This window comes from Callorhinchus milii, unplaced genomic scaffold, assembly GCF_018977255.1.
Source record: "Callorhinchus milii isolate IMCB2004 unplaced genomic scaffold, IMCB_Cmil_1.0 Scaffold21, whole genome shotgun sequence".
NCBI classification, from domain to species: Eukaryota; Metazoa; Chordata; class Chondrichthyes; order Chimaeriformes; family Callorhinchidae; genus Callorhinchus; species Callorhinchus milii.
The window spans coordinates 9,324,422-9,427,616 of NW_024704762.1; the positions used below are offsets into that span (position 1 = coordinate 9,324,422).

A 103,195-nucleotide genomic window follows, 5' to 3' on the forward strand; every position below is an offset into this window, starting at 1 on the left:
CCACCACCCCGCTCGCTCCTTTTCATTGCTCTACTGTGACAATGCATCGGAAGCATGGAATGAAATTTACTTTGGGTTTTGCTACCGTCTCGGAAATGAAAGCAGGAGGTTTGGGGCGGCAGGTCACCAGGGCAAATCTTGTGCCACTGCACTGCAACAAACACCGAGCGGAGACACCGAAAGTCTCATTTTGTCTTCAAAAAATTGTGGAAAATTCTTCAATTCAGCCTTAACCCCACTTCCCCCCTGCCCTCCACCCCTCTTGCTCCCAATCCCCAGCTAGGGTGCAAATCCGTAACTGTCCAGTGCCTTGGGACTTCCTTCTGTCATGAAAGGCGATATATAAATATAATTTGTGGTTTGCATTTGTTGTTGTTAAGTGAAATTTAGTTGGACATTAAAGAGCCCGTGGTGCTGTTCGGAAAGAGAAAGGAGTTTCCCTCTCCCAAGGTCTTGGCCAACAATCCCCACAGAAAAACATTCACTTTTATGGTTGGTTTCGAGGCATTGCTGTGTGCATACTGGCTGCCATGTTCACCATCAAAATACACACAGTCTGCTTTTTACTCTATATCTGGTGTTATGTGGCTTTGAGACATTCTCTCAATGTGAAAGGTGTTATAACAAACAGAACCATGGAATCTTACAGCACAGAAGGAGGCATTCGGCCCATCGTGCCTGTGTTGGCCCTTTGAAAGAGCTACCAACTATTCCCACTCCCCCTGCATATTTTGAACTGTATATATTGCTACTACTATTATAATTATTAATAACTCGGACCAGTCCAGCTTCCGAATTAAGAGTTGCACAAAATGCTTGAGCGTCCTGGGATGCTTGAGGGCAGAACCAAGACAAATGGAGCGAAAAACACCTCTAGAGACAATTGGCAAGAAATCTTTGGGTTGTACAGTAATCATTTAATGCCTGTTGATACTCAGGAGACACCACCCGCTGTTAAGCTGCTGTCTCGAACCTCGCCCAGTCGGCTCAGTAATTGTTGTTTTGAGAAAAAAATGCTAGAAATGTTCTCAAGGAATTCAATAAAATATCACCCCCCCAAACACACACACACACCTCTCCTCACAGACAGACAGCAGCTTCAGACCACCTCACTGCAGGCGAGCTCACAAAAAAATCCCTTCAAAAAAAATAATAATTTGGTCGCTCAATCCACAACTGCTTGAGACACTGCTGTGCGTGTTTCACCAGCCAATTCACTTTAAAGTATGTTTTGTAAAGCGTTTTGAGCCATCTCGAAGACGTGATAAGGTGCTATATCAATTGCAAGGATTATTATTGTTATATCTTCATGTGCTGCATGTGTTACCAAGTGAGTGCCGTAGCAGAGCCTTAGAACAAGGATGGGTTACGTAACAGAGAGTAGGAGTCAGTCTGGGCTCAATCAGAAGCACTCTTGCCTCAGGGTCAGAAACTTGCGAAATGAAGCACACGATTGGGACTTGAGCTCATAGTCTAGGCTGGGAGAGTGAGCATTGCAGGGAAACAATCTTTTGGACAAGAAGTTCAACCAAGTTCCTGTCTGCCTGCTTAGGACGTAAAATCCTTTGACACTTCTTGAAAAGAAAAGGCAGGTTCATCCAATGTCCTGGCCAAAGCTCCTCGACGTTAATTGGTGGTTAACCTCATGGCTGTTTAGCAGGAGCTTGACGGTGCCACTGCAGAAACACACTTGACAGGAAATTAATTGTGAAGCCTTTGCGATCGGGCGATGTGAAAAGAGTCCATACAAGAATGCCTGTTGTACTCTTTGTTTTATTTTATTTTGTTTACTTGCATTTGATATAGCGCCTTATCACGGCGTTGAAACGTCTCAAAGCGCTTCGCCGGATATACCGTAAAGTGGAGTGACTTTGTATTTTGTGGGTAAAACGCAACAGCCAGTGAGAGGCACATAGTGAGCAGGGGATGCAATGGAGAGCCTTTCTAACCCTCTCTGACTGTAATCTGAGACAGAAAGTAGACACAAGACAGAACAGAGGTAACCTGAACTGCCCAATAGGTCTTTAATTCTGTTTTGGTGAAAGACTGGCTTAATGACAAGATACACACACAAACCCGAAGGAACGCAGAAATGAAACAAAAGCAATATTTAAGCAGTGCCGGCTGAGGTGACATTAAAACAGCAAGTCAGAGCAGCTTCAGGCGTAAGAACTTGCACTCGACGTCTCAAAGCGCTTCACGGAATGTACTGTAAAGTGGTCCTGACGGTGTATTTTGTGGGCCAAACACGGCAGCCAATTGCACACCGCAATATAATTTATGGGACGCCTTGCCTCACACGCCAGCTTGTGAGGGGAAGAATGTCAGGCTTGTCCTCGGACCTGACTGCTCGCTGAGGCAGGCAGGCAGGCAGGTTGCTGAATGGAATGGAAATCCCACATGGCATTGGCAATGGGAGGCGGTCGGAGCGAGTGGCAGACATTTCCCCCCCGACAAGAATTCTTGGATCATCTGGAAAACTCATTATAAGTGAATGAGGCACGAAAAATAGCAGGACTCGGGTCGTCCAGACCAGAGCAGCCAAACATTCAGCAAAACACAGACTCGGGACTAGAGCCAGGAAAGCTCAGCTCAGCCGCTCACTCAGGGCTGCAGGGGAAACGCGGACTTGGCTGAAGGTGTTCAGTGCTGGAGCTCTCAATATTGGTTGTGAAGCTCTTTAGGGAAGAGTATGAGCATTTTGCGGGGTCTTTATTGCGTACGTTGTCGTTCTGCACTGAGTTGGCCCATCTCAAAATGCTTCACAGGTAATTGCTGGCAAGTGTGGTGACTGTGTGTTTGACCACAATCACAGCACCACCGACAACAACTGACATTTATACATTGTCGGGAGGAAGTCCCAAGGGGTTGGATGGTCAAAGGTTTGCATCTGGTCTGGGGGTTGGAATCAAGAGGGGGGGGTGGGGGGAGGGGGAAGTGATGGGAAGACTTATTGCATTAATTGCCGTCCAGTATATCCCTCCCTCTCCCACCCCCCCCCCCCCACACACACATTAGAAACACTCAGCCAGAGGTCCATCAGCCCACCTACACATGGAAATCCCAGAGATCGATTATTAGAATGGAATGCGCTCCCTCTCTGTCTCCCTAATTCTGGAATGTATTAGGCGCAGATTGGCGAGAGCCAAGGCTTGGGAGTGGGGAGTCCAGAGTGTGGATGGGCTAATTCCTTTGGAACAACCTTACATTGTGGGTCTCAGACATTCTGGGGTCTGTCACACTGATGTACTGCACTGATGGATGGATCGAAACAAGTAACGGGAAGCTTATTGAGATTAAACCGGCTTTGGTCTCGTGCTCTGGGCTCATGTTCTGTTTATCCTATCCGAGCTCACGGGACGTGCTCTGCCTGTTATATGATTTACCCTGCAATCAATCACACCGGTTGTTCTTCCACCTTTTTTTGCTTCCTTTCCCAGATGTTCCTGCAGCTGGGAGCTGTGTAAAAGCCACCGATGCCCTTCAGTAAAACAAGGAATTCATCTGTCTCAGTGTGCGCTTCTCTCAGATCATAGGAACCTGAATAATATAATAATAATCATAGTATTTGATATATCGCCTTATCAAGTCTTCAAGACGCCTCAAAGCGCTTCAGGGATATACTGTAAAGTGAATTGACACTATTTTGCAGGCAATAAATAAAAAATACATCAAGGGCCTCATCTCTCCCAACTAAGCCAAGACCCCGACATTCCAGGCTGTGAGACAAGCTGCTCTTAAAACTTAATATCGCGTGGAATTGTGGAAAGCTCTTAAATTCAGTTGTTAATTTGGAAACCATTTTATTTCCCCTCCGCCCGCAATTCCCTTATAAAAAGAAACCGTTTTTTTCCAAACTCAGGATTGGATTGAAGAATTTTCCACACTTCTGCATCATCTTTAAAGGTCGAGACAAAAATGATCTCACACAAGATGAATACTGGCGGAATTTCAGGCCTCGGCCAATCTACTGCAGTTTGTCCTCATCCTTTCGTCTCCTGATCCCCTTTCCCAACAGGTTTTGATTCAAGTTTCCATCGAAGGTTACCTGTTCAGGTGGATGTTAAAAATTCTGCGTCGCTATTCGAAAAGAGAAGGGAGTTTTTCTCTCTCCCGGTGTCCTGGCCGACAATTCACCAAATAACAAAGACGGCAGCCAATTATGCACAGCAATGTCCCACAAACTGTCGTGGATTGATTGACCACATTTTTTTCCTGGAGGGATTATTACCCCTGGAGGGATAGAAGGAGGAGAAGGGAGCCTTGGAATGAAACTGGCTCAGAGATACAGGCAGGAAATGAAATGAAATTAGATTGAAATGCCTGCCGCTGCTTTCATGCTGGTCCAAGGGGCGATTTCAAACCTATTTTGTTTTTGTTTTGGAAAAAAAAAAGGTTGCGTGCCGCAATTTAATGCCAGTAAATGATGTCACTCCGACAGAAATCGGAGCAAATAAAAAGTGGGCAGATTGGAAAAGCAGCAAACATTCGTAGACAGAGAGAGAGAGAGAGAGTGAGTGAGTGAGAGACAGAGACAGAGAATGCTGAACACTGGTTAACTTCGCAAACGTACACACATGAAAGTTCACAGAATTACAATCAACTTCGAAACAGTCGCCACAAAACCACAGCAGAAAAACAACTGGAAACATGAAGCAGAAATTCTTCATATTGATTTCCGCTTTGCTGTACCATTTCAGCTCCTGTCAGTTCCAGAACTCCCCAGGTAAGGTGAACATAGTGAATCCTTCTTGTGCTCTGGAACCCTACCCTGCAATGAGGGGCACCATATAACAACCTGTTGTCGTAGTTGTTGATTGGGCAATAATCCGAATTTTATCATTTAGCGAATTGTGAATTCGTTCCACTTTTAGTTTGGGATTGAGGCATTGAGCCGGGTCCATTTTTTGTTTGGGTGTGGGGTGGAGGGGGGGGAATTTTCTTGATTTTCCAATGGGAATGAAGGAAAAGTAAATCAATTTGAAGTGTAAAACGATGGGAAGAGTGGGGGATAATTATGTGCTCAAAACCTGATTGATCTCCAGTGAAACACTGTCCAGAATCGCCATAGGCAGAAGATTTGTTAATCTCTTCCCTGAAATGTATTGTCACAACAGGATTTTCTGTTTAATAATAATGATGATAATAATAATCATTGCATTTGATACAGCGCCTTATCATGTCTTCAAGGAGTCTCAGAGCGCTTCACAGGATATACTGTGAAGTGAATTGACTGTATATTTGAAATGAAATCGAACCAAATCCCACCTCTGGCTGTGTGTTTCTAATGTGTGTGTGGGTGGGGGGGGGGATATACTGTGAAGTGAATTGACTAATTCAGAACGGTTGAGATGTAATTTCTCAGCAAATTGGCTGCTGTGTTTCACTCACAAAATACACAGTCAATCCACTTCACAGTATATCCTGTTGAGATGTCTCTCAAGGAACTATATCAATTGCAAGGATTATTATTGTGCTATTGCTAACCAGGGCACATCTCTTTGCCAACAGTGACACGGGACAGATATTTAACCCTATTCACGGTTCCTCAACTCTCACCTCTCCTCCGTCTTCTTCATTTCTTTTCTTCACATTCTTCCATCCTTTCCGCTCTCCTCTCTCCGCCCCAGCAGCCCCTTTTCTCAGCTGTGGGGTGCGTTGGGAAAGTGAGACGCGGGTTCCCGACACTGCACAGTAAACAGAAGCAATGTGAAGTTGTCTTGAGTTCCCTCACCAGCGTCTGAAAGTTGGAAGCGTTCCTGTTTGTAGTTCCATGCGTGAGGTCATGTTAAAAACATTGCAAAAACATGGAACAGGAAACGGCCAGCCAGCTCCAAGTGTCCCAGCCAAGTGTCCCAAGCCAACAAATCCCCCCAAAATAAAAAGGTTACTCGCTCCATGGCTGTTTGTGGGATGCTGCTGTGCGCAAACTATCTGCCGCGTTTCGCCCACAAAATACACACTCACTGCACGTGACAGTATATCCTGCGAAGCCCTTCGAGGCGTCTTGATGATGTGATAAGCTGCTATAATAATAATCATCCTGGCTCTTGAGTTCCCTTATCACGTCTCAAAGCGCTTCACAGAATATGTTGTAAAGTGGATTGATTGCGTACTTTGTAGGCGAAACCCGGCAACCAATTGCGCACAAGCAGTCGTGGATTGAGTGACAAAATTATACATGAGTGCGAGGGAGCAAGAGGAAAATCAGCAGAGATACAGTCAGTAACACAGGACACAGGTTGTGAGGAGTGACTGAGCCCGACACGGAGCTGCAGTAACTCAGGAGGGAAGGGAGGGCGTGTGACCTGTGGGAGGAGATGGTTTGGGGAGCCCTTTGGTGTGTGTGCGTGGCTCTGGCTGTTTGCACTCTCTCTCTCTATCTCTCTCTGTAGGAGACGCGATTGCCCGTCAGATGCTCTCCCAGATGCTGCAGACAAACCAGGAGCTGGCGGAGATCAAGGAGCTGCTGAAGTCACAGGTAATGTTTCCCTGACAGCTGTCAATCCCACCTGTGTCTCCATCTTTCCAAAGCCTCTCCTGTTGCGAATTGAGCAACAACAACCACGATTTGCATTCGCGTCGGGGAGGACGTCCTAAGGCGCTGAGCAAACAAACACACACGTAGAATCAGGCAGTGGTTTGTCCTGTGTTGTGTACGTTGCTTAGTTCTGCGACCTCCACCCCCCCCCCAATATATGGTCACTCAATCCACGACTGTTTGTTAGATGCTGCTGTGCACAATTAGCTGCCGGTTTCACCCACAAAGCACACAATTCACTTTCCGGTGTATCCTGTGAAGCGCTTTGAGACGTCTCACCGAAGTGATAAGGCGCTGTATCAAATCCAAGGATTATTATTATTATTTTTGTTGTGTTTTGTAGGTGAAGGAGATCGTCTTCCTGAAGAACACGGTGGCCGAGTGCGATGCCTGTGGTGAGTGTGTTCTTCGATGAGGTCCAGGAGATTGGTTCAGTGATGTCCTCTGTGTGGGTGGCGGTGGGGTGGTGGTGGTGGGGGGGTGGGGAGGCAGGTCAGACCATCAGTGTCTTGCTTCTGGGGTCTACCTTAAGCTCAGCCCCAATCCGACTCATTGCAGCAGGACGAGCGGTGGGGTGGGCTGGGGTGGGTGGGGGAGAGGAGGGGGTGTCGGTCTCAATGTCCTCACCCCAAGGCTCAACACTCCCCCAGTGACCTCATGAGAGCATAAGAATTTGCTGGCGAAAAAAGATCAAGTTCACCTTCCACCATCCTGGCTTTCACACGTCCATCTCCCAAACTATACATTGGATTGTATCCCGAGATATTATTTTCTAACCAAAACCTTATCTATACCTGTCTCAGAGACAAGGAGAAATGTTTTTTTTTTACCCAGAGAGTTGTTACAGTCTCTAATGCGCTGCCTGGAAGCGGATTCGACAATACTGTAAGTTTCAAAAGGGAATTGGAAAGGTACTTAAAAAGGAAGTATGTGAAGGGCTATGGGGTGAACGGGACGAGTTGGCAGCTCTTTCAAAGAGCTGGCACAGGTAAAATAGCCGAGTGGCCTCCTTCTCTGTTGTAATATTCTATGATTCCATGGGTTAAACCCCTTGTGTATCTCCTGACCTCGCTGTAGGGCAGGGATGATTGGAAGCTAGGGATGTGACCATCTATGGTTCTCTCCCATCTCCAGGGCTTAACAAAGAGGGGAAGCATCCCCCGATCACCCAGTATCCCTACGGAGGCTGTGGCTCCAGCCCCTGCTTCCCTGGGGTCCTGTGCACCAATTCAGTCGACGGATTCAAGTGCGGAGCTTGTCCGGAGGGTTTTACGGGGAATGGGACGCACTGCACTGATGTGGATGAGGTGGGAATACAGCACGTTACATTCCAGCACAGCACAACAACAACGACGACCGCCACCACTTATATAGGTCCCCCCACTCAGGGTAGCGTCTCAGAGCGCTTAAGACAGCAAAATACAGCCTAGCGTACACATAACCCAACAACATCTACAACAGCTTGCATTTATATAGCTCCCCACGCGCAGGTTAGAGTCCCCGAGCGCTGGTAACTCAGCTCAATCCAGCAAAACACAGCACAATTAAGAGTGAGTGTGACCTGCGTCTCTCTCTCTCAGTGCCGGATGAAACCCTGCTTCAGACGGGTTCGATGTATAAACACGTCCCCGGGTTTCCGGTGTGAGGCGTGTCCCAGTGGCTTCACCGGCTCCAGGTTTGGGGGAGAGGGAGAGACCTTCGCCCAGATGAACAAACAGGTGAGGAGCCAATGGTCACGGGCGATAAAACAGATCCCGTCAGCTCGGTGACACCGTGTGTCACTCACAACAATAATAATTATAATAATCCTTGCATTTGATACGGCGCCTGATCACGTCATCGAGACATCTCAAAGCGCTTCACGAGATACACTGTAAAGTGGAGTGACTGTGTATTTTGTGGGTGAAACGTGGCAGCCAATTGAAACTTGCCCGGCTTTTTGCCCTGCCTGGGAATCAAACCCAGGGTCCTCTCGCTTGTGAGGCGAGCGCTCTAACCACTACAGGACATTTGATACAGGGTCTTATCACGTCGATGAGATGTCTCGAATCGCTTCACGGGATACGGAATTGGGGAACGGATGTGGAATTTTGTAGTGGTGGGGGAGAGGGAAGGAGGCAGTGGGTCACTCGTGGGCTGTGGAGTAATCGATGGGCTCAATGTTACTGCTTTTGTTCTCTTCTCTCCCCGTTCCCTCACTCAGGTTTGTAACGATATTGATGAGTGCGAGGACGGGCACAACGGGGGCTGTGACCCCAACTCCATCTGCACCAACGTACAGGTAAGTGATAGACTCCGATCGATTGATTGATCAATCACTTGCATGCTTCAGTGTAGCTGGGTAACACTGCTCCCCACCCCCCCCACCCCCAGGCCTTTGACAGCGTCCCCCCACACAGGTGTCTCACTACATTACAGAGCAGAGTTTGTCCACAAGGTTGAGTTTGTGGATCTCAGGGGTGGGGTAATTCACCTGTGTGCGTGTGGGTAAGGAAACTTGTCCAACATTTTGCCCTGACCCGGGAGTCGAACCCGGGTCCTCTCGCTCGCGAGGCGAGTGCTCTGACCACTACGCTACGGGGATCCCATTCAACAATCCTGCCGTGTCCTACACCCCTTGAACGGAAGGTTAACTGAACGAGGTTGACGTGTTCCCGTTCAAGGATAAGCCCGGTTAACCTGGTGCCCGGCTGCTGACTCCTGTGTTTCTCTCCTTCTCTCTCCCTATAGGGATCATTCCGTTGTGGAGCGTGTAAATCGGGATACCTGGGAGACCAGACCCAGGGTTGCCGTCTCAAGAGGAGCTGTGCCAACGGAGCCCCCAACCCCTGCCATATAAACGGCGAGTGCAGCATCGGGCGTGACCGAAGCATCATCTGCAACGTGAGCACCCGAGGGGGCGGCGGTGGTGGGCGGCGGAGTGGTGGAGGGGAGGGGGCCAGGGTCTGGGGGGAGGTGTCTGGGGTCTGAGGGTGGGTTTCGAGATACAAGTGAGAGTCCGCGCTTACATAAACTGTCCGCAAGTTCAACAGACGTAATAAGGAAATAATAATGATGATAATAATAAAGATGATAATAATCCCTGCGTTTGCCACAGCTCCTCACAGGCCTCTTCAATACATAACAATCCTTGGATTTGATATCGCGCCTCGTCACGTCGCTTCACAGAACATATTGTAAAAGTGGAGCGACGGCGAGTTTCGTGGGCGAAACGCGGCAGCCGATTGCGCACGGCGACGTCCCACTAACTCTGGCTCTCGTTCGCTCCCAGTGTGCGATCGGCTGGGCCGGGAACGGCTACGTGTGCGGGAAAGATACTGACATCGACGGGTTTCCTGACGAGTCGCAGGCTTGCTCGGAGCGGAACTGTCAAAAGGTAGGAGGACGCCCCNGAGGGGCGCGGTGTGGGGGCAATGGGAGGGTGGGTGGTGGGGGGCAGAGTGAAAAAACTATGTGTGATCTCTGATCTTGTTTTCCTGGTGTATTTTGCAAAAAGTTCTCTCTTTTCTCTCGTTGCTGACCGACGCATTCCGTGTTTCAGGATAACTGTGTGATGGTCCCGAACTCCGGCCAGGAGGACGCTGACGGGGATGGGTACGGAAACGCATGCGACGAGGACGCTGATGGCGACGGAATCCCAAACGTCGAGGTGGGTGTGTGGTCGTCGAGAGGAAATCCAGCCTCGGACGGGCGGGAAGAGGGTCGGGGGGTGGGGGGGGGGGAGAGAATCACTGGGAGAATTGCGCGCAGCAGTGGATTGAGTGACCAAACCGAAGACAGAGAGTGAGTGCAACTTGTCCAGTGTTGCCTTGGGGGGAGATTGAGCCCTGAGGCTTGTGAGTCCAGTTAGAAACAGGCAAACTCACTCCGGATTTTGAGGCTGACCGGGGACAGAGAGGGATATCGCTGGTGTTAAGCACTGATGAGAGTAACACGATCCGGTCTCTCTCTCTCTCTCTCTGGCAGGATAACTGTGTGCTGGTGCCCAATGTCGGACAGCGGAACGTGGATCAGGACAATTTCGGGGACGCCTGCGACAACTGCCGGCTGACCATCAACAACAATCAGAAGGACATCGACAACGACGGCAAAGGCGACGCTTGTGACAGTGACATGGACGGAGACGGTGAGAGAAACCACGACGCAGGGAAACCCGGCAGCTCGAGGGGCGAACAACGACGACAACATCAACTTGTGTTTACACAGCTTCCCAGAACCCTCGACAGAACACACATCACAGTAGTAGCAATGGCAATAATAATCTTTGCATTTGATATAGCGCCTTATCAAGTCGTTGAGACGTCTCAAAGTGCGTCACAGGGTTATACTGCAAATTTAATTCACCGTGTATGTTGTGGGCAAAACACGACAGTCAATTGCGCACAGCAGCGTCCCACAAACAGTTGGGGATTGAGTGACCCAAGTTTTTATTTTATTTTGGAGGAATTATTACCCCCCGAAGGTGATCTGCCAATTGGTTAACAACAGGGTTCCTACTTTCTGCTGGTAAACAGGAAACTTGCCTAAGGTTTCGCCCTGCCCGGGAATCAGACCTGGCTTGCCGGCGAACGCTCTAACCACAACAGTACGGGACTCCATTGTATTGAAGCTGTTATTCCCACCCCCCTCATGCCTTCTCCTCTTCCCTGACCACAGGAGTGACGAAGCTTTTCCTCTGTCTGTAGGGATCACTAACATTCTGGACAACTGCGAGAGCGTTCCGAACCGAGCGCAAGTTGATCGGGATAATGATGGAGTGGGAGACGCATGTGACAGCTGCCCTAACATCAGGAACCCTGACCAGGTAATCCCCCCATAGCCCCCCCCACCCACCCCCACATTGTCCTGCCAGCAACGAGGAGCATTAAGACCAGGTGTGAGCGGAGAGAGATTTCAGCAAATCTGGGAACTGTTCCCACTGGAATCAATCTCCGTGGATTTCCCAGGAGCCGGTCAGGAATCCGCTGATTTGACATTTGTGTGTTTTTTTCTCCAGTTGGATGTTGATGATGATCTCGTTGGGGATTCCTGTGACACCAACACTGACAGGTAGGGGAACCGGAGCAAGGGGGGGGGGGGGGGGTGAGGGGTGTGTTGTTGTTGAGTGTGAGTTGTGTGTATATGTGTGTGTGTGAGCGTGTATGTGAGTATTTGGGTCAGTGTAAGTGTGTACAGGTGTGAGCGCAGGTGGGGTTGAGAGGATGTTGGTGAAGCTGTAATGTGTCTTGTCTGTGTGTCTCGGGGGCAGTGATGGGGACGGACATCAGGACACACGGGATAACTGCCCGACGGTGATTAACAGCAGCCAACTGGACACCGACTCCGACGGGCTGGGGGACGAGTGCGACGATGATGACGACGACGATGGAATCCCTGACAACAAACCCCCCGGTCCCGACAACTGCCGTCTTGTCGCCAACCCCGGCCAGGAGGACCAAGACAGTGAGACCCCGGGGTGGGGGTTGGGGGTTGGACAAGGGGGAGTGGGGGTGAAGGGGTGGGTGGTTGGGGAGATAGAAGAGGGAGCGAGAGGAATGTCGTTGGGAGGGGAAGGATAGAGACAGAGAGAGTGACGGAGCGGGAGAGTGCGTGTCTGGCTATCAGAGACAAGGACAGCCTTTGCAGAGAAAGCAGAGAAATACAGGGAAAGAAAGAGAGAGAGGAAGGAAGGAAAGCGCAAGTCACTAAAGGCTCTACTTTACAGCGTAACCTGTGAAGCGCTTTGAGACGCCTCTAAGACCTGATAAGGCGCTGCAGGGGTTCTTAGTGGTGGTAACAGCGCCCTCCTCTGGCCGCAGATGACGGGACGGGCGACGCGTGCCAAGGCGACTTTGACGACGACAAGGTGATCGACGTGATTGACATGTGCCCCGAGAACGCCCAGATCACACTGACCGACTTCAGGGTCTATCAGACGGTGGTCCTGGACCCCGAGGGCGAGGCTCAGATCGACCCCAACTGGGTGGTCCTCAACCAGGTGGGTTTGGCCCCCAATCCGCTCAGCCGGCTCCAACCGACACGATTTCTGAGCCCTCACAAAGTGGTCGGTCCTCTTAGCACTTTAAAAACCCGGCGATCGCTTATTTCTTGTTAAGAAATGGAAATAGTGCAAATTAGGTCCGCGGAAACCCTTAATACTTGTGGCAGGAGCTGAGCTTGTTGTTTCTCTCCGCGCTCCTCTCACTACGAACGCCGGACGGTGATTTCCTGACAGGTGCTTTGATGGCACACAAGATACACAGTCACTCCACTTTACAGTATACCCTGTGAAGCGCTTTGAGACGTCGCGATGACGCGATAAGGCGGGTGTGTCAAACGCAAGTATTATTATTATTTATCTATTCCTGGGACTCGGCCACAGCCCAAGGAAACAGGAATGCATAGGGAATCTTTCCGTGTGACTGATCCTCGACGTTTATTGTTGCAGGGGATGGAGATTGTTCAGACAATGAACAGTGACCCGGGGCTCGCTGTAGGTAAGAACCAATCTCTCTCTCTTTCTCTATATATATATCTCCCTCTCCCACCTGCCCCCCCCACCCCACCACCACCCACCCCCTTCCCCGCATCTCACCAAACTCTTTACAATATATCCTGTGAAGCGCTCTGGGACATTACCCTGTGCGAAGGGCGCTATATAAATATCACAAGTTGTTGTCTCAAATGACATGATAAGGCACTATATCAAATGCAAGGATTTTTATTATTATAACTCCTCACAGTCTAGGCTAACGCTCCAGTAAAGTGTTGGTGGGGGGGGGGGGGGGAGTGGGGGAAACAGAATGCTGAAGGTTAACCGTGCGCCTCTCTCTCTCCCCGGCAGGCTACACCGCCTTTAACGGGGTGGATTTTGAGGGGACGTTTCATGTGAACACGGCTACGGATGATGACTACGCGGGGTTTATATTCGGCTACCAGGACAGCGCCAGCTTCTACGTGGTGATGTGGAAACAGACGGAGCAGACCTACTGGCAGGCCAACCCCTTCCGGGCGGTGGCGGAGCCGGGCATTCAGCTCAAGGTGAGGGCAGCCAAGGGCCCGATGTGGGACCCTCCTCACCACCGAGTTTCTGTGCTATGTCTCTATAACAAGGTGGTCACAAACTCCTGTTGACCCCCTCCCATAGTGTTTTTGCTCACTCCAGTGATTCCCCCTCTCTACAGTGCACTGACCAACAACTGTTACATGTGGAAGAATGATGCTAATTGTATTGAGAAATACTTGACTGTATTCAGTACTGGTGTTTAACTGTTGCTTCACATGTCGTGACCCAAACTATCTACATATCTCTAAATATTATTCTGCAACAGAAATCTATCGACACTTTCCACTTCCACCGTCTCCCTAGGGAGTCTGTTCCACATCCCTGATCTTTCTCCCTCACTCTCTCAGGCGGTGAAATCTAAGTCGGGGCCGGGGGAGCAGCTGAGGAACTCGCTGTGGCACACGGGAGACACCAGCGACCAGGTCCGGCTCCTGTGGAAAGATCCCAGGAACGTGGGCTGGAAAGACAAGACTTCCTACCGCTGGTTCCTACAGCACCGGCCGCAGGTCGGCTACATCAGGTACACAGCGGCCGTTAGATAAGAATACTTGCCTTGCTTTTAAAGACCCCCCTCGGCTGTAAACGGGAAAGAGAAGGGGAAGTTTCTCCTGAAGTCCTGACCGCCAATCCTCCACCTGATCTGATCTCTTTGTCGTGTTATCACTGACACCCGCTCCCCTCCAATACCTCCCCTCCGGTGGCGTCCTGTATCTCAGCGGTTAGAGCACTCGCCTTGCAAGCGAGAGAGCTGGGTTCAATTCCAGGCGAGTTTCCTTACTCCACACACCCAATAATAATCCCTCAAAAATAATAATTAATTGGTTATTTTCAATCCACGACTGTTTGTGGGACACTCATTGCTGTGCGCTATTGGCTGCCGCGTTCCCCCACAAATATACAGTCAATTCACTTTACAGTCTATTCTGTGAAGCGCTTTGGGACGTCGAGAAGACGTGAAAAGCACTATATCATAAGCAAGGATTATTATTATTATTATACCATATATCCTCGCCCCAGGGTTCGATTTTACGAGGGCCCCGGCATCGTGGCTGATTCCGGCATCATCATAGACACCACGATGCGCGGGGGGCGATTGGGGGTCTTCTGCTTTTCGCAAGAAAACATCATCTGGGCCAATCTGCGATATCGTTGCAACGGTGAGTAACGGGGGCTGCTTCATGGGAGGGGGTCAGTCAGGCCTGGCTTTTCCCACAGACAACAACAACAGATTGCATTTACACAGTGCCTTTCAGGATGGGAGGACGTTTGGGGTGCAAATCCTCGATTGGCACTGGACAATCCAGGATTTGCACCCAATCTGGGGGCTGGGATCAGGAGAGGTGGAGGGGCAAGGGAGTGGGGGGGGAAGGTAAGGGAGTGTAGGGGGAGGTAAGGAAGTGGCGGGGGGGTTACGGGAATGTGGGGGTGGTTAAGGGAATGTGAGGGGTAGGAGGTGACCAAAGGCACGGTCTGCGCTCTCAAGTCACCGCCCTTCAGCTAATCGCACTCGCCTTTTTCCTGCTTTTTTTTGAAAAAAAATCTAGACACAATCCCAGAAGATTTCCAAGCAACACAACTTCAGTACCAGCTGTGAGGAGAGGCAGTGGAGATGGCGGCCAAACAACAGACCGTGTGAAATCCTCGGCCCCTTTCCTGGCGCGGAATATGAACCTCTCACACCCACAAGCTTTGGAATTCCCTTAATAAATAAAAGTTAAAACGATTTTCTGGAAAAACTGAGGTTAAGCTGCTCCCTGTCCGGCCCGGTTAACTGATATAAATCAGGACAATTCGACTCGATTTGTTGGCGAAACGATTTGAGGTGCAGGATTTCGGGAACGCCAAGCGGCCCCCCTTTAACTGGGGAAATGGTTTATATCAGAGATTATTTGCAGAGTGAAACCTGACACAAGCTCTTCTCACCCCCGCTCTATCCCGGGTGGAGTTCCTGCCTGGGGACCATACCTGGGTAACCCTCTGTTTTCCTAGCAGTAAGTTGGAACCCGGTTGTCAGTCAATTGACGGATTGCTTTCCAGGGGGTAATAATCCCTCTTTTTAAAAAAAAATTGATCACTCAATCCACGACTGTTTGTGGGGACGCTGCTGCGCGCAAATGGCTGCCGTGTTTTATCCACAAAATATACAGTCGATCCACTTTACGGTATATTCTGTGAAGCGCTTTGAGACGTCTCGAAAACTTGATAAGGCGCTGTATCAAATGCAAGGATTATTATGATGATGATGATAACCTGGAAGCTCCACCACACAAAGAATGATCCGAATTCACCGCCAATCTCAGAGTGTAACTAACGTGCCAATCATGTCATTTATTGCTCACATCATGTCACACGCGGATGTAGCCCCAGGTTGTTAAAATGACCCATAAACAAGTCAATCGGTCCCTGATGTATGGGGAGGGGGGAGAGAAAGAAGATCCATGAATGTGGGGGGGGGTCCCCGCAAAGGAAAACGGCCTCCGCTCTTGCAACGGGAAGAAAACACTTGGCATATTTCTAAGTGCTCAGACACATCAAAGCTCCCTTTACACTATCCATCTCCATCCACACTCCCAGGTCAGGCTTAAGGACACAGTAAAGCTCCGTACACTGTCTGTCCACACTCCCAGGACGGGGTTAGACATTATCTCATTATCCGCCCCCACGTCCCCCAGCCTGTCACTCATCAGCTTCTCGTAACCTCGAGGACATAACCCGAACCGTTCGAATGAGACTCATCCTCGTAACCACAGCTCGTGTCTTCACGGCGAGCGGGTGGGGAGGCAGTGGAGGGAGAAGCCAGCCTAGAATTCTTCAGTCTTAGAGATACTATCATCCAATACCTTTCTTGGTGAAAGACGTCGAGCGGTGTAGTTGGAAATCGATAGGTCGATCGCTTATCTTCACTCAAAAAGGTCCAGTGCTCCCGGGAAACCTTTCAAAGCACTCAGAGCCTCCACATTTTACTGCTGAATTCCCACTGCTCTCCTGACCATGTGTCTCACTTGAGCACCTCACAGCACAACTGTGGCTCATTACATCGTCCAGTACAGCAGTTGCTGTGGGAACAAGAGCCTGAGACTAACGAGGAAAGGCTGAAATCACCCCCATTGATTTCACCTCAACACCGAACCACGTCTTGCATGTCCTCTAACCCCACCTACCCCTTGCCTAAGGTTTCGCTCTGCCTGGGAATCGAACCCAGGTCCTCCCGCTTGCGAGGAGAGGGTGCTAACCACTACGCTACAGGTTTTTCCTTTTTAGTTTCGCGCAGACGTCAGTCAGGCCAAGGCAGACACATCCAACATCCAAACAAAGTTTATTTACAATTTGCACAGAGTTATCACCGGATCCCAACCTTCACGTGGCTGCTCTTGCCCGCACGGACCTGCGAGATAGCGCATCGCGCAATGGAATATCCACACAAACATGGCATCCGAAAACATCCCACAACAACAAAAGAAAGAAAAGTAAACTGTGGTGCTGTTGCCAGGTTAAAGGTAAACCGTTATTTTTTTTAATATAAAAAAAGTTATTATTTGGTTGAATGGATTATATTCTCAGCGAAACACAGACATGAGCAATGACGGGGGTGGGGGGGGACGGGGTGGGGGGGGGTGGGGGGGGGGATTAAACACCTGCATTTGCTTCACTTGGACTGTAGAGGGTGACAGAACACCACTTTACTACAACGGGGCAGAGCAAGAAGTAAGTTGGACGGACCTGAACCTTGATCTCGTTGACCGGAGTGGTGTACCCGATCTGCTTGTATTAACGCTGCTGTGATTGTTAGTGTTATTTTAAGAGGATTGCATCGGGGTGAGATAGGGCGGGGTTGAAACCCTTTGCTACTTTTTTTTTNGCTCCTGTACCTCCGCATAAGCCACCAGAAGGCAGACAGCGGCCACACTCCCTTAGTGTTCTGATCTAAATCATTTGTGATCGAGTTGTGTGGGTCTGCGAGGGAGGGCGGCGGGTGAGAGAGCTGCTGGTGTGGATCAGTAAGAAACTTAAAAAGACAATTTACTGGCAACGAACAAATCAAGAAGACCCTTTGGCCCATTTGATCTCATCCCTCCAGAACACCCACCTTGCCATCTCCCCATTACAGGATCAAGCCGTTTCTTAAATGAGTCCAATGTCCTGGCCTGAACCACCCATCGTGATAAATATATATAGAACAGGAGTAGCCCAATCAGCCCTCAAGCCTTTTCAGTCATTTTATAAGACCACGGCAGATCTGTACCTTAACTCCCATTTCCCACCCCATGCCCCCGATTCCCTTGATATCCTGAACTAACAAAAATCTATCTACCTGAGTCTTCAAAATTTGAATGGATCCAGCCATAATGGGCAGCCTTTGTGGTAAACCGGTTCCAGCTGCTGATTACCCTGTGTGTAAAGAAATACTTCCTGGAGGTGATGCTAAGATTGCTTGAATGCCGAGCGACCTTAAAATGTCAGTGCAACTGGTCAGTGACAGACAGCAAGCAAGCTTACACCAGGCTCATCTCAGGGACACTGTCAGGAGGGGGTCAGTGGGTGTGGACCGGGGGCTTCACACCAATTAGAAAGTGGGCAGAAAGTCTTCTAATGCTGAATTGCGAGACCAGTGGTACAGATGAACACAGCAGTTCCTCCCCCTCCGCCCCACCCACACTCAACATCCCTTTCGAAGGCGATGGCAGTCAAAGTGTTTCAGGTAGTTAAGCTGAGCGCAGGTCTCCCTCCACGTGTGTCACTCTATCATCTTACAGCGAGGTATCAACATGCAAAGTCAAACAGGGTTGGGGTGGGGTTTAGTGTTAGGAACTGTGGAGGCTAGGATCGGGTGGGTGCAGGGGGATTAGCTCCCACCTTCTCTCTCACCCATCCTGGCTAATGAATAAAAAGCTTTGATCGATCACAATGAAATGCTATCCTGCCCTGTAGCTGAGACGGCTCGAGTGACGAGTGTGGGAGCTCAAAATGAAGGGGCCACCTTTAAACCTTCATCATCTCAACCCCAACACTCGGGGCTTGGGAACCAATGGTTTCGCTTCTGTGTGTTTGTTTTTGCTGCTGTTTTCTTCACCAAATAGCTTTATGGTCGCTCTCTGTGAAGCTAAGGAGTGGGACTGGCAGTTGCTGCTGTCGTGGGCAGCGGGAAGAGGGTCTTCTGGGGGTCCGGTGCTAAAATGGGGGGTGGGTGAAGACACGTCACCGGGGTGTGGGAGTGGGGGGGAAGCTACGTGTCCCGAGTTACAAGCGGGGAACGGTTGGGGGAAACATTCACTGAACAATTATCCACTTAAAAAACACAAGTGCAGTAGTTTTTGGGGAGGCGGGGGAAGATAGGGGAAGCGGGTGGGGGGGGGGGGGGGGGAGAGGGGAAAGAAAGAGACGGAGTAAACGCTGGTATCGCCCACCCACCCCCCCCTCCCCCCAAATCCAAAATAAAATCCGTATAGAAAAATAAAATAAAATAAATACACAAAGAAAGGGTGCAGGAGATGTCTCTTACAGGCATCGGCTGCAATATAATCACTGTTGTCCATGCAGTTAGCATTTCGTAGGTCAGTGCATTCTCATGCGCACACACGACACTCTCTCTGTCTCTCTCTCGGCGTGACGCAACAAGGCAATGGCTTTGGCTGGACACAACAAGAGCAATGAAGGAAATTAAACAGGTGGGTTCTGAGGAGTGGGATGGGGAGAGGAGGGCAGGGGGCTGGCGGCTAGACAGAGGAGAACGGGCGAGAAAAAACACTGACAAGTATAAAAATAAATATCAAGCAGCACGAGAAATACGTTGGCAACGGCTCGGAAACGACCGTCATCTCCGGAAACGATGGGGAAAGACACTCAAACAATACCACCCTGTGACCGGTGGTGGTGGTGGGAGGAGGGGTTGGGGGGAGGGGGGGGAGGAGGGATTGGGGGGAGGGGGTGGGAGGGGGGGGGGGAGGAGGGGTTCGGGGGGGGGGTCTGCTATCGAGCTAGCACCCGCTCCCCCCTCACCACCCCCACCTTCTGCTCTGTCTGTCATTACTTCACCTGGAAGTGATGACAAGACACACGCACACGTACTCCCACGCAGGCGCGCACGCTCGCACACCACACACATAAAACACGTATGTTTCGGATTCCGCTCCGTGACATGACACGCCAACAGCCCCCCGACATGTCTTTTGGAGCTGGAACGATGCAAAAAGAGGGAAGGGAATCGGTGGACGAGAAAGGAAACCAGAGGCTCGCTGATGTGGTGGGAGTGGTGGGGGAGAAGGGAAGGGTGGGGGAGTGAATGGGTGGGGAGGGGGACAGACCCACGATGGGAGTCAATAGAACGGTGACAATGGACACACGGCATCACGCGACTGCAAGCGTTATAATTGGTTCATTCATGTTTGCGGCATTGCAAGCTCGGAACGACAAGCTGAACTCATTGCACATTACGATCTCACGCTAACTTCGTTCTGTCGACGGGAATCGATCACTCAACTTCCGCTCTGTCGCGGCTGGGTTGTCGTCGTTTTTTTTTTTTTTCTTTTTTGCCTTTTGCCCTTTTGTTTGTCCCGGGTTGTGTGTGTGTGTGTGTGTGTGCGTGTGCGTGTGGGTGCGTGTGTGAGCAAACGTGCTCCTCCCCTACAGGCGATCCATGCGGAAAGTGTCTTCTGTCGCGGGGTCCGTCAGAGCCATGTCGGGGTCGTTCAGCATGTGCAGCCCGTCCAGGGTCAGGGGATCGATCTTCAGCTCCTCCAGGGGGAACTGAGAATCCGTGTCGAAGCTGACGTCTCCCACACCAGCGAACGTGTTGCTCAGGTCCTTCGACAGGCCTGGGGGTGACTCGCCTGTCACTGGATGGAGAAAGAAGGGAGGGGGGGAGAGTTACTATGGCCAATAAACGCCCACAAATATACAGTCACTTTACAATATTTCCTGTGAAGGACTTTGAGTTGTCTTGACGATGTGATAAGGCAGTCATGGATTGAGTGATCACATTATTATTTTGATTTTTAATTTTGCAAGTTGTTGCATGATTTCCCCCCCCCACCGACCGAGGATTACCACCCCCGGAAAAGCAATCCGCCAATCGATCGACTAACAACCGGGTTCCTTATTTACTGCTAAGTAAACAGAGGCGTGTGTGGGCAGTACGGAAACTTGCCTAACATTTCGCCCGGGAATCAAACCCAGGTCCTTTAAGAAGTTCTGACTGCTCTAACTACAAAGCTACAGGACTCCACAAATGCAAGGATTATTATTGTCATTGTTGTTGTTAATAAATCACGATGGATTTGCCCGGCGAGCAGCGCGGTGCTGACCTGTGAGGATGATGTTGGGGATGTTGCCGTGACTGGAGTAACTGAGCTGAGAGTCCTGTAGGCTCCCATGGCTGCCCGTCAACCCCATCATAGCCGCCTGAGAGTAGTTCAGGGTAGAGATCTGACTGAACAAGTTGTTGCTGTTGGGGTTTTCGATCATGTTAAACTGCTCAAGCTTGAAAACAGAGTGAGAGAAAGAGGGAGGGAGGGAGGGAGGGAGGGCAGAGAGAAAAAAATAAAGCAGCAGATAAGTACATTCGAAAGATGCTGGTTTTAAAAGTAAATCGTGAGAGAAATATTTTATAAACTATTAAAAAGTGCATAAACCACTAACCTGGTGTGAGAGCGCATTGGTCTGCCGGGTTGTCAGCTGCTGGTCGTAATAGGAATCTCCGAACACACTCCCCAGTATGGACGTCTACGGGGAAAAACAGCTCGTCAGGAAAGAACAACAACAACAATTTGCAGTTATATAGCGCCCTTTACACAGGGGCATACAAAACAGTGCCGGAGTCTGACACCGAGCCAAGGGGAGAAGGTGACCTTAAGCACAATCAAAAAGGAAGGTCTTTAGGCAGGATTTGAAAGTGTGGAGGGAGGGGGGCGAGGCGGAGGGATTGAGGGAGAGAGCTCCGAGGGCGTAGTGGCTGAAGGCACGGCCACCAAGAACAGAATAATCCAGATCAGAAGACAACAGGAAAACCGGGACAGACCCAGTGACTGCACACACTAGGGTCAGGCTTTACCAGCTCGGGGCTCGTGTCACCCACTTCCGACCTGCCTCTGGGAATGGCCTCGATCTACTCGCAGACAATTCCCGAGTCATCACAGCCCGTTAAGCGAGTGTTCGGTTAACCATGGCAGAGCAACGCTTTTAATCTCTGTGATGCTGTGACAGACTGCTTCAGTGTTGAAAAGGGGGTTTAAGATAGTAATGTACAGACATGTACGCTGCGGTGTGAAACTGGCTGCTGTGCTTCACCCACAAAATACAGACAATTCACTGTGCAACGTATGCTGTGAAGCGCTTTGAGATGTCTCGACGACGTGATAAGGTACTGTGTCAAATGCAAGGATTATTATAATTACTATTATTATTATTATATTACGTCCACAAAACAGTGCTCCCTTTCCCACTCACCGTGCTGATGTCCATTCCCATCGGAGCCTGGGTTTGGGTCATTGAAGGCGACTGTGACATGCTGGAGGAGCGAGCCTGGCTGCTGCTCTGCTGTAGCTGTGTGCTCTGCGTCAGGCTGCTGGAGCTCTGGGAAAGCTGGGGCTGTGTGGTCGACTGAGTGAAGAAGGGGTACGGCGGGAGGTGCTGCTCCAACGACAGCGCGTCCATGGCGACGGCCTGCAACGATAAAACAGGGAGTGACCTCAGGATCACGGCCTGCGTATCGCACGGATCTATGGCATGATTGGTCTTTTAAGTTAATCCACTGTCCACCGAAACACATCTCAATCCCTGACTGTCCAGCGCCTTGGGACGTCCTCCCGACATGAAAGGCGCTGTACAAATGCAATTTGCATTGCATACAGTCGAGGACTATTCCTCTCTCAGCATTGCCTGTAAATAACTACCTGCGTGATCGGGGAGAGCGGGGACAGGGTCGGTGATAGCTGCTGGAGCTGCTGTTGCTGCTGTTGTCTTCGCGAGTCTGTGTTGAGTGACAGAGTGAGCGGACTGACGGTAGGTGGTCTGTTCTGAGACGATCCCGTCAGCGAGCCCTGCGACGATGTCAAGCCTGAAAACAAAGCACATCACTGAGGGCCTCAAAGTGACTGTTTTTTATATTCTGGCTGTACATTATGTTCCCTGCCCACTCCCAAGCAGATTTTGATCCTTCTCTGACATGTGGTTCTCAGCGAGTGGGTGGCACATAGGTAAACTATCCCAACCACAAACCGAGTCATTGTTTATTTTCCATTTTGTAAAAGCACTCAGTTCCCGTTATCCCTGCAAACGACTTGTCCTCTTTGAGGTCTTCTTGGAGCTGAGCTCCAAGAAGAGACGTCTCAAAGTGCTTCACAGGATATTAATTTAGTGGATTGACTTGGTACTTTGGGGGCAAACCCAGTAGCCAATTTACGCGCAGAGAGTGTCCCACAAGCAGCCGTGGAGTGAGTGACCAATTTTATTTTGGGGATTTGTTGGACAGGACACAGGGAGAGAGAAAAACTGAACCGGGACTTCGGTTTGACGTCTGATCTAAAGGATGGCACCTCTGACAATGCAACACATGTGTGGGTGAGATGCACGGAACTCTCATTTTGGTTTGGAGACTCTTAAGCACGGTGATCGGTTTCTGCGTGAGTCATGTGTCATGACCCACCCTAACCGGCTGATCAAAAAAAAAAGCAAGTCAAGTGCCGGCCGAAAGGGTGGACAATACTGCACAATAAGACTTGCCCGTCCATAGCCTAATCAACAGCACTAATGTTCCCCTGTAGGACACACTAATACCCCTGACCTACCTTGACTGTTGGCACTAATGCCCAGATGGTTCATGTTGGCTGCCAGGTTGCCTGTGCTGTTGGAGCTGCTCAGAGCCGGGAACGAAGAATCCTCTGGATCAAGCGGGGTCGGGAGTGGAGGTGGGAAGTGGATATTTGTGAGGTCCGGGAGGGAGCCACCTGTGCTGTGAGCGGCAGGGATCAGTGATGTGGTATTTTCCTGGTCTGCAGATGGGAAAATACTGTATAAAAAATATAAAAATGAAAATTACAGTTTGGATTACACACAATCGCACGCATTTGTCTGGCGCTGCACAGATTTGTCAAGAGTTTCAGTCAAACACACAGTCGAGAGAGAGAGAGAAAGACACGCACACACACACTTGCCCGCAACACACAGTCATCACACTTTACAATGCTTTGACAGGATGTTTCACAGTTGATGCTGTCACACACACAATCTACTCACTTGATCCCCGGGACTTCACATGACTTTGGCCGAGATGACACATTCTGTGAAAAGAGAAAATCTTCTTCAGAAAACCCTGAGCCCGTCGCTGGTGAGTACAGTACACTAAAAGCAAGCGCGGCTTTGAGGAGATAAACTGATGCCACCGAGAACTGTTCTGTTTCTTCCAATTAATTTAAGGGTCGTCAAAATAAATCGCTTGGTCTAAAAAAGTTAACTTATCTGTAAAGCCTCTCCCAAAGGATCCACTGGCTCTATCATAATCACTCCCAACTGTGAGGACGTGACATGAAAGTCGGGATTTTTATCAGAAGTTCTTGATGCTAGGATGAAAACTCTCAGATTTTGACAGGGTCATGACTTCTGAAGGAGAAATGCACAAATTCCCCATTGTTTGTGGACTGGCTGTCAGCAGCTTGGAGTTTAACTGGGAATGATTCCAGTCTCTCTCTGTGCACCTCTGCTTACCTCAAAGGCAAGAGTTCTCAAAGCAACTAAGGATATTTTTTTCATAAATATAAATCATGGAGATATCAGGAAGGATTGAGGATGGAGAGTGCGTAGGGGGTGCGTGGTGTTATAAAGAAAAGCACTCCTGGAAAATAAAACTAATCTGAGATGAGTAATCAAACATTTATGGTAATCCCGGTCACCATTAACACAACAGAATTCCTACCTTCTGGAGCTAACTGCCCTAATCCCAATTCCCTGCTCTCCCCTCCTCCACCCGCACAGGATTTCTGATGTTTCCTTGACTAGGAAGCCACAGGATGGCCAGTGAGCTAAGGCAGAAAGTTTACATGCAAACCAAACATCTGAGTTGCTGTGCTACCTTTTTGCCGTCCCAGAGCTGTTTGGAGAGGGATTTGTCCGGGTCTGACGTGTTTTCCTCCATCCCGGGAACTGTTAGCAGCAACACTGAGACATGAGAGAGAGAGTGGGGGGGAACAAGTGAGCTTGGGTGTGAAGGAAAGCAGGATGAGCCCCACACCAGGGAACTCAGGACTGCTACCACCACACAACATTCCAATACGTTTAGAAGACACATCAGTGTCCCCTGCAGTGGCCTGAAGGGCACTGGTCAAGTTTGCACTCCACAAGCCAACGCTACTACTACTACTACCTACTACTACTAATAATCCTTGAATTTAATATAGAGTCTTGTCACATCTTCAAGATGTCTCAAAGTGCTTCACAGAATATACTATAAAGTGGATTGACTGTATATTTTGCCACCAAAACACAGGAACAATGTTATAAAGTAAGTGTAGCTCTCTGGCTTCGATATCTTATTTTGTTCTGCGTCCTTGTGCAAAATAATAATCTTTTTTTTTTTACAGCCACATCATCGATTGCCGGCACTAATGGGGTTTTGACCGCGTTTTTAATCTATAAATCTCACAAAGGGCAGAGGCGTCACGTCACACAGAACGCAACAGGAACTTCAGGCCAACAGTGAGAAAAAAACATTGTGAAGTTTTGCCCTAATCTGGTGTCCAAAAGTTGGAATCTTTTCGGAGTGGTCAAGGGACAAACGGCTCTTTTTCCAGGTTCTATCAGACAGAAACCCCCTCTCCTCTTCCTCACCCCACCACTCCTTTCCCTACAAACCCCATCTCTAAAAAGAGAACTGAGTCCTGTTTAGCTCTGCACATAGAAAAAAGTAATTTTTAGCTCCTAGAGAAGCCATCTGGCTAATCAGACCTCTGCCAATTTCTACCCGTTTTGTCTAATTTTATTTAAAATGAATCCCGCTTTCCAGATTTATCCTTGTATCCTTCACGGTGCCCAATCCGGGACATGGGATTTACAATTTGCACGCACGGCACAGAGTGATCAATTGGAAGCAGACTTCAGGGTGGTGAGCTATTTTAGACGCATCCCTTGTACAGTGCACTTCACATCAGTGACGGAAATGGGGGAAACTAACCATACAGGCGACCTGGACTGCTGAGTTTATTTATATTTGAAAATGCGGCCGGGAGTTTTACTCCAATCCATACCTGCCCTGTTTAAATAGAAGGCGATTCATTTAGGGTTGATGTTTTTAAAGACATCAGCACCTCACACCAATGACAGCTATACGTATTTATGGCAGCGTGCGACAGCCACAGAAGGTATCTAAGCAGTTAACTTGGTGACTACTTTGGCTGAAAGTGGCCTCAGTACAATAAAGCTCAAGCATTCAACTAGTTCAAGGCAAGCTGTGGAACTGGGTTCACTGTTCTGGTCAGGCAAAGCATGACTGCAGCACTGATCATTTTAAAACAATCGTAATCCCCCCCCCCACCAACACTCCGCCTTTCCCGTCTCCCTTTGAAGGCTCGGTGGGTGCTAGCTGACCTCCAGTGCCTTAACCCAAGTGCGTATTGTTTGTGTGTACAGCTGGGCAGAAAGTGCTAGTGGGCTCCCTGACCAGCCAACACACACACACACTTGCCAACAGCCCATTACTGGGTACCTGGATTCGGAGCGCAAACTCTGCCTGATTTACAAATCTGCTGATCCATTGCACTCATTGATCTACTCATCTTTCTTGTCGCCTGTGCACTAACTCGATGAAGTCACCAGTGCGGCTGCTCCTTTAAGAGATCACCATCTCTTCTGCTTACCTCGTTTGTGTTGCTGCTGTGTGTCCTGGGAACCCCCGTTAAAGGAGTCCTGGGGAGTGGGGGTCATTGTACTCTGGTGCAACGCGGAGTCTGAATTGGTCCTGAAAATATTACGAATGCAGCTTATGAACCATTTTAAAAATTAAAAGTTTTGTCATATAGAAATACAAACAGGACAGATTCAGCGCAGACAAATTCTAGGAGGTGTCAGTTGGAAATCTTCCTCCCAAGTTTCAATGTGTTGTTTTTGCAGCACATTGTAAAGCACACTTAATGAAAAAAACAAACCTGGACTTTGTAAATGTCTTTCTATGTATATATCAATTTAAAAATTCAGAGCAGCTTATTTACAAAGAATTGCCTTCTTTCAAATACGTAGTGTATATATTAATATGTTATATTATCATATAATAATCCTTGCATTTGATATAGCGCCTTATCATGTCGTTGAGACGTCTCAAAGCGCTTCAAAAAATATACTGTCAAGTGAATCAATCGACTGTATGCTTTGTGGGCGGATATAGATTCTGAATCCTTCAGAAATTGGCTCCACTTCAGATCGCAGAACACTGCAACCCATACAGGAGCTATGATGGACATTTGTGACCTTTTTTGGGACCGCACAAACTTATGTTCTCACACACAGACAAAAGAGGGCGAGTAAAAGGTGCTATTGTTGAGCAAGTTTGCACCTTGAGCAAGCACGCCTGCGACAGCAAGCTGTCGGGAGATGCACACAAGACAGAAAGTGACACGTGTCAGAGGATTCGTGCGTTAGAAAGCATTTTACATTTTCAAGGGCGTTTGTGTTGTAAATTTCTCAGCTGCAGCACTGAGCTTATTGTGTGAGCACCGCAGATATCACAGATGATATAAAAAGCTTTTCTCTCGCGAGAACATGGAATACATGACCTCGGAAGGATTTAGATGCAGAATTGATCGAGATGTTTGAATAGGAGATAGATACTTCAGACTTCACTTCAGAGAAATTCTTTCTCTTCCCTGACAGCCAGATAACAGTTTGAAGAAAACTGTGATCTTCGCTTCTTAGGGACACTCTTTCTCAATGTTTCTACTAATATTATACTAATAATATGCCTTGTATCTGATATAGTGCTTTATCACGTCGTTGAGACGTCTCAAAACACTTGACAGAATATACTGTAAAGTGGATTGACTATTTCAAAACTGCCCAAATTACCCCAGGCCTCTTCAGTTGCGTGTGGTTGACCGATGACAGGCTTTTCATTTAAGGAAAAAGCAACTCACCTTCTCCAGCTGGTGTCAGGTGGAGGCGACAGGTAAATGGATCCGTATGGACAACTGTCTGCGTGCTGAGAGTCAAGGCAACTTTGCAGAGAATGGAAAGCATGCGTCTTTTAAACGGTCATTAATTAAAATATATTGCATGCGAACCCCCCTTCCCCATAGTAGAGCTCCCCCCCAAAACTAACGACAGATTTTGTCACCTTTTTAGAAAAAAAATCTGATGAAAAAGGAAATTAAAATAAAGATTAAGCAGTGCTTTTTCATAAAGACGCTTTTTCTTGCCAATTTTTCTCAACCTTCTTCTGAAGGAGATGAAGCCTTGGTAAGAGAGGGGGATACAGGCAGCTCTCTGAAATCCGCACACGCACATACACGTGTGACAGGGAGGACCTGTTGGATCACCTAGCGTTTGCCTGTCAGATCATTTTTGTTCTTCTACAGTTCTTTTTCACAAGCTCTTACATTACAAGATAAAATGATCCCACAAGCTGAGACCAGGTGACATTTTAGGCATTAGAAGCAGGGATCTTGGCTGATTTTTCCCTCCCCATTCACCCACCCATTGTACATGGGAGAGAGGAGCGTGAATGGGCTCCTCTAAAGATAAATATCAAAAGATCACACTATCTTAACAGAGCAAAACCACGCCCGAAAATAATACTCCCCCTTCACTCTTTTCCTGCTCTCTCTCTCTCGGTACAGTTTATGCTGCTTATCAGGTAGATCTGAACCAGTGACAATAATAACAAACCAATTATAACCCGCCACTCATAAATCTCTCATCAAGGATCGATCTGGACTTGATTGATTTCATTTAGCCAGTGTGAAAGCAGCCACTCTCTTAATTGTATTCCATCCACACAGCAGCTCTTTTCCAGGCACGAGATTCACGAGGGTTTTTTACTGTCAGGGCTCAGCTTGATCTAGATTCTCGTTACTTTCAGATTCAAATCAGTTCCACCCACACAGGCGTGCAGTGAAACCAGCCAGCCAGCCAGCCAGCAGCACCGCCCTCAGAGCTTGGCTCCACTCAAGACTTATTTGCACCTGAAGTGTTAAGGTAACAGCAAAGCTGTGAGCTGCCGCCAACTGTTTGTAAACTGCTCAAACGCTTTTTATATCTGCGCAGTCATGCCATCTTAAAGGCATCACAACAACAGATGGGTTTCCAACGCTGCTTCTTATCCAACTCAGCTCCTTCCCTCGCTCACAGTTCGATACGGTCTCCATAGAGAAGGACATCTCTGCTCCTGGACCAGGCTATAAGTTACACACACACACACACACACACACCGACATCTGCAAGCAAGCTTACACCTAAGAATAATCATCCTTGCAATTGTTATAGCAACTAAACGTCTCAAAACACTTCACAGGTCAGGGCTGGCAAATGCAGCAACTGTGCATTTGTAGGCAACCGCATCTGCCAGTTTGCAGTGTCCCACAAGTAGCCACAAAGTGAATGATCAATTTATCCGGAAGATTTTTGGCCAGGATACTGGGAGGAACTTCCTCTTCTTTTCAGAATCCACAAGTTTACAGGGGCCACAGGTTTGAGGACCCCCTCCTCCCCCTCACTCCTTACGCACGCTACAAAGTACATTAACCCAAAATAAATCTTGAAATTAATCAATCATTGATTCTCCCCCTGAATGCGGAGGATTCTTAGCACAAGAGGACATTCACTCATCGTGTCTATGTCCTGCTTATTCCCATCAGAGCTGTCTATCCTAATCCCCTTACCGGGCTCTTTGTCTAATACGATTCTTTTATCTTTATTCTTCCAGAATTCATCCAATTCCCTTTTAAACCAAAATTAATTTGTCTTGAACTTCTGGTAATGCTTCCACATCCTAATATTTCTGTGTGTAAGAAAAAATTAATCCGCTAACTCTCTCTTCACGCTTCGAACAATCATCTTGAATATGTAGCCTCTTGTTCATGAACCACTAACTAGTAGAAATAATCCACTGATATCGTGAAAGTGAACCTACAAACCATCCTTTTTATATACGGCGTCCAAACCTGCAAAACAAACATCTCAGCTGTGGTTTAACTAATGCCTTGTACAGAAATGATACAACCTCCTTACTTAATGCTATCTTCACTTCTAAGCTATCTCTTAATAGTTTGTGGATCAATGCAATCCCAAATGTGAAACACCCATCTCTAACCTCTACAACAACAACTTGCACTTACGCAGTGCCCTCCACGCAGGGTAGAGTCTCAGAGTGCTTAAAAAAACTGAACTCTACAGAACTGAAGGGCTCCCTACACTCAGATGCTGCTTCCTGCCATGTCAAAGGGTTCCAGATACTCTCTCTCTTCCAGTTACCACCTCCTGCCTGCGTCAAAGGGATTTCGATGGATGGACATCATAGCTCCTGCCATATCAGCAGAGCAGACCTATTGTGGGGCATGTCAGCTCTTCAATACCCTGAGAAACAGCCTGGGGAAGGATATCTGACGGCCATGTTTGTCCACTGGAAGTGCCCGCCGGTGCGGTGATCCCAACCGGTTCCTGTCCCTGTAGACTCTGTCCACAAGACCATGATGCCTGGTCGATCTGCTGGTGTCCAAGCCAGAGGCCTGGAAAGGAGTCTGCAACAACAAACACAAACACAAGCCACCCTTTCAGCATCTTTCTCCAAACAGGTAGACTGTAGCTCTTACCTCAACAAGTGGGACCGGTTTAATTCATGTTGACTGAAAAACTACTTTTAGTCGTGTCCTTTTTTTTTAAAAATGAATAAAACTCTTCAACCTGGTCAGGAGGGACCATCAGCTGTCCGTTTATTCTTTCACTTGTCATGGATTTATTTCAGGGTTTGACCCACGGGGCAGATTTTTAAATAGACTGTTTTAAAGTTTGCCCTCTGGAAACCCTCCCTGTAACTAAACAATTTCACTGCAGATGTACTTGGGAATTGCCTTGAGCGTGGGTTTCTGCCAATGGGTACATTTTTCAGCAAACATCTTCAATGCAAACTGAGTGGGAGCAGGCTGGCTGCTTCAAGCTGTCTCTTTTACAGCCTTAATACTTGTTAGCCGGGATCTTAAACTCTTAAACAAACTCGGGAAAATAGGGGAACAATTCAATACAAATACAAAATTACATTTGTATAGTATTTTTCACGTCGGGAGGACATCTCAACACACATTTATAATTGGAATGCTTTGCGCAAAGGAAGTGTCTGAAACCACACTGCAGAATGAGATTAATTAGAAATGAAGTTAATGTTATCTTGGCAAAGATGGAAGCCAATTTGTGCTAGCAAAGTTCCATAGACTACGAGAGATCAATGACCAATTAATTTGAATTTAGGGTGAATTTAGAAGAGTATGAAATATAAACCAGGATAGCCAGAAGAAAAACAACTTGCACTCAGTAAGCAGCTTTCATGTAACACAACCTCTCATAGGAACAAGCCATTTAGCCCCTCAAGCCTGTTCCACCATTCTATAAGTTTATGGCTGATCTGTACCTCAACTCCAATTACCCGCCCTTGCCCCATATCCCTTATATCTTGATAAGGACATTGTGAAAAACATATTCCTTTGAAATAGTAGCAAGGTGGTGGGGGGGGGGAAGAGGGCGAAGATTCACTGAACATCCACCTGAGTCACAAGGCAGACTGAACCTAAATTAATGACTCAGTCAAAATAAATGACAATCTGGAAATGGAACCATAGTTTAAATGGAATGGTGGTTTGAAGGAAACTGCTCTGTGTCCCAGGAAGTGGACCAGTGAACCATTGGAATTGTGCCCCCCCCACCACCCACTACCTCAATATCCCAGGCTTTTGTGCTTGAAATGAGTGGTCCACAGAAGAGCCCTTGAAACTGGAAACCCTTTGTGTAAATTAACTGCTGTGAAAGCCACCCAGGAACAAGTGCCCTATCTGTTCATTGATGCCCTGATCTCTTGGTGAACGATTCGGGCTGATTTGTGTGCTGAAGTGCTGCCTCTCTGTGTGTGGGAAGTCAGCTCACGACTCTACTCTCACCGAGCCCCACAATCAACCTACCAGCGGGTGCCACCAGCCATCGACTCCACATCACTAACTGTCTCAGAAAGATCAGAGCGTGAGAGAGAAATAGTGAAGAAAGACTACTGTTCCAGCCGGAATTAATACTGACTCACTCACTCTCATAGAAAACATTTCCCTTTAACAAAATGATTCACCCCCAGAACTCTAATATACCTGTCAGCAATGGGGTTGCATTGCAGTCAGTTGATAAAGCAAGCAACCAGAGATTCACTTGTAAAGGTGCCAACTACCACAGCGTGAAGGTACAAACTGTGTGTAACAACAAAGCAGAACAACTCTTTGCACCAACGTTCAAGCCAATTTGCTTCTCAATCTTCCAGCAAGCTCAGAGAAGATTTTTTACGAGGAAGTTTTACCCATAAACTTTACAAGGTTAATTCCTTGAGCCGAGAGGCAATGATGTTTCGAATGTTTGAGTGTATTGATTACAGCAAAAGAATGTTGAGTTTTAAAATTAGCACTTTAACTTTAAAAGGAAGGAACGTTAAAAGGAGCCCTAGGATTTGCACGCAACAGAACTACAAGAAGTCTAACTGGACACAAGTTCAATTTGACGGGAAATAGCTGCAAATAAGAGATCTTGCCAAACCCTTTTGTGTATCTCTTCACCGCTCCCCAGCTCATTCACACTCGCTTACTCTGGAGCCTTCACCCTGGTTGCGAACATCAGCTGCAAATTAAGTGGTGCTCCCTCTTTCGCCCCTGGATATTTCCAGGCAAGGTCCTTCCTCCGTTTCAAGATCCAAAGCGCTCTGAGACGCGACCTTGCGTGAAGAGCGCTATATAAATGTAAGTTTTCCGTCATCCACAAAATGAGCAAAACGAACACATTAAATGACTTGGCGTGACTCTATTTACCAGATTTTATTCCTTGCACATAATGGGATAATGCTTATGAGTGACTGGCAGAATGAGTGAAACACTTGAAAAAGAATTAAGGGTTTGGTGAGCATGTAGGAGAGTGGAGAAAAATACCAGCACACACTTGATGGGCCAAAAGGCCTGCTTCTGTGCTGTAACAATCTACAGTTCTACTTGTAGTGTCGTTGGATGTAATCAGATGCGGAGCCCAGGAAATGGAGCAGAGGCAAAGAGGGCAAATTACTCTCTTGAAAGCAAATATATATGCATGCCGACATCCTGCTTACACACAAGCACAACTTCAGAAAGCAAGACATGTGACTGTCAGTGACAATCAGCATCTCAGTTACACGCTAGCCTTCCAAGGTACACGTTTGCCTACGAATGCACAGTCCCAACAAGACTTGCATACACAGGTTTGGGAAGAATGCTTTTCACTTGACTGACTTGCTCCCCCCAGCTCTCTGCATGTCAAGTGCACTTTGTAATAAACCCGTAGGCAACAACAATGAATTGTATTTGTAAAGCGCCTTTCACGTCGGAAGGATGTCCCAAGGCACTGGACAGTCAGGGATTCACACCCGAGCTGAGGGAGCAACTTAGACACACGGCAGTGTTGTGGACCGGCAGGTCAGTGCCGAATCCCAGCTCCCTCCCAAAGCTGAAGGAAAAACTCACCTGAAAGGGGAGATCCAGGGCACTGCTTCCGATTTGATTGACGTTGGGCAGGGAACCTCCGTAGTACTGACCCCGACTCGGTCCCAACTGCAAATACTGAGATTTCTGTAACTGTAACTGAAAACAAATTTAAAAAAACGCCAGTTACAAAAAAAAGAGGAGACACTGGTCATAGAAAGTTGAGGAAATTGACAGTGTAAATGAACTTCAACCCTCATTAGGATGTCACCAGTGTCCTTAAACACATTGACAGACGCTGCCGGCACCAAAGGGAATCATGTCTCCGAGATGTCTCAAGAGCACTTCACAGCATTCACTGTGAAGTGAATTGACTATTTTCTGGGCGAAATGCACCAGCCAATTGCGCACAGCAGTGTCCCATGAACAGTCGTGGATTGAGTGACCAAATTATTATTATTTTTAAGGGATTATTACTCCTCAAGAAGCGATCTGCCAACCGACTAACATCCGGCTTCCTACTTATTGCTGGGTAAACAAAGGCGTGCGTTAGGAGTAAGGAAACGTGTCAATGTTTTGTCCTGCCCGGGAATCAAACCCAGGTCATCTCACTTGCCAGGCGAGCGCTCTAACCACTAAGCTACTGGACTGCAATAGAAAACCTAACACAACTGTGTTTCAAATGAAAATAAACTGGAGGACACCAAGGCAGTGATCTAAAGGCGAGATTTAAGCGAGGTCTTAAACGAACTCCGAGAGTAGATTTCTCCCTTGAAATCACTCCCACACCACGATGCAAGACGCTCTGTAAATCTGCAATCTTTGTGTGTGTGTGTGTGTGTGCGTGTTTTTATTTTTTACGAACAGTTCCAGCTGTTTGTAGTTTGCTGGTAGTTTGGCAATTTGAGGCATTCACCCTTCTAACTGGAACAAGGTTTTTTGGGTAAAGTTCTCCGCTCACTTCCTTCCTACTGCTGGGGATAAAAAGCTGCAACTCCCACTCACTGACCAATTGGCTCCAGTTCCTCGGCAGCTTCAGTGAGGGAACAGCCAACACTTGCCAGCTGTTCAAATCAAGAGTGTTGGTTACAGTAAAGGAAACAGGCTGCAGGGCCCATCAAAACTGCACTGGTGCTTTTCGCCACATGAGCCACCTTGCCTCATCTCACTGCAATAAAGCAGCAAGTTTACCCGTCAGTCCGCTGTCCGATCATCTACTGCTTGTGATCAAAAGCGGGGAAAAAAGCCTCACCTTGTGGGTCTTTTCCCTCCCTTTTGATCACAAGCAGGAGATGAACGTGCAGTGTCCAAGTTAACAAGTTAAGGCAGCGGTCAGCAATTTCCCTTTGAGCAATTACTGAAGTTCCGCACTTTAAATAATAAATAAACTAAATGGTTTACGTGAGGAGCCACTTAAACAATTGTCAAAATGCGTTGAATGCCACCAGACCCCACCGTGTTACCTAATTCACTGGGAAAGGTTCAGGTAAGTGCGGAGGCACCTGTAGACTTGGCCACTTTCATTAAATTGCTTACACAGATAGGCTTGCCTCTCCCAGCAACACTCGCAATTTCAAACATTATGGAGATAGATCGGTACTTAGGAAGTAAGGGTAATAAGGGATAAGGAAACGAGGTGCGAGAATGGGATTAGAAAGATAAAGAGCTCCTATTCACTGTAATAAAATTGCAGAATAGGCTCTGAGGCAGAATGGCCTCTTGCTATTCCTGTGTCCGCACATCAGTTTCAGTCAGGAATTGCCATATACACATTTCTTAATCAACTGGGCATAATGAGAGCACAATTCACAAGCAACGCCAGCCTCGAAGCAAAATGCCTTGAAAGTTCAGTCTCCGAGAGAGCAAACACAGGCCAGGCTTTATTGCTGAGCTTTCCAAAAAGTCTAGCATTTAAGTAGTGATTTCCTGTTTTCAATCTTTACCCAAATTGCAGACTACGAGGTTACAAAAAAAACACACCAAATAACCTAATCAAAAAATCACAATTTACCAGCACCACCACCCTGTTTGCATCATTGCCTCGGTTTACCTAGCAATAAGTAGGGACCCGGTTGTTAGTTGATTGGCAGATTGCTCTTCTGGGGATTTAAAAATAGATATATAAAAAAATAAGAATTTGCTCACTCAATCCACGGCTGTTTGTGGGACACTGCTGTGCGCAATTGCCTGCCGCGTTTCGCCCACAAAATATATAGTTAATTTACTTCACGGTATATTCTGTGAAGCGCCTTGAAACGTCTCGAAGGCGTGATAAAGTGTTATGTCAAATGCAAGGATTATTATTATTATATTCTGTGAATTACTTTGAGACATCTCTTAGACGTGATAAGGTGCTGTATCAAATGTAAGATTTTGTTACCTCCAATGTGTGGAATGGCAGAAGTGTGTGTAAAGTCCAGGAAGATGTATGTTGCTGCACGTTTCTGTAAACTCTTGACCATCCAGAAAATAATAATATAAAATAAGATAAAATAAGGCATCAAGCATTCTCTTTCTTAAAGAAAATTCTCAGAAAGTTACCCAAACCAAATCTTCCAGGAAACAGTTCAGCTGCCTGATAGCATCAAGGCACAGTCACACCGCAAAACCAGAATATTTGGCTCATCACATCTGCACTGCAGTTTCATAATAATAATCCTTCTATTTGATATAGCTCCTTATCACGTCGTGGAGACGTCTCAGAGCGCTTCACAAAATATAAGCACATCATAATGTCAACGAGACGACTCAGAGTAATTCACAAGATTTAGTGTAAAGCGTAGGCAGGTAAAGATATCTTTGAGAGATCTCTGCAGAGAGGGAGCATAGTAGATGAAAATGCCGGAAACCATCAGTGTTTCATTCTGAATTAATGCTGACGAAGTCATTCATAAAAACAAGTTTGTTCCTGACAAGGGTACTGGACATTTAAACAGTTCTAATAAATCGTAACTGTCCCATATTCCACTGAACTCGTGATATGCAGACAGGTAGCAGACTGCTACTAAACATATTAAAATTAGAAAAGGTTGGCGAGGGCAAATTCAGTGTAAAGTACTTATCCCATGCGTTCAGCAGTTTTATTTTTAAACTGCTTCCCATTGCAGCAGAGCCCAATGAATTTCTGTAACTAACGTGCTACCTAGGCACATTGACTAAGATCCTTGCCTTGACCTTCATGATCTCGGTCCTTCACTACCTATGGAATTTCTTCCAATCATGTCCATCTAGGAGCTCAGTAACTCAGTAATTAGAGCACTCGCCCGGCAAGCGAAAGACCTGGTTTCGATTCCCAGCAGGGCGAAACCTTGGGTAAGTTTCCTTACTCCACATGCCCGATAATAATCCCTCAAGAAAAAAAAACACAATAATAAATTTGTCACTTCAATCCACCACTGTTTGTAGGACACTGCTGTGCACAATTGAGTGCTGTGTTTCACCCACAAAATATAATCAATTCACTTTACATTATATTCTGTGAAGCGTTTTGGGATGTCTAGAAGATGTGAAAAGCGCTATATCAAAATGCAAGGAGTATTATTATTATCCTCTGCTCTTCCAATACCGGCCTATTGATGTATTTTTCATTCCCTCTGTCCCATCGTTGATGACTGAGCCCCTACTCTTTAGATTCTTTCAAAATCCCTTTGCCTCACTTCCTCCCTCTTGTCTTCAAAACCCTCCTTAAAAATGCATCTCTTTGGTTGTCCCTCTGGTCACCATCCTTAACTTTTAATGCTTGGTGCAAGCCATCAAATCTATTGAGATGTTCACTGTATGATAAGGCACTACATTAAACACATGATTTTTAAAGTGAAACACTTGCACGCTTAAACTACCCAATGGCTCATCTGGATGCAAATGGCCACATGCTGAACGAGATGAGCGTGTGATCTTCAGCTAATGGCCTACTGGCTTTATGAATCCATTTCTTAATCCATGAGAAGCATGGTACACATCATGCAGCTTGTTGAAGAAGACGATTATTGGATTGACACATTGCTCGCGCACAGGTCATACTGCAGTAGGAGGTAGGTTTGAGTCCATAATTCCCGACGTCTGTGCAGTGCTGTCGGAGAAAGCTCTCTGGGAATATGGTCAGTGAGTGAGTCACTCCAATAACCCCAAATGTTCTCAAACACCTCCTAGCAACAGAGACCTATAAGCAGATGGCCTGGCTGCTCTGACACCAGGGAACTCCTTATGGCTTGGACAAAAGAAACACACGAAAAGGGATTTAGAATGAGGGGAACTTTGTTTACTATTCATGAGGCGTATGTACTGCACTCCACAAACAGGACTGTACTTTGTAAACCGACTCCCACTGAATAAACATTTGCCTCCTGTCCTTTGAGAAAGTCTTTCTCTTTTAACAATGTTTTTTTAAAAAATAAACCAAAAATGTTCTCAGTGATTTGCAATCTGTGCCTGGATAAGACACACCCGTCTAAACAGCTTAGATAAATACAAAATACATGTGGATCTAATTCCTCACAATTGGCTGTGTTTCACCAGCAAAGATAATTCTACTAAATGCAGAGAAGGAACTTTAATTTTTTTCCTGTCCTGACTATCGGGAAATGTTAGCATTGAGCAGGTCATTTTCTCTGAAATTGTTGTCTGGTTGCAATGGATGTGTTTTTCTAGAGAGGAGCATTTAGAGGTTTAGTACGGCCTGTACTGCTAACACATGGTAAACGTTGAATGAATCCAAACCGATTAACCTTTACCCTGCTGAATAAAGAGTATCTCCGTACACGCACACAGCAAATAATAATAATAACCCTCACTCCGCTAAAACAAGAGCAGCGCTACAGTATGTGGCAAATAACTCTGTCCTATTGCATCAACAGCTAAAATTGTAGGTACAGCAAGGAGAGGACTTATTCACTGTGCAAATGTAAAGAGATCCTGTTTGGATCAGGGAGAAGTTTAATTCACTGTCAAAGACAAAGGGACAAAGTCAAAGTCCATATGTTTGCTGAACTAGGAAGGGATAAACAAGCTAAAGGATGGAGGGATAGACATAATAGAGAGAAACTGTGCCACTAAAGTAACTTCCTGTTGAGCTATAGACCGAATGGGTTTACATCTATTAGGAGTAAACATTTATTAGGCAATGTAAATACGTATACTAGGTTACACCTTCTACCACGTTTACAACCCAATCAGCCAGTTACTGCTGCTAATTCAACAACGTGGCAGATTTTCAAATAAAAATAATCAGCTGAAATACTTTTGTGTTCAGAGAATCTTCCATAGAATTCAACATAAATAGAAACTGAGCACAAAAGGAGCGGCAACATTTCCTGGGAATGCAGTCCCAGACGCAGGAACTCAATCTTGTAGAGCTCCAGCGACTGAGCCAAACCGAAGGGTAAAAAGGAACAGCTGATGAGTCGGTTTGCTTGATCATTCACTGAAGCTCGAAAATAATTGCCCTGGGACTGATCTGAGATCTACCCGGTCAAAATACAAACACAGCAAACAAAATAACGTCCCTGCAGCCAATTGCGCATAGATATACATGCTGTATGCTCCAAATATAATAAAAGGGTAATTTCTTACAAAGCGCTGGTCAGATGCGGCTTTTATAACAAGGCAATAGATTTTGCTCACTGCTGGGGCAGATCGGTAATATAAATGCAACACCATTCACCAAAATCCTGACTCTTTCAGACTGTTCCTCGAGAAACTGAAGCCTTTTCTTGTGCCTCAATCACGACAAAAGTAATTTTGAAAACAGTTAGTTGTAAATAAAACCAGTCGTAAATATTTACTATTTTTACTATTCACTGTATCGATTTGTTTTTCACGGACAGATTTGAAAATAGGCGGTTAAGATCATTTAAAACGTAAGCACGATGGAGAGAACTCTTGGGGACGACTTGCAAGGTGTCAATAGTTATCGATTTTTTTGGTCAATCAGTTGAAATTTGTTGTGAGAGCCCAAATCGTTCAACTAACCCCACTTAGGTGGAGTCAGTATTTTGTTGACAAATGCTGTGTTTCCCAACAGATGCATACAAGAAGCCAGAAAAAAAATCATTAGTTCGGCAGGTAATCACCAATATTTGTCAGCACAGTATAAATAGAATAATTTATATTAATAATAATAATAATCCTTGCATTTGATACAGCGTCTTATCACTTCTCCTAGGCGTCTATTGTGCACAACAGGGTCCCAGAAACGGTCATGGATTGAGTGACCACATTATTATTTATTTCGAAGAGATTATTTCCCATGGACTGTAACAGGGTGTCAAAAAATGAGTTCTCAAATCTTTGCAGAAATAATTCTGGACTTCCAAGGGTTTTCAGATAAACTGCCTTGAACTTGACCCTGAGCAATAAATGTTACTGCAATTAAGCCAGGCTGAAAGAGTGACAAACGAAACCCGTCCGCCTCTCTCTGTTGGTTGTGATAGTGATGCGCTCACCTCCCCCCTTCTCACATCAATTAAATAATCTATCCCAAGGGATCATTTGTTATTATTACTTTACAAAGGCATAAATATTGAGCATGATTTATACCTGACAGCTCTATAGAAACATGCGATTATCAGTTGGTAACACTCTAACCTCTGAGTCAGAGGGTTGTGGGTTCAAAGCCCTACATTGGGACTCCAGTTCACAGTCCAGGCTGACACAATAAAAAAAATAATTTGAGTTAGGACCTTATGACCATTTGTTTTATATCTGGGGCATTGTTGGCGAGGACACAGAACTTCTGCTGATGTTCTGGCCAACAATCCAATTAATGTTTGGGCAACAAAAAGGCTGTGTCATCTGCTGGTCGTTGGGGTAAGGGGTAAAAATACAGACTACAAAGTCGTGCTTGGATGTTTTTTTTTCGCCATCTCCTGACGTTCAGTTACAGGGCACATCAGGAAAAAGGCTGGGAAAACGCAGTGATCAGTATCCCAGGTAGACAAATTGGAAATAAAAGAAGAGAAAAGGAGAAATAGGCCAAAATGCCATCATAAAAATAAAGCAGCGGAAAAAATACTTATTACACTTTTATCAGTTGAAAACATGAACGTGTCAGAATGTGTCTACAACTGTACAATGATAATATCTCCACTTGCGATTAGGGCTCATCAGTTATCTGAGCAGCTTTGTGTGTACAGAAAGCTATATTCAAGTTTTGCCTGCCATAGTTTCTATTTATACAGACCTTTACCACAACAAATCAAGATGTTGAAAAACAGGACAAAAAGTTGTTTACAGCGTCAAACCTGATAATAATAATAATCCTAGCATTCGATACAGCGCCTTATCACATCTTCATGGTGTCCCAAAGTATTTCACAGAATACACTATAAAGTGAACTGACTGTATATTTTGTGCACGAAACGTGGCAGCCAATTGCACACAGCAGTGTCCCACAAATAGTCCCACAAACAAAAAAATGTTTTAAGGGATCGTACAGACACCTTCATGGACAGTGTCACACAGTTCATTTACCCAGTGTCAGAGCAGTTGGTTGAGTTAGGTTTGGGGGGGGGGGGGGGGGGGGGGGAGAGGGGTAACAAAAGACTTATAAATCTATTTTACTGTTCTGCTCCCTGGCCAATACTCTCAGGCGCAGTGTTATTTTTGATTTCAGACTCCCAGCAGCTCTTTTCTACCACCATCCAATTAGTGCAGCATTACAGTGACCTATTTATTTTATTTGGAGAATAAAATCATTTTAGGTTTTGCAAAAAATAAAGATGGATTCTAATGTAGGAAAACTAGAAAAGGAGGCCATTCAGCCCCGTTTCTTCAGTTTATTTGTAGATCTTTTAATCCCAATATCCTGCCCTTCTGCAGTACCTCCACTACCCAAGTCTCAGTCTCTTTTAAACATATCTATTAATTCCACATCTATAGCTTTCTGGGACTGACTGTCCAGCACCTTGAGACGTCATCCTGACGTGAAAGGCGATGTACAAATGTAATTTGTCGTTGAATTCCACATCTTTTCTGTGCAAAAAAATATTCTCAGTGGACTTTAGTACGACACACAAGTTGTTTACGCCGTGATTAAAGCTGTGCAGGGTCTGCTCGTGGCTTATGTAAAGGCAGTGACAAACTATTAGAGATACGGGTTCATAAACCTTATTGTTGAAAGCTTGCTGAAAGTGGAGGCAGTCCAGGAAATAGTGTAGTTAAAATAGAACTACATTTGAAAGCTCTGTCTGATCACAAGAAGCATATTTCCATTTCTCAGGCACACTCACCAGTTTAAAAACTGACTCCTCTCAATCTGAGCTCCAGTTTTGGCCTACAACAGGGCCTCATTTACCAAGTGGGGAGGGGGCGGGTGGAATCGGCTTTGGTTCCAACTCTCTATCCCTGTCCAGAGATTCCCACCTTGATGGAAAATCTATGTGTATTGACATCAGTTGAGCACAGGTTCAGACTCATTTTCTGAGCCAGCGGTCGAATAGCTTGCCAACATTTAGTCAAAGTTCATATAAATAAATAAAAGAATGGGGTGAGGTACGAGGAGCCTTGGAGCCCACTAAAAGGAAAAGGCATAAGGAAACAGCCACTTGACAATCTTGAGACAAACTCTTGCCTAAATTAACCCATTTTCTGCTGGCGTGTCTCGTTTACAGTGCCAGATGTGATTGGGACAATACAAAGCAGCAAAACAATATTGATTTGTTAGCACTAATGCAGGGCCCAAGGCTAAAATACTTCAAGACAATGCGCTCCAATATTCTTATTCATCTAAAAATAAAACGGTTACAACGGATGACGCGCTGAGTTGAGCTGGCAAGCCTTGGGGATAGAAGAGGCCTGGAAGCAGACCCCTGTGGCCGTGTCTGGTCTGCAGGCTTCAAGCCAGACATTCCAGCGCAGTTCAGGAGTAGCATGTTGCATTGTCGGAGGTGCTGTCCTTCCAATGAGATGTTAAATCGAGGCACAGTCTACGCCTGGTCAGGTGGACATCAAAGATCCTTCGACTAAGAAAAGATTTGCTCCCAGTATTCTGACCAGCAGCGCTACCGATTGGACATTCACCTCGTGGCTGTTTTCCCCTTGTTGCATGTAAACTCCCTGCCGAGTTTGCCTTCAAAAAAAGTCACCACCTACTTGACAGGAATGAGCTGAAACATGATGGCACCCAACAATATCATTTCCCTCTTAGCACAGGGACAGCTTGTGCTCAGGACAGAGGAAGATAAATTTATAGAGAAACATTCTCAGCCTGGAGGCATGGCAGATTGCCGATGATCTTTCCCCCGAACTAAATTTTACTCCATGCAATGTAGGTGGCTGGGAGATATATATATATATATATAATTTTTTTAAACAGACAAGACACACAGTGTTGATAAATTGTGAAACTACAATTTCTGTAATGTACGTAGAACCCTTGTGACAGCTAGCTGGAACTGAATGCATGGAGAATAGATCGTGTTATCTGAACCCCAAAGGTCAGATCACTGTCCTATAATCACTCAACTCCTAATATTATCTTCTAATAGCAAAAACTATGAAGTTCGGCAATCATTTTATGCCGTCTTGTACCTCTCACACGCAGATAGCGAACACTCCAGGGCATTTTATTCTCCAATAGAGGGCAGATTATCATCCTCTCGTTCCAATGTGACCACACCTGGCAGAACAGTTCTTACAACTACAAAGAAACACTGCGAGTTTTAAAAAATAATCAGCGTTACTTTGCCTCCATTAAACTCGTGTCTTTCACTGTATGCTAATCTCTATGTTCCTGGTCAATGAGTGAGTCTTCTCAGTTGTAATGGGCTAATCACTAATAATTCTAACACTACAGTGTGTTTCCTTCAAAACTATTGTGCAGGACTTTCAATAAGAGATTTTGTAACTAGCACACTAAGCACTGAGGTACTGAATGGATAGAGGCACAATCCCACCAACTCACCACATGACAAGTTACTTATCTCAGCCCATTCCACTGGAGGTGAAAGGGGAAGGAAGGCAAGCAATGAAGTGTTAGATGCGTCCACACAGAAAGGGGAGGAAGCGGATTATACGCCCTGTAGAAACACCATGAAGAACACGAGCACTACAAAGACTGTAAACTACAAAGTAAAAAAAAATTACAAAGTAATTTTTTACAAAGTAAAAAAAAATTGATGAGGAACATGCTCTGTGTACCAAACATAATAGAAATATGGTCTTATTTACAATTACTATTAAAACACCTTCAGCTGCAGTGTCAGCGACCGTGAAAGCTACATTTTCCACACATTTTGAGAAGTAATGTGTAGCAAACACTCAATATGCAAATTCAAAACACGTCCAACAAAATAAACAAAAGAGTATCAACAATTAAAGAAAATAAATTAACTGGGCAGAGCTCGCTTCCACTGCTTAGCAATATTTTCTTCTCCCAATTCAGCACGAGTTAAACAAACCGACAATCACTGAATGAAATGTCTGAACCACAACAATGTTATAGAATATTCCATAAATTATTAAAACCTGATTTCCTGCAGAACATGAACTCAGTTTCTTGGGAATGACCTACAATGCTTTTATACAGACCACACACGCATTCACCTTCTGCATACCAACTATCAAAATATAAGGCAGGGGCACATCAGAACAGCACCTCACCCTCGCTTACTCGTCTGGCACTGAGCCTCGGGCAAGCACTGAATAATACTATATTGTCAAGTAACCTTGCTTGCAAGTAGGGACGCACCACTGTACCATGTAGATTGTGTGCTGTTTCAGCACCCTACCTTCAAAAGGTCAATGATGGTTCTCAGATGCTGAGTTTGGCCCACAAATTACACAGACAGTCTACTTTATAATATGTTCTGTGAAGCGCTTTGAGACGTCTCAACGATGTGATAAGGCACTATATCAAATGCAACGATTAATATTAAAGATAATTCCAGGCCGTAAGGCTCTAAATAGTGAAGAAAGGTTTAAATAGCTGAACATATTTTCACTGGAGAATAAAAAAGATGGGAGGGGGAGTATGGGAGAACATAATCAAAATGCTGAGAGGCATAGTGATATAGATATAAACAGATTAATCTCAATAAATGAACACAGGGGGACATAGGCTTTAAATCAGCAAAGCAAATCAGAGATTAGAAGGAATTTAATCCTTCTATTACCCCATCCACTGCAATGCATATGTGGAACAGACTACCGAGAAAAGTAGTCGATGCTCTGTTAATTTATGCCTTCAAAAGCAAAATGAATAAGTGTCTGTCTGGAAATAGTCCTGGAGTTTATAGGGAAAGATATAAACAAAGAGGCACAAATGCTCCACCGGACACTGACAGGGCCAAAAGGGAAGAGTCGGTGTTGTCCAGCCTGTATAGGGAAGCTGGCCAGGTTTCAAAAGATGAGGCCTGAATTTCTGCAGTTTTTGCTCAGGCAATATCAGCGAATATCTATGCACAACTCTTCCCTCTCTCCCCCCATCCCTCCCAGAACTGGTGCACAATGATAAGGTTTTAATCACCTGAATAACTATCCCAGTAGTGATTGTCCTGTTCCCTCTATTCCTTAATCTGCTGTTGAAATGAGGTTTTATATTTTTCGTCCAGATCCATCCACACAAGTGTTCAATCACAGTAAAACATCACACAACTTCAAACAGAAGCCTTAAACGACAACTGAAGCAAACTTGATAAATCCAGTCCTTTGTATGAACCATTGTAAATCATATGAACCTCAGGACTACAGTATTACTGACCGCTTCCATAGCACTGTCACAAAGCTCTAGAAATGAGCACTGCTTCTAAACAATGCTACAACAATAACTACAGTATACACAGGAATACTGTTTTACTGCTGATATGAAAATTACACATTAACACTGTCTACCCTATAATTGGCAAACCGATTTTTATATTGAAACCATCTGTTTTATGCATTATTTTCAAACAAATACATGTATCTCCAGATCATTGCAATCCCCCACACCCCTTCTTTGCTGCATCAAAACAATCTGTTACAGGTGCACAGGTGCTCTGTTGCTGCACTGACAGTGTTGGGTCACCAAATGAATATTGGCTCCTGTTTCATCTGGAATAATATGATTATATTAATGTTTCATACATTTTCCATCGAGGAGACATGCAAAGATGAACTGCTTTGCTGCAGAATACAGGCGCTGACGATGTGTTTGTTTCCAGCCACCCCCGGCCCGCACTTACGGCCCCTGTCTTCCACCCCCTCAAAACCCAAACTCCCCCTCTTTGCAACCTCCCTGGGCTATCAACCAATTACCCCCCACCCACCCCCCCTGCGGAATATACCTTCGCATCACCAAGTGCATCTCTTTTTCACATAATCAAAGCATCTCCTTGCTCTGCTCCTCTTGGCATTGCCCCCCATCCTCCCCCATTTTCCCTGAAGAGCTGATGTGTTTTTTTTCGCTCCCTGCTGATGTTCTGCTGCTCTGTAAGTGGGTCGGTGTCCCACCACACACACACACCACCCCCACCCCCCTCCAATATCCGTCTAGCCAGGGTGGGTTCTGCTACCAACCTCTTCCTGAGACAGTTGGGGTTGGGGGTAGAGGGGGCTCTAACCTTCTCTCCCCGAGGGTCAGGTGCAGTTATCCTCCCACGTCTCTCTCTCTCTCTCTCCAACCCACCACGGGCCACTATTCCCTTCCCCAAGGGTGGGGGGGTCACTAGCATCCCCCTCCCCCAGAGTCACTGCCACCTTCCCCACCCCCTGGGGTCACTGCCATGCCCCCTACCCCCAGGTGTAACCAGCCTTCTCCTTCCCCCAGGAATCATTGACACCACCCCTACGCCTACCCCAGAGGGTCCCCTCTCTCGCCATCCCTGCCCCCGCAGGAGAGTGTTGGGGGGGGGGGGGGGGGGTACACGAACATTCCCCCCCCCCCCCCAGGGGATCATTGCCACCCCCGGAGAGTCGCTGCCTCTCCCTCCCTCCCTCACGGGATCAGTGGCCTCCCCTCTCCCAGGGGTCGCTGCTATTGCCTCTACCCCCCCCCCCCCCAAAGGGAGGAGGAGGAGGAGTGAGTGGGTGAGGGGTGGGGGGGGGGTCACAAACACCCCCCGCGCTCTCCTCTCTCCCCCCCCCCCCACACCCCCCAGCCCCCCCCCCACAGCCCCCGCGCGCTCCCGCTGAGGTAAACGGAGGGCGCCACCACCGGCGCGTGTTTTGTTTGTTCGGCAAAAGCTGTGGCGGCAAAAGCCGTGACACACACACACACACAGAGAGAGAGAGAGAGAGGGAGAGAGAGAGGGAGAGGGAGGGAGAGAGGGACTGACCCTGGCGGCGCGGGTGATGCTCAGGTCCTTCATCACCTCCTCGAAGGCCGCCGTCTCCTCCGCCTGCTTCTGGTTGTGGAGCGCGATCTTCTCGCTGAATTTCCGCGGATTGTTCGACGCCGCCATTTTCCTGCACTACACACCTCCTTCACCCTACGTCAGCACGCACGCACGCGCGCGCTCGCGCACACGCACACGCTCGCACGTCCCGCTTGCCCCGCCTCCCTCCCTCCGCCCGCCCCGCCCCCCCCCCCACGCACGCACGCACGCCACGCACTGCACGCACAGGCACGTGACTCACGCACAGCCCCGCCCCCCCCCCCCTCTCTCCATCCCCATCCCAAGTGTCATCATTCTCTGTGCATTGAGGTTCATCATAATAATAATAATATTAATAATAATCATTGCATTTGACCTCTCTGACCCCGCTTTGCCCCCCACGTCCACCACCTGCTGCCTCCGCTCGACCGCCTCCGACCTCCCGCGTTGACCCTCGTGACCCCCGTTGCACCCACTGCGCCCCCAAACTCTGGATCACTCTTCCCCAATCCCTCCGCCTCGGCCCTCTTCCCTCCCTCCCTCCCTCCCTCCCTCCCTCCCTCCCTCCCTCCCTCCCCCCTCCCCCCTCCTTCCCTCCCTCCCTCCCTCCCTCCCTCCCTCCCCATCTTCAGGTCGCGCCTGAAGACCTTCCTCTTCGACCGGTGCCTATGGTCTTCTTGCCACAACCCCCACCCCGCCCCACCCACCACCTTGAATCGGGGTCGCGCTCCCCACACTGTCAAGCGCTCTGGGACCCCAACCGGCGTGAGAGACGCTATATACATGCAAGTTGTTGTTGCAGCAGCGCCTTATCACGTGGTTGAGACGTCTCAAAGCGCTTCACAGGATGTACTGTGAAGTTTAGTGATTGTGTCTTGTGGGCGAAACGCGAATGGCTCGATGTTTTGATGGGAAGACAGGCATCCTGGAAATACAAAATAATGTGGGCAGTAGCGTCTCCTTTACCCCAACGCTACCTCATTGATGATCAATTGATCGCATGTGATGCTGTAAGAGAAACCTCCAGAGCATAACTCAATACAGTGTGTGTGTGTGGGGAGTCGAGTGTAAAGACCGAAGCGTGAGGATGTATGTATAACGCAGCCCATGTGGTCGAAAAAAAAGTGTCAATGTCTTTAAGAGAAAACATGAGTGAGAAGGGAATAGAGAGGTGTAGGAGTGAAGGCATGGACTAGTTGGGCCAATTGGGCTGTGTGTGCCAAATCATTTGCCATCAAAGACTGTAGAGGTATCAGTTTGTTTTTGTGTCTGCCCCTTCTTGCACCAAAGCTTTCACGTATGATTTTTATTATCCAGATTTACACTGAACTTCATTTCCTACGACGCATACACAGAAAAAAAAACATTTTAAGATATTTATTTTAGACATCATCCCCGTCAAATTTGCGTTGAAAAAAAACATCACAGAGTTCAGAAATAGGTTTCATTATTTATAAGACAACACCCACTCCAGTACATGCAGCTGTCAATGAGAACGTGTCCCAAACCAACGGGGTCTCGTCAGTTCAGGGGGTGGAATAAGGTAATGTATGTACCTAAGGTCTCCCAGTCCCCTCTCCCTCAGTGAGATAGATGTGTATGTGCTGGCTGTAATCTTTTAATTCCTTCCTCCTTACTGGGTTTTATGTTCGTGAACAAGGGTAGAGCTGGTTTGTGAATGGTAGGGGGAAGGGAGAGGGAGTGCGGGAATAAGGAGAAACATCTGTGAAGAACTCTAGTGACTGCAGTTTTAAGATCGTCTCAGAGTCTTGACCTCTATGGGGCAGAGGATATTTGAAGGAGACTTGTCCGGCAGTACTATACATTGGACCTTGAAAATGGAAGGTAAACATGTCACCAAAATACACACAACCATAGATCCCAGAAATGGTGTGTGTGAGTGTGTGTTGGGAGGGGAGACTTGTTAAAAACTGTATTTAATGTCTTTATGAAATTGGAAGATTAGGATTTCACTTTACCTACTGAGGTTTCAAAAGAAACACAATTTTTTTTACCCCCCCGTGATACAAGATTATGCATAACTTACCTCTATAAATATTATACAATCATCGTATTATTTACAGTCTTTAAGACTCTATTGCACATTTCAGAAGTTATTTTACAACTCCCATCTCCCTCTGAAAGAACATTTCAATAGTGGTGTCGCACTCCCAGGCTCCATTTCGAAGTTCATTAAGAACCTCCTACTCTGCTGGTCACTCTGGATGTGCGTTCAGTAGTAACAAGATGTTAGGTTCCCAAATTGGCCTGCAAGTTAATGACCCCCCCCCCCCCCCCCACCCGCCCCTTCCCACAGATCCTCCACAAGTTTTGGAATTCCAAAAGAATTCCCAGCCGTTCCTTGGTCTGTAAACTTCTCTTTATGACTCAAGTGCAGTCGGTCAACTGCAAACTTGACAGAGTCCCTTGTGTCCGACTGATCACTCACCACTTGCACCATTAAAACAATAGATAACATGAAGGCTTCTCTCCGTTATACAGGGGGAATAATGTCTCAAAACACAGAATAATACAGGCTTGGGTGCGTAACATTCCAGGATAAAGCACAAACTGGTGTTAGACACAGAATAACATGCAGGCTGGAGTGTATTACAAACATGATAACAAACAGGCTAGAGTGTATTGTACACAGGATAAGGCTCAGGCAAGAAGGAATATATTACACAGAGTACTGCACAGGGTCAGAAACAGGCCACGATGCACTTCATGCAAAGATATGCAGCTCTCTCGCTATTTTTCCTTCCATTGTTTCTAGTGTTATGCCACAACTCCCAGCTTGATACTGTGGGACATGATTAGTCAACACATGGGGATTTATTTAGAATAAAAGTTAAAATAAAATAATAATAATTTGGTCACTCATTCCACAACTGTTTGTGAGACACTGCTGTGTGCAATTAGCTTCTGTGTTTTGCCCACAAAATATAGTCATTTCACTTTACAGGATATTCTGTGAAGCGCTTTGAGAAGTCTCGAAGACATGATAAGGCGCTGTATCCAATGCAAGTATTATTATTATTATTTCAGCAATTAGTGCAAGGGGAATATTCACTTTACAATATAATCTGTGAACCACTTTGAGACATCTCGAAGATGATATGTCAAATACAAGAATTATTGTTATTAGATCTTCTAAACCATTAGATCTAATTTGCAGTATTTCTTAACAGGATTCCTTAAATAATGAATCCGCGTTGCGCAAATGCCATCCCCACGTAGTTTACTTCTGCTCGACGGGAGATCTAACAGGATAAGGAACGCCATTCGGAAATACCGCAAATGAGACCCTAATATTGTGAGGATAAAACAGGATCTTTTATTACTCAGAACCTTGGCAGTTAAAATAAAACAACTCAGAGAGAGTCTGTTTGGTAAATAGGCACTGGCCGAAAGGCACCTCTCTCAGTCTGTGCTGGATTAGGTTACGGATCAGCCAGGTAGTGGGTAGAAAAACGGTCGGTCATTCCTTTTTCTCCTTGGGACCTCCTTCAACAGAGGGCAGACCTGACCCTCAAAACAGCAGCTGGATGGGCACTCGTGTGAGCAACAGAAGACATGTCCTAACGATCTGTCAGAGAAGTCGAAAGGTCGACAGAAAGTACAATGAAACCGTGGGAAACAGCTGTACAGTTGTCGGAAGACATGTGTGACGGAATAAGACCTGCCTTTGCGGCTGCAAAGTATTTCACCTGCGCCTTGTCTTGTTTTTGCGACTTTTCCAAAATTTAAAATAAAAAAAACCATTAAATTTACCCTAAACGGGTCAGAAAAGGCGAGTAATTCACAATTAAATGGTGTTCTCGTCTGAGTCAGGGGTCAATTGGCTGAACTACCTAAGACATTTAAAAAAGAGACAGGGTGGGTGAGTGAGAGAATCTGCCACAGAAACTAGAAGGATTGGAGAGACAGGGTGAGGGTGTGGGAGATGCTTAGCGCAAGCAGGGAATGGGAGACCTTGTGACTTTGGGATTGAGCAAGTGAGCAAGAAAGCCGAGGGAGGGAAAAAAATATTAAGAAGGGAGTGTCTCATGTGAAAGTTGCGACAGAATGGGCAGAATGGGGGCAGGGAAGTGTGAAAGGAAGACCAAACGAAAGACAGAGAGAGAGAGAAGCAGAGCATGAGAGTGTGAATAACACCGTGAGGCTGTGGTGGTGTGGTTCGGAGAAAGAGAGGGGGGGGGGAGGGAGGATGTGAGAGGAACGGGGAGCGTCTGGAGGCTGACGAGATTCGGGCCAGCCGATACAATTTGGGATTCACTGCCAGTGCTAAGCAGTGCTTAGAAAAACATGGCATTTTGAGATTTGGTGGAGTCTTATTAGACAACCAGGCCGAGCCCTCTCTGATAATCCCAGCACAAAACGCACAAGGCTAAATCCCTCGTCCATTTATTGCTCAGCGCTCCTCCCGCCCAGACGTTGCCGCCTTCATATTATTTGCCGGCGACAATTGCTCGCTCGTTGACTGGGATTGGGGTCTCCGTCAAGTCAAGTCAAGTCAAGTCAATAACACAGCATACTGCTCCCTCTCGTGGCCAAACTCTTATCCTCCCCTTTAGTGTGTCCTGTGAAGCGCTTTGAGACGTTTCAACGACGTGATAAGGCGCTGCATCAAATGCAAGTATTATTGTTATTGTTGCCCACCCACCAACCCCCACTCCCTCCCCCCCCCCCCCCCCCCCCCCCCCCACACACACACAGAGTCTACCGCTGTGTGAACGTCTGAGGCAGAACGAGTGGGGCGCAGGCTACCCCAGCGAAGGACTCGGGGAAGTGCAGGTCCCTCTCCCACTCGTCGGCCTCCACGTTGTACACCTGCACGATGCTGGTCACGTTGTTCAGGTGCCAGTTGTAGCCGCCCACCACGTAGATCCTGCCTCCCAGGGCGCAGCACCCGGCCTCCGACTGTCCGGCCCTCATGGGGCAGACACTGGTCCATTGGTCGGTCTCGGGCAGGTAGTACTCGGTGTGCAGGACGTCAAAGCAGCGGTCAGCGTGGTCCATCCGCCCGCCCAGCGAGTAGACCCGGCCCTTGGCACTGGCCATGCAGTGGAGCACCCTGGGCTCGTTCATGGGGCTCTTACATTGCCAGACGTCGTCCCCGGGGAGGTAGCAGTACAGAGCCCGCTTGTCCTCGGCCGTCACCCCGTAGCCCCCCGACAGGTACAGCCTGCCCCCTAGCGGGGTGGAGGCGTGACCCCAGGTGCGCCTGAGCAACGGCCTGACTTGGCTCCACTCGTCCCGACCGGGGCTGTAACACTCGACCGAGGCCAAGCTGCCCGTGCGGTTGCGTCCCCCGGTGGCGTAGAGCCGCCCTTGCACTGCGTCCAACTGGAACTGTATCCGGGCCTCGTTCAGGGGCCGGAGTCGCAGCCACTGGTTGAGGTGAGGGTCGTAGCGGGAGCAGGAGTCCACCGCGCCCTCCCCGCTCCGGTACTGCAGCCTCTGCCCGCCCGTGACGTACACAAAGTTGTCCAGCACGGCCACGCAAACGTGGCTGCAGCTGGTCTCCATGGGCGGAAGCTCCCGGAACTGGCGAGAGGAGGAGGAGGAACAGGAGGAGGTGGTGTCGACAGTCAAGGCGAAGATCCTCCCGCTCACCGCCCGGTCGTTGTCGGTGTACGGCGTCCCGCCGAAGGCCGCAAGCGACACCGTGTCCGAGCGGATGCCGGTGCGCGGCGACTGCAGCTGATGTTGGCGGAACGGGAGGAGCCGGTAGTTGAAGGCCTCGAGGAGGTAGCGACGGCAGGCGCCGTCCTCCACCATCACCGGCACCGACTGCACGCCGTCCACCAGCTCGGCCGGCGACATCAGCGGGAAGCGGATGTGCCCCAGGAGCGGTCCGGCACTGTCCCGCCGCGAGGAGTCGTGCTGCAGCCAGCGCACCGCCGCCCGGAACAGGTTGATCTCCCCGCAGTTCTTGAGCTGGTTGCTGCGCAGGAAGAAGATCAGCCGCTCCAGAGGTAGGTGCAGGAAGTCCTCCTGCTCGGAGATCTGCAGAAAATGGGCGAAGGTGAAGGAGTCCACGGACTCCTTGAGCGAGGCCAGGCTGAAGGTGGTGGCCATCTGCCCGATGTTCAGGCAGGTCTCCACACTCATGGCCGACTTGAGGAACTCCTGGCACAGCTCCACTACCGGCTCCATCTGCAGGAAGACCGCGGCGCCCAGCACGTCCTGGATACAGTCCAGGTCCAACGTCACCTCCGCGCTGTAGGCGAAGTCCACGATGCGCTTCAGGCCCTTGGCAGACAGGCCCTTCAGCTCGATCACGTCCTGGCTCGCTTCCCGCATCCCCCCCGTGAACATCGCGCTACGGAGAGATGACATGGTGAGGAGGAGAGAGAGAGAGAGAGAGAGAAAAAAAAACAATCAAAACAGGCCGAGTGAGGAGGCGATGATATAAAAACAAAAGGCTGGACAAACCCAGGTGTGACCGGCTGCCGCGATTGCCCACAAGTGCACAGTCAGTCACTACACTCGACACAGCCGTGTGTGTCAGCTACATGGTCAGAAGTCCGTCCCGCAGATGAGACATTAAACCGAGGTCTTGTCTGCCTGTTCAGTAAAGATCATGGTGGTATTGTGTCCAAAACAAAATCCCCCAATAAAATTGATCGCTCACTCCATGGAAGTTTGCGGGCTGCCCCTGTGCACAAACTGGCTGGCGCAATTCGCTCACAAAATACACAGTCACTCCACTTTAAAGTATATTGCATGAAGCCCTTTGAGACGGACGTATCGAAGACGTGATAAGATGCTGTATTAAATGCAAGGATTATTATTATTATTATTATGTGAAGCACATTATTGAGCACCGTGTCAAAAACAAGCGAGGATTAATTTTACGTTTAGTTTTTGTTGACCAGCTGGTGATGGTTAAGAATTCAGCCTAGAATGAGGTGGGGGGCGTGGGGAGGGGATGTGGGGAGGTAGGGGGGAGGTGGTGGGAGACCTGATTTCCAGGAGCCATAGTTTGCCAATCGGTAGCACAAGAAGTAAACCTTGAAGCAAAGCAGAGGCGGCTCTAGAGCAGAAAGCGGGCAGCCTGTGCACCCGCTCCCGAGGACAGAGACTCACCGGAAGTAATCACTGCAGGCGGCCAGAGTGGCCTTGTGGACAGGGAAGGGCTCATTGTTGACCATCAGAACGACGTCCAGCAGCTGTCCCTGTGCTCGGAGCGCGGCCAGGCCGCGGAGGAGAGCGGCGCTGTGACCCGGGGCAGAGAACGTGCATCTCAGGCCACCGTTCTTATCAGCCATACTGTGAGGAGACAACACCAACACTGTTAACAGCGTGCGGGCCGGGTCTTCGGGAGGTGGACATTTTACAGAAGCCAGAATGTTCACCTTCTTGGGTCACCTTTTTCCTCACACACCCCAACCCCCTGCCTCACGCCCACCCCCCCCCCCCCACCCCCTCAAAAAAAAAATACCTCCTTGATGTTCTCCACTCCTCTCCTGGCTTACAGCGGTCAATGTTCTCCAGGGTCAGTAATATTTGATTGGGGACAGAAAAAAAAAACTTCCTGTAGCGGTAATAAATAATAATCCTTGAACTAGCACCGTTGAAATGACTCAAGAGAGTATTGGTGAAGTGTAGTGACTGTGTAAATCTGCACGCGACGCGATGCCCTATCCAGCAGCCACGGAGCGGAAGGAAGACCAATTTTGTCCGGAGGATTGTTGATCAGGAAGAGTTTTCTTTTAGGAAGTAAAATTAGGGGATACGGTCGCACACGGTAGTTTGGGGCAATTGTGCGGGCGACCGCCAGGAAGGCGGAAGGCGAACCGGATGGACCTTAGGTGGACCTTGGTCTTTCCTCGTCCAATATTTCCCTATGTTCTTCCGACACTTGGGAGGAACTCCCGTCTCCTTTCCCGAGAGCTTCTTGGCATCGTTTGAGGTTGAGCTAAACCGGCAGAGACGGAGCTCGGGGTCATCCTCGTCTCATCCGAAGTGACGATGAATTTCGTGCCGTAAAACCTCTCCCGAAACCACAAGTCGCCAACCGCCCCCACCCCCCCCCCACCCCCCACCCACCCTCACCCACAGGGACACAACCTGTCACACAACAACCCCCACCCTCCACCCACCCACACACGCACACAGGGACACAATCTGTCACACAACAACCCCCACCCCCCACCCACCCACCCACAGGGACACAACCTGTCACACAACAACCCCCACCCCCCACCCACCCACACACGCACACAGGGACACAATCTGTCACACAACAACCCCCACCCCACTCACCCACCCACCCACACCCACAGGGACACAACCTGTCACACAACAACCCCCACCCCCCACCCCCCCACACACGCACACAGGGACACAACCTGTCACACAACAACCCCCACCCCCCACCCACCCACACACGCACACAGGGACACAACCTGTCACACAACAACCCCCACCCCCACCACCCCCACACACGCACACAGGGACACAACCTGTCACACAACAACCCCCACCCCCACCCACCCACCCACACCCACAGGGACACAACCTGTCACACAACAACCCCCCACCCCCCACACACACACACAGGGATACGACGTGTCACACAACAGTACACCACACAAACCAACCCACCCCTCCCCACAGGGGCACAGCCATCGTCACATAACACCTCCCCACCCCCTCAGGGACACAACCTGTCACACAGCTCGGGCCGGTGGGGGTGGGGGGGGGGGGGTGAGGGTGGTGGTTGTGTGACGGGTTGTGTCCCTGTGGGGGGTTGGGGTGGGGGCGGTGTCCGCTCGCTTCGGGCCTACGCCGCCTCCGAGGCCTCGGTGTAGCCTGGGAGCCGCGGCCGCTCTGGGCGCCGCTGTGGCCGGGACAGCGCGGCCTGTGAGCCCCCGGGGCTGAGCCGCGGCTGGAGCCCGAGCCCCGGGGCCTCCCCCCCCTCCCCCCGGCCCTGCCCCCCGGCCCCGGGTTACCTGCTCCTCGGCCCGGGCCCGGACCCCAACTCCCCGCCGTCAGACTCCGCCATCTTCCTGACACCCGCCCCACCCCCACAGGGACACAGCCCGTCACACCACCCCCACCCCCACAGGGACACAGCCCGTCACACCACCCCCACCCCCACAGGGACACAGCCGTCACACCACCCCCACCCCACCCCCCACAGGGACACAGCCCGTCACACCACCCCCCACCCCCACAGGGACACAGCCCGTCACACCACCCGCCCCACCCCCACAGGGACACAACCTGTCACACCACCCGCCCACCCCCCAGGACACAACCTGTCACACCACCCCCCACCCCCACAGGGACACAGCCTGTCACACCACCCCCCACCCCCACAGGGACACAACCCGTCACACCACCCCACCCCACCCCCACAGGGACACAGCCGTCACACCACCCCCACCCCCACAGGGACACAGCCCGTCACACAACCAACCATCCCCACCCCCCACAGGGACACAGCCTGTCACACCACAACCCCCCACCCCCACAGGGACACAACCGGTCACACCACCCCCACCCCCCACAGGGACACAACCCGTCACACAAACACCATCCCCACCCCCCACAGGGACACAACCCGTCACACAAACACAATCCCCACCCCCCACCGGGACACAATCCGTCACACCACCCCCACCCCCCACAGGGACACAGCCTGTCACACCACAACCCCCCACCCCCACAGGGACACAACCCGTCACACAACCACCACCCCCACAGGGACACAACCCGTCACACAAACACCATCCCCACGCCCCACAGGGACACAGCCTGTCACACCACCCCCACCCCCCACAGGGACACAACCCGTCACACAAACACCATCCCCACCCCCCACAGGGACACAACCCGTCACACCACCCCCCACAGGGTCACAACCCATCACACCACCCCCCCCACCCCCCACAGGGACACAACCCGTCACACAACCACCATCCCCACCCCCACAGGGACACAGCCAGTCACACCTCCATCCCCACCCCCACAGGGACACAGCCTGTCACACAACCAACCAACCCCACCCCCCCCAGGGACACAGCCTGTCACACAACCACCCCCACCCCCGCAGGGACACAACCTGTCACACAATATCCCCACCCCCAGGGGCACAATCTCTCTTACACATTAACACCCCAACCTGTCAAACAACAACCCTCTCTCATACCCCCCACCACGACATGGACACAACCTGCTACACAACAACCCCCCACCCCCCCCCCCCCCCCCCCACCCCCACACACACAGGACGGCACTCTCTCGCCCCTAAACCAGAAGGACATGGATTCAGTCCCCAAGTGTCCAGACTTGGAATCACGTGGTCTAAGCCGGGGCGGTCCAACTGGCGGCCCGCGGGCCGCATCCGGCCCCCGGGCCGATTTCGTCCACTCACACCCTCGCCCTCCCCACTCCCCGCCATCTGTGTCATCTGTCCCACCCGCTCCTTCCTTGACCCGCATCTGACAGGGCAGCCGGCCCTCGGCGGCCAAAAGGGTTGACTGAGCTGGCGTCGCGAGGGGGACGTCAACGTGGGCCGATTGGCTGCCGGGTTTCGCCCACAAAGGTGCGATAAGCCGCTGAAACCAAATGCGAGGGTCGTCATTATTTTGTAAGCGCAGCCGGTCGGGGGTCTCCCGAACCGGAGCCGACTGCCGGGACGAGGGAGGGAGGGAGGGAGGGAAAGAGACCCCCCGACCCTCAACCCAATCGTGTCGGGAGGCGCGCGGGGAGCAGGCTTTGCGTCACGCCGGCCGGAGAAAAAAACATGGGACCGCCCCGGATATTTTTTTTTAACGGGCGGACAGTGAGTTTGCAAGTTAGCAGAACTCCGGAGCTGCCTCACACTGTGACCGGGAGACACGCGGCGGAGAAAAAGGGAAGTGAGCGTTGAGTGTCGCAAACCCTTTCCTGCTTGCTAACCCCCCCCCCCACTTCCCCACGCCCCCCCCCCCCCCCTCCACCACAACCCTCCCCCCCACCTCACCCCCTCCCACCCTCCACTCCTCCTCCCCACCCCCTGCCGCACCCTGTCCATAAAAATCAACTGATCGGTCTTAGTTCGCCCACAGCGTCGCAGCTGATTCCCCGACCAGGGACCGCGGAGAGAGAGAGAGGCAGAGAGAGAGAGACAGAGAGAGACAGAGAGAGGAGCAGTCGGTGGTGAGGTGCCCTCAACGAGCCTCAGGTAAGCGATGGCTCTTCCGACGTCCATAACAACGTAAGAATTCGCTAAGCGGCGGAAGACTGAGGTCCATCTGGTTCGCCTCCGTCCACCGTCCCGGCAGTGCCCCCCCCCACCCCCCTTTCCCCCCCCCACCCCCTTTCCCCCCCCCTCTCCCCAACCTGTACACTCACTGCGGCGTTCCCCGGGATATTATTTCCCAGCGGAAATCTATTCAGTTTCGTCCTTGAAACCAATGACGCCTTTCGCTGCCGCCGAGGGACTCTGTTCCATACGTTCGCTGCCCGCTCACTGAAGTAGCGTTGCCGTAGATTTGTTCTGAATTTAACCACCCCATCCCCATCCCCACCCCCACCCCACCCTCATCCCCACCCCCACCCCCACCCCCCACCCCACTTCAATCGCAGACCGTTTCCTCTCGTTCTACTGTTCAGTGCAAGATAAAACAGCTTAGCGTGTCTTAAGCGTGAACCATTCCCCTTCCGTGAAACCAACTCTTGTTTAAAACCAACTTTTATTTCGAGCGCGCAGAAAGGTCTGAGCCGATGCATTTTGGGGGGGGGGGGGGGAAAGGAAGAGGGGAGACAGAGGGAATATACGTTAAACGGTAATAATAATAATCCTTACATTTTGACATACAGCGCCTTTCACCTCAGGAAGACGTCTCAAAGCGCTTCGCGGGACACACCGTAAAGTGGAGCCGCCGTATTTTTCAGGCAAAAGGCTGCGCTCAGTTTGCGCCCAGCAACGTCCCTCAAACTTACTTAGGGAAGACTGGGGTTTGAACCCATAACAAATACAATTTGTAAGTCATATCAACCTCCCTACGTGTGGGAAGACAACCATGGAAGTCTCCCCAAATCCCAAACCCTTCTCGTCCTGGCTTCAAGACCTTCTTAACGTTGTCTTTTTGAGGTTGGGTCACGGCGGGACATTGCTGTTAGCCCACAAAGCCACACACACCGTCACTCCACTTTACAGTAAAAATCCTACAAAGCGCTTCGAGATGTCCTCCCGACGTGAAAGGTGTTATATCAAAAGTAAGGATTATTAATAATAATACTACTAATAATAAATATCTCTGCGACCGATCCTCCAGTCAGCACCCTCAATCCTTCTTTCCTCTCGCTCTGCTCATTGCTCCCCGTCACCTGCGTGAAGCACTTTGAGATGTTAACCCATGCGAAAGGGGCTGTTTGGGTGACGAGTTGGTCGTTTGAGGTTCTGTCGGTTGAGGTTCTGCTGCCGTTTGCTTTGAGCAAAATGCAGAACTGGTCTGCAAACTGCGTTCGTTAGAGGAGGAAGAGAAGAGGAGACGGGGGGGGGGGGTGAGGGGTGGGGTGGGGTGGTAGAAAAAGAAAGGGAGACAGAGAGAGCGAGCAGAGGAAGTTGGCAAGAGAGATGGTTCTTTTCTCTAGAGGCCTCAAATTCCTCATGGACCCATTTAAAGTCGCCATTAAAGTTGAAGATTGCGCACAAGCGTCCTTAAATTTTAATTGTAGCCTGGAAGCCAACCGGGTGGAATGAGGGTTGTGGTCGAGAAGGGGGGGCAGGACAGTAAGAAAGCATTGAAGAGTTTTTTAAATTATTGGTTATTTATTTATTTATTATTAATCAATTGGCGGATTTCTTTCCTGGGGGTAATAATCCCTCCAAAAGATAAATAAATAATAATTTGATCACTCAATCCACGACTGTTTGTGGGACACTGCTGCCGCGTTTCGCCCACAAAATGGGCCAAGATACAGTCACTCCACTTTACAGTATATCCTTCAAGGCCAATCTCAAGACCCTCCTCGTCAATCGTACCTTCGGTCGCCCTCCCACCTCTCTGCCTTCCCTCACTCTTACCCCACCCCTACCCCATGCTCGGGTCCTGACCCCTGACCGTCCAGCGCCTTGGGACGTCCTCCCGACGTGAAAGGCACTCTATAAATGTAATTTTGTTGTTCTCGCGAAATGCTTTGAGAAGTCTCAACGACATTATAAGGCGCTGTGTCAAATCAAATACAAGGATTATTATTAGTAGCAGTAGTAGTAGTCAGTGATCGAAAGGCTAAGATCAGGTCTCTGTTCGCCACAAACCTTTGGAAACACCCACTTTTTCTGTTCCTTCCGCAGCAATGTGGCCGTTACTGGTCTTGTTCTTTGTGCTGCCTTTGGAGATCACCCCAAGCTTGACATGCAACACAACAGTGACGGTGGACGCGAAAAACATGGTTAAGTGCCCTCTGGAGTGTCTGAACTTTTACGAGACTTTCATGAAAAAAAGAACTTATCTCTCGGCGTCAAACTGTAACATTTCCAAAGTGGTTGCCCTTAGCACCTTCTCGTCCCTGTTGCGTCTGGATCTCTCCAATAACAAAATCAAAGAACTCCCTCAGGACTTTCTCACGCATTTCCCAGCGCTCCAGGACCTCAACTTAGTTGGGAACCCATTGGAGAGTCTTCCCACCATGAGATGCAACATGACCGAAATCAAATATAACTGCTCTTGTGCGCTGGTGAAGGACATGCTGAAGCACTGCCTGAAGACAATCGGCCACGAATTATCTTTCTGTTATAACGGCAGTAATCAGACACTCATCAAAGATTACTCCAAGGCCTCGTGTGGTACTTCTCTGCTGCCGGTCTTCATTGGAGTCCCCCTGGCTCTCATCGCCCTCCTGTTGGGGGTGGGGACATATTTCTTGGTCAGGTTCTACCGTTCCAAACAGGGTTCCGTGCAGACCTCGCCCCCTGGGAATAAGCGTCAGTCTGTCTCCTCCGCCGACCCCGGGCAGCAGCGCTACGTGAGCACGGAGAACTGGAAGGACGGGGCATCGGGGTCAGGGTCAGGGGAAGCGTTCCCCGCTGCTTCCCCCGGGGACTACGAGAACGTGCTGATCGGGGAGATGGGCCCAGTGAGCGGGAAGGAGTTCAGGTAATCAATAAGCCTCACGTCGCCGAAACGGCTCAAAGTGCTTCATGGGTTATTCTGTAAGGTGGAGTGACTGTGTATTTTGTGGGCACAAACGGGGCGGCCAGTGACACACAGCGAGTGTCCCACCATCCGGTGGGCCAAGTGTAGTGACTGTGTATCTGTAGGCGAACCGCAAGGCAGGCCGGTTTGCGCACACCACAAACAGCATGGACTGATTTGACTTTAACGATCCTCGCACTGAGGAACAACAATAATAACAACAAAATTACATTCATAGAGCGCCTTTTACATCAGGAGAACAACCCAAGGCGCTGGACAGTCAGGGAACAGGACCCGAGCATGGGGGAGGGGTTGGGTAGGGGGGAGGAAAGGCAGAGAGAGGTGGGAGGGTGACCGAAGGCACGATCAAAGAAGAGGGTCTTGAAACCGGCCTTAAAGGAGGCGAGGGAGGAAGCGAGGCGAAGTGACCATGGGATGGAGTTCCAGAGCGTAGGGGCAGAGAGGCTGAAAGCCCGGCCACCGATGGTAGGGCGGGTCGGGCGGGAGACATGGCCAGAGCCCGCTGAATGGAGGGAGCGGGCAGGTTGGTAGGGAGTCAGCAGGTCAGAGAGGTAGGATGGCCTCAAATTCGACCCTCTGAGGGATGGGGAGCCTGCAGAGTGGAGGAAGATGGGAACATAGGAAGGGGGAGGAGGCCATTTAGCCCCTCGAGCCTGTTTCGCCATCCCCGTTGTCTCTCTCTCTCTCTCTCTCTCCCCCCATCTGGGTGTTAAACTCCGCCGCGGTTAAGCGCTCCGAGACTCTTTGCCCTGCGTGAAAGGCGCTGTGTGAGGCGTGAGCTGTTGTGGTTTCTCTTTCGACGTGAGGATTGTTCTCCACAGGAGGCAGGTGACTCCCGACGACACCTATTACCTGGAGAGCGATGTTCCGGGCTCGGACATTTACCTGAACGAACAGCCGATTTACCTGAACTACAGCGGACCCTCAGAGACCCCAGAGGATGACGTTTACATCATCCCCGACAAGTAAAAGCAGCGAATGCATGGGTTGGAGGATCGCGGCGACCTTAAAGGGAAGACCCTCACCGATACCATCACCAACCTACTCCGGGCAACGGACTGTGACGGAGGTGACACCGTTGCTCGTGTCCACGAGAAAAAGAGTTCCAGAATTTCAAATGTCAATTAATAATGACAATAATAATCCCTGCATTTGACACAGCGCCTCAAAACGTCTTCGAGACATCTCCAAGAGCTTCACGGAATACACTGTAAAGTGTAGTGACTGTGTACTTTGTTGGTAAGATTGTGTTAGCGTCAGCAACTTGACTCAGATTGTCAGAAGCCATGAAATTAATTCTCTTCAGAATTCTTAAATGCCGCCTTCATTCGGAACACCTTTTCTTTGCAAGAACTGCAGCAACTTCAACAACACGGCGCTCCTTTCACCCCCACCCACCTGAGCTCTCCCCACCCCTCAGTCGGCCGAGACTGTGAGCTCAAAGTTCCCAATTTATTTTAGGTCTCAAAGCCACATCCTTTGAGGGCTTAAGCTGACACCTTAACCACTAGAGGATGGTTTATGTGTGCAACTGGTTGGCCAGGCAGGTGGTTAGGTTAGGGTGATGGGGGGAGAGGTTAACAGAGCTTTCAAGAGGGAACTAGGCCAAGGTCTCTTGTGAAGAGAATTGAGGGACATTAATAAATAATAATAATACTTATCCTTGCATTTGGTACAGTGCCTTTCACATCGAGAGGACATCTCAAAGCGCTTCACAGCATTAAGTATAAAGTGTAGTGACCGTGTGTTTTTGTAGGTGAACGTATATGTAAGATACAGCGAGAAAAACAACAACAACTGGCATTCATTTAGCGCCCCTCGTGCAGGCTCGCGCCTCAGAGCGTGCCTCAGACACTTTCTGTGAAATAATAATAATAATGATATTGTATAAGAATAATGCTTGCATTTGATTCAGTGCCGTTGCCATGTCGTTGAGACGTCTCAACGCGCTTCACAGAATATATTGTAAAGTAAAGTGTAGTGACTGTGTATTTTGTGGGCGTGAAGTGCTTCGGATTTGTGTTTTTTTCCCCTGTATTCTTTTTCAACAAAAAGTTACGCTTTGTATTAAAGTCAAATTTCGGTTACAGTTACTTCGTTGTAAAAGGGTTTTGCAAATAGCACGGTTTGCTTTTGTGTCTTTTTATCGCTTCGAGGTTACTAAAACAGGAAGTTTGCCGTTGCAAAGCAATTCATCCCTCATGAGGCAGAATGAACAGGAACTGTACAGTTATACACACACACACACACACACTGACCCTTACTTGCGGGGGAGTTAAGCTGAGTCTCTTTGTAGCCGGACTTGCTCCAAGGTGACGTGTTTAGCAACGGAATGTCAGAGTCGAGCTGAATCGCCCTCTGTGACGGTCCCTCGTCCGGTTCCTGAGCCAGGAAGGTCCGCGGTAGTCGAGGACACCTCTGATGACTGTACAGCCCAGTCTGGCTCATCCGCAGGCCTTGGATACGGGTACACCTTCGTACCCGTTTCCCCACCCTCTGTCACTGAACTCATCCTATCCCTAAAACCAACCACCTGCTCCCTTGACCCCATCCCCACTCCACTCCTTATCTCCCAGCTCCATTTTCTTGTCCCACACATCACTGACATCATAAACCTGTCCCTCTCCTCTGGCTCTGTCCCCATTCCATTAAAAACTGCCATCATCACGCCCACCCTGAAAAAACCCTCCCTTGATGCGTCGCAGCTATCAAGCTACCGGCCCATCTCCAACCTCCCCTTTCTCTCCAAAGTCTTGGAAAGAGTTGTCGCCTCCCAACTGCGCTCTTTCCTCTCCACCCATTCTCTTTTTGAACCCCTTCAGTCAGGTTTCCGTGCTGCTCATAGCACAGAAACTGCCCTGGTCAAGGTCACCAATGATATCCTGACCATCTGTGACCAGGGCTCCCTCTGTCTCCTCGTCCTCCTCGACCTATCGGCAGCATTCGATACGGTCGACCACACTATCCTACTCCACCGCTTGTCCTCCCACCTCAACCTTCAAGGCACTGTCCTTGAATGGTTTAGGTCGTACCTTTCTCACCGTCTTCACTTCGTCTCAACGAATGGCTTCTCCTCCACCCCCCGTACTGTCTCATGTGGTGTCCCTCAGGGCTCTGTCCTCGGTCCCCTCCTCTTCACCCTCTATATGCTCCCCCTTGGTGACATCATCCGCAAACATGGGGTTAACTTCCACATGTATGCGGATGACACCCAACTCTACCTTTCCTCCTCTACTCTCAACTCCACGACCACCGATGTCCTGACAGCCTGCCTGTCCGACATCGAGTCCTGGACGAGAGACAACTTTCTTCAGCTCAACGTGCAAAAAACCGAGGCCCTCCTGATTGGCTCACGTCAGCGCCTCCGCACCTCAGGCGCTGACACCATCAGCATCCAAGGCTGCACTCTCCACCTCTCAAAGCCAGTCAGGAACCTCGGCGTTTTGTTCGACCCTGAGCTGTCCTTTCTCCCTCACATCCGCACCACAACTGGCACCGCCTTCCATCACCTCCGGAATATCGCCAGATTACGGCACTACCTCACCCCTCACGCTGCTGAAACCCTGGTTCACGCCTTTGTCACCTCAAGGCTGGACTATGGGAACTCTCTCCTCGCCGGCCTTCCCGCCACCTCCCTCCACAAGCTGCAGGTCATTCAGAACTCTGCAGCTCGTGTACTGTCCCGCACCAGGCTTCGGGACCACATCACTCCCACCCTCGCTCGCCTCCACTGGCTCCCCATCCCCCAGAGGATTGATTTCAAGATCCTCATCCTCACCTACAAGGCCATTCACGGCCTTGCTCCCTCCTACCTCTCCAACCTACTATCCCCCTACCTACCTGCCCGTACCCTCCGTTCCTCTGGCTCCGGTCTGCTCCACGTCCCCCGCCCCAACCGCCCTACTATCGGTGGTCGGGCCTTCAGCCTCTCAGCCCCGAGGCTCTGGAACTCCATCCCCCAGTGCCTTCGCCTTGCTTCCTCCCTTTCCTCCTTCAAGGCCGGTCTCAAAACCTTTCTCTTTGACCGTGCCTTCAGCTCCCCTCTCGACTCTCTTCCTCCTCCTCGCTCCCTCCCTTCCCTCCCCTCACCCTGACCATTTCCCCCTCCTCTCTCCCTCCCTTCCCTCCCCTCACCCTGACCATTTCCCCCCTGCTCGGGTCATGACCCAACTGTGCAGCGCCTTGGGACGTCCTCCTGACGTGAAAGGCGCTCTATAAATGGAATCTTGTTGTTGTTGTGTTGTTGTTGTTGGATGGGCAGACCAGTCACCGCGGGCAAGGAATCCTCCCACTCAGCTCCCGTTAACCCTGCAAGTCAAAACCCTTAACGGGTAGGGTGGTCCGAGCGAGACAGACAGCAGGAAAGCTGGCCAGACAGCGGTATCAATGGCAAGCTATGTGGTTTTAGCTGGTTAGATTCCAACAGTTACCCCAACGCACACTCTGGGCTCCCCCCAAGCCTTGGCTCTTGCCAACCTGCGCCTAATACTTTCTGGAATTAGGTAAGCAGGATACGTCCCTCCAGGAAGAGAGAGAGAGAGAGAGAGAAAGAGCATTCCATTCCCACAATCTATCTCTGAGATTTCCATGTGTCAGTTTGGTTTGGAGGTCTCTTAAGCAACAGTGATGGGCTTCCGCATGTGTCAGGACAGTTACGGGGGGAGGGGGTGTGGTGGCGGGGAACGAATAAAAGTTTGGGAAGCAACAATGCAGTCAACAAGTCCCCTTTGTGAGGTTACTGCCTTGAGCCAAACCTTTTGTGTAGGACATTAGCAGACTGTTCTAACACTCACCTTAAAAGTGGAAGTTTTAACAGAGAACTAAACAAGTGTGTCTCCCACAAACTCAGCCACCCACTGAGTTACGCTGAAACATTTCGAACCGTTTCACAGTTAAGCACTGTGTGTGCCTTTATTTGTTCTTCACTGGTGGGCGTAAACCGCCAATTTTCCAAATTAAGAACTCTCTGTCGGTTCTTAAAGTTTAAGACCAAATTTTAGGTCTAACGGTGTCTAAGACAGGGTGGAATTTCACAACTCAAATAATAACCACAACTTAACACAGCGCGCACACACACACACACACGTCTTCAGGCGTCTCTGAGCAAAAATAACTCTAGTGGCCAAAACCCTTTGAGAAAGAGAGAGACAGAGAGAGAAAGGGAGTCTTCGCTGTTGGGCAATGGTACGGAATGACACCAAATTGCCTAAGCGACAGATTCAGGCTAACTCACTCGACAGCCGTTTATGGGAAAGGAAAAGGGGAAGGGGCCAGCCCACCTCAATGTGCGGAGAAACAGACGGAAAGGAAGTTGAGTGAACATCAGAAAGTGAGTGCGAGAGTGCGAGCATCATCCTGCCTTTACTCAGAAACCGTGCGCTGCAATCACGCTTTCCTCTTTCTAAAGCGTGGCATTTATAATGAGAAGAAACTTTTGTTTGCAGAAGCTATTTTTCGGCTTGCATCTCCCTCCGCAAACCCTTCCCTTATCCCACGTTTCCCTTATTCCATGCTCCATCTCCCCTCGAAACCGACCTCTCACCCCAACACAAGCACCAGTCTCCGTCATCTGTCGCTGTCTCTGTAAAGTGTACCGACTGCATTTGCGAAAATAATAATAATAATATTATCCTTCCCTCCGATAGCATTAGCCTAATCGCATCTTCACAGAATATATTGTAAAGTGGATGGACTGTGTGTTTTTGGGTGAAACACGGCAGTCAATTGCTCACAGCAGTGTCCCACAAACAGTCACAGAAGTGACCAATTGTTTTGTAGTTGGAGGGATTGTTAGCCCCGCAAAAGCAATCCATCAATCGACTAACAACCGGGTTCCTACTACTGCGACGTAAACAGAGGTGTGTTGATTAAGGAAACTTGCCTAAGGTTTCGTCCCGCCTGTGAATCGAAGCTGGGTCCTCTCGCTTGTGGGGCGAGAGCTCTAACCACTACACTATGGGATATTTTAATCCCCTGTTCCTAATTCACAACAACGACGACTTGCATTTAGATAGCGCCCCTCGCGCAGGGTAGCGTCCCAAAGCGCAGAAGCTGTGAGTCACAGCCCTCCCCCGGTCTGAGATCAGCCAATTTAGCCCAACCCGGGAATTCAACCCGGGACTTTCCCTGTCAGTGTGGGTAACAGGAAGATGACAAGAATACTGAGTGAGCGAAACGAAATGGTCTGAAGCAGCATTTTTCACCCTCGGTTCCTGGCCCTGACTCTTGTTTCTCGACCAACTACTTATAGCCTGAGGCCCCATAAAGACCCCAAACCCTCGCCTTGAACAGGCAGCGCTGAAGTCACGAGCAAATACACCGGCCAACGAGGGTGAAATAGAGCTGAAACATAATAATAATCCTTGCATTTGAGATGGCGCCTTACCGTGTCTGCGAGACGCCTCAAAGCGCCTCACAGGATTTACCGTAAAGCGCAGTGACTGTGCATTTTTGTGGACGAAAGCGCTTCGCGAGGTTTTACCCTGAATTGCAGTGACTGTGTTTCGCGGGCGAATGTGGCAGCTCATTAGCCCCCATTTGCGCATAGCAACATCCCCGCAACACAGCCACCGCAGAGCGTGAAGTTTCGCCCAGAAAATTTACAGCGGTATCCGGTTGAAGCGCCTTGAAACTTCCAACGACATGGTAAGGCGCTCCTATCAAATGCAACGATTATATATTAATGATGGAAATTCCCAGGTACTGGAATGGAATGCACTCTCTCTCCCTCTCCCCAAGAGGGATGTATTCTGGTTACTGAAACCCGGACTGCGTTAGGCTCGAGCTGCCAACAGCCCAAAGCCTCTCTCTCGCTCTCTTCGTCTATGCCTTCACTTCGCCCCCTCTTTCCCCCTTTTCAGGTCGCGCCCCGATGACCTTCCCCTTCGACCGTGCTTACTGTCACCTCCATCCCTCCCTCGCCCCCTTCCTCCCCCCCACACCCCCCCACCGCCCCCATCCTCGGCCCCGCCGCTGTTAAGCGCTCCGAGACGCCGCGCGAACACAAGTTGTCGTTGTTGTCGTCGTCGTTCCTGGACAACCCTCGCAAACCTTTCCTGTTGTCGTTCCAGCAAATGACCACAGGAGGGCAGCAAAACCACAGGGTGAGACACCAGAGACCATGACCACCCACAAGCTCTGAGGTCCCTGTGACTGGGCTGCGGTCAGCCTGCGCCTAAGGCTCTCCGGAACTGAGTAACCAGTCTGTGTCCCTCTGGGGAGAGGGATAGAGAGTGCCCACACCATTCCAATATCTGGGAATTTCCGTTGACGTGGGCGGGACACACGGACACGGTCGGTCTGGTTTGGACCCTCAGAATAACAATCCTTGCAGTTTGATGCAGAGCCTCATCACGTCGTCGCGACGCCTCAAAGCGCTTCGCGGGATAGATACACTGTGAGCTGCAGTGACCGTGTTTTGTGCGAGAAACGCGCCAGCCAATTGCGCACAGCAGTGAGCGTCCCCACAAACAGCCGTGGATTGACTGACCGAATTACTATTACAATTTTTTTTGGAGGGAGGGATCATTTTTCCGGAAAGCGACCCCCCAGTCGACTAACTTACGTTGATGCGTTTGCGTGTGTTGCGTCCTGATACCCGGCCGACCCTCCCAAAGTATCAATGACACAACGACAACAACTTGCATTTACATATAGCGCTCAGTGTCTTGTCTTAACAGTAGTGGAGCCTGACTCCGAGCCGGGTGGGCTGGGGGGGGGGGATGTGGCCGTAAGCACGGTCAAAGAGGAAGGTCTTCAGGCAGGACTTGAAAAAGGGGGGAGAGAGAGGGGGCGAGGCGGAGGGATTGAGGCAGAGGTGTTCCAGAGTTAAACTAGGGACCAGTGCTCTACTCCAAGGTACTCCTCCACTCACTGTCCCCTTTGATAATATTATAATTGTCAATTCTAGCCTCTTAGAAGGGGCTAAATTGCACCAATTTAGTTGCTTTAAGTAATTGTGGTGCAAACTACCTCCTGACCAGAACCTCGCTCTCTCTCTCCAGGTGTCCCTCGTCAGCTCCAGTTGGCCACCATTTCTGTTTAATCCGGTATTTTTGCTTCTTTTTGTACATCTCGGGCTCCAGGTAAGACTCTGTGTTATTATTATTTTTCGGTTTGAAGTGTTTCTTCTCTGGTGTTGTCCTAACACTGAGGGGAGAGAGCAAAGGCCCAGTCAAAAAAAAAACCTACCTGTTTGACTGGATCTTTGGTCATCAGGAGTCCTGTAGCTCAGTGGTTAGAGCGAACCTTGGGTTCGATTCCCGGGCGGGACAGGGTGAAACGTTGGACAAGTTTCCTTACTCCATGCGTCTCTGTTTCCCAGCAGTAAGTAGGAAGAACCCAGTTGTTAGTCGATTGGCGGATCGCTTTTCTGGCGGGAGTAATCCCTTAAAAAAATAAATCCGCGTTTCGTCTACAAAATGTACAGCCAATTCACTCGACAGCGCTTTGAGACGTCTGGAAGATGCGATAAAGGCGCTGTATCAAATGGAAGGATTATTATTATTATTACCTCCATTTGCCCCATCACCCCCCCTGCTCGGACTCCCCCTCCGTCTCTGTCATGAGGTTTGAGGCGTTTAACTTGGTGACAGGGCGGCTCAAACAACATGTAGTTGTTATTGTTGTTGTTGTAGTAGTTGTTGGTGGGTGTTCCCACTCTCTGCCTGGCTACGGTGCAGATTTCAATGGCCATTGATGTCAGGCTGTGGGTTTGACGTAAGTTACGTGAGGCATAACCTGCTGCCCTTATCTTTCTTCTCCCGATTGCACAGACACACACACACACCTCACGCCTTCAGCCACACCAAGCTGCCATTGATCCGGTACCTTTTATCATCACATCAAAGAAATGCCTCGAATGGCTGTAAAGAAAGGGATTGCGTTCTTTGACAGTGTCATCACCTCAGCGCTCACCTGATGAGGGCAGGTGTTAGTCACCTCCTGATGCTGTTCCTAAACACAAAGGAGTCTCTCACTGTGTCTCTGGCCAGACAAAGTGGTCACTGACTTCCAATTTGGTCGCTCAATCCACGACTGTTTGTGGGGACGCTGCCGTGCGCAATTGTCTGCTGCGTTTCGCCCACAAAACGTACAGTCAATTCACTTTACAATGTGAAGCGCTTTGAGACGTCTCGAAGACGTCTACATCAAATGCGAGGAGTACTATTAATAACATCCACCGTCGCATTTCACGCCGTGCCATTAAAGTCACGATGTCTCAAAGGTAATCGCTGTAAAGTGCAGTGACTGTGCATTTTGCAGGCAAACACGGCAGCCGATTTGCGCCCAGCTTTATCCACGCATACACACAGGCAACACCGCACAGCCATCAAGCGAATGACCTATCGAGTGTGTGCTTGATTGTACGTTCGTGTGTGAGTCTGTGCGTGCATGCGCGAAGGTGTGTGCGAGTGCGTGCGTGTGTGTGCGCGTGCGTGAGTGCGTGTACGTGCGTGTGTGTGTGCGTGGGGCGAAGGAGGGGATTGTTGACCAAGACACCGGGAGAAACTCCTTCTTAATCCAAATCATGTTGCAGGATGTTTCAAGTCCACCTGATCGGGTACAGAGATGGAAAGCTCAAGTCTCCAGCACTTCCCCCCCACCTCCCCAACCTCCTCTCACTCCCCCCCAGCATTGGAGTGAGCCAGCCGAGGCTGTGACCCCCACCCCCCACACCCCCCTCCACCTCCCCCATACATTGAGGGTGGGGCGTGTGGAGGTGCTCACTGTTAATATCAGACCATATAGAGGTGTCACTGTTAATATCAGACTATATGGAGGTGTTCACTGTTAATATCAGACTATATAGGGGTTCTCACTGTTAATATCAGACTATATAGAGGTTCTCACTGTTAATATCAGACTATATAGAGGTTCTCACTGTTAATATCAGACTATATAGAGGTGCTCACTGTTAATATCAGACTATATAGAGGTTCTCACTGTTAATATCAGACTATATAGAGGTGTCACTGTTAGTATCTGACTATATCACTGCCAAACATTTTCATTCTGTGATAAGATAATAACATATAGAGTAATTTTTTCATTTATTTAAATCTAAAATCGTACAAAAATCTGTTGAGAGACATGGCATAAATTTACACTGTTCCGGCGCTGGGGACGTTTTGGTGTGTGTGTGTGTGGGGGGGCGGAGGATGGTTATAGGGGTGGGGGGCTGTCTGTGTGTGTGTGTGTGTTTTTGGTGGGGGAGCACAGTCCGATGGTCAAATAAATTAAATATCATAAATAAAACTGACAAAATAAATAGCATTTTTCCTGCTCAATAAATAAATCTGCACAGCATCAAACTCAGCACCGATATTGCACACAGAGAAAGACAGATAGACAGAGAGAGACAGAGATAAACAGAGCCACAGACAGACAGACAGACAGACAGACAGAGCAGCACGAGGCAATGCAGACCAATTGTCCCTTTACCTGATCAACTGGGGTTATGATTGTCATAGACAGGAAACTCTTCCCGACTCCGGATTTGTGTCCAAGGGGGGAACGAGCGGTGGTGGGGTGGGGGGGGGGGGCGACAGGGCGGGGAGGGGCGGGGGTGGGGGTTCGGGAGGTGGAGGTAGATTAATTGAGTCTCAGGAGCAGTGGCACTGAGTGACGATCATGCCTTCGAAGGCAGTGAGTGTCAGCCTGCCCTCGCTGCTGTAGTGGAGGAGAGTCATCGGCTCGTAAGACGCGGGGGTACAGCACAGGCCGGGGCTCGAGCCCCCCGACAGCCTGTGGAGCGAGGACTTGATCATGGCGTGCATGTTGGCCGCCTTGTACTTGTCGGGGCAGGAGCCCCCGCAGTTGTACATGTTGTAGCTCTCGGGAGCTCGAATCCAATCCGTCCACCCGATCTCCTTGAACGAGACCTGGAGCGATTTCCGACAGCAGGTGCGCTGTCTCCTCTGACAGTCCTCGCCGCTCGCCTCGGCCTCCCGGCGTTCCCGGCGTTCCCGACACCCCCGGCTCCCTGCCTTTCCCTCCGTCTCCGTCTCCACCTCCAACGTCAGTTCTCCGGCCCCCAGGGCGGGGATGGGAAGGGAATTGGGTGAAGCCTCTTCTCCCAAGCGGAATTTCAAGTCCAGTCGGAAGTGACGTTCCGGGCTGAGCTCCCAGCGTCTGGCCAGGCTGGTCACGTCCGCGAATAGAGTCCCGTCAGCTCCCATTGCCGCGGTGATCACCAGGCGCCTTCCTCCTCCTCCTCCTCTTCCTCCTCCTCCACCTCCTCCTCCTCTCCCTCCTCTCCCTCTCGGCCCCCGGACCTGCTCCGGCCCAGAGTAGACCTCCACGAGGAAGGGGGAGCTCCCATTCGTGCCCCCCAGCCACGAACGCCCAACACCGGGAAGTCGCAGAGAGGCTCTGGTCACCCGCCGGTCTCGACCGTCCGTCTGGGACCTGGTGAAAATGGCCGTCAGCCGCCCACCCGCTAACTTCCCACCGGCCGCCTGTACTGTGAGGACAAGACAAGGAACCGTTTATACAACAACTTAATTAACAACAACAACAGGAACAACAGTCCTTTGCACAGAGCCCTCCTTCACCCTGGACGATGTCTCAGACACTTAATCATTGCGCCTTGGGACGTCCTCCCGACGCGAAAGGCGCCGTACAAATGTAATCTTGTCGTTGTCGTTGTCGTTGTTGTTATAATCATAACAATAGTATTTTAATCTTTAATAAGTTTATATGAGGTGATGTCCAGGACTTATTATCATAATAATAATGATAATAATCCTGGAGTTTGTTACAGCGCCTTATCACGTCAAAGCGCTCCGCAGGATGCAGGGTAACGTGTAGTGACTGTGCATTCTGTGGGTGAAATGTCTGGCGGCTGAGGCCGGATGGAATTCGGGGCCTCTGAACTCGGCTCTGTGTTGTGTGGGGGGTGGGGGGGGTGGTTTGTACTTTTAAGTATCTCTCGAGGCTCCCGCTCGCTCCCTCTGTCAAACCGTCAGCCGTCTGTACAGAACACGTTTCACATACATTCCACAGATCTCTCGTCAGGTCAGGACCTGCCCTCGTTTATTCTCTCTTCATCTCACCGCAGCCTCGGATCGCTCACACCTTCTCTCTTTCTCTCCCTCTTTCTCTCCCTCACTTCCTCATTCACTCACTCTCTCTCTCACTCTTTCTTTCTTTCTCTCACCCGGTCACTCGCCCTCCGACTCTCACTGTCTCTTGTCACTCTGATGTCAAATGACCGTCAAGTAGTGACTGCTGAACTGGTTCCGAGGTAACATGTTTGGCAACGGACTGCCGGCCTTCTGTGACGGTCTCCAGTCCGGTTCCTGAGCCCGGGAGGTCCGCACAGCCCGTCCTGGCTCATAGGTAGGACCTGGAAGGGCCGACCAGTCACTGGGGGCAGGAAATCCTCCCCGTCAGATCCTGTTAACCCCACAGCCAAAGCCCTAACCAACAGGGAGGGTCCTCGCTGAACAAGCAGCAGGAAAGCTTGGCCAGACAGTGATATCGATGGCCATGATGCGTGTGGGTTTAGACTGGTTAGACTCCAGCAGTTACCCCAACGCACACTCTGGACTCCCCCCAAAGCTTTGGCTCTTGCCAACCTGTGCCTAATATTCTCCGGAATTAGGTAAACAGGGGGTGTGCCTCCAGGAAGAGAGAGAGAGAGAGATAGAGAGTGAGCATTCCATTCCAGACACAGGAAAATTTCCATGTGGAGATGGCAGATATATGTAGACTGGTTTGGTTACTCAAAGCATCTCTCTGACCGCAAAAAAATCTCTCTCTCTTACTGTCTGACTCTTTCCCCGTTTCTCTGACTGCTCCTCTTTATCTCTCTCTCTTTGACTCTCTTTCTAACTGTTTCTCACTCTGACTTTCTCTTCTTTCCCCTTTCTCTGTCTTGCACCCTTTCAGTCCCTCTCTCTCTTTCTCTCTCTTTCAGCCTATTCCTCTCTCTCTCTCTCGGCTTAAATAAAACGCCAGCCTTCTGTTTATGAAACTGACTGACTTGGAAGGAACGTCATTGACTTTAAAAAATAGTTTACGTTGAAAAAAGTAAAAGCACCAGAAAGGAGCTGAACTGTGGTTAGTGCCTCAGACATAAATAGAGCAGAAGCCGTGAGGTGAGAAAGCAAACAGTGTCTCTCAGTGTCATTAGGGCCTGAACAAGGAAATATGAGCACTCGCCTCGCAAGCGAGAGGACCTGGGTTTGATTGCTGGGCAGGGCCAAAAGTTGGGTAAGTTTCCTTACCCCACACACCCGCCTCTGTTCTTCTCGCAGTGAGTAGGAACCCGGATCGCTTTTCCGGGGGGGTGATAATGCCTTAAACATTTTTATTAATAAATAATAATGGTCACTCAATCAACGACTGTTTGTGGGGACGCTGCTGTGCGTTTCGTCCGCAATTACACAGTCAATTCACTTTACAGCATATCCTGTGAAGCGCTTTGAGACGTCTCGAAGACGTGATAAGGCGCCGGATGAAAGGCAAGGATTATTATTATTAATTGTTAGCAAGCTGAAGGTGCTTAAAACTCACAGCCCCTGCAGTTAGGAGAGTTGTTTTGTGGGGAGTTTTGTACCAGGATTTGGAATCTTCTGTGACGTTGAGATAGGTTTCTATTAGGAAATAATATCTGGGGATACAATACAGTATAGAGTTTGGAATCCCACATGTCAAGCGGCTGCCAGGAACGGTGGAAGGCAAACACTAGATGGACCTTAGTTTTCTTTCGCCAGCAAATTCTTATGCTCTTGTGCACCCAACCAGGCGGGTCTCACATGGAACGACTCTCATGGATATGAGGATTATAATCAGTGTATTATCAGGGTGGCAACATCTCTGGATTGATTGACGAACAGTTAGATGGATTGGTTGGTTGATTGATTGATTGATTGATTGATTGATTGATTGATTAGCTGCAATGTTCCTTTCCACGCTCGGTTCGTTTTTGTTCACACGGCTGTCACCAGCCCTGAAACTCTTGGTAAACAAATTATTCTCCATCCTTCAGTCACTCATTATACATTATACTGCCCTGAGCAGTAAGTAATTTATTGCACACACACACACCCCCTTGCACACCCCCTAATCCACCCTTTCACACCCCACCCTTACACGCACCCCCTTACACAAACCACCTTACACACTCTCACACTCACCCCCTCACACACACATACCCTTTCACACCTCACCCTTACACGCACCCCCTTACACGCACCCCCTTACACACCCTCACACACACACACACCCTCTCACAGGGGGTAGGGGTAGGAGGAACCCAGTGCTGAAACCAAGTGACACTTACAAACTCCTGTTGTGGAATTCTGAATCGAAAATGTCACCAGTAACTCATCTTCTTAATCACCGCACTCCCACCCCAACCCCCGGGGGGAGAGGGACACACATACACAGGCACACACGGACAGACAGATACACAGACTCACTTACAGAGAGAGACACACACACATATATGTGTGTATATATATATATCTAAGAGAGAGACCCACACAGAGAGAGTGGGTGGGAGACTCTCTAAGTTAATGACAGGCTGCAGTGTTGCCGGAGGCTCATTCCCTGGAATCGGCTTATTCCCTGGATATTCCCTTATTCTCCGCAACGTACTGCGCGCGCTCTCTCGCTCTCTGACTCTCGCTCTCCTCTCCCCTCTCGCCCTCTCACTCTCTCGCTAACACTGACACAACCCTGTCACTTCCACTCGGCACGGCCTGGTGACCAGCGTTCCCAACCTGACAGCCCCTGGGAACACGGAGCCGGGGGAGAGGGGAGGGAGGGGAGGGAGAGCGGAGGTGGGGGAAAAGGGAGAGAGGGAGAGTGAGGGCTGGGAGTTCATGGCTAATTAAAAGTCACATTCAGTAACGGGAAGAGAACCTGGGGTTGGTGACCGAGGCGGGGGGCAGTCACTCGCTGGATGTCAGTGTGAATCCCTATTAGTGACTCGCTCCGGTTTGACTTAAAGCAGTTCCCGAGACAGCATCGCGATACAGTGAGGATAATTCCCTCCATCCTCGCTCCCCTTCACCCCCCCCCCCCCCCCCCCCCCACAGCACCTCGGGACATCCTTCTGACATGAAAGGCGCTATACAAATGTAATGTGTTGTTGTTGTCAAAACAACCATCATCAACAAGTAGCTCCCCCACCCCACCCAGTGTCAGCCTCGACTGTCAGCTCAAAGTTCCCCGATGTGTGTGTGTGTATGTTGGGGGGGAACGAGGTTTGAACACACGACCCCAGAGATAAGAGTGCGAGGGGTTGAGCCAGGCTGACACCCGAGCCAGGACCCACGGACAGAATTCTTTTACAGACTTTCACAGTCCCCATCCCGTCCCCATATGTTGGGGGGTGGGGATGTGGGGGACAATTTACTCCCTTGTCTCAGGTACGGAGAAATCATGGGATAGAATGAGGCACGTTTTAAATCCTCACATGATTCCGGATCCAATCAAAAACCCTCCCGAGATGTTTACATCAGTGTGTGTGTTGTGTGTGTCTGCGGTTGTTGTGTGTGTCTGCGGTTGTTGTGTGTGTGTGTGTGCGCGTGGTGTGTGTCTGTGTGTGTATATGTGAGAGGACCCGGGGGGGGGGGTGAAACCTTATGCAAGTTTTCTTAACTCACGCGCACACCCCTGTTTACCTAACAGTAAACAGGAACCCGGTTGTCAGTCGATTGATTAATTAGCGGATTGCTTTCCGATGTGATAAAACAACGTAATCAATTAATCAATCAATCAATCAATCAATCAATCAATCAATCAATCAATCAATCCACGACTGTTTGTGAGACACTACGGTGTGCAATTGGCTGCTGCATTTCACCCACAGTCACTCCACTTGACAGCGTATCCTGCGAAGCGCTTTGCGACGTCTCAAATCAACCACGTGATAAGGCGCTGCGATAAAATACCAGGATTATTATTATTACTCCAAGGGCTGGTGGGACACGGGGATAGTTGGAAGCCCTCCCGGGTTGCCCCGCTCGCACCCCCACCCTCATCGCGCTCTCCGCTGACAACACGGACCCACCGTACTGGAGTCCTGTAGCTCAGTGGTTAGAGCACTCGCTTTGCAATTCCAGACAGAGGGCGAAACCTTGGGCAAGTTTCCTTACTCCACACACCTAATAATAATCCCTCCAAAAAAAACCAGTAATAAATTGGTCATTTTCAATCCACGACTGTTTGTGGGACATTGCTGTGCGCCATCGGCTGCCGCGTTCGCCCACAAATATATACAGTCAATTCACTTTACAGTGTGTGTTCTGTGAAGCGCTTTGGGACGTCCTCCCGATGCGAAAAGCGCTATATCAAATGCAAGGATTATTATTATTATTATTACTCACACTCGGCCGGGTAGACGCTGACTGTACGGGTTGGTTCCTGGCTCCACTCGCTCACTCGCTGCCAGTAAAGTCGTTGCATCCTGGCCTCCTCCTCCTGGCTGGCCCTCTCCTTGACCAACGGCGGCTCCCGCAGCCCCAGGTAATCCAGGATCCCCCGCTTCACCGCCTCCATTTGCAGCCAACGGCTGGAACCAGTCCCGGGCTTCAGGTCCGACCCACTGGCAGACAGCAACAGCAGCGCCAGGCAGGTGACTGCACACCTGAGCCAGCGGGTGGGGAGTAACATACTGTGTCTGTGTCTGTGTGTGTGTGTGTCTCTCTCTCTCCTCTCTCTCGCGCTCTCTTTCTCCTCTCGCACGTTTGCTCTCTCTCTCTCTCTCTCTCTCTCTCTCTCGCTAACACTGACAGCTTCCCCGCCTGCTCTCTCCTCCTCTGTGTGTCAGGATCAATGAATTCAATTCTTCGAGCATAGCTTTATAGGAAGCAGTCGCTGTGTAGGCGGGTGACCGCACCCTCACCAGTTTGTCCACATCACTTTACTACGACCGACTTAGTAGAAACTAAACAAAGCAAGCTGGCTCGATTCCGGACGGTCAGACTCCCTCCCTCCCCTCCCGTCTCTCTCTTTCCCTTTGTGTGTGTGTGTGTGTATCTCTCTCTCTCGCTCTATCCTGCACCTGTGTCAGAGCCGTTGTAATCTAGCGTTGATCCTTCCAGGTGGGGACGGAGGGGAGGAGAGGGGGTGGTGTGGGGGGAGGGGACAGGGGGGAGAGGGGGAGGAGAGGACCCTGGTTATTCGACCCATTCGGTTTGACATATTTTGACATTGTGATTACCTGTCAGCTCTCCTCACACTTGCTCTCCTGTTCTGCTCTGCACTCTCACACTCTTTCTCTCACTGCTTTTGGATACGTTCTCTCTCTTTTTCTCTCCCTCCCTCCCTCACGCATTCCCTCTTTCTCTCTCTCTCACTCTCTCTCTACCAATAAAATTGGATTATTCTCCACAAGACTACATCGCTGTCCACAAATTGGCTGTCGCATTTCGCCTTCACAGTCAATTGCACTTCCGAATAAAGTCCAGCGAAGCATTTTGAGGCATCTCGAAGACATGTGTGATAAGGCGCTGGATCAAAAGCCGGGATTATTATTATCTCTGTGCCTGTCGATCTGTGTTTAATCCTTCGCTGTCTCTATTTGCCTCCAAAAACTGTGCAGTGAATACTGTGCGGTGCTTTGAGACGCCCTCCCGGTGTGGACAGTGTTGCATGAGATGTATTAACTGTCTGTTGCCCCGACTTTCCGTCTGTCTGTGTCTCTGTCTGAACTATTCTTAATTTACTTAACAATCTCTCCATTTATCCTTCTGTGTCTATCTGACTGGTTCCTCAAACACTCCGTCTCTTGATGTGAAAGGAGAAAGCGAGGGGGTGGGGGATAAAATAAGCAGGCACTTTCACAGGGGTGTGGGGGGAGAGGGAGGGGTGGGTTTGGAACTGAATGACACAAATGTTGTGTCCACACTTGTTGCAGAGGAATTGAAAAGGAGCGAGAGAAAGAAAGATTAGGAAGACAGAAAGAGAGAGAAAGAGAGGGAGAAACGGAAAGGAAGGAACTAAAAAAAAAGGTCAGAAGTCATGCGAGGAGATTGCCATTATTAAGAGCTTTGCTCACAGGCCAGTGAGTGCGAGAGCCTCAACGCAGGAAATAATCTGTCACTGATCAGCCCCTTTCATGTATCTCATTCAGCCCTGGGGAAAGAAATAGTTTGAGTGAGGCTCGGTATTAAAATCAAATTCCTTTGTGAATTTCTCATTGACTATGATTGAGGGCAGAGAGTGGGGGGAGCAGGGGGACGGGGACGGGGGGTGGGGGCAAAGCTCTCTGTCTCAGCTCTCGAAGTCTTGTCCTGTCTACATTTTTTTCCTCTTCTCCCTTCTCCCCCCCACCCCACCCCGCCCCACATCCACCCATCTCTCTTCTCCGCTCTCCCTCCCTCTCGCACTCCCGCCTCCCATCCCCTTAAGCTTCTCAGACAATATGCTGAATGGCAACAGGTAAAAGGAGTACACCCAAACAATGGGAAGGTATTAATATATGGAGTCATAAAGTGCACTCGGCAATATTCTGCGGAGATCAGAAGGAAAGGGATTTGAAAGGTTGACACTGACATTTCGCCGGTCACCAAAGCTGTCAGGAGAGCAACGGAGAGTAATAATAACCATAATAATAATAATAATAATAATCCTTGCATTTGATGCAGCGCCTTATCACGTCCTCGAGACGTCTCAAAGCGCCTCACAGGATGCACTGCAAAGTAAAATGCAGTGATGGTGTGGTTTGTAGGCGGCACGCAGTTTGCACACAGCGACGTCCCACAAACAGCCAAGCAGTGAGTGACCAACTTTATTTAGGGATTATCGGCGGGACCCCAGGGGAGAGGGAGAGAGAGAGAGGGGGGAGAGAGAGAAACTCCCTTCTCTTTGCAAATAGCGCAATGAGATCTTTAACGTCCACCTGAACAGGCACAGACAGACCGGGAGCTCGGGTTAATGTCTCACCCGAAGGACAGGATTTGGAGGGGAAAGTGGCAGAGACTTGGAGTTCTAACGCCAAAGACGGAGTCACCTCCAGAATTGGCTCTCATTGTGAGCAAAAAAGGCATCCAAGGGTCTGGGTGCTTCACCCACGATGGCCACAGGGGGGCGACACAACTCAGCCCCGTTAATTGTCCTCAGTGGTGGGGGGGGGGTGGGGTGGGGGGGAGAGAGAGTGGGGAAAAGGGGGGAAATTCCGTCGAGTCAACGGTTTCCTCTTCAGCGCCTGGTGGACAATTCTTGTCAGTCACAATTAAAGTCTTAAGCCTAAACCCCAGGTTGAATTTCTACTCTCCCCCCCCCCCCCCTCTCACTCAGACACAAACATAATAAAACATGTTAAAAATAGTCTCTGAACCGGGGCGGGCGGGCGGGCGGGGGGCATGAGTTGGGGTGGTGGGGGTTGGGGTGGGTGTGTGAGTGAACGGAACGAACGTCTCTCGGTCTTAAATCGTAAAATTTGAGATGATGCAAAATTTGGTTGGGAGGGAAGTTCAGTCTGAAAAAAAAAGCTGAACCCACGACTGTTTGTGTGGGACGCTGCTGTGCGCAATTGGCCGCTGCGTTTCGCCCACAAAGCACACAGTCACTACGCTTTACAGTGAATATCCTGCGAAGCGCTTTCAATCAAATGCAAGGATTATTATTGTTGTTATTATTATTATTGCTGTGCGTTGTGCGTTGATCTCCCGGGTGGAGGGTTTGTGTGAACCGCAAACCCAGCGACGCTGTGTCTACCCTCTGTTAACAGCAGTAACCCTGTGAAGCGTTGTAAATCTCTGTTAACAGCAGTAAATTTCGGGGGTTTATTTCTGACGCTGGTTTTATTGTTGCGGACCCTTCAAGGTGTCAGGGAAGAATGTGAAATTTATCCTTATTTAATTCTCGCTCCATTCCTTGTGTCAGTCTGTAATTAACCATCGGAACAGTTGATTCTGCTGCGTGTATTAATATGGTAATGAAATGCAACTTGGTACGCAGGACTGGAACAGGGGGAGAAAATCATAGCAATAATAATCAGCCCCCTTCTCCCCCCCTCCCTCCCCCACCGCCCCCCACCCCTCCCCGCTCACTCCCCTCCCCAGCTCGGATGCCCATCCAAGCAGTGGGTGTCAATGCTTTCCGGGACGTCCTCCCGCCATGAAAGCCGCTGTAGAAATGTAAATTCGGATCATATTGTATAATTCTGACGTTTGATATCACGAGCACCTGATCTCGAGACATCTCAAAGCGTTCGGAGATCCTACTATGAAACACAGTGACCTTGTGTTTAGAGCAACCACAAGCAAGCTAACATATAGTAGGGGACTGTGTTATATTTGACACGGAGGGGGAAAGAATGAACAAATCCCGTCTTTCCTTTCCCTCCAAAGCTCTCTCACTTTTCCTACGTCTTTCCCCGAGTGTCTCGGCCTGATGTTTAAGGAAGGGAATCATTCAGTTTTCTTTGGAGCCTCCTGAGCGAGGGCGGTGAGTTTCCGCGGGTGTCAGACACCAGAAAGAAACGCTCTGTTGTTCGCCTCTTGACTCACTTCTGGTGTTGAATTTTACTCACGCTCTTTTTTTTAAAAAAAAATTGTTTTTTTTTTAAAAAAAGCTCTGAATTCGACAACTGCGAGCAGTTAGAGTAGTCGAACTTACGCGTGTAGAGGCGTGTTCGGCATGTCTGTGCAGGCATGTCCCCCCCCCGTCTGCAGCGTGTCTGAGCGTGTGTGTGTGTGTGTGTGTGCACATCAATGGGTGTTGTGCTTTTCTGTGAATGGCAGGAAATTGTTGACAATGAAACTGGTTGTTAGTTGTTTGATGGATCGCTTTCTGAATAGCAATGTTCCCCTCAAAAAAAAAAATTGGGTCACTCAATCCACGACTGTCTGTGAGACGCTGCCGCGCGCAGTTGGCTGCCGCGTTTGGCCATCCAAATAAACAGTCGCTACACTACACTATAACCCTGCGGAGCGCTTCGAGACGTCTCAATGACGCGATGAGGCGCTGGAATCAAATGCAAGGGTTATTCTGTCGATTTTTATGTTATCGTTATTGTCACCAGCGCGCATTGCAATGGGATCCGTGCGGGGGTGAGTTACTTTGTAGGTGGGGAGACCGGAGGTATGTAGGTCAACGAGGCGACTCAGTATGCTTGAAAGCATCAGCCGTGAGTGTGTTGTGCTCCGGGCGGCGGGAGGGGGGGGGCAAAGGGTTCTCGGTTCCAATCATCGTGGCTGATCAGATGATCGGGCCTCGGTCAACACTTTGAGCTCTTATCTCAAAGCTCCATCCATGATCAGACAAATCAAAGAATCTTATAACAGAGCTAAAATACACACACACACACACACACTCCAAGGCCTGTCTCAAGACCTTCCTCTTCGACTGTGCCTTCGGTCTTCTTCCCACCACCCCCATCCTCCCCTCCTGACTCCAACCCCCAGCTCAGATGCAAACCCTTCACCGTCTCGTGCCTTGGGACGTCCTCCCTAAGTGTCTGTGTGTACGTCTGTGTGTCATTGTCTGTGCATCTGTATGACCATGTGTCCCTCGGTGGATGTGTGACTGTGTCTGTGTGTATGTGTGTGTATTTGTGTGTCTCTCTCTCTCCGATTGTCCGTCTGTATCTGTGCATCTGTCTGACCGTATGTCGCTGTGTGACTGTATCTCTGCGTGACTGTGACTGTGTGATCAGTGCTGAGGAAATTACTGTAATACCACAACACAGGACAGAACTGTTTCCTGTCAACGGATGATTGATTTGCTGATTAAACCGCGTAAAAAAAGAATGCTTAATTACAGATTTAAGGATTTAAACAGATTGAAGTCCAAAAAAACTGCTCTCGCCCCCAAATAATGTGTTTCTGTTTCTGTTGGTATGCGCATGTGTGTATGTGTGTGCGTGCGTGTCTGTATGTACGTGTGAGAGGGTGTGCATGTGTCAAGCAGCGAGAGGAAACGATTTAGATCGCATTAACATTCTCTTGCGACCCACACAGATCGGAGTTGTGGTTTCACAGACATTAACATCCAGTTTGCACCCACTTAGCACCGATGTGTTAGCCATGTGTTAAACCCCTTTTGGGTCACTGAGCAAACTGGGCCCTAATGCAATTCTACATCAACAACAACAATTTCCATTTATTGCCCCTCCCGTCGTGTCTGGGTGGAGGGAGGTGGGGAGGTGACCGTAAGCACGATCAAAAAGGAAGGTCTTTTGGGCGGGATTTGAAAGTGGGGAAGTGGGGAGGGAAGGGGGAGGCGGAGGGAATTCTCGTGAGTCTCAGAGCGCTTGACAGTGGTGGAGCACGAGACCCAAAAACACACGGCTTCTAAATCTTAATCACGGTGATGGGTTTCCGCACGCGGTCAGACACACGTCTGACAAAAAAACAAATGGAATCTCTCTTTGTCTCGGTCTTTCTCACTCGCAGAAAGTCTGCGTCTCAGATGTCTCGGCTATAAAGTGACAGGACAGACAAAGTGTCTGCTGATCACATTCCAGCGCGTGGCATTTCTATAGAATTCTACATTGCGTCTTTTAACGGATGCCCTGCATTAGGTTTCAGCAACACTTGAGAGCAGCTTCGAACAATCAAAACGATGTTTTGCGATTTTTTTTTATATAACTTGCGTCGGTTATGAATGCGTCAGTCACTAAATTCAATGCCTTCTTGTCTGTGTTCCTAACCCTCTGGCAACACTGAGAGACAGAGACGGAGAGGCCCAGTGATGGATAGACACAGCGATACAGAGCTACAGGACAGCGTGAGAGAAGTCCACGGACCTTTGTTTGTGGTCTGGCAAGCTTCCTGCTGCTTGTCCGGATAGGACCGCACTGCCCGCTAAGGGAATTTTAACAAAAATCTTTTCTTGCTCAGCCGGGTGTCTGACACACGCGGAAACCCATCACCGTGGTTAAGAGTCTCCAACCGAACTGAGAATATACATGGGACCAAAGGTGCGAGGGCTACGGTTAGTGTATTGTAAACAGAGAGAGAGAGACAGAAAAAGTATTTACTTAATTCACCAGTGATGTGGATTGAGAATGATTCCAGACCCCCTCCGAGAATGCAGCTCTCCCCCACCCCCACCGCCCCCTCCCCACAGAGCTCCACTGGAGCATCAGGATAGACTATATGAGCTCCATGGAGGTCCTACGGAGGAGAGGAGGGATGGGGTGAGCTTGAAGCCACAACCTTCTGACTCTGAGGTCAGAGCACTCGGTACCAAGCAACCCACCGAGCCGGGCTGACACCAATCGAGAGAGACAAGGCATGAACGGGCAGAAATGCTGATCTGGGCTGATCAGTATCTAGGCCAAGCCACAAACCTCAGCCTCACGCAGTGGCACTTTTTTTGTGAGATGAATACATCGAGGAGTTTTTTTTTTCTCTCGCTCTCTCTCTCTCTCTCTCTCTCTCTTCGATTTTTCAATTCGCTTTCAGTAGTTGCTCGTCATCCTCAAAGGGTGGAAAATGATTCAGCGAGAGACAGAGACGGGGAGGGAGGGAGGGGAGGGCAGGGAGGGAGGGAGGGAGGGTGAGTTTGAAATGTGTTTTCCGAGAAAAGGCATCATTTCTGAAACATCAGCTAAACCACCCTGACCTCGCTCTCGGTTTGCGCCTCGGGGTCACTTATTGTCAGGTAATTAATCGCGGGTACAAAAACTCTTACCTCCCGAAACCCCACTTCACCATCGAACTCGCCCGAGTCAAACCAAAATATAACTTGCTTTATTTACTTTTTAATTTGATTCCGTTCGATTCGTATCACAACAGAACACAAACGGACCATTCCCCCCCCCACCGCCGCCGCCACCGCCGCCGCCGCCGCCGCCGCCGCCGCCGCCCGGTCCAAATAATAAACCGGGAACGCATTTAACAAAAAAAAAAATGTTTTATCCCGGCATTTGACACAGCGCCTGATCACGTCTTCGAGACGTCTCAAAGTGCTTCACAGCATACACTGGAAAGTGTAGTGACTGTGTGTTTTGGGGACAGTATTTTCGCTCTCAAAGTCTCAAAGAATCCTTAAGGCTAGAGATCGCAGGTTTGGTTCAGGGCGGAAGCAGCTCTTTCGAGCCATGCGATCTCATCCTTCTAGAAGGATCTCATCCTTACCACCCCCCACCATCACAGCATCGAACATGATCCCAGTGTCCTGGCCTCGACCCCTTTTCTCGGTAACCATGTTCCAGTCGTTAATTAATCCTCTTTGGGTAAAGAAAGGCTTCCTGGTGTCTGTCCTGAAGTTGTCCCTTTGCAAGTGCTGATGCCGTGTCCTCTTGTTCTGCTGCCTCAGTGTGTCTCACAGTGGGTGAGGAAGGGATCATTTCTGTTCAATCCCATTTAAAATCCCATGCACCTTAATAAAGGCTCCCCCCCTCACCCCTCTCCCCCTTCTCCCTCTGTCTCTCCCTCTCTGAGACCAGACGTCGTCTCGGAGACTGAAGAGCCCCCTTGAGTTTGTCTAATGGCTTCCAGCGAGATAGGAGACCCTTGAGGTACGAGAGCGCGATTACTGGCGATGGTGAGGCGTGAGGAATAGGAGGCAGGCCACGCTCCCTCCACTGAATCCCACTGAAGCTCGCCGGGCGAGGCAAGGGAGAGCCAGGGATTGTTCACAGGCTGTCCTGGCTGTTGGGGCTGATGAATGTCCAGGCAAGCATTGGCAACGTGGCCACAGGCCGTGTTGGTTGGCGATGCCTGGCTCCTTCTCCTGACCCTTGCGGTCGATGTCCTGTCGGGTGAACAGCGAGATACATTCCCCTCCAGCCTGAGCCCAGCTCCCGGGTAAGGCTGTAGCCATAGAGCGACCAGTCCATCCCCTCCTTCCCCATCCCCCTCGCCTTCCCCCTCCTTCTCCTCCTCCTCCTCTCCGCTACCCTTCGTCTCCGACCCCTCTCCCGGCTCCGCTTTTGCACCCATCTGCTGTCTGTACTCAAACGCTAGGTTGTTGTCTGACTCCCACCAGGCCCCGCCTGTGGACCCCTCCTCTCCCTCCCCTTCTCCCTCCCCCTCCACTCTCTCCCCCTCCTCTTCGGCTCTCGGTGAGGTCAGGGCGGTTGTGTCGTCTTCAGACGAGGTGGGGTCCATGTCGCCCTGGGGGCTCAGCACCACGATCAGCTCATCCGCCACGTCTTTCTCCTCGTAGACCACCAACCACTGCTGCGGGGGAGAGCGGGGCAGCGCGTGAGCGAGAAGGCGTTTAGTGAGGGGGAGTGGGGGGAATAATAATAATCCTTGCAATTGATTCAGCGCCTTATCACGTCATTGCGACGTCTCACAGCGCTTCACAGAATATACTGTAAGGTGTAGTGACTGTGATTTTGTGGGCGAAACGCGGGAGCCAATTGCTCACGGTAGTGTCCCACAATGTTTTTTGTGTGGGGATGGATTATTACACTCGGAATGCGATCCGCCAGTCGACTAACAACCAGGTTCCTAATTACCGCTGGTAAACAGAGACGTGTGGAGTAAGGAAACTTGTCCGAGGTTTCTCCCCGACCCGCCCGGGAATCGAACCCGGGTCCTCTGGCTTGGGAGGCGAGGGCTGACGCAGCAGGACTCGAGATATTGCAACCAAAGATGGACCAGAAGGCGGTAAGATCTGAGCTTTGAAATTACATAGGAGCTTGTTAAAGACTCTGTTCTTTTTCGTGCGGGTGTGTAAATGGTACTCACTACAGTGTTAGTGGGGTTCAGCATGGAGTTGATAGCAGAGCTGTGGAGAAGGTCTGGGATCACGGGGCATATTACCCTTTTATACCTGAAATAAAAAAAACAGAGAAAAAAAGCCATTAATTCACTCCGGCAGGAATAGCTTTGATGGGATTTTAACCTGCCTCTCACTGTCACTCCCCACTCGACTGGCTCAGGCCTCCTGCTCGTCCCTCGTCCCCTCCGCTCCACCTTCGGCGGCCCCGCTTTCAGCCACTGCGCCCTGAAACTTTGGAACTGTCTCCCTCAATCCCACCGCCTTGCCCCGCAACCCCCCCCACCCCACCCCCACCACCCCCACCTTTCCCCGTTTCAGATCGTGCCTGAAGACCTCTTCGATCGGGCTTATGGTCACCTCCCCCTTCCCCGTCTTCCCGTCAAGTCTCCTCCACTACTAAGCGCTTTGAGATGTCACCCTGTGTACAGGGCGCTGTGTTGGCGCAAGTTGTTGTATCTGTCGCTCGCTGTACCTCTTAATGCAGACCGTGATGACACACAACACGACCATCACAGAAACCGGGATCACAGCAATAATCAATATCAGCTCCATCTGATCTGTAAATAAACACAAACCGATATTCACGATTACTGAGTGTCGTCAGCACTTTCTCCACACTGTCCGTCCGCACTCCCAGGTCAGCGTGAAACACTAAAGCTCCCTCTACACTGTTACGTCCACAGTCTCAGGTCAGTGACAATTGTTGTTACAGTCAGGTTTAATGGAATGGTTTATAATTACAGTCTGTCTTTGTTTGGAAGACTCGTTTGCTCCAGTGGCCTTTCCCGGTGCTGCTTTCACCAGAAATCTCCACCGTGTACTGAGTTGAGCGGTTCAGGCCCGTCAGATAGAGGCTCGTGTTCACGGATTGTATGGCTGAGTGGAGACATGAATCACACAGTTAATCATCATCACAATCATAATAATCCTCACATTTGATACACCGCCTTGATTTATTGTGGGTGGAGGTGTGATGTATTGTGGGCGCGGCTATGCCGGCTGAGGGCGCGGCTGTACCGGCGCGGGGGCGGCTGTGCCGGCTGCGGGGGCGGCTGTGCCGGCTGCGGGGGCGGCTGTGCCGGCTGCGGGGGCGGCTGTGCCGGCTGCGGGGGCGGCTGTGCCGGCTGCGGGGGCGGCTGTGCCGGCTGCGGGGGCGGCTGTGCCGGCCGCGGGGGCGGCTGTGCCGGCTGAGGGCTCGGAGGTGACTTACTGTGGGTGTTGTTGTTCTGGTCACTGTAGTGGATGTTATAATGCAGGAATTGTCCCTGACAGTCCCTGAGCTCGAGTTGGTTCCAGGTCAGGAAGGCTGACGTTGCCCTGATGTTGGTGACAGTGATCCCAGTGGGGACTTGGTCAGGGGCTGTGTGGAGAGAGAGAGAGAGAAAACATCTGTCACTGGAACATCTGGCTGGAGCTACCCCCAAACTCAGCCCCATTCATCACTCACTGACAAAAGCGACCGAGCGAAGACAATGAGCCGACACCGTGCGAATGATAATCACAACAATAATAATAATCCTTGTATTTGACCCGGCGCCTCATCATATCTTCGAGACGTCTCAAAGCCCTTCACTGGATACACTGTAAAATGAGTTGACTGTGCATTTTATGGGCGAGAGGTATATTTCGCCCACAAAATATATACAGTCAACAACAACAACTTAGATTTACATAGCGCCCACCACGCCGGATGGTGTCTCAGAGCGCTTCACAGCCAAACGGATCCCGGAGGGACGAAGGCAACGGGTACTGTCTTGATGAGAGAGGAGGTCGGAGAGGTCGGGGGGTGCAGAGGAGTCAATTCACATACAGTTTGAAGCGCTTTGAGGCGTCTCGAAGACGTGGTAAGGCGCTGTATCAAATACAAGGATCTTTATTATTGTTCCAACCTCTCCGGCTCCATTGGTAAACCTCATGTGTCGGTGCTGGTGTTTGTCTTGTCTCCCGTGTAAGGAGTGTAACCGTGTCCCACACTCGGACTCACCCTGTTCCCGGTAACACTTGCTGCCGATGGTGTAACCGGTTGGGTTCTTGCAGGAATCCTTGGCGTAACCTTTTGCATGAAGTGTGACCCGGTAAATCTCTTTCTTCAGCTGTGGGAACTTCCTTATAATATTTTCTGCGAATAATACTGTGTCGTTAGAATCCGATACCCACTTTGTTTGGGAATCTTTCACCTTGGGAATGTTGCCTTGCTCTACATCCACCGGCACAGCAAACACTAAAGCAATAAGTTATCACACAAACGCACACGCACAAATTAATACAGACACGTACACACAGATACACACACAGGCTAACACGCGCGCGCGCACACACACACATAGATACACACGGAATCACACACACTGACAGATACACACACAGGCACAGACTTTTACACCGAATCACAGAAAGAGAGTGATAGAGAGATAGAGAGCGCGATAGAAAGTTAGGGGGAGAGAGAAGAGAGAGAGAAAGTGATAGAGAGATTAACTATATATTTATTTGTAAAATATGTATATGTATATATGGAGAGAGAGAGAGAGAGTGATAGAGAGAGAGATGGATGAAGAGACAGAGAGCCTCAGAGCTGGGTTTGAAGGGGAGTAATGGAGAGTAACGCTCACTGTAAACTTTGGATTGACATCTGGTCTGACGGATGCTGTTGTCTGACGGCCGCTGCAGGAAAAGACAGTAGATTTTGAAGCGAGGTTTTCTTCTGGGGAGAATCACACCCTTATTTGTGATGTTCAGCGGGGGCATTCCTGCACCGGGTGAAACAAATAGTGATTGGGTCACTTCAATCCAGGTCTGTTTGTGGGGACGCTGCTGTGCGCTAAAATTTTGGTGGCCGGGTTTCGCCCACAAAATACACTACAGCTACACCTGCATCCTGAGAAGCGCTTTGAGAAGTCTCAACGACGTGATAAGGCGCTGTATCAATTAATAATACGGGGTGGGGTGTGGGAGATGGGGGGGGGAGGAGGCGGTCAGGTTACACGTGGAGGTGAGTGTCGTTTGTTTACCTCCGGGGGGGTGGCCTGGGATGGCCAGTCTCTCCGTTGTCAAGTCTCCCAGCTTGTTGAAGGCCAGGACGGTCACGTTGTAAGCCGCTAGAGAGACGTTGACTCGAAAGACAGACGCGTTCAGCACTGAGTATGTGTTGGTAATGTCCATCGCCTCCGACTGCACAGTGAAGTTATAATCCACGCGAGCAAACTCGCTGGCGAGCTGTCCGAGGAGAGACAAAGGTCCACGTTTAGACTCAAATGTTTACCCTTCGTTTTTGGATGAGACGTTAAACCTCACTCCCCCCCCCAACCCCCCCGGCTGCCTGTCCAGGTGGACGTTGAAGATCCCGCGGGCGCTATTGGAAAAGAGAAGGGAGTTTCTCTCTCTCTCTCTCCCTCTCTCTCGCTCTCTCTTTCTCTCTCCTCCCCGGTGTCCTGGCCGGCAATTCCCCCCCCCAAATACAAATGGGTGACTCGCCCCCATGGCTGCGTGCGGGGTGTTGCCGTGCGCAATGGAGGTTCCCTCTTTTAAATGAGACGTTAAACCGAGATCCCGCTGAGCAGTTGAGGTAGATGTTGATTAAGCCACCCCCCGCACCCCCCCCCGGCCCACTCACACCCCCCCACCCCCCAACCCCACCCCCGTTCCCCTCTCCGCAGATAAAATCATTTCGGGGCTGTTCGGGGGAACGTTCCTGTGCGAAAATTGACCTGCGCGTTTCTCCACAAAGTACACAGACACCGTTGACGGTGTTAAAGCGTTAAAGTGCTCTGGGACTCTCCCCTGCGTGAGGGGGAGCTATATAAAATGCAAGATGGTGGTGGTGTTGTTGTTGTTGTTCTTGTTGCTTGTCAGTAAAACGCCGTGAAGAGCCCTGAGAAGTGCCCCCCCCCCCGACGGGGAAAGGCACCGCGCGGAATTTTCGGGGTGACTGTCACTGTCAGGCCGGGCAACGGGAAGCTGACCTGCCAGCGGACCTCCAGCTGTCTCTGAACTCCGCACTCCTCCCTGTACAGGACATCTCCCTCCTCTACCCGCAGCCCCAGCTCCCACGGCACTCCTGGTGGGGGGGGCGGGGGGGGGACAGAGATAGAGAGAGAGTTTCAGTAAAAGTGCTGTGCGGTGTCGTTCCCATCAGGAATGAGGTCGGCACGTTGGGAATTCCGTTGCCCCAAAACCCCTCGACGATGCACATTTATTCCGTCCTCCCGACCGGAAAGGAACTTTGTAAGTGTAGCTGCTTGTTGTTGTTGTTGTTGTTGTTGTTGTTGTCAGGACTAAGTGGAGAGTGAATCTCGTTGCAACGCACAACAACAACAACTTGCGTTTATGTAGCGCTCTTCACGCAGGGTAGCCCCTCGGAGCGCTTAAAAGCACACACACTCACGTACGGTATACACACAAGCGGAACACACACGCACAAGGAAAACACACAACACACATACACGCATCCGGAACAGACACACACACACGCACACGCGCGAGCGCGCGCGGAGAGCGTGAGAGAGCTTGTACTTGAGGGGATGAAGATGATTTCGCTCCAGTTGCTCCACATGCAGTCCAGGTGGTGACATCGTCTGCGGATCTGCAGCTCGTGGGCAAAGGACGGGTCCAGCCGGAGGCCACAGCCGTCTAGACCCGGGTCTGAGAGAGAGAGAGAGAGAGAGACTGAATGACGGATTCTCACGGCTAACACTGGAGCTAAATTCCCTGCCCTCCCCACCCCGCATCCACGTGGGTAAATACATATGTGTACGCGTGCATGCCTGCGCATGAGCGCATACGCAGAAACACGCACCGCACGTACACAAACCCATGCACGCGTATGCCTACAAATGCGCACGAATACCGTGTGTGTGCGTGTGTGTGTGTGTGTGTCGGTGTGCGCACTGGCGGAGGAGCTGTGCTGCGGTCGAGGCATTTAAACCCCATTTCCCCTCTCCCTGCTCGCTCCGGTGTCTGGTTGCTAGGACTTGACCAGACGGAGCAGCGATAGTGACTGTCCAGTACCGTGTCCTCCCAACGTGACTGGCGCGGTGTGAGTGTAATGTTGCTGTCCAGCCGTGGAAAACGAGCCTCACCAGCGTTGGATTCCGAGAGGCAGTTTGTCTGGAAGAGAGAGAGAGAACGGAGAAAACACGGGATTGTTTCATAATGATAACAATAATCATCCTGGCGTTTGATACAGCGCCTTATCACGTCTTCGAGACGGCTCATAGCGCGTCACACAGGATACGCTGTAAAGTGTAGTGACCGTGTTTTTTTTTGTGGTGCAAAATGCAGCCAATTGCGCCCGAACAGCGGTGGATTAACAGGGGACGGACGTTGAGACACAAAGCCGTTCGCCTCCGCCCACCGGAGATCTCTCTTACCACGTTCCACCCCTCAGATGTTCCGTATTTTCGGTGACTGATTTGGATGTGAATTTTCTCCCTATTCTTCTGTTCGGGGGGTTCCCACTCCAGCCTCAGCGTCGTCCCCCCCTCCTCCTTGGTGAACCGGATTTGACTCTCAGTCACCGGATCGTACTTGACTGCAAAAGGCAGAGACTTTCTATTAGATGAGAGTGGTCCAACTGGTGGTCCCGGGGACCACATCCTGAATTCCAATTCACCCGCCTTTGCCCCATATCCCTTGATACCCCGATCCCAACAAACATCTCTCCACCTCAGTCTGGGAGATGTGAATAGATCCAGATATAATCCACAAGCTTTTTTTTTTTGGGGGGGGTGGGGGGAGAGAGTTTTGTTCCAGATTTCCACTATCCTTTGGTCAAAAAAATGAGTGGGGGGGAGGTGGGAGAGAGGAGTTGGGGGTGGATGGGGGAGGAGTGGAGGTTGGGTGGGGGGGAGGAAGTGGGACTCACTGCTGTTGAATGGGACGATGTAATATTTGAGCGACTGAAAGACGGCGGTTTCTGTTTGAGCCTCCACCCAGAAGGTCAGGTTCTTCTTCAGGTAAAGGAAGTCTCTGTGAATCTCGTGATGCCTCTCCTCATTCACCGAGAAGCTCTTGCAACTGTTGCACACCTGACAGCTGTGAGAGAGGAAACGGGACACAGAGAGAGACGCACACCACACACACACACACACAGAGAGTGAGCTTCCAGCCATTCTGCCCCTGCTGTTTGGCACTCCATCCTGGAGTCCCTCCAACTTGCTCGCCTGTTCCTCCTTTCCTCACATCCCCCGCGCTCCCCCTTCCTTGCCCTCTCACCCCCTTCCACTAACCCCCACGTTCAAAGCTTTGCTGTAACACAGAGTGTGTTGTATCTCTTTGCCCGCGCTTGCCGTCATCCTCCCCCCTCCCCGCCTCCCCCCCCCACCCCATCACCACCAACTCGGGTGCCTTGGCAGGAGATTCGAGTGCTTTAAGCCATCGTCCTGTGCGTGTGGTGAGGGGGTGTAAATACCTCCTACAAACTCCGTCTCAAGACCCTCCTCTTCGACCGCGCCTCGGGCCACCCTCCTACCCTTACCCTCTCCACCCCTCTCCATCCCCTCCCGATCCCGATCTCGACCCCCAGCTCGGTTCCAAACCCCCGACCGTCCAGCGCTTCGGTGACGTCTTCCCGACGTGAAAAGGGCGGTCGCTGTGTAAACGTGGTGTGCTGTCGACGTTGATGTTGAAGGTCACTGACCAGTAACACAGTCTGTAGGTCACCAGGGATGGACCAAGAAGTCCGGGCTCCCAGGCGCAGTGAAGAGGTTCCTCGTTCTCATTCCGCTTCCTGTAACACGTCAGTAAGGAAGGTGCCTCGTCTGCACCTGCAAACAGCAACACAGCGACATTCGTGCAGTCCCGGCGCTCGGTGGTTAGACCCGTTCTACTCTCAAACTCAAGGACCCGGGTTCGATTCCCGGGACAGGGCCAAACCCTGAGCCAAGTCTCCTCGCTCCACACACACACACACACACACACACCGCCTCTGTTTACCAGCGATGAGTAGGAACCCGCTTGTTAAGTCGAGGCGGGGTAGTGGGGGGGGGGGTTGACAAACCCTTCCAAATAAATAATAATAATAATATTGCCACTGTCTGTGGGGACGCCGCTGTGCGCAATTGGCTGCCGTGTTTCGCCCACAAATTATACATTTCAATTCACGTCGCAGCGTATCTTGAGAAGCGCTTTGAGGCGTCTCGAAGACGTGATAAGGCGCTGCATCAAATGCAAGGATAATTATTATTATTATTATTATTATTATTATTATCCCAGTGGCAGGTTTTCTCCAGTCGGGTCTTTAACAGACGTTAAAATGAAAAGGTCGGTTCTTTTTTGTAAAAGAAAAACTCCGCGCTGAGTGTTTGACGTAAACTGTTCGCGTTCGGAATAACTTGCAGGTGTAAACGGTTGGCACAGTGGCACAATAGGGTTTCGGTTAGACTTGGGTGACGAGATTCCACCTCCCCCACCCCCTCTCTGTCTCACCCCTTTCCTCCTCTCCCCCCACCCCCCACCCACCACCCACACCACATCAGTGAGAGAGTGAATGAGTGTTCGCCTGAGCAGAGCGGAAAAACATGAAGATTTCAAACGTATAACGACTCTGTTCCCCGCCTCCCCTTCCCCACCCACTCCTCTCGCGCCCCCCCCTCCCCCCCCCTCCGCCCCCCCCCCCCCCCACCCCCACCCAAACCTGTAACATTTGCAGCGTTGCTCCGCAGGTCGGGGGGTTTTCTTACTCAGGCAATTCACAGCGAGTCACAAACCGCAGAGCAGTGGAAATGACGGCTTGTGAGACCGAAAATGAAGCAACTCACATCTGACAGCTACTGCTCAGGCGTTACTTGTGTGCGTGTGCGTGTGTGCAGGCACGTGTGTGTGTGCGCACGCGTGCGTGTGTGCGCACAAGTGTGTGTGTGTGTGTGTGTGCGCGTGTGTGTGTGTGTGCGCGTGATTATGTGATTATGTGCCCGTGTCTCTGTGTGCGTGTACATACTTGTCTGTGTGTGATTATTTGCACAGGTGCGTGTACGTACTTGTGTGTGTGTGTGCGCGTGCGTGCGCGCGTGTGTACGTAAACACACGCTCCGAGACCCCGGCGTGAAGGGTATTATATGGCTGTGCGTGCGTGTAAATAGTTGTGTGCGCGCATACGTGCCCTGTTTGAGAGTGTGCGCGCGCGGGTGCACCTGTGTGCACGACTCAACGTCAGCTCTTGTGTGCGCAGCACATGTGTGTGTATGTGTGGGGGGGAGGGGAGGATGTGGGGGGGTGGGGGAGGAAGGGGTTTGTGGCGGGAGGGGGGGGAGGGGGAGATAAAGGACCTAATTTTCTCCCCTCTGGTGCTGTACTATCTGATTACGCAAAAAAATGAAATTCACAGTTTTCCGAATCATTTCCCCGATGGATTTCGCTGATCGCGGTCGAAATGGGAGGAGTGTCAATTTGGGCCAATTTCCCAGCGCCCCCACCGCTCCCCTCCCCTCCCCTCATCCCCCACCCCACCCCACGCCTCCCATCCACTCCCCACCCGTACCTTCCTCTCCCCTCCCCACCCCTCCCATCCCCTCTCCTCCCCTCCCGACCCCCTCGCGCTTTACGGGTGTTAATACGGGAATTAGCGGAGAGCGGAATCCCCCCCCCGGTTTGTGTCCCCCCGGGGGCTGGTTTCCGGGTCCCCTCCCGCTGTGTGTTCCTGGTGTTCGCTGGGACTCGCTGTCATTACCTGCCGTTTGTCACTGACCTCGGGAAATATTGGGGGAATCCTCCGCGTGACACAGATTCGAGCACGACAAGCCTGCGAGGGAAATAGTCAAGAACTTTCACTGTAACTCTCTCTGTTACTCTCTACACTGTAACCCTCTCTGTTACTCTCTACACTATAACTCTCTCTGTTACTCTCTACACTGTAATGCGCTCTGTTACTCTCTACACTGTAACTCTCTCTGTTACACTACACACCGGTCACTGTAACTCTCTTTGATATCTGAGTCCTGTAGCTCAGTGGTTAGAGCACTCGTCTCGCAAGAGCGAGGACCCGGGAATGATTCCCGAGCGGGTCAGGGCGAAACCTTAGGCAAGTTTCCTTACTCCACACGCGCACACTCCTCTGGTTACCTCGCGGTAAGCAGGAACCTGGTTGTTAATCGATTGGCGGATCGCTTTTCCGGGGGGTAATAATTTGGTCACTCAATCCTCAGCGGTGTGTGGGACGCTGCTGTGCACAATTGGCCGCTATGTTTCGCCCACAAAATACACCATTGCAGTATATTCTGTGAAGCTGTTTTGAGACGTCTCAACGACGTGATAAGGCACTATATCAGATGCAAAGATTATCATTGGCCTCACCGCTAGCTGTAACACAACCCTCCACAGTAACACTCTCTGATACACTCCGCACCCTTAAGCCTGTGGTTATTAGATAAAACTCGCATCACCCTTTATCTGCTGCGATTTATACACTCGATCTGATAATTGCCCCACTCTGTGTGCTTTCACTCTCGGTCGATGGAGATAGGCAGACCGCACAGCTGAGCACTCGCTCTCGCACTCGCTCTCGCACCCGCTCTCGCACTCGCTCTCGCACTCGCTCACTTCACTCACCCTTCATCATGAGAAGCAGCAGGAGAACGGTGAGTCCACAGGCCATCCTGTCCACCTCTGCTGGATCACTGATCTCTGTGATGTCTGCTGTCAGTTTACCCCTCCGCGCGCTCTCTCTCTCTCTCTCTCTGAGCTCTGAGTTCCTGAATGAAGCCACTCTCTGCGACTTCAGGTTGACAAGGCGGTTACTGATGGTCGCTGGCTCATTCTTGCCTCCTACCTGAGGGAAGTTCTCAGATCAAAATCCCCCACTGATAAGTCCCACTCTCTCCACAAAACCCAACCCCCTTTTCCCCCCCACACAACACCCCCCCCCACCCCCACCCCATCGTCGTCTGAGACTACACTATAAGTATGTACTTTGTAAACTGACTGAGGAAACCACTGACCACATTCACAAACAAAAAGACTGAGTAGAGCATATATAGAGACACTCGCACATACGCACACACATGCACTCGCACACGCGCAGGCCTGAAATTCCGCCCAGTCAGCCTATTTTATACTTTATTCGCTTAATCCTTGCATACGCCACACTGCGTCATTCGAGACAGGAACGTGTAGCGGGATTTACCGTCGAGCGTAGTGACCGTGTGTTTTGGGGCCGATTTGCGCACAGCGACGTCCCCCCAAACAGTCTCGAAATGAGCGAGTGACCGATTTTATTCGGGGTCGGATTGTCGGCCAGGACTCAGAGAGAGAGAGAGAGAGAAAGTCCCTTCTCTTTTCCAACAGCGCCACAGGATCTTTAATGTCCACCTGAACAGGAATAGAAGGGACCTCGGTTTAACATCGCACCCAAAGGATGGTGCCTCTGACCATTTGGTGCTCTTTATTCCCCCCTCCACACACACACACTGTGTCCCAGAGCATCTGTGAGTGGACTGTGAGTGAGATCAATGTGGAGGTTCGAACCCACAACCTTCTGACTCAGAGGCGAGAGTGAGACTAAGTGAGATGAGTTATATAGTCCGTGACAGTGAGATACAGACAGTTATAGTTGGGATTGAATGGCTGCCTTTCACTGTGTGGGTGTACAGGGAATAGACACTGAGAGACACTCACTCACACACACACGCGCGCAGACACAGACAGAGACGGACACACACACACAAAGGAGCTTCCAGTGGAGTCGGGAATGACTCATCCTCTCCCGCCTTTCCTGTCGGGAACGCCAAACAGGCGTCTGTCGTCTGGAATTCTCAGCGGTCGCTCAGGAGGAAGTTTCCGCAGAGCAAGTTTCCGCTGAGCTGACAGATCCCAGCCGCCTGCCAACTAAACCCGGGTTAGACTCCGTCTGACTTGAGTCAGTGATTTATCGGTGTGGAGCGTGAACTGTACTGTCTTCAGCTCCGTCCACGGGTACAGCGGGTTGGAATATTCCTCCCTTGAAAGCCAACTCTTACCACCACAACACGGGAGCCAATTTTCCTAGACGGCGCGAGCGAGCGAGTGAGCGAGCGAGCGAGAGAGACGGACAGAAGGGTGCCGGACACGGCAGACAGTGTACGGGACGGGTGGCTGCGGTCAGTTATTGGCCAACAGGACAAAACCAGCCTGAACTTGTGATGACGGCCACACGGGGGCGCTCTCGCCTCACCTGGACTCCGCATCCTCGGGTCCAACCGCACCTGAACGGTGCACAAGTGCACTGACGCTTGAAGTTGGTGTTCATTCTGTTTTTATGCACAATAATATATAATCCTTGCATTTGATATAGCATTCTGCCTCCAACGCCCTCCTGGAGGGGCGGCGGGTGGTGGGTGGGTGGGGGTGCGGAGGTGGGTGTGGGGGTGGGGTGTTGTGCAAACGACACAAACTCTGGGACCAGGTGTGTGATAATAATAATAATAATAATATAATAATATTCTATTCATTTGAAATGTTTATAGCAGCCAATGCCACATCATAATCTCATGATGGGGGTGGGGGGGGGGGGGGGGGGGGTGATGGTGGGGGTGGGGAGTAGTGATCAAAAGCCCTGTATTCCTCCTTTATTCATTAGCAGATACCCACACTCTGGGCACCTTGTTAATATCGAGTGATAATGACATTGTAAAGCAGATTTGTATTCAACTACACATTACAGTACAGTGCAGCTGTACTGTACCTGATTTTCAGTGTGTCTGAGTGTGCGAGTACGTGTGCGGGTGTTTCTGAGTGTGTGTGTGTGTGCGTCTGTGAATGTGTCTGAGTGAGAGTGTGTGTGACGCACTGCCCTGTTGTGTGAGTGTCCTCGTGTGTGCGTGTGTGTGTGTGTGTGCGTGTGTACCTGAGTGTGTGTACGCGTGTGAGGTTGTGAGTCTCTAAGACGGGGCACCTGTATCTCCGTGTCTCTGCCCTTGCAAGCTCTCTGTGAGTCTGTGTCTGAGCATCTCTGTCTCTGTGTCGAGTCTGCATCTGAGCATCAGTGCGCGGGTGAGAATCTGTGCGTGTGTGTGTGTGTGTGTGCAGATGTGTGTGTCTGTGTGTGTCTGATGTGCAGGTACGCTGTTTCCTCACACACGCACACCCTCAGCCGCTTGTCTTTCTTTTCACAGTGTTCACAGGGAGACCTTTCCCCACAGGTTGTGTGAGCGTCACTCGGCAACGCACGCCTGTTCCCTGCTTGTGGATGTCTTCGGATCCCAGCTGATCACCAGGGAGAAACGAGGACCACAGGACAAAGGGCTTTGACAGCTCGGAGTGGGAGGTGGGGAGGGGGTGGGGGGGGGGGGTGATAAAGAGCCTTTGTGTGGCCCAACGGGAGTGTCTGCTCCACCAACACTGGTGCCAATCACAGCCCCATGTGAAAGGCAAGTGTTCAGCATTTCAATGAGACACAGGCAACGGTTGGCACTCGGCCAGAGTCACCGCTCAGGGCTGGGAGCCCAGCTCAGCCATCGTCAGAGAGAAGTGCCAGCCTTCACCTGTCATTTGGGGACATGAGAGAGGGTTACGGTGAAGGCTGTTAACGCTTTTTCAAGTCCCGCTTGAAGACCTTTCTCTTCGGCCGCGCTTACGGCCACCTTCCCACCCCAGCCCCCACCCCCACCCCCCAACCGGCTCGGAGTCAGGCTCCGCCACTGTTAATTTCTCTGAGACGCTATCCTGTGTGGAGGGCGCTATATAAGCGCAAGTTGTTGTTGATTAGTGTTTCACCCACAAAATACAGAGTCACTCCACTTTACAATGTATCACTGTGAAGCGCTTTGAGATGTCCAGAAGACATGATGTGACACTACATCAAATGCAAGGATTATTATTATTGCTAATTATTATGAAAGAGAGTGTTACAGTGAGGGGTGTGGAGTGTATCAGACATTCACTGACTGTGACCTTTTTAACATAATAAATTCAGATCCTAAAAACCCTCAAACACTGAGCCAAAAAATCTCCAGAATTTTATTCCCTGACGTAGTTTTATCTTGAGAACACTGGAGACTTGGAAAAGGCAGCACAAGATTTCCTCGCTGTCTGTTTTGAAAGAAAGAAAGAATAAATTGGGGATTGTTTGAAAGAAAGAAAGAAAGAATAAATTGGGGATAGTTTGATGTGAGTGGGATTGAGGTTGAGACGAGTTGAGCTGAGTTAAGTTAAGATGGGATCAGCCCTTTCGAGTCTCTCTCCCTCTCTTGTCTCTCTCTCCCTCTCTTATCTCTGAGTCTATTCACTTCACAGTGTGTGTGTGTGAACGCTCATCAGCTGACGGCAGGAGCCGGCGGAGATGCTGCGCGTTGGCTGAGTGTAGACAGAGCTCTGTTGGTGTGTGTGGGAAGCAACAGATTTCTGGGGGCAGAGGGGAGAGAGAGATAGACAGAGCAGCGACTGATGGATGAACCCAACATTTTAAGACGTCGCGGACTGCAGGTAATGCTCAGATTCTTGTCTCTGGAAAGAGAGAGGGAGTGTGAGAAAGAGGGGGAGAGAGAGAGAGAGAGAAAGAGACAGCGCTTGGAGGAGCCTGGGTTTCAAGCAACACAGGCAAAGGCATTGATTCCAACATTTATTCATCAGAGAAGCAATGGTGCGTTTCGCTGAAGGGATGTGAGCAAAGCTGTGTCTCGCCCTCTGCGTCCCTTTCTCTGTCGGCCTGGCTCTGGGTTAAAATAGAAGCAATTAGAGGCAGGAATGCGTGTGTGTGTGTGTGCGTGTGTGCGCGCGCGTGTGTGTTTGTGGTGGCTTCTCTCTGTCTCTTGGGAAACTCAGTATGTGTGTGACTGAGTGATATGAGTGTCAGGTGGCTGGCACACTCTGCATGAGTTTTATACTCAGGGGGTAAAGAGGGAGAGAGAAAGAGATGGAGAGATTGTGGGGTGTGGGGCGGGGGAAAGAGAAAAAATATTTTGCCCACTGCAATGTTCCACAAACAGCCGTGAAACGAATGATAATTTTGGCGGGTATTGCTCCAGGGGTAATAAACCCTCCACCCCCAAAACAATGTGGTCACTGTTTGTTACTTCACTGCACGGACACAGGAGTGGGAGTCTGCGTTCCTGATTTTCCGCGGATCCCCGGGTGGGTGGGTGGGTGGGTGGGTGGGAGACAGCGGAGGTCATGGCGCAGGCCAGAAACGGCAATAAGCTGACCGTTAAACTCCTGGTGTTACTGTGATTGGGGCTGATCGCTGTCTGGAAGTGGTTTAACAGGTGATTAGCACGGGGATCAGGGATTAGGGATTAGGGAGGATCCTGGGCTGGGATTACACACCGACTGCGTCAGTGAGTGTTGGGCACATTTATCTGAGGAAATAACCTGAACGCAATTCCCGCCTGGGAACCAGCTCACTGTAACATCACTGACACCTGTCACTAACACTCACGCTCACTGACACCCGCTCACTAACACGCACTCCCTTTACTATCCGTGTTTCCGCTGAGGTTAATTCTCGCCCTCAAGACTAATCACTGAGGCTTCTTGAAGGGACACTGCGGGATTGCGAACATTGTTTGTGCAGGAAAAGATTTTAATCTAAGAGGGAACCGTCCTTGTGACCAAGAATGGGTCGGTGGGTACGGGCAGCGAATCATATCAATAACAATCCTTGCCTTTGATACAGCGCCTCATCACGTCTGAATATACTGTAAAGTGTAGTGACTGTGTATTTTGTGTGCAAAAGGAATAAGGAGATGGTGATATCCCCCACCTCCTGCACACGAGACTCCCAATGCCACACACCCCCATAGACAGGATGTAAACCCCTCCGTCCACCAGCCCTGCGATCAAAGTGTCTGCTCCCCCCCCATAAGTGGCTTAAGTCAAAGAAAGAGCGTTTGTGACTGGTACTCGGTGGCCTTAGGCTCAATCCAACCCATTGTTCATTGCTGAGTGACATCACCCCACGGGGATAAGACAGTGTAGAGGAGCTTTACTGTGTCTCTAACCTTGACCTGGGGGTGTGGACGGACAGTGTAGAGGGAGCGTTACTGTGTCTGTAACCCTGACCTGGGGGTGTGGACGGACAGTGTAGAGGGAGTGTTACTGTGTCTGTAACCCTGACCTGGGGGGTGGACGGACAGTGTAGAGGGAGCGTTACTGTGTCTGTAACCCTGACCTGGGGGTGTGGACGGACAGTGTAGAGGGAGCGTTACTGTGTCTGTAACCCTGACCTGGGGGTGTGGACGGACAGTGTAGAGGAGCTTTATTCTGTCTCCATCCTGTGCCCTCACAATGTGTTTTATGTTTATCAGTAAACCATTTGGAGGAAAAACGTCCGGACAAATCAGGATATTGAGTGTCTTCACCTCCTCCCGCTCCCTCGCATCACGTCACCTCCCCTCGGTCCATCGGGGCTGTGGAGCGGTTACCGTGGCGACATCTCTCCCCATTAGCCTCCGAAACGCATTGCCATGGAAACTACTTTTCTATTTTAAAACTGGAAAGCCACAGATCGCTGTGTGATCGCAGCATCAGGGAATCGGTCTGTGTCCTGAGGTCCATCGTTCTGTGAATTAACTAAACCGCACCGAGAGAGAGAGAGAGAGAGAGAGAGTCCTTTCGACCCATTCCATCTTATCCTGAGTATCTGTTCATTAGTTACCTCCTGTCTAAACTAACTGGAAATACTGATATAATAATAATAATCCTTGCATTTAATATAGCGCCTTATCACATCGTTGAGACCTCTCAAAGCGCTTCACACAACGTTACTGTAAAGTGGATGTTGTGGGCGAAACACGGCAGCCAATTGCGCACAGACCGTCGTGGATCGAGTCACCAAATTATTTTTAAAAGTTTTTTAAGGAATTATTACCCCCGGAAAAGCGATCCGGCAATCTTCTAACAACCAGTTTCCTACTTACCGCTGAGGTAAACGGAGGCGCACGTGTGTGTGGGTGCGTGTGTGGGTGTGTGTGTGTGGGGGTGTGTGGGGGTATGTGTGGGGGTGTGTGGGTGTGTGTGTGTGGGTGGGTGTGTGTGTGGGTGTGTGTGTGGGTGTGTGTGGGTGTGTGTGGGTGTGTGGGTGTGTGGGTGTGTGTGGGTGTGTGTGTGTGGGTGGGTGTGATGGGGGTGTGTGTGTGGGTGTGTGTGGGTGTGGTGGGGGTGTGTGGGTGGGTGTATGTGTGTGGGTGGGTGTGTGTGGGTGTGTGTGTGGGTGTGGTGGGGGTGTGTGTGTGGGTGTGTGTGGGTGTGGTGGGGGGTGTGTGTGTGTGTGGGGTGTGTGTGGGTGTGTGTGTGGGTGTGGGTGTGTGTGGGTGTGGTGGGGGTGTGTGTGTGGGTGTGTGTGGGTGTGGTGGGTGTGTGTGTGTGTGTGGGGTGTGTGTGGGTGTGGGTGTGGTGTGGGGGGAGTAAGGAAAGTTGCCCAATGTTTGCCGAGGAACCAAACCCAAGTCCTCTCTCGCTCTCACCACTCAGGTACAGGACTCCACAATTCCCACAGGGGGCGCAAGAGCTGCGCTTTGAGCACTGAGCCCTCGTCAGACGAGAGACCTGTCAATTCCGCCTCTCGGGGTTCGGAGTCATAGCCGGTTATTGGGTCACGTCCGTTACCAACGACATTACAATGGCCATAATACAATAATAATAATCCTTTGCGGAAGGGCTTGTGAGAAAGATAGAAGCCCCCAATGGTGTAAAAGGGACAGTGGCCGCGGATCCAGAACTGACCGGGAGACAGAGGGCAGAGAGTGGTGGTGAACGGCTGCTTTTCTGACTGGAGGGAAGTGTACAGTGGGGTCCCCCAGGAATCGGTATTAGGACCACTGCTCTTCTTAATGTACATAAATGACCTGGACTTGGGTATAGCAAATACCATTTCCAAGTTTGCGGACGACACAAAGTTAGGGAGGGGGTAAACAGTGAGGAGGGGAGGTGAGAAGACGTTGCTTCACGCA

The 103,195-nt window shown here is 50.0% G+C and overlaps 5 protein-coding genes across 6 annotated transcripts; 2 read left to right on the top strand and 3 right to left on the bottom strand.

Moving 5' to 3' along the window:
• The first annotated feature begins 4,317 nt into the window (after positions 1–4,317).
• On the top strand, positions 4,318–15,322 carry LOC103182059 (cartilage oligomeric matrix protein). The gene is made up of 19 exons (XM_007898912.2): positions 4,318–4,726; positions 6,396–6,481; positions 6,885–6,936; positions 7,676–7,848; positions 8,122–8,259; positions 8,745–8,822; positions 9,272–9,424; positions 9,813–9,917; positions 10,083–10,190; positions 10,508–10,667; positions 11,227–11,345; positions 11,538–11,590; positions 11,790–11,983; positions 12,340–12,518; positions 12,969–13,017; positions 13,365–13,561; positions 13,934–14,106; positions 14,604–14,743; positions 15,131–15,322. The coding sequence occupies exons 1-19, from the start codon at positions 4,651–4,653 to the stop codon at positions 15,178–15,180; spliced, it is 2,283 nt and encodes a 760-aa protein (XP_007897103.1). The 5' UTR covers positions 4,318–4,650; the 3' UTR covers positions 15,181–15,322.
• A 4,813-nt stretch (positions 15,323–20,135) lies between these two features.
• Positions 20,136–46,671, bottom strand: LOC103182100 (CREB-regulated transcription coactivator 1). The gene is made up of 13 exons (XM_042342686.1): positions 46,498–46,671; positions 33,290–33,406; positions 30,161–30,298; positions 27,698–27,759; positions 26,429–26,529; positions 24,649–24,734; positions 23,817–23,860; positions 23,369–23,589; positions 22,475–22,638; positions 22,029–22,244; positions 21,222–21,305; positions 20,888–21,062; positions 20,136–20,419 (listed from the first exon to the last, which is right to left on the bottom strand). Exons 1-13 carry the CDS (start codon positions 46,621–46,623, stop codon positions 20,208–20,210), a joined length of 1,746 nt encoding a protein of 581 aa, XP_042198620.1. The 5' UTR covers positions 46,624–46,671; the 3' UTR covers positions 20,136–20,207.
• Positions 46,672–51,258: 4,587 nt separating this feature from the next.
• On the bottom strand, positions 51,259–55,572 carry klhl26 (kelch-like family member 26). The gene is made up of 3 exons (XM_042342685.1): positions 55,500–55,572; positions 53,632–53,814; positions 51,259–52,864 (listed from the first exon to the last, which is right to left on the bottom strand). Exons 1-3 carry the CDS (start codon positions 55,550–55,552, stop codon positions 51,259–51,261), a joined length of 1,842 nt encoding a protein of 613 aa, XP_042198619.1. The 5' UTR covers positions 55,553–55,572.
• A 1,368-nt stretch (positions 55,573–56,940) lies between these two features.
• Positions 56,941–62,821, top strand: LOC103182061. Of its 2 annotated transcripts, XM_042342736.1 has the most exons (4): positions 56,941–57,097; positions 57,603–57,718; positions 59,837–60,638; positions 61,520–62,821. In XM_042342736.1, the coding sequence occupies exons 3-4, from the start codon at positions 59,839–59,841 to the stop codon at positions 61,665–61,667; spliced, it is 948 nt and encodes a 315-aa protein (XP_042198670.1). In that variant the 5' UTR covers positions 56,941–57,097; positions 57,603–57,718; positions 59,837–59,838; the 3' UTR covers positions 61,668–62,821. The 2 variants fall into 2 exon arrangements, with proteins under 2 accessions (XP_042198670.1, XP_042198671.1); XM_042342737.1 differs by lacking the exon at positions 56,941–57,097 and having other exon boundaries at positions 57,584–57,718.
• An 8,481-nt stretch (positions 62,822–71,302) lies between these two features.
• Positions 71,303–71,878, bottom strand: LOC121850551 (growth/differentiation factor 15-like). Its single transcript, XM_042342869.1, has one exon. The coding sequence runs from the start codon at positions 71,876–71,878 to the stop codon at positions 71,303–71,305; it is 576 nt and encodes a 191-aa protein (XP_042198803.1).
• Between the last annotated feature and the right edge of the window lie 31,317 nt (positions 71,879–103,195).

What these genes read in the sequence shown, in the direction of transcription:
- LOC103182059 (XM_007898912.2), top strand. Translation starts at nt 4,651, where the DNA reads ATGAAGCAGAAATTCTTCATATTGATTTCCGCTTTGCTGTACCATTTC. An exon ending in TCAGTTCCAGAACTCCCCAG is followed by an intron (nt 4,727 to 6,395) that starts GTAAGGTGAACA and finishes CTCTCTCTGTAG; the next exon opens with GAGACGCGATTGCCCGTCAG. An exon ending in CCGCAGGTCGGCTACATCAG is followed by an intron (nt 14,107 to 14,603) that starts GTACACAGCGGC and finishes TCCTCGCCCCAG; the next exon opens with GGTTCGATTTTACGAGGGCC.
- LOC103182061 (XM_042342736.1), top strand. Translation starts at nt 59,839, where the DNA reads ATGTGGCCGTTACTGGTCTTGTTCTTTGTGCTGCCTTTGGAGATCACC. An exon ending in GTGAGCGGGAAGGAGTTCAG is followed by an intron (nt 60,639 to 61,519) that starts GTAATCAATAAG and finishes TGTTCTCCACAG; the next exon opens with GAGGCAGGTGACTCCCGACG.
- LOC121850551 (XM_042342869.1), bottom strand. Translation starts at nt 71,878, where the DNA reads ATGGGAGCTGACGGGACTCTATTCGCGGACGTGACCAGCCTGGCCAGA.
- klhl26 (XM_042342685.1), bottom strand. Translation starts at nt 55,552, where the DNA reads ATGGCGGAGTCTGACGGCGGGGAGTTGGGGTCCGGGCCCGGGCCGAGG. An exon ending in GGGCCCGGGCCGAGGAGCAG is followed by an intron (nt 53,815 to 55,499) that starts GTAACCCGGGGC and finishes GTCTCCTCACAG; the next exon opens with TATGGCTGATAAGAACGGTG. An exon ending in GCCTGCAGTGATTACTTCCG is followed by an intron (nt 52,865 to 53,631) that starts GTGAGTCTCTGT and finishes ATCTCTCCGTAG; the next exon opens with CGCGATGTTCACGGGGGGGA.
- LOC103182100 (XM_042342686.1), bottom strand. Translation starts at nt 46,623, where the DNA reads ATGGCGGCGTCGAACAATCCGCGGAAATTCAGCGAGAAGATCGCGCTC. An exon ending in TGGGAATGGACATCAGCACG is followed by an intron (nt 21,306 to 22,028) that starts GTGAGTGGGAAA and finishes TTTTCCCCGTAG; the next exon opens with ACGTCCATACTGGGGAGTGT. An exon ending in CCCCAACATCATCCTCACAG is followed by an intron (nt 20,420 to 20,887) that starts GTCAGCACCGCG and finishes TTCTCCATCCAG; the next exon opens with TGACAGGCGAGTCACCCCCA.